At 49.5% G+C, this 144,179-nt stretch overlaps 2 protein-coding genes across 2 annotated transcripts; both read right to left on the bottom strand.

Moving 5' to 3' along the window:
* Positions 1–76,590: 76,590 nt before the first annotated feature.
* On the bottom strand, positions 76,591–126,247 carry cops6 (COP9 signalosome subunit 6). The gene is made up of 10 exons (XM_078200893.1): positions 126,148–126,247; positions 121,612–121,737; positions 115,189–115,320; positions 113,914–114,002; positions 106,755–106,817; positions 100,955–101,002; positions 92,704–92,818; positions 85,094–85,186; positions 84,072–84,172; positions 76,591–77,049 (listed from the first exon to the last, which is right to left on the bottom strand). The coding sequence occupies exons 1-10, from the start codon at positions 126,179–126,181 to the stop codon at positions 76,909–76,911; spliced, it is 942 nt and encodes a 313-aa protein (XP_078057019.1). The 5' UTR covers positions 126,182–126,247; the 3' UTR covers positions 76,591–76,908.
* A 13,677-nt stretch (positions 126,248–139,924) lies between these two features.
* LOC144481760 (uncharacterized) lies at positions 139,925–143,100 on the bottom strand. The gene is made up of 3 exons (XM_078200910.1): positions 142,185–143,100; positions 142,040–142,047; positions 139,925–141,873 (listed from the first exon to the last, which is right to left on the bottom strand). Exons 1-3 carry the CDS (start codon positions 143,097–143,099, stop codon positions 140,697–140,699), a joined length of 2,100 nt encoding a protein of 699 aa, XP_078057036.1. The 5' UTR covers position 143,100; the 3' UTR covers positions 139,925–140,696.
* Between the last annotated feature and the right edge of the window lie 1,079 nt (positions 143,101–144,179).

Below are 144,179 nucleotides of genomic sequence, written 5' to 3'. Positions count from 1 at the left end.
GATGTCTCGGAGTGGGTAGGAAGCATCCTAAAAAAGACAGGTAACCAGACAGACATCATTGTCCACATTGGTGCAAATGACATAGGCAGAAAGAGCAGGGATGTCCTGCGAGAGCAATTCAGGGAGTTGGGTAGTCGGCTAAAAAGCAGGGCGCTAGGGTAGCGATCTCTGGGCTACTCCCAGTGCCACAAGCGAGTGAGGCTAGGAACATAAGAACATGGGAACATAAGAAATAGGAGCAGGAGTAGGCCATCTAGCCACTCGAGCCTGCCCCGCCATTGAATAAGATCATGGCTGATCTGAAGTGGATCAGTTCCACTTACCCACCTGATCCCCGTAACCCCTAATTCCCTTACCGATCAGGAATCCATCTATCTGTGATTTAAACATATTCAATGAGGTAGCCTCCACCACTTCAGTGGGCAGAGAGTTCCAGAGATTCACCACCCTCTGAGAGAAGAAGTTCCTCCTCAACTCTGTCCTAAACTGACCCCCCTTTATTTTGAGGCTGTGCCCTCTAGTTCTGGTTTCCTTTCGCAGTGGAAAGAATCTCTCCACCTCTACCCTATCCAGCCCTTCATTATCTTATAGGTCTCTATAAGATTCCCCCCTCAGCCTTCTAAATTCCAACGAGTACAAACCCAATCTGCTCAGTCTCTCCTCATAATCAACACCCCTCATCTCTGGTATCAACCTGGTGAACCTTCTCTGCACTCCCTCCAACGCCAATGTATCCTTCCGCAAATAAGGGGACCAATACTGCACACAGTATTCCAGCTGCGGCCTCACCAATGCCCTGTACAGATGCAGCAAGACATCTCTGCTTTTATATTCTATCCCCCTTGCGATATAGGCCAACATCCCATTTGCCTTCTTGATCACCTGTTGCACCTGCAGACTGGGTTTTTGCGTCTCATGCACAAGGACCCCCAGGTCCCTCTGCACAGTAGCATGTTGTAATTTCTTTCCATTTAGATAATAATCCAATTTGCTATTATTTCCTCCAAAGTGAATAACCTCGCATTTGTCAACGTTATACTCCATCTGCCAGATCCTTGCCCACTTACTCAGCCTGTCCAAATCTCTCTGCAGACCTTCTACGCCCTCCACACAATTCACTTTTCCACTTATCTTTGTGTCGTCTGCAACCTTTGTTACCCTACACTCAGTCCCCTCCTCCAGATCGTCTGTATAAATGGTAAATAGTTGAGGCCCCAGTCCAGGGAGACTGCACAACTGAACGCGTGGCTAAAGGACTGGTGCAGGAGGGAGGGTTTTGAATTCGTAGATCACTGGGAAGTCTTCAAGAGAGGATGGCACCTGTACAAGAAGGATGGGTTGCACCTAAACTGGAGGGGCACGAATATCCTAGATGGGAGTTTTGCTAGTGTGGTTTGGGTGGGTTTAAACTAATGTAATATTTAAGGTAATGTAATTTAAACTAATGTGGCAGGGGGGTGACCTGACCGGGCTCATTCCCCAGTACGCGGTCCAGTATAGCCCCCTCTCTAGTTGGACTGTCAACATATTGTTCCAAAGAACCTTCCTGTACGCATTTTATAAATTCTTCCCCATCCAGGCCCCCAGCCCTAAGTGATTTCCAGTCTATGTGAGGGAAATTAAAGTCTCCCACTACAACAACCCTATTTTTTCTGCACCTGTCCAGAATCTCCTTACATGTCCGTTCCTCAACTTCCTGTGGGCTGTTGGGAGGCCTGTAGTTTACCCCCAGCATAGTGACTGCACCCTTCCTGTTTCTGAGCTCCACCCACAGTGACTCGTTACCTGACCCTTCCATATTGTCCACCCTCTGTACCGCTGTAATATGCTCCCTAACCAGCATTGCTATACCCCCACCTCTCCTCGCCCCTCCTGTGTCTCGCCTAAAACACTTATACCCCGGAATATTCAGCTGCCAGTCCTGTCCTTCTTTTAACCAAGTCTCCGTCACTGCAACCACATCCAAGTTCCGCGCAAGCATTAAGGCTCTAAGCTCATCTGCCTTGCCCGTGACGCTCCTTGCATTGAAGCAGATGCACTCCAGACCTCCAGGCCCACTGAGGTCATCCTCCCCCAGAATGCTCTTCCTCTTAGAGAGCCTTGTCTTGGCCTCAACCTTGTCCCCAGCCTCGATGCTTATTGACCTATTGTTCCCCAAAGTTGCAGTAGGGGAACATGTGGCAAATAGTGACCACAATTCTGTAAACTTTAGGATAGTAATGGAAAAAGATGAGTGTTGTCCAATGGGTAAGGTGCTGAATTGGGGGAAGGCTAACTACAGCCGGATTAGGCAGGATTTGGTGGCTGTTGATTGGGAGAGGCTGTTCGAGGGTAAATCCACATCTGGCATGTGGGAGTCCTTTAAGGAGCAGTTGATAGGACTGCAGGACAGGCATGTGCCTGTAAAGAGGAAGGATAGGAAAGGTAGGATTTGGGAGCCGTGGATAACCAGTGTAATTGTGAGTCTAATCAAAAAGAAAAAAGAGGCATACATGAGGTCCAGGCAGCTAAAAACAGATGGGGCACTGGAGGAATACAGAGAAAGTAGGAAAGAACTCAAACAGGGACTTAGAAGGGCAAAAAGGGTCACGAAATGTCCTTGGCAGACAGGATTAAGGAGAATCCTAAGGCATTTTATACATACGTTAGGAACAAGAGGGTTGTTAGGGAAAGAATCGGACCTCTCAGGGACAAAGGAGGGGAATTATGCTTAGAACCAAAGGAAGTAGGTGAGATCCTAAATGAATACTTTGCATCAGTATTCACAAAGGAGAGGGACATGTTGATTGGTAGTGTCTTAGAGAGATGTGTTGACCTGTTAGAAAAAATCTCAATTACAAGGGAGGAAGTGTTAGGCTTTTTAGGAAACATTAAGACAGACAAATCCCCAGGGCCGGATGGCACCTATCCTAGACTCCTCAGGGAGGCGAGAGATGAAATTGCTGGGCCTCGAACAGAAATCTTTGTCTCTTCGCTGGACACAGGTGAGGTCCCAGAGGATTGGAGGATAGCAAAAGTGGTCCCGTTATTTAAGAAGGGTAGCAAGCATAACCCGGATAATTATAGGCCGGTGAGCTTGATGTCCGTGGTGGGGAAGTTGTTGGAGAAGATTCTTAGAGATAGGATATATGCGCATTTAGAACTGAATAATCTCATTAGCGATAGATAGCATGGTTTTGTATGAGGGAGGTCATGCCTCACAAATTTGGTTGAGTTTTTTGAGGAGGTGACAAAAACGATTGACGAGGGAAGGGCCGTGGATGTTGTCTATATGGATTTTAGTAAAGCGTTTGACAAGATCCCTCATGGCAGGCTGGTGCAAAAAGTTAAATCTCACGGGATAAAAGGTGAGCTGGCTAGATGTTTGGAGAACTGGCTTAGCCATAGAGGACAGAAGGTAGCAGTGGAGGGGTCTTTTTCCGGTTGGAGGTCTGTGACTAGTGGTGTTCCGCAGGGCACTGTACTGGGACCTCTGCTGTTTGTGATATATAAAAGATTTGGAGGAAGATGTAGCTGGTGTGATCAGTAAGTTTGCGGATAACACGAAGATTGCTGGAGTTGCGGATAGTGATGAACATTGTCAGAGAATACAGCAGGATATAGATAGGCTGGAACATTGGGCGGAGAAATGGCAGATGGAATTTAATCCAGATAAATGCGAAGTGATGCATTTTGGTAGATCTAATGTAAGAGGGAGCTATACAATAAATGGCAGAACCATCAGGAGTATAGACACACAGAGGGACCTGGGTGTACAAGTCCACAGATCCTTTAAGATGGCAGCACAGGTGGAGAGGATGGTGAAGAAGGCATATGGCATGCTTGCCTTTATTGGACGGGGCATAGAATATAAAAGTTGGTATATGATGTTGCAGCTGTATAGAATGATGGTTAGGCCGCATTTGGAATACTGCGTCCAGTTCTGGTCGCCACACTACCAGAAGGACGTGGAGGCTTTGGAGAGACTACAGAGAAGGTTTACCAGGATGTTGCCTGGTATGGAGGGTCTTAGCTATGAGGAGAGATGAGGTAAACTGGGGTTGTTCTCCCTGGAAAGACGGAGGATGAGGGGCGACTTAATAGAGGTGTATAAAATTATGAAGGGCATAGATAGAGTGAACAGTGGGAAGCTTTTTCCCAGGTCGGAGGTGACGAACACAAGGGGTCATGGGTTCAAGGTGAGGGGGGCAAGGTTCAACACAGATGTCAGGGGGACGTATTTTACACAGAGGGTGGTGGGGGCCTGGAATGCACTGCCAAGCAAGGTGATTGAGGCGGACACGCTGGAATCGTTTAAGACTTATCTGGATAACCACATGAACAGACTGGGAATAGAGGGATACAAAAGAATGGTCTAGTTGGGCACATGAGCGGCGCAGGCTTGGAGGGCCGAAGGGCCTGTTCCTGTGCTGTACTGTTCTTTGTTCTTTGTTGAGGGAGGGAGAGTGATGGAGATTGAGGGAGGGGGAGTGATGGAGGTTGAGGGAGGGGGAGTGATGGAGGTTGGGGTAAGGGGAGTGATCGAGTGGGAGGGAGAGTGATGGAGGTTGAGGGAGGAAGAGTGATGGAGGTTGAAGGAGGGAGAGTGATGGAGGTTTGGGGAAGGGGAGTGATCGAGGTTGGGGGAGGGAGAATGATGGAGGTTGAGGGAAGGGGAGTGATCGAGGTTGAGGGAGGGAGAGTGACGGAGGTTGAGGGAGGGAGAGTGATGGAGGTTGAGGGAGGGAGAGTGATGGAGGTTGAGGGAGGGAGAGTGACGGAGGTTGAGGGAGGGAGAGTGATGGAGGTTGAAGGAGGGAGAGTGATGGAGGTTTGGGGAAGGGGAGTGATCGAGGTTGAGGGAGGGAGAATGATGGAGGTTGAGGGAAGGGGAGTGATCGAGGTTGAGGGAGGGAGAGTGATGGAGGTTGAGGGAGGGGGAGTGATGGAGGTTGAGGGAGGGAGAGTGATGGAGGTTGAGGGAGGGAGAGTGATGGAGGCTTGGGGAAGGGGAGTGATGGAGGTTGAGGGAGGGAGAGTGATGGAGGTTGAGGGAGGGAGAGTGATGGAGGTTGAGGGAGGGAGAGTGATGGAGGTTTGGGGAAGGGGAGTGATCGAGGTTGAGGGAGGGGGAGGGATGGAGGTTGAGGAACCAGCACCAATCAATGAGATCAGGTCTGACCTTTGAACTGTGTCCTGTCTCCCGTATCCCTTTGGGGATCTGAAATCTATCGAGCGATGGTTTAAAACTTTATCTCGCATTTGCTGCAGAGTTTCAAACTCCTGATACTCGTTGTGCGAGGGAATGTGTCACAGCTAAAAATATCTACTCAAGTTTTTCTGAGGTATGTCTCCGAGCCTCAGACTCCACAACTAGCAGAAATACTCCTTCTCCAACTAATCGACCAGGTTCCCTTAAAATCAGATCACCCTTTAATCTTCCAAATTCGAGGGATTAAAACCTCTGTTTGTATAATCTCAGCTGTCCATTAATATTTCGGTATTGAGATGTGGTTCTGGTAAAGTTACACCTTCGGCCCTCCTGATGTCCTTGCTCAGTCCTGTGGCAATGTCGAATCTGGACTTTGCAGTGTGATCTTAACCCTTATTGCTGTCTTCCTTTCGATAGAAACATCCTCAACAAGGGGGAACCCCAACATTTCACTCCGAAAGCACTCGCCATTGCCTCCCGTTGGAGGTGCTGAGTGGATGATCCGTCTTAGCCTCTTCCTGTGGACCCCAACATCACAGTTGCCAGTCTTCAGCCAATATGGAATCATAGAATCACTCAGTGCAGAAGGAGGCCATTCGGCCCATCCTGTCTGCACCAACAACTATGCCACCCAGGCCCTATTCTCGTAACCCCACACATTTACCCTAGCTAGCTCCCCTGACTCTAGGGCCAAGTTAGCATGGCCAATCCCTTTGGAGTGTGGGAGGAAACCGGAGTACCCGGAGGAAACCCACGCAGACACGGGGAGAATGTGCAAACTCCGCACAGAAAGTGACCCGAGGCTGGAATTGAACCTGGGTCCCTGGTACTGTGAGGCAGCAGTGCTAACCACTGCGCCACCGTGCCACCGTGCCACACACCCTACCTGATATCAAGATGTGCCTGAAGGCGTGGGATACTGCAACAAGGGCTGAACATTTCCCGGCAATAGATCTGAGGACTTGCGCTCCAGAACTTGCCACTCCCCTCGCCAAGCTCTTTCAGTACAGCTACAACACTGGCATCGAGCTGGCAATGTGGAAGTTTACCCAGACATGTCCTGTACACAAAAAGCAGGACAAATCCAACCCAGCCAATTGCCACCCAATCAGTTCTCTTAAAAAATGTATTTATTGTCACAAGTAGGCTTACATTAACACTGCAATGAAGTTACTGTGAAAATCCCCTAGTCGCCACACTCCGGCACCTGTTTGGGTTACGCTGAGGGAGAATTTAGCACGGCCAATGCACCATAACCAGCACGTCTTTCAGACTGTGGGAGGAAACCGGAGCACCTGGAGGAAACCCACGCAGACATGAGGAGAACGTGCAGGCTCCACACAGACAGTGACCTAAGCCGGGAATCGAACCCTGGTCTCTGGCGCTGTGAGGCAGCACTGCCAACCACCCTACTCTCGATCATCAGTAAAGTGATGGAAGGGATCATTGACAGTGCTATCAAGCAGCACCTGCTCAGCAATAACCCACTCAGTGCCACCTAGTTTGGGTTTCGTCAGGGTCACTCAGCTCCTGACCTCATTACAGCCTTGGTTCAAACATGGACAAAAGAGCCGAATTCCAGAGGTGAGGCGAGAGTGACAGCCCTGGACATCAAGGCCGCATTCGACCGAGTGTGGCATCAAGGAGCCCCAGCAAAACTGGAATCAATGGATATCAGGGGGCAAACTCTCCGCTGGTTGGAGTCATACCTGGTACATAGGAAGATGGCTGTGGTTATTGGGATGTCAATCAATTTAGTCCCAGGACATCACTGCAGGAGTTCCTCAGGATTATTGTCCTAGGCCCAATCATCTTCATCTGTTCAGTGAGGAAAAACATTTTTACCCAGAGGGTGGTGACGGTTTGAAATGCGTTGCCTGGGAGGGGGGTGGAGGTGGGTTACCTCACATCTTTTAAAAAGTACCTGGGTGAGCTCTTGGCACGTCATAACATTCAGGGCCATGGGCCAAATGCTGGCAAGTGGAATTAGGTGGGAGTTCAGGTGTTTCTAATGTGTCGGTGCAGACTCGATGGGCTGAAGGGCCTCTTCTTCACTGTATGATTTTACGCTTCATCAACGACCTTCCCTCCATCATAAAGTCAGAAGTGGGGATATTCACTGATGACTGAGGGTGGCACAGTGGTTAGCCCTGCTGCCTCACAGCGCCAAGGACCCGGGTTCGATTTCTGGCTTGGGTCACTGCCTGTGTGGAGTTTGCATGTTCTCCCCGTGTCTGTGTGGGTTTCCTCCGGGTGCTCCGGTTTCCCCCCACAGCCCGCAAGACATGCTGGTTAGGTGGATTGGCTATGCTAAATTGACCCTTAGTGTCCAAAGATGTGCAGGTTAGGTGGATTGGCCATGCTAAATTGCCCCTTAGTGTCCAAAGATGTGCTGCTTAGGTGGATTGGCCATGCTAAATTGTCCCTTAGTGTCCAAAGATGTGCAGGTTAGGTGGATTGGCCATGCTAAATTGCCCCTTAGTGTCCAAAGATGTGCTGCTTAGGTGGATTGGCCATGCTAAATTGTCCCTTAGTGTCCAAAGATGTGCAGGTTAGGTGGATTGGCCATGCTAAATTGTCCCTTAGTGTCCAAAGATGTGCAGGTTAGGTGGATTGGCCATGCTAAATTGTCCCTTCGTGTCCAAAGATGTGTAGGTTAGGTGGATTGGCCATGCTAAATTGCCCCTTGGTGTCCAAAGATGTGCTGCTTAGGTGGATTGGCCATGCTAAATTGACCCTTAGTGTCCAAAGATGTGCAGGTTAGGTGGATTGGCCATGCTAAATTGCCCCTTAGTGTCCAAAGATGTGCTGCTTAGGTGGATTGGCCATGCTAAATTGTCCCTTAGTGTCCAAAGATGTGCAGGTTAGGTGGATTGGCCATGCTAAATTGCCCCTTAGTGTCCAAAGATGTGCAGGTTAGGTGGATTGGCCATGCTAAATTGTCCCTTAGTGTCCAAAGATGTGCAGGTTAGGTGGATTGGCCATGCTAAATTGTCCCTTCGTGTCCAAAGATGTGCAGGTTAGGTGGATTGGCCATGCTAAATTGCCCCTTAGTGTCCAAAGATGCGCAGGTTAAGTGGGTTAGCCAAGATAAATGTGTGGGGTTACAGAGATAGGGGCGGGGAGAGGGCCTGTGTAAGATATTCCATCAGAGTTAGTTTGATGGGCCAAATGGCCTCTTCTGCACTGTAGGAATTCTATGGTTCTATTCTATGAGCGCACAGTGTTCAGCACCATTTGTGACTCCTCAGATACTGAAGCGGTCTATGTTCAAATGCAGCAAGACACGACAATGTCCAGGTTTGGGCTGACAAGTGGCAAGTACCATTCAGATGTAAGAAGTGCCAGGCGATGCCCATCGGATTGCCAATAGGAGTGGGTCTAACCACCCCCCCTTGATGTCCACTAGCATTACCATTACTGAATCCCCCACTATTAACATTCTTGGAGCAGTGGGGGTTACCACTGAGCAGAAAACACAGCAGCCTTATAAATACTCTGGCTACGGGACGGCCCGATCATTGACTCCTGATGGTTATTATAATTCCAGTAAGAAGTTTAACAACACCAGGTTAAAGTCCAACAGGTTTATTTGGTAGCAAAAGCCACACAAGCTTTCGGAGCTCTAAGCCCCTTCTTCAGGTGAGTGGGAATTCTGTTCACAAACAGGGCATATAAAGACACAGACTCAATTTACAGAATAATGGTTGGAATGCGAATACTTACAGCGAATCAAGTCTTTAAGATACAAACAACGTGAGTGGAGAGAGCATCAAGACAGGCTAAAAAGATGTGTATTGTCTCCAGACAAGACAGCCAAGCTGTCTTGTCTGGAGCCAGGCTGTCTTGTCTGGAGACAATACACATCTTTTTAGCCTGTCTTGATGCTCTCTCCATTCACGTTGTTTGTATCTTAAAGACTTGATTAGCTGTAGGTATTCGCATTCCAACCATTATTCATGTAAATTGAGTCTGTGTCTTTATATGCCCTGTTTGTGAACAGAATTCCCACTCACCTGAAGAAGGGGCTTGGAGCTCCGAAAGCTTGTGTGGCTTTTGCTACCAAATAAACCTGTTGGACTTTAACCTGGTGTTGTTAAACTTCTTACTGTGTTTACCCCAGTCCAACGCCGGCATCTCCACATCATTATTATAATCCCCACAGGATTGGTCTATTTTATATTCATTCATGGGACCTGGGCATCGCTGGGTGGCCAGCATTTATTGCCCATCCCTAGTTGCCCCTTATGAAGGTGGTTGTGAGCCAGCTTCTTGATTCCCTGCAGTCCACGAGCTGTGGGTTGACCCACAATGCCATTAGGGAGGGAATTCCAGGACTTTGTCCCAGCAACTGCGAAGGAATGGCCGATATATTTCCAAGTCAGGATGGCGAGTGACTTGGAGGGGAACTTACAGGTGGTGGTGTTCCCATGTATCTGCTGCTCTTGTCCTTCTAGATGGAAGTGGTCATGGGTTTGGAAGGTGCTGTCGAAGGATCTTTGGTGAAGTGTTGCAGTGCATCTTGCAGATGGTACACACTGCTGCTACTGAGCGTCGGTGGTGGAGGGAGTGGATGTTTGTAGATGTGGTGCCAATCAAGCAGGGCTGCTTTGTCCTGGATGGTGTCAAGTTTCTTGAGTGTTGTTGGAGCTGCACCCATCCAGGCAAGTGGGGAGTATTCCATCACACTCCTGACTTGTGCCTTGTAGATGGTGGACAGGCTTTGGGGAGTCAGGAGGTGAGTTACTCTCCACAGGATTCCTAACCTCTGGCCTGCTCTGGTAGCCACTGTGTTTATGTGGTGAGTCGGGTTGAGTTTTCAGAGCAAGGCAGTGTCCAAAATCAAGTGTTGCCAAACGACACATTCCAAAGACTAAGACGATGTGCTGAGGGATGCGCAAAAGCTGGTGGTGGCCCAGTGGTAATGTCAATGGATTAGCAACCCAGGGGCCCAGACCAATACTCTGAGGACATGGGTTCAAATCCCGCCATGGCTGTCGGTGGCAATTTAAATCCAATTAGTAAACACAGACTGGATGATGAAGCTAGCCCCATAGGGGTCAATTGTTGGCAAAACCCATCTGGTTCACTAATGTTCTTTAGGGAAAGACTCTGGAATTGCTGAGTGAGCCACTCAGTTCAAGGGCAATTAGGGATGGATAAGCGATGCCAGGCCTAGCCCAGCGATGCCCACATCTCAGAAAGGATAGAAAATCGCTTGGGTCAAAGACACAGTGGGGAAAGGACCGTGTCTGAGGCCTTTCAGCCACACCATACAGAGGAATGGGAAACAGCCCTTGGCCTGTATGTTGGCTATGCACTGGACACAAAATGTTAAGTGTAACATGTAACAAACCACAGGGGGAGGAATAAACGCCGCTTTGCACTTTACAGGGTGCCAATTTCGAAAAGTCCTGAAATGGGCTGTCCTCCATGATATAAATAAGGAATATTTATCGTAAGTGGTGAGGGTGAGGGGAGGTAGGTTGGTCCCTCTGTTGGTACATGCAGCACACTGGATACCTGCTCTGGGACCTGAGCCGCCACTGAGGGAGTGTCTGGGAGTTCATAGAATCATAGCATCTCTGGCACGGAGACAGGCCCTTCGGCCCAAACTGGTCCATGCCGACCATAAAGCCCATCTAAGTTAACCCCATTTGCCTGCATTTGACCCATATCCCTCTAAACCTTTCCTATCCATGTATCTGCCCAAATGCCTTTTAAATGTTGTCAATGTCCCTGCCTCAACCACTTCCCCTGGCGGCTCATTCCACAAACATACCACCCTCTGTGTAAAAAAGTTGCTCCTCAGGCTCCCATTAATTCTTTCCCCTTTTAACTTAAACCTATGCCCTCCAGTTCTCGATTCCCCAACCCTGGGAAAAAGACTGAGTGCATTCACCCTATCCATGCCCCTCATGACGTTATGCACCTTGATTAGATCACCCCTCCGTCTCCTGCAATCCAAAGAAAAAAGTCCTAGCCTGTCCAATCTCTCCCTATAACTCAGTCCCTCGAGTCCTTGTAAATCTCTTCTGAACTCTCTCCAGGTTAGGAATCGGGTTAGGAATCCTGATGAGGGTGGGGATCCGTCTCGATGATGTTGACACTCCAATCATGTGCAGGTTATGTGGTTTGAACATGCTGAATTAGTGTCAGGGGGATTAGGGGGTGGGGTTACAGGGATAGGGCCTGGGTGGAATTGTGGTTGGTGCAGGCTCGATGGGCCGAATGGCCTCCTTCTGCACTGTAGGGATTCTATGATTCTCATCTATGGTTCTACGACATGTGTCTGGAATATGGTGTGCCTGGGGTCGGAAGGCGTGGAGGAATCTGTGAGTGGGGTGTGTCTCTGTGAGTTTGTCTGAGTGGGGAGGTGTAGCTGAGCAGTGGGAGGGTCTCTCCTGATATAAATTCAGCTGCCGAGCATTGTGTGAAAGGAGTTCCGTGTATAGTTGAGGATGTGTATTGGTGCATGTCTGTCCAAGTAAGGGGTGAGTATTTCACTGTGTGAAACTCTGTGGATATTTCTGTGTGTGTGTGTGAGGGTGAATATTTCTGTGAGCGTGAGTATTTCTGTGTGTGTGTGTGTGTCTGTGAGGGTGAGTATTTCTGTGTGTCTGTGAGGGTGAGTATTTCTGCATGTGTGTGTGTGTGTGTGTGAGAGGTGACTATTTCTGTGTGTGTGTCTGTGAGGGTGACTATTTCTGTGTGTATGTGTGTGTCTGTGAGGGTGAGTATTTCCGTGTGTATGTGTGTGTCTGTGAGGGTGAGTATTTCCGTGTGTGTGTGTGTGTCTGTGAGGGTGAGTATTTTGGTGTGTGTGTGTCTGTGAGGGTGAGTATTTCCATGTGTGTGTGTGTGTCTGTGAGGGTGAGTATTTCTGTGTGTGTGTGTGTGTCTGTGAGGGTGAGTATTTTGGTGTGTGTGTGTCTGTGAGGGTGAGTATTTCTGTGTGTGTGTGTGTCTGTGAGAGTGAGTATTTCCGTGTGTGTGTGTGTCTGTGAGGGTGAGTATTTCTGTGTGTGTGTGTGTGTCTGTGAGAGTGAGTATTTCCATGTGTGTGTGTGTCTGTGAGGGTGAGTATTTCTGTGTGTATGTGTGTGTCTGTGAGGGTGAGTATTTCCGTGTGTGTGTGTGTGTCTGTGAGGGTGAGTATTTCCGTGTGTGTGTGTGTGTCTGTGAGGGTGAGTATTTTGGTGTGTGTGTGTCTGTGAGGGTGAGTATTTCCATGTGTGTGTGTGTGTCTGTGAGGGTGAGTATTTCTGTGTGTGTGTGTGTGTCTGTGAGGGTGAGTATTTCCGTGTGTGTGTGTGTGATGAGTATTTCTATGTGTCTGTGAGGGTGAGTATTTCTGTGTCTGTGAGGGGTGAGTGCTTCTGTGTTTCTGTGTGTCTGTGTGTCTCTGAGAGTTTGTGTTAATTTGAAGCTTTTTGATGTAAAGATTGTTGAATTTCTTGGGCATGATTTGCAAAGTGTCTCTGACTTGAAAAACAATTGCGGTTTGGTGAGTAAGAAATGATTCTCACATCATTGCTGCCAAGCTGATCAGTGTCCTGCTGCCCGGAGCCAGTTTTATCCCTGTTGCATCAACTCAGTACGATCCTGAATGATTTTCCCCCAACACTCACCTATACCAATGTCAACCCCTTACAACCAGAAACAGGAGAATTCATAACGGGGAACAAAGAAATGGCCGAGGAACTAAATTTGTACCTTGCTTCAGTTTTCACAAAGGAAGGCAAGAATAATGGACCGGAGCTGATGAGAGAAACAAGTTTTAGTGAGGAGCCGAAGGAAATCAGCCTTAGTGGAGAAATGGTTTTGGGAATTGGATGGAATTGAAGGTGGATAAATTTCCAGGTCCTGATAATCTCCATCCCAGAGCACTTATTCATCCCAGAGGGGTGGCACGGTGGCACAGTGGTTAGCATGGCTGCCTCACAGTGCCAGGGACCTGGGTTCGATTCCCGGCTTGGGTGATGGTCTATGCAGAGTTTGCACATCCTTGCCGTGTCTACGTGGGTTTCCTCCGGGTGCTCCGGTTTCCTCCCGCAGTCCGAAAGACGTGCTGGTTAGGGTGCATTGGCCGTGCTAAATTCTCCCTCAGTGTTACCCGAACAGGCGCTGGAGTGTGGCGACTAGGAGTTTTTCACAGTAACTTCATTGCAGTGTTAATGTAAGCCTACTTGTGACTAATAAATCAACTTTACTTCACTTTACGGAAGTGGCCCTGGAAATAATAGTTCCATTGGTGGTCATTTTCCAAAATTCGTTCGATCTGGACTGGTTCCTACATATTGGAGGAAGTTAATGTCAGCCCACTATTCACAAAAGGGTGCAGAGAGAAAACAGGGAACTATAGACCAGTGATCTTAACCTCGATACTGCGTCAGTAGCCAGAGTCTATATTCAAGGATTTAATAACTCGGCATTGGGAAGGCAGGAATATAATCAGACAAAGTCAGCATGGATTTACAAAGGGGAAATCATGCTTAACGAATCTATTGGAATTGTTTGAGGATGTAACTAGTCGAGTTCACTGAGGAGCACCAGTGGATGTGGTTTATTTAGACTTTCAGAAGGCTTCTGACAAATGCTGTATAATGTGGATAAATGTGAGGTTATCCACTTTGGTGGCAGCAGTAGGAACGCAGGAAAACAGGAATTAGGAGCAGAAGTAGGCAAATTCAGCCCTTCAAACCTGCTCCGCCATTCAATCAGATCACCGCAGAAGACAGATTATTATTTGAGTGGGTGTAAGTTGGGAGAGAGGTGGATACTCAGCGAGACCTTGGAGTCCTCGTGCATCAGTCGCTGAGAGTAAGCGCGCAGGTACAGCAGGCAGTAAAGAAGGCAAATGGTATGTTGGCCTTCATAGCGAGAGGATTTGAGTATCGGGATAGGGATGTTTTGCTGCCATTGTACAGGGTGTTGCTGAGGCCAGACCTGGAGTATTGGGTGCAGTTTTGGTGTCCATATCTGGGGAAGGATGTTCTTGCTATAGAGGGAGTACAGCGAAGGTTTACCAGGCTGATCCCTTGGATGGCAGGTCTGTCATATGAGGAGAGACTAAGTCGGTTAGGGTTATGTTCACTGGAGTTTAGGAGAGTGAGAGGGAATCTCATAGAAACTTATAAAGTTCTAACAGGATTAGACAGGGTAGATTCAGAAAGAATGTTCCTGATGGTGGGGGAGTCCAGAACTAGGGGTCATAGTTTGAGGAAAAGGGGTAAACCTTTTAGAACTGAGGTGAGGAGAAATTTCTTCACCCAGAGGGTGGTGAATGTGTGGAATTCACGAACACGGAAAGTAGCTGAGGCCAAAACACTGGGCGGCACAGTGGTTAGCACGGCTGCCTCACAGCGCAAGGGACACGGGTTCAATTCCAGCTGTTGTGGACTTCTCCCCATGTCTGCATGGGTTTCCTCCGGGTGCTCTGGTGTCCTTCCCCAATCCAAAGATGCGCGGGTTAGGTGGATTGGCCATGCTAAATTGCCCCTTAGTGTCCAAAGATGGACAGGTGATTGTCATGAGAGTGGCTGTTGTTGGAGAGAGTGAGTGTTGTCAGAGAGAGTGACTGTTGTCGGAGAGAGTGAGTGTTGTCGGAGAGAGTGAGTGTTGTCGGAGAGAGTGAGTGTTGTCGGAGAGAGTGAGTGTTGTCGGAGAGAGTGAGTGTTGTCGGAGAGAGTGAGTGTTGTCGGAGAGAGTGAGTGTTGTCAGACAGAGTGAGTGTTGTTGGAGAGAGTGAGTGTTGTCAGAGAGAGTGACTGTTGTCGGAGAGAGTGAGTGTTGTCGGAGAGAGTGAGTGTTGTCGGAGAGAGTGAGTGTTGTCGGAGAGAGTGAGTGTTGTCGGAGAGAGTGAGTGTTGTCGGAGTGAGTGAGTGTTGTCGGAGTGAGTGAATGTTGTCGGAGAGAGTGAGTGTTGTCAGAGAGAGTGAGTGTTGTCGGAGAGAGTGAGTGTTGTCGGAGTGAGTGAGTGTTGTCAGAGAGAGTGAGTGTTGTCGGAGTCAGTGAGTGTTGTCGGAGTGAGTGACTGTTGTCGGAGAGAGTGAGTGTTGTCAGAGAGAGGGAGTGTTGTCGGAGAGAGTGAGTGTTGTCAGGGAGAGTGAGTGTTGTCGGAGTGAGTGAGTGTTGTCAGAGAGAGTGAGTGTTGTCGGAGTGAGTGAGTGTTGTCAGGGAGAGTGAGTGTTGTCGGAGTGAGTGAGTGTTGTCGGAGTGAGTGACTGTTGTCGGAGAGAGTGAGTGTTGTCGGAGTGAGTGAATGTTGTCGGAGAGAGTGAGTGTTGTCAGAGAGAGTGAGTGTTGTCAGAGAGAGTGAGTGTTGTCGGAGAGAGTGACTGTTGTCGGAGAGAGTGAGTGTTGTCAGAGAGAGTGAGTGTTGTCAGAGAGAGTGAGTGTTGTCGGAGTGAGTGAATGTTGTCGGAGAGAGTGAGTGTTGTCAGAGAGAGTGAGTGTTGTCAGAGAGAGTGAGTGTTGTCGGAGTGAGTGAGTGTTGTCAGAGAGAGTGAGTGTTGTCGGAGTGAGTGAGTGTTGTCGGAGTGAGTGAATGTTGTCGGAGAGAGTGAGTGTTGTCAGAGAGAGTGAGTGTTGTCAGAGAGAGTGAGTGTTGTCGGAGAGAGTGATTGTTGTCGGAGAGAGTGAGTGTTGTCGGAGAGAGTGACTGTTGTCAGGGAGAGTGAGTGTTGTCAGAGAGAGTGAGTGTTGTCAGAGCGAGTGAGTGTTGTCGGAGAGAGTGAGTGTTGTCGGAGAGAGTGAGTGTTGTCGGAGAGAGTGAGTGTTGTCGGAGAGAGTGAGTGTTGTCGGAGAGAGTGACTGTTGTCAGGGAGAGTGAGTGTTGTCAGAGAGAGTGAGTGTTGTCGGAGAGAGTGAGTGTTGTCAGAGAGAGTGAGTGTTGTCGGAGAGAGTGAGTGTTGTCAGAGAGAGTGAGTGTTGTCAGAGAGAGTGAGTGTTGTCGGAGAGAGTGAGTGTTGTCGGAGTGAGTGAGTGTTGTCGGAGAGAGTGAGTGTTGTCGGGGAGAGTGACTGTTGTCGGGGAGAGTGAGTGTTGTCGGAGAGAGTGACTGTTGTCGGGGAGAGTGAGTGTTGTCGGAGAGAGTGACTGTTGTCAGAGAGAGTGAGTGTTGTCGGAGAGAGTGAGTGTTGTCAGAGAGAGTGACTGTTGTCGGAGAGAGTGAGTGTTGTCAGAGAGAGTGAGTGTTGTCGGAGAGAGTGAGTGTTGTCAGAGAGAGTGACTGTTGTCGGAGAGAGTGAGTGTTGTCGGAGAGAGTGAGTGTTGTCGGAGAGAGTGAGTGTTGTCGGAGAGAGTGAGTGTTGTCGGACAGAGTGAGTGTTGTTGGAGAGAGTGAGTGTTGTCAGAGAGAGTGACTGTTGTCGGAGAGAGTGAGTGTTGTCGGAGAGAGTGAGTGTTGTCGGAGAGAGTGAGTGTTGTCGGAGAGAGTGAGTGTTGTCGGAGAGAGTGAGTGTTGTCGGAGTGAGTGAGTGTTGTCGGAGTGAGTGAATGTTGTCGGAGAGAGTGTGTTGTCAGAGAGAGTGAGTGTTGTCGGAGAGAGTGAGTGTTGTCGGAGTGAGTGAGTGTTGTCAGAGAGAGTGAGTGTTGTCGGAGTGAGTGAGTGTTGTCGGAGTGAGTGACTGTTGTCGGAGAGAGTGAGTGTTGTCAGAGAGAGGGAGTGTTGTCGGAGAGAGCGAGTGTTGTCAGGGAGAGTGAGTGTTGTCGGAGTGAGTGAGTGTTGTCAGAGAGAGTGAGTGTTGTCGGAGTGAGTGAGTGTTGTCAGGGAGAGTGAGTGTTGTCGGAGTGAGTGAGTGTTGTCGGAGAGAGTGACTGTTGTTGGAGAGAGTGAGTGTTGTCGGAGTGAGTGAATGTTGTCGGAGAGAGTGAGTGTTGTCAGAGAGAGTGAGTGTTGTCAGAGAGAGTGAGTGTTGTCGGAGAGAGTGACTGTTGTCGGAGAGAGTGAGTGTTGTCAGAGAGAGTGAGTGTTGTCAGAGAGAGTGAGTGTTGTCGGAGTGAGTGAATGTTGTCGGAGAGAGTGAGTGTTGTCAGAGAGAGTGAGTGTTGTCAGAGAGAGTGAGTGTTGTCGGAGTGAGTGAGTGTTGTCAGAGAGAGTGAGTGTTGTCGGAGTGAGTGAGTGTTGTCGGAGTGAGTGAATGTTGTCGGAGAGAGTGAGTGTTGTCAGAGAGAGTGAGTGTTGTCAGAGAGAGTGAGTGTTGTCGGAGAGAGTGATTGTTGTCGGAGAGAGTGAGTGTTGTCGGAGAGAGTGACTGTTGTCAGGGAGAGTGAGTGTTGTCAGAGAGAGTGAGTGTTGTCAGAGAGAGTGAGTGTTGTCGGAGAGAGTGAGTGTTGTCAGAGAGAGTGAGTGTTGTCGGAGAGAGTGAGTGTTGTCAGAGAGAGTGAGTGTTGTCAGAGAGAGTGAGTGTTGTCAGATAGAGTGAGTGTTGTCAGAGAGAGTGAGTGTTGTCGGAGAGAGTGAGTGTTGTCAGAGAGAGTGAGTGTTGTCGGAGAGAGTGAGTGTTGTCGGAGAGAGTGACTGTTGTCAGGGAGAGTGAGTGTTGTCGGAGAGAGTGAGTGTTGTCGGAGAGAGTGAGTGTTGTCGGAGAGAGTGAGTGTTGTCGGAGAGAGTGCGTGTTGTCAGAGAGAGTGAGTGTTGTCGGAGAGAGTGAGTGTTGTCGGAGAGAGTGACTGTTGTCAGAGAGAGTGAGTGTTGTCAGAGAGAGTGAGTGTTGTCGGAGAGAGTGAGTGTTGTCAGAGAGAGTGAGTGTTGTCGGAGAGAGTGACTGTTGTCAGAGAGAGTGAGTGTTGTCGGAGAGAGTGAGTGTTGTTAGAGAGAGTGAGTGTTGTCAGAGAGAGTGAATGTTGTCGGAGAGAGTGAGTGTTGTCGGAGAGAGTGAGTGTTGTCAGAGAGAGTGAGTGTTGTCGGAGAGAGTGACTGTTGTCAGAGAGAGTGAGTGTTGTCAGAGAGAGTGAGTGTTGTCGGAGAAAGTGAGTGTTGTCAGAGAGAGTGAGTGTTGTCGGAGAGAGTGAGTGTTGTCAGAGAGAGTGAGTGTTGTCAGAGAGAGTGAGTGTTGTCGGAGAGAGTGAGTGTTGTCGGAGAGAGTGAGTGTTGTCGGAGAGAGTGAGTGTTGTCGGAGAGAGTGAGTGTTGTCGGAGAGAGTGAGTGTTGTCAGAGAGAGTGAGTGTTGTCGGAGAGAGTGAGTGTTGTCGGAGAGAGTGACTTGTCAGAGAGAGTGAGTGTTGTCAGAGAGAGTGAGTGTTGTCGGAGAGAGTGAGTGTTGTCAGAGAGAGTGAGTGTTGTCGGAGAGAGTGACTGTTGTCAGAGAGAGTGAGTGTTGTCGGAGAGAGTGAGTGTTGTCAGAGAGAGTGAGTGTTGTCGGAGAGAGTGAGTGTTGTCAGAGAGAGTGAGTGTTGTCAGAGAGAGTGAGTGTTGTCGGAGAGAGTGAGTGTTGTCGGAGAGAGTGAGTGTTGTCGGAGAGAGTGAGTGTTGTCAGAGAGAGTGAGTGTTGTCGGAGAGAGTGAGTGTTGTCAGAGAGAGTGAGTGTTGTCGGAGAGAGTGAGTGTTGTCGGAGAGAGTGACTGTTGTCAGGGAGAGTGAGTGTTGTCGGAGAGAGTGAGTGTTGTCGGAGAGAGTGAGTGTTGTCGGTGAGAGTGAGTGTTGTCGGAGAGAGTGAGTGTTGTCAGAGAGAGTGAGTGTTGTCAGAGAGAGTGAGTGTTGTCGGAGAGAGTGAGTGTTGTCGGAGAGAGTGAGTGTTGACGGAGAGAGTGAGTGTTGTCAGAGAGAGTGAGTGTTGTCGGAGAGAGTGAGTGTTGTCGGAGAGAGTGAGTGTTGTCGGAGAGAGTGAGTGTTGTCGGAGAGAGTGAGTGTTGTCGGAGAGAGTGAGTGTTGTCGGAGAGAGTGACTGTTGTCGGAGAGAGTGAGTGTTGTCGGAGAGAGTGAGTGTTGTCGGAGAGAGTGATTGTTGTCGGAGAGAGTGAGTGTTGTCGGAGAGAGTGAGTGTTGTCAGAGACAGTGAGTGTTGTCGGAGAGAGTGAGTGTTGTCGGAGTGAGTGAGTGTTGTCGGAGAGAGTGAGTATTGTCGGAGAGAGTGAATGTTGTCGGAGAGAGTGAGTGTTGTCGGAGAGAGTGAGTGTTGTCGGAGAGAGTGAGTGTTGTCAGAGTGAGTGAGTGTTGTCGGAGTGAGTGAGTGTTGTCAGAGAGAGTGAGTGTTGTCGGAGTGAGTGAGTGTTGTCAGGGAGAGTGAGTGTTGTCGGAGTGAGTGAGTGTTGTCAGAGAGAGTGAGTGTTGTCGGAGTGAGTGACTGTTGTCGGAGAGAGTGAGTGTTGTCGGAGTGAGTGAGTGTTGTCGGAGTGAGTGAGTGTTGTCAGGGAGAGTGAGTGTTGTCGGAGAGAGTGAGTGTTGTCGGAGAGAGTGAGTGTTGTCAGGGAGAGTGAGTGTTGTCGGAGTGAGTGAGTGTTGTCGGAGTGAGTGACTGTTGTCGGAGAGAGTGAGTGTTGTCGGAGTGTGTGAGTGTTGTCGGAGTGAGTGAATGTTGTCGGAGAGAGTGAGTGTTGCCAGAGAGTGTGAGTGTTGTCGGAGAGAGTGAGTGTTGTCGGAGAGAGTGACTGTTGTCGGAGAGAGTGACTGTTGTCAGAGAGAGTGAGTGTTGTCAGAGAGAGTGAGTGTTGTCGGAGAGAGTGAGTGTTGTCAGAGAGAGTGAGTGTTGTCGGAGAGAGTGAGTGTTGTCGGAGAGAGTGACTGTTGTCAGGGAGAGTGAGTGTTGTCGGAGAGAGTGAGTGTTGTCGGAGAGAGTGAGTGTTGTCGGAGAGAGTGAGTGTTGTCAGAGAGAGTGAGTGTTGTCGGAGAGAGTGAGTGTTGTCGGAGAGAGTGAGTGTTGTCAGAGAGAGTGAGTGTTGTCGGAGAGAGTGAGTGTTGTCGGAGAGAGTGAGTGTTGTCGGAGAGAGTGACTGTTGTCGGAGAGAGTGATTGTTGTCGGGGAGAGTGAGTGTTGTCGGAGTGAGTGACTGTTGTCGGAGAGAGTGACTGTTGTCGGAGAGAGTGAGTGTTGTCGGAGAGAGTGAGTGTTGTCGGAGAGAGTGAGTGTTGTCGGAGAGAGTGACTGTTGTCGGAGAGAGTGACTGTTGTCGGAGAGAGTGAGTGTTGTCGGGGAGAGTGAGTGTTGTCGGAGAGAGTGAGTGTTGTCGGAGAGAGTGAGTGTTGTCGGAGAGAGTGAGTGTTGTCGGAGAGAGTGAGTGTTGTCGGAGAGAGTGAGTGTTGTCGGAGAGAGTGAGTGTTGTCGGAGAGAGTGAGTGTTGTCGGAGAGAGTGAGTGTTGTCGGAGAGAGTGAGTGTTGTCGGAGAGAGTGAGTGTTGTCGGAGAGAGTGAGTGTTGTCGGAGAGAGTGACTGTTGTCGGACAGAGTGAGTGTTGTCGGAGAGAGTGAGTGTTGTCGGAGAGAGTGACTGTTGTCGGAGAGAGTGACTGTTGTCGGAGAGAGTGAGTGTTGTCGGAGAGAGTGAGTGTTGTCGGAGAGAGTGAGTGTTGTCGGAGAGAGTGAGTGTTGTCGGAGTGAGTGAGTGTTGTCGGAGTGAGTGAATGTTGTCGGAGAGAGTGAGTGTTGTCGGAGAGAGTGAATGTTGTCGGAGAGAGTGAGTGTTGTCGGAGAGAGTGACTGTTGTCAGGGAGAGTGAGTGTTGTCGGAGAGAGTGAATGTTGTCAGGGAAAGTGAGTGTTGTCAGAGAGAGTGAGTGTTGTCGGAGTGAGTGAGTGTTGTCGGAGTGAGTGAATGTTGTCGGAGAGAGTGAGTGTTGTCGGAGAGAGTGAATGTTGTCGGAGAGAGTGAGTGTTGTCGGAGAGAGTGACTGTTGTCAGGGAGAGTGAGTGTTGTCGGAGAGAGTGAATGTTGTCAGGGAGAGTGAGTGTTGTCAGAGAGAGTGAGTGTTGTCGGAGTGAGTGACTGTTGTCGGAGAGAATGACTGTTGTCGGACAGAGTGAGTGTTGTCGGAGAGAGTGAGTGTTGTCGGAGAGAGTGAGTGTTGTCGGAGAGAGTGAGTGTTGTCGGAGAGAGTGAGTGTTGTCGGAGAGAGTGAGTGTTGTCGGAGTGAGTGAGTGTTGTCGGAGAGCGTGAGTGTTGTCAGAGAGAGTGAGTGTTGTCGGAGTGAGTGAGTTTTGTCGGAGAGAGTGACTGTTGTCGGAGAGAATGACTGTTGTCGGACAGAGTGAGTGTTGTTGGAGAGAGTGAGTGTTGTCGGAGAGAGTGAGTGTTGTCGGAGAGAGTGAGTGTTGTTGGAGAGAGTGAGTGTTGTCGGAGAGAGTGAGTGTTGTCGGAGAGAGTGAGTGTTGTCGGAGAGAGTGAGTGTTGTCGGAGAGAGTGAGTGTTGTCGGAGAGAGTGAGTGTTGTCGGAGAGAGTGACTGTTGTCGGAGAGAGTGAGTGTTGTCGGAGAGAGTGAGTGTTGTCGGAGAGAGTGACTGTTGTCGGAGAGAGTGACTGTTGTCGGAGAGAGTGAGTGTTGTCGGAGAGAGTGAGTGTTGTCGGAGAGAGTGAGTGTTGTCGGAGAGAGTGAGTGTTGTCGGAGTGAGTGAGTGTTGTCGGAGTGAGTGAATGTTGTCGGAGAGAGTGAGTGTTGTCGGAGAGAGTGAATGTTGTCGGAGAGAGTGAGTGTTGTCGGAGAGAGTGACTGTTGTCAGGGAGAGTGAGTGTTGTCGGAGAGAGTGAATGTTGTCAGGGAGAGTGAGTGTTGTCAGAGAGAGTGAGTGTTGTCGGAGTGAGTGAGTGTTGTCGGAGTGAGTGAATGTTGTCGGAGAGAGTGAGTGTTGTCGGAGAGAGTGAATGTTGTCGGAGAGAGTGAGTGTTGTCGGAGAGAGTGACTGTTGTCAGGGAGAGTGAGTGTTGTCGGAGAGAGTGAATGTTGTCAGGGAGAGTGAGTGTTGTCAGAGAGAGTGAGTGTTGTTGGAGTGAGTGACTGTTGTCGGAGAGAATGACTGTTGTCGGACAGAGTGAGTGTTGTCGGAGAGAGTGAGTGTTGTCGGAGAGAGTGAGTGTTGTCGGAGAGAGTGAGTGTTGTCGGAGAGAGTGAGTGTTGTCGGAGAGAGTGAGTGTTGTCGGAGTGAGTGAGTGTTGTCGGAGAGCGTGAGTGTTGTCAGAGAGAGTGAGTGTTGTCGGAGTGAGTGAGTGTTGTCGGAGAGAGTGACTGTTGTCGGAGAGAATGACTGTTGTCGGACAGAGTGAGTGTTGTTGGAGAGAGTGAGTGTTGTCGGAGAGAGTGAGTGTTGTCGGAGAGAGTGAGTGTTGTCGGGGAGAGTGTTGTCGGAGAGAGTGAGTGTTGTCGGAGAGAGTAAATGTTGTCGGAGTGAGTGAGTGTTGTCGGAGAGAGTGAGTGTTGTCGGAGAGAGTGACTGTTGTCGGACAGAGTGAGTGTTGTCGGAGAGAGTGAGTGTTGTCGGAGAGAGTGAGTGTTGTCGGAGAGAGTGAGTGTTGTCGGAGAGAGTGAGTGTTGTCGGAGAGAGTGAGTGTTGTCGGAGTGAGTGAGTGTTGTCCGAGTGAGTGACTGTTGTCGGAGAGAATGACTGTTGTCGGACAGAGTGAGTGTTGTCGGAGAGAGTGAGTGTTGTCGGAGAGAGTGAGTGTTGTCGGAGAGAGTGAGTGTTGTCGGAGAGAGTGAATGTTGTCGGAGAGAGTGAGTGTGGTCGGAGAGAGTGAGTGTTGTCGGAGAGAGTGAGTGTTGTCGAGAGAGCGGCACGGTAGCACAGTGGTTGGCACTGCTGCTTCACAGCTCCAGGGTCCCGGGTTCGATTCCCGGCTTGGGTCACTGTCTGTGTGGAGTTTGCACATTCTCCTCGTGTCTGCGTGGGTTTCCTCCGGGTGCTCCGGTTTCCTCCCACAGTCCAAAGATGTGCGGGTTAAGTTGATTGGCCAGGTTAAAAATTGCCCCTTAAGAGTCCTGAGATGCGTAGGTTAGTGGGATTAGCGGGTAAATATGTGGGGCCTGGGTGGGATTGTGGTCGGTGCAGACTCGATGGGCCGAATGGCCTCCTTCTATGATTCTTACAGAGTGACTGTTGTCGGAGAGAGTGAGTGTTGTCGGAGAGAGTGAGTGTTGTCGGAGAGAGTGAGTGTTGTTGGAGTGAGTGACTGTTGTCGGAGTGAGTGACTGTTGTCGGAGAGAGTGAGTGTTGTCGGAGTGAGTGAGCGTTGTCGGAGTGAGTGACTGTTGTCGGAGAGAGTGACTGTTGTCGGAGAGAGTGAGTGTTGTCGGAGAGAGTGAATGTTGTTGGAGAGAGTGAGTGTTGTCGGAGAGAGTGAGTGTTGTCGGAGAGAGTGAGTGTTGTCGGAGAGAGTGAGTGTTGTCGGAGAGAGTGAGTGTTGTCGGAGAGAGTGAGTGTCGTCGGAGAGAGTGAGTGTTGTCGGAGAGAGTGAATGTTGTCGGAGAGAGTGAGTGTTGTCGGAGAGAGTGAGTGTTGTCGGAGAGAGTGAGTGTTGTCGGAGAGAGTGACTGTTGTCGGAGTGAGTGAGTGTTATCGGAGTGAGTGAGAGGGTGATTGCTGTTTGGGTAGAGAGTGATTGGAACAGCTATCCAGCGGTTGACAATGTGAACTGTTTTAGTCCAGTTATTTGTTGTTGCTGGTTCCTGCCCCACTAAACTGATTTGCTCCCTATTTGACGATGTATGGCTATCTTCGGAGTGATGCCCTGGCCATTCATCGGGGACCTCCAATCCTTCCACACCTTCACCTCCACCTGAGGCCAAATCAGTCGACATCCAATCCTCAGCTTCCCCCGTCTTCCTGCAAATGAAGGCTGAAATTATTTGATATGAGAATGGGTTCCGTCACTTTTCACCCAATTGGAACTTAATGCTGTTGGTCCCTGCAAGATTCCTTGCTACGCTTTCTGCTGTGTGGCCTATGTGGAACATTCCTTCTTTCAAACCTACTCAGGTGTCCTCTCTCACCTCTTTGTCTGGTATAGGTAGCATGGTGGCACAGTGGTTAGCACTGCTGCCTCACAGCGCCAGGGACCTGGGTTCGATTCCCAGCTCGAGTCACTGTCTGTGCGGAGTCAGGAACCTATTCACTGATACGTTCTCCCTGTGTCTGTGTGGGTTTCCTCTGGGTGCTCCTGTTTGCTTCCACAGTCCAAAGATGTGTGGGATAGGTCGATCGGCCATGCTAAATTGCTCCTTAGTGTCCAAAGATGTGCAGGTTTGGGGTATTAGCAGGGTAAATGTGTGGAATTGTGGGGTAGGGTGGGATGGTGGGTCTGGGTAAGGTGCTCTGGCGGAGAGTCAGTGCAGACCCAAAGGGCCAAATGGCCTCTGCACTGTGGGGATTCTATATTGATGACTGTTTTGGTCTCCTGTGCAAATTCAGTGACATTGCTTCCAATCCCTATCCTCCTCCGACTTTTCAAATTTATTCGTGGGATGTGGGCGTCACTGGCTGGCCAGCATTTATTGCCCATCCCTAGATGCCCTTGTTCAGAGGCCAGTTGAGAGTCAACCACATTGCTGTGGCTTTGGAGTCACATGTAGGCCAGACCGGGTGAGGACGGCAGATTTCCTTCCTTAAAGGACATTCGTGAACCAGTTGGGTTTTCCCAACAATCGACAATGGTCATCAGTAGATTCTTAATTCCAGATGTTTTTTATTGAGTTCCAATCCCGTGGCGGGATTTGAACCCCAGAACATTAGCTGAGTTTCTGGATTAATAGTGATAATACCATTAGGCCATTGCCTCCACTCAGACTGTTCTCTTCCCTTCCTGGACGATCATGATTCCACATCTGGGGACCAGGTTTTTAACAAATGTTCGCAATAATGCAGCACTTTCCAAACCCACAACCACTCCATCTACAAGGACAAGGACAGCAGATGTGTGGGGACACCACCACCTGTAAGTTACCCGCCAAGTCACTCGCCATCCTGACGTGGAAATATATCGGCCGTCCTTTCGCAGTCGCTGGGTCAAAATCCTGGAATTCCCTCCCTGACGGCATTGTGGGTCAACCCACAGAACATGGACTGCAGCGGGTTCAAGAAGGCAGCTCACCAGCACCTTCTCAAGGGGCAACTAGGGATGGGCAAGAAATGCTGGCCAGCCAGATGAATGAATAAGAAAGGATTCACGGGCTCCCACAGATACTTTGACTGTGCTGTACTTTTCTTTATTCTTCTTTTCTCTTTGAAACTGGGGGAGTAATTAGGGGAACGAGGAAATGGCAGAAGAGTTAAGTCGATATTTTAGAGGACAAAGAAAAGTACAGCACAGGAACAAACCCTTCAGCCCTCCAAGCCCGTGTCGATGGATTGAGTTATAAGGAGAGGCTGGATAGACCGGGACTTTTTTCTCTGGAGCGTAGGAGGCTGAGGGGTGATCTTATCGAGGTCTATAAAATAATGAGGGGCACAGATCAGCAAGATAGTCAATATCTTTTCCCAAAGGTAGGGGAGTCTAAACCTAGAGGGCATAGGTTTAAGGTGAGAGGGGAGAGATACAAAAGGGTCCAGAGGGGCAATACTTTCACACAGAGGGTGGTGAGTGTCTGGAACGAGCTGCCAGAGGTAGTAGTAGAGGCGGGTACAATTTTATCTTTTAAAAAGCATTTAGATAGTTACATGGGTACGATGGGTACAGAGGGATATGGGCCAAACGTGGGCAAGTGGGACTAGCTTAGGGGTTAAAAAAAGGGGTGGCATGGACAAGTTGGGCCGAAGGGCCTGTTTCCATGCTGTAAACCTCTATGACTCAATGATTGTGATGCCCTAACTAAACTAATAAAAAACCTTCTGCCCTTACTCGGTCCGTATCCCTCTATTCCCTCCCTATTCATGGACCCATCCAGATGCCTCTTAAATGTTGCTAATGTTCCTGCTTCCACCACCTCCTCTGGCAGCGCGTTCCGGGCACCCACCACTCTCTGCGTGAAAAACTTCCCCCGCACATCTCCCTTAAACTTTCCCCCCTCAGCTTGAACCTGTGCCCCCCTTGTAATTGACACTTCCACCCTGGGGAAAAAGCCTCTGACTATCCACCCTGTCTGTGCCTCTCGTCATTTTGTAAACCTCTATCAGGTCTCCCCTCAGCCTCTGTCTTTCCAGTGAAAACAATCCTAGTTTATTCAACCTCTCCTCATAGCCCTCGAGACCAGGCAACATCCTGGTGAACCTTCTTTGCACTCGCAACATGATTTCCCAACTCTTGTACTCAATGCCCCGGCTGATGAAGGCAAGCTTGCCACATGCCTTCTTAATCACCTTGGCCACTTGTGTTGGTACTTTTAGGGAACTGTGGACCTGCATGCCTAGATCCCACTGTATGTTAACGTTTCGAAGGGTTCTACAATTTACAGTATAATTCACACCTGAATTTGATCCTCCAAAATGCATCACTTCACATTTGTCCGGATTAAACTCCATCCGCCATTTCTGTGCCCATGTCTTCGATCTACCTATATCCTGTTTTATCCTCTGACAATCCCCGGCACTATCAGCAACTCTGCCAATCTTCGTGTCATCCGCAAACTTACTAATCAGCCATTTTCCACCAGATCATTTGCATATACTACAAACACAGAGGTCCCAGCGCTGATCCCTGCGGAACACCACTAGCTACAGTGCCATTCCACTGCTACTCTGTCTTCTGTGACCAAACCAGTCTGTATCCACCCAGCCAGCCCACCCCAAATCCCATGTGAGTTTAGTTTTTGTACCAGTCGGCCATATGGGACCTTGTCAAACACCTGACTAAAGTCCATATAAACTACATCCACAGCCCTCCCCTCATCAATTTTCTTTGTCACCTCTTCAATAAACTCAATCAAGTTGATGAGACATGACCTTCCCAGTACAAAACCATGCCGCCTGTCACTAACTACTCCATTTTCCTCCAAATGCACACATATCCTGTCTCTCAGTACCTGCTCCAAAAGCTTCCCCACCACTGACGTCAGGTTCACCGGCCGATAGTTTGCTATGGATTATCCAACAACATTGGCTATTCTCCAGTCCTCTGGAACCTCCCCTGTGGCCAAAGAGGATGTGAATATATCTGTTAAGGCCCCAGCTATTTCTTCCCATGCCTCCTGCAGTAACCTGAGATAGATTCCATCCGGGAGGGAGCTGGACGTAGCCCTTGTGGCTCAAGGGATCAAGGGGTATGGATAGAAAGCGGGAGTGGGATACCGGAAGTGCTTGATCAGCCTTGATCATATTGAATGGTGGTGCAGGCTCGAAGGGCCGAATGGCCTCCTCCTGAAACTATTTTCTATGTTTCTATGTTTTCATCTTGGGAGAAAGAATGAGAAGGCAGATTATTGATTAAATGGAGAGAGACTGCAGAAAGATGTAGCACCGCAAAGGGACTTGAAGGTCCTTGTTCATGTAACTCAGAAAGCCAGCACACAGGCGCAGAAGGTAATAGGGAAGGCAAATGGAATGCTGGCCTTTATTTCAAGGGGGTTGGAGTCTAAACGTATAGAGGTATTGCTGCAACTGTACAAGGTACTAGTGAAGCCACATTTCGAGTAACGTCTCATGGGATTTGGGGTGGGCCGGCTAGATGGATATAGAACTGGCTTGGTCACAGAAGACAGAGTAGCGGTGGATGGATGTTTTTCAGAATGGAGATCTGTAGCTAGTGGTGTTCCACAGGGATTAGCGCTGGGACCTCTGTTATTTGTTGTATATATAAATGATCTGGAGGAAAATGGAGATGGTCTGATTAGTAAGTTTGTGGATGGCACAAAGACTGGTGGAGTTGCTAATAGCACCGGGGATTGTCAGAGGATAAAACAGGATATAGATAGATTGGAGACTTGGGCACAGAAATGGTGGATGGAGTTTAATCCGGACAAATGTTAGGTGATGCATTTTGGAAGATCAAATTTAGGTGTGAATTATACTGTAAATGGCAGAACCCTTAACAGCATTGACACACAGAGGGATCTGGGTGTACAGGTACACGGATCCCTGAAAGTGGCAACACAGGTGGATAAGGTGGTCAAGAAGGCATACAGCATGCTTGTCTTCATCGGCCGGGGCATCAAGTATATAAAGTTGGCAAGTTATGTTACAGCTGTATAAAACTTTAGTTAGGCCGCATTTGGAATATTGCGTGCAGTTCTGGTCACCACACTACCAGAAGGACATAAGAACATAAGAACATAAGAAATAGGAACAGGAGTAGGCCATCTAGCCCCTCGAGCCTGCCCCGCCATTCAATAAGATCACGGCTGATCTGACGTGGATCAGTACCACTTACCCGCCTGATCCCCATAACCCTTAATTCCCTTACCGATCAGGAATCCATCCATCCGCGCTTTAAACATATTCAGCGAGGTAGCCTCCACCACCTCAGTGGGCAGAGAATTCCAGAGATTCACCACCCTCTGGGAGAAGAAGTTCCTCCTCAACTCTGTCTTAAACCGACCCCCCTTTATTTTGAGGCTGTGTCCTCTAGTTTTAACTTCCTTACTAAGTGGAAAGAATCTCTCCGCCTCCACCCTATCCAGCCCCCGCATTATCTTATAAGTCTCCATAAGATCCCCCCTCATCCTTCTAAACTCCAACGAGTACAAACCCAATCTCCTCAGCCTCTCCTCATAATCCAAACCCCTCATCTCCGGTATCAACCTGGTGAACCTTCTCTGCACTCCCTCCAATGCCAATATATCCTTCCTCATATAAGGGGACCAATACTGCACACAGTATTCCAGCTGCGGCCTCACCAACGCCCTGTACAGGTGCATCAAGACATCCCTGCTTTTATATTCTATCCCCCTCGCAATATAGGCCAACATCCCATTTGCCTTCTTGATCACCTGTTGTACCTGCAGACTGCGCTTTTGCGTCTCATGCACAAGGACCCCCAGGTCCCTTTGCACGGTAGCATGTCTTAATTTGTTTCCATTGAGATAGTAATCCCATTTGTTATTATTTCCTCCAAAGTGTATAACCTCGCATTTATCAACGTTATACTCCATTTGCCATATCCTCGCCCACTCACTCAGCCTGTCCAAATCTCTCTGCAGATCTTCTCCGTCCTCCACACGATTCACTTTTCCACTTATCTTTGTGTCGTCTGCAAACTTCGTTACCCTACACTCCGTCCCCTCCTCCAGATCATCTATATAAATGGTAAATAGTTGCGGCCCGAGTACCGATCCCTGCGGCACGCCACTAGTTACCTTCCTCCAACCGGAAAAACACGGAAGCTTTGGAGAGAGTGCAAGGAAGGTTCACCAGGATGCTGCCTGGTCTCGAGGGTGTTGGGTATGAGGAGAGGGTGAATAAACTAGGATTGTTTTCACTGGAAAGATGGAGGCTGAGGGGAGACCTGATAGAGGTCTACAAAATTATGGGAGGCATAGACAGGGAAGATAGTCAAAGGCTTTTGCCCAGGGTGGAGGGCATAGGAGGGCATAGGTGTAAGGTGAGAGGTGGTAAGTTTAGGGGAGATGTGCGGGGGATGTTTTTCACACAGAGGGTGGTGGGTGCCTGGAACGCGCTGCCAGAGGAGGTGGTGGAAGTAGGTGTTTTAGCAACATTTAAGGTGTGTCCGATAGCACGCATGAATGGGAGGTGAACAGAGGGAAAGAAACTCTGTACAGAGGGATATTAATTGTGTATCAGTGCACAATGTTTGGTGGGCCAAAGGGCCTGTTCCTGTGCTTGTTTACAGCTTTGATCCCCTTATTTAAGGAAAGATATACTACCATTGGAGGCAGCACAGAGGAGGTTTACTGAGATGATCATGGGGTATGAAGGGATTGCCGTATGGGAAAAGATTAAACAGGCTGGGTCTGTACTCCTTGGAGTTCAGAGACAGCTACGATTGAAACATTAGATTCTTAGGTGGATCGAAAGGGTAAATGTTGGGAGGATGATGGGAGGATGATGGGAGGCCTGGATAGACTGGACGTGGAGAGGATGTTTCCACTAGTAGGAAAAACTAGAACCAGAGGGCACAACCTCAGACTAAAGGGACGATCCTTTAAAACAGAGATGAGGAGGAATGTCTTCAGCTAGAGGGTGGTGAATCTGTGGAACTCTTTGCCACAGAAGGCTGTGGAGGCCAGGTCATTGAGTGTCTTTAAGACAGAGATAGATAGGTTCTTGATTAATAAGTGGATCAGGAGTTATGGGGAAAATGCAGGAGAATGGGGATGAGAAAACTATCAGTCATGATTGAATGGCGGAGCAGACTCGATGGGCCGAGTGGCCTAATTCTGCTCCTATGTCTTATGGTCTGATGTTTCCACTCATGGGAGAGTGTGGGACCAGAGGGCAGAGGCACAGATTAAGGGGGTGCTCATTCAAGACAGATCTGAGGAAGAATTAACTCTCTCAAAGGGTGGGGAATCTTTGGAATTCTTTCCCTCAGGAAGCTGTGGAGGTGGAATATGAACGTTTGAAGGCTGAGATCGATAGATTTTTAATCAGTCGGGAGGATTGAGGGTTACGGAGATAAGGCAGGAAAGTGGACTTAGTGAGTGTTAGATCAGCCATGATTGTATTGAATGGCAGAACAGACGCAAAGGGCTGAATGGCCTCCTCTTGTTCCTTTTTCTAATGGTCCGATTGCCCAGCTTCCTACAGAACTCTAATCCATTCTCCCAGTTTCTAATCTCTGTTGCATCTGTCCTGATGATGTAACATTCAAAGATTCATCTCTTGCCCTCACCTGAGGTTTCCCCATCTCCCCCTCCATCACATAGAATCCCTACAGTGCAGAAGGAGGCTATTCGGCCCATCGAGCCTGCACCGACTACAGTCCCACCCACATCCCCATAACCCCAAACATTTATCCTGCTAATCCCCCTGACACTAAAGTCAATTTAGCATGGCCAATCCACCTAACCCACACATCTTTGGACTGTGGGAGGAAACTGTAGCACCCGGAGGAAACCCACGCAGACACGAGGAGAATGTGCAAACTCAACACAGACAGTGACCCGAGCCGGGAATCGAACCCGGGTCCCTGGCGCTGTGAGGCAGCAGTGCTCACCACTGTGCCACCGTGCCGCCCATGCCAACCAACATGGTTGACAGGACCAATAACCATGGTTCTTTCTTTTCTCATACTTTCACTCTCACCTCGTCCCTTCTCTTCCTGCCAAGAGCCGCAACTGGTTTTCCATCCTGACTTCTGCATCCGCCCCACCAGCTTTCTTATTTGCTGGATCATCCTATGCCATTTGCGCCACCTCTGTGGCAATGCCGCCACCTCACACAACATGCTCTGCCCACTGAGCCTTCCCTTCCCTCTGCAGTAACCTGGTCCACTCAATTGCCTTCAACATCCAGCCCTTTTCTCGTGGATGCATCACCTGCCCCTTTAGCTCCTCCCCACTCACCATCTCCAGATCCCAGCCATGCCGTGATAACCCTCCTGAGTTCCATGGGGAATCTCTAATCCATCTCCCTGTGGGGTTTGTTGAATACGAGTTCCCTTGGTAACAGGCAATGGCCTGGCTAGGCGGTACTCTTCACTGGAGCCCTTTATAAGGCAGACACCGGGAAGGGTCCACAGAGCTGTTGTCCCGGACGGGACTTATGTATGTGCGCTATGGAGTAGCGGCTTTAGTTTATTTATAACAATAAATACCGTTCCTTTCCAGTCAGGTTTCCTGAGTTATTCCACGTGCCTTTTGAGTCAATTAGCGATTTCTGTGTGGGTTAGACAGTGATTGGGTTAAAGGGTGATTGGGGGTTGCTGATTGGATTAGACAGTGATTGGGTTAAAGTGCGATTGGGGGTCACTGATTGGATTAGATAGTGATTGGGTTAAAGGGTGATTGGGGGTCGCTGATTGGATTAGACAGTGATTGGGTTAAAGTGCGATTGGGGGTCACTGATTGGATTAGACAGTGATTGGGTTAAAGGGCGATTGGGGGTCGCTGATTGGGTTAAAGGGTGATTGGGGGTCACTGATTGGGTTAAAGGGTGATTGGGGGTTGCTGATTGGGTTAAAGGGCGATTGGGGGTTGCTGATTGGGTTAAAGGGTGATTGGGGGTCACTGATTGGATTAGACAGTGATTGGGTTAAAGGGTGATTGGGGGTTGCTGATTAGGTTAGACAATGATTGGGTTAAAGGGTGATTGGGGGTTGCTGATTGGGTTAAAGGGTGATTGGGGGTCACTGATTGGATTAGACAGTGATTGGGTTAAAGGGTGATTGGGGGTCGCTGATTGGGTTAAAGGGCGATTGGGGGGTCACTGATTGGGTTAAAGGGCGATTGGGGGGTCACTGATTGGGTTAAAGGGCGATTGGGGGTCGCTGATTGCATTAGACAGTGATTGTGTTCACAAGAACTAGGAGCAGGAGTAGGCCATTCAGCCCCTCGAGCCTGTTCCGCCATTCAATTCGAAATGGGATCATGGCTGATCCCATCTTGGCCTCAACTCCACCTTCCTGCCTGTTCTCCATAACCCTTCAAACCATGAGTAATTAAAAATCTGTCCAACTCATCCTCAATGTCCCGACATCCACCGCTCTCTGGGGGAGTGAATCCCAGATTCACCACCCTTTGAGAAAAGTGATTTCTCCTCATCTGTTTTAAATCTCCTGCCCCTTACCTTAAAACTGTGACCTCATGTTCCAGATTGCCCCACAGTAGAGTCATAGAGTCATAGAAGTTTACAGCATGGAAACTGGCCCTTCGGCCCAACTTGTCCATGCCGCCCTTTTTTTTTTAGAACCCCTAAGCTAATCCCAATTGCCTGCATTTGTCCCATATCCCTCTATACCCATCGTACCCATGTAACTATCTAAATGCTTTTTAAAAGATAAAATTGTACCCGCCTCTACTACTACCTCTGGCAGCTTGTTCCAGAGACTCACCACCCTCTGTGTGAAAGAATTGCCCCTCTGGACACCTTTGTATCTCTCCCCTCAAGAGGAAACATTCTCTCTACCTCTACCCTGTCAATCCGCTCAAGCATCTTAATATACATTCTCTCTTCTACCTTCGTTTGTCGGGAAAAAGATACAAAAGTCTGAGGTCACATACCAACCGACTCAAGAACAGCTTCTTCCCTGCTGCTGTCAGACAATTGAATGGACCTACCTTAAATTAAGTTGATGTTTGATCTTCCGCTACACCTTAGCTATGACTGTAACACTGCATTCTGAACCCTCTCCTTTCCTTCTCTATGAACGGGATGCTTTGTTAGTATAGCACGCAAGAAACAATACTTTTTGCTGTATACTAATATATGTGACAACAATAAATCATATTAAATATACCTTAATTAGCGCTCCTCTCATTATTCTAAACTCCAGGGAGTATAGGCCTAAACTGCAGAATCACTCTTCAGAAGACAAACCCCTCATCTCTGGAATCAATCTAGTAAACCACCTCTGAACCACTTCCAATGCAACTACATCCCTCCTCAAGTAAGGGGATTAAAACTGTGCATAATATTCTAAGTGTGGTCTCACTAATGCTTTGTACAGTGGCAGGAACACTTCCCTACTTTATCCCATTCCTTTAGCAATAAGTGCCAAGATTCAATTTGCCAGAGTTCTGACGAAGGGTCATCTGGACTCAAAACGTTGGCTCTATTCTCTCTCCACAGGTGCTGTCAGACCTGCTGAGATTTTCCAGCATTTTCTGTTTTTGTTTCTGATGTCAGCATCCACATTAATTTCCTTTTATTCCGTTCGCCTTCCTTATTATCTGCTGTACCTGTTCACCAGGATGTTGCCTGGGATGGAATATTTAAGTTATGAAGCGAGGTTGGATAGGCTTGGGCTGTTTTCTGTGGAGCAGAGAAGACTGAGGGGGGTGGCCTGATTGAGGTGTTGAAGATTATGAGGGGCATGGACAGGGTGGATAGGGAGCAGCTGTTCCCTTTAGCTGAAGGGTCAGTTACGAGGGGACACAAATTAAAAGTGAGGGGTGGGAGGATTAGGGGGGGATCTGAGGAAAAGCTTTTTTACCCAGAGGGTGGTGAGGGTCTGGAATGCGCTGCCTGGAAGGGTGGTGGAGGCGGGATGCCTCACATCCTTTAAAAAGTACCTGGATGAGCTCTTGGCGTGGCATAACCTTCAAGGCTATGGGCCAAGGTTGGCAAGTGGGATTAGGTGGGAATATCAGGGCATTTCATGCATCGGTGCAGACTCGATGGGCTGAAGGGCCTCTTCTGCACTGTAGTAATCTGTGATACCTGCATACTAGCTGTCTGCAATTCAGGCACAAGGACTCTGGTGATTGGCTGGAAGGGTGATTGTTGATTGGATTACACAGGTTAAAGGTTATGTTGGCTCATGTTGTTCCGTTGTTTAAAAAAGGTTCCAAAAGAAATCCGGGAAATTATCGGCCAGTAAGTTTGACGTCAGTGGTGGGCAAGTTATTGGAAGGTGTGATAAGGGATAGAATCTACAAATATTTGGATAGACAGGGACTTATTAGGGAGAGTCAACATGGCTTTGTGCGTGGTAGGTCATGTTTGACCAATCTATTAGAGTTTTTCGAGGAGGTTACCAGGAAAGTGGATGAAGGGAAGGCGGTGGATGTTGTCGACCTGGATTTCAGCAAGGCCTTTGACAAGGTCCCTCATGGGAGGTTAGTTAGGAAGGTTCAGTCGCTAGGTATACATGGGGAGGTAGTAAATTGGATAAGACACTGGCTCAATGGAAGAAGCCAGAGAGTGGTTGTGGAGGATTGCTTCTCTGAGTGGAGGCCTGTGACTAGTGGTGTGCCGCAGGGATCGGTGTTGGGTCCGTTGTAGTTTGTCATCTATATCAATGATCTGGATGATAATGTGGTAAATTGGATCAGCAAGCTTGCTGATGATACAAAGATTGGAGGTGTAGTGGACAGTGAGGAAGGTTTTCAAAGCTTGCAGAGGGATTTGGACCAACTAGAAAAATGGGCTGAAAAATGGCAAATGGAATTTAACGCAGACAAGTGTGAGATATTGCACTTTGGAAGGACAAACCAAAGTAGAACGTACAGGGTAAATGGTAGGACTCTGAAGAGTGCAGTTGAACAGAGGGATCTGGGAATACAGGTACAGAATTCCCTAAAAGTGATGTCACAGGTGGATAGGGTCATAAAGAGTGCCTTTGGTACATTGGCCTTTCTAAATCGGAGTATCGAGTATAAAAGTTGGAGTGTTATGGTAAGGTTATATAAGGCATTGGTGAGGCCGAATTTGGAGTATTGTGTACAGTTTTGGTCACCTAGTTACAGGAAGGATGTAAATAAGATTGAAAGAGTGCAGAGAAGGTTCACAAGGATGTTGCCGGGACTTGAGAAGCTGAGTTACAGAGAGAGATTGAATAGGTTGGGACTTTATTCCCTGGAGCGTAGAAGATTGAGGGGAGATTTGATAGAGGTGTATAAGATTTTGATGGGTATAGATAGAGTGAATGCAAGCAGGCTTTTTCCGCTGAGGCTAGGGGAGAAAAAAACCAGAGGGCATGGGTTAAGGGTGAAAGGAGAAAAGTTTAAAGGGAATATTAGGGGGAGCTTCTTCACGCAGAGAGTGGTGGGAGTGTGGAATGAGCTGCCGGATAAAGTGGTAAATGCGGGATCACTTTTAACATTTAAGAAAAACTTGGACGGGTTCATGTATGAGAGGGGTGTGGAGGGATATGGTCCAAGTGCAGGTCAGTGGGACTAGGCATAAAATGGTTCGGCACAGACAAGAAGGGCCAAAAGGCCTGTTTCTGAGCTGTAATTTTCTATGGTTCTATGGTTATTTGGAACACTTAGGTTAGGCAATGTCAGTTTTAGTTTTGATTTTGAGTTTTCAATGAGGGATCCAGTGAAAGTTTATTTAAATAATGCCATTTTGTTCTATTAAATGTTGATTCATCACAAAATCTGCTTATCTTCATGCAACAAATAATTGGTTTAGTGTCCTAAAATTTGCCAAGAGTTCCCTCTTTGTATCATTGGAACACACAATTTAAAAGGCATGGCAAATAGTTCATTGTATTTGCATTAACTTGGATGTACACAAATTGTATGTCAGACTTAATAAACCTTACATTGTATATAAAAAAAAAGGGCGACTGGGTGGGAAGGTGGTCTGTCACAAATTTGGGGTTAATTCAGCATGATCATTTTGGTTTGAATGCAGCGTGCTAACAGGACCACATCCCTTGTGCCTCAGTGTGTGATTTAACCCTTGATACTGATCATTCGTGTGGAGAATTAAACCACAAACTGTGGCGGGGGGAGGGAGGGCGGTGTGGGGGGAGGTGATGGAATCAGGGGAGGGAGGGGGGAGGGGTTGGAGAACAGTCCAGAAGAACCTTTAACATTTTGAATAATGTTTGAAAATGAAAGGTTTGAAAAACACGGAGGAGGGCCGAGAGCTGGGACTCCTTTGGAGATTAGGCCCAGGCAGGATGGTTATCTTAGCTTCTCGGGGGTTGCAGTTACTTATAGAATGCAAACTGTGCCATGTGTACCGGAACAGACTGATTTAATGTTCTGCTCATTAGAAAGGAGCTCTGGCTCCAACATGGGACAGCAGTAAAATGGCAAGAAAGGTTTGGGATGGAGAACAGCTCACTCAGAATAAAACCCAACATGCTCATCCCACATGAATTCACCCTTTTTGCATCTGCACTATTTACTGGGAGTTGAATACAAGAATACAAGAGCAGGAATGTACTTCTGAGGCTGTATAAAGCTCTGGTCAGACCCCATTTGGAAAATTTTGAGCAGTTTTAGGCCCCATATCTAAGGAAGGATGTGCTGGCCTTGGAAAGGGTCCAGAGGAGGTTCACAGAAATGATCCCTGGAATGAAGAGCTTGTTGTATGAGGAACGGTTGAGGACTCTGGGTCTGTACTCATTGGAGTTGAGAAGGATGAGGGGGGGATCTTATTGAAACTTACAGGATACTGTGAGGCCTGGATAGAGTGGACGTGGAGAGGATGTTTCCACTAGTAGGAAAAATTAGAACCAGAGGGCACAACCTCAGGCTAAAGGGACGATCCTTTAAAACAGAGGTGAGGAGGAATTTCTTCAGCCAGAGAGTGGTGAATCTGTGGAACTCTTTGCCGCAGAAGGCTGTGGTCGCCAGGGCACTGAGTGTCTTTAAGAGAGAGATAGATAGGATCTTGATTAATAAGGGGATCAGGAGTTATGGGGAAAAGGCAGGAGAAAAGATGACACGAAGGTTGGTGGGGTTGTGGATAGCCTGGAGGGATGTCAGAAGTTACAGAGGGACATAGATAGGATGCAAGACTGGGCGGAGAAATGGCAGATGGACTTCAACCCAGATAAATGCGTCATGGTCCATTTTGGCAGGTCAAATGGGATGAAGGAGTACAATATAAAGGGAAAGACTCTTAGTACGGTAGAGGATCAGAAGGACCTTGGGGTCCGGGTCCATAGGACTCTAAAATCGGCCCCGCAGGTGGAGGAGGTGGTTAAGAAGGCGTATGGTGTGCTGGCCTTTATCAATCGAGGGATTGAGTTTAGGAATCCAGGGATAATGATGCAGTTATATAAGACCCTCGTCAGACCCCATTTGGAGTACTGTGCTCAGTTCTGGTCGCCTCATTACAGGAAGGATGTGGAAAAGATTGAAAGGGTGCAGAGGAGATTTACAAGGATGTTGCCTGGATTGAGTGGCATGCCTTGAGGATAGGCTGAGGGAGCTCGGTCTTTTCTCTTTGGAGAGACGTAGGATGAGAGGAGACCTAATAGAGGTATATAAGATGTTGAGAGGCATAGATCGGGTGGACTCTCAGAGGCTTTTTCCCAGGGTGGAAATGTCTGCTACGAGAGGACACAGGTTTAAGGTGCTGGGGGGTAGGTACAGGGGAAATGTTAGGGGGAAGTTTTTCACATAGAGGGTAGTGGGCGAGTGGAATCGGCTGCCGTCAGTGGTGGTGGAGGCAAACTCAATGGGGTCTTTTAAGAGACTCCTGGATGAGTACATGGGACTTAATAGGATGGAGGGTTATAGGTAGGCCGAAAAGGTAGGGATATGTTTGGCACAACTTGTGGGGCCGAAGGGCCTATTTTGTGCTGTAGTTTTCTATGTTTCTATGTTTCTAATGGTGATGAGAAAAATATCAGCTATGATTGAATGGCGGAGCAGACTCGCTGGGCTGAGTGGCCTCATTCTTCTCCTATGTCTTATGGTCTTATGGTTTATCTCAGTTGACTGGCACGGCTGGCTTGTGATGCTGAGCGACGCCAACAGTGTGGGTTCATAGGGCAGCACGCTGGCACAGTGGTTAGCACTGCTGCCCCACAACGCCAGGGACCCGGGTTCAATTCCTGGTTTGGGTCACTGTGTGGAGTTTTCACATTCTCTTCGTGTCTGCGTGGGTTTCCTCTGGGTGCTCTGGTTTCTTCCTACACTCCAAAGATGTGCAGGTTAGGTGCATTGGCCGTGATAAATTGCTTCTTAGTGTCTCAAGATGGGCAAGGTTAGGAATATTAGTGGGGTAAATACGTGGGATTATGGGGATAGGACCTGGGTAGAATGCTATGTTGGAGAGTTGGTGCCAACTCTAAAGTTTAAAGTTTATTTATTTGTCACAAGTAGGCTGACATTAACACTGAAATGAAGTTACTGTGAAAATCCCCTAGTTGCCACACTCCGGCGCCTGTTCGCCTGAGGGAGAATTTAGCATGGCCAGTGCACCCTAACCAGCACGTCTTTCAGACTGTGGGAGGAAACCGGAGCACCCAGAGGAAACCCACACAGACACGGGGAGAACATACAGATTCCACACAGACAGTGACCCAAGCCGGGAATCGAACCCAGGTCCCTGGCGCTGTGAGGCAGCAGTGTTAACCACTGTGCATCGTGCCGCCCTCGATGGGCCGAATGGCCTCCTTCTGCCTTGTAGGGATTCTACGAATTCCTGTCGGGGGCTGAGCTTATTCATGAAGACCCAGCCTTCTTAATCTTGCCCTTTGCCCGCGGTGTGGTGACCCTCAGGTTAAAACGCCACCAGTCAACTCTCCCTCTTACCCTGTAGGCATCTGGGACTATGGCGACTTTGCCCTTTAGATTACCATGCCACCCAATGTAGTGCAGTCAGCAAAATTGGCAGCAATCTCTCTATGTCAAACAAGTCTTTTCGATATAATGGAGACCTCAGTAGAATGAGTAGCTGCACTAGTCACATCTAACCAATTAGTGTACATGTACCTGATCAGCACTCAACCAATCCCCTCCCTTTGATTTGATTTTTGATTTGATTTATTATTGTCACATGTATTAACATACAGTGAAAAGTATTGTTTCTTGCGCGCTATACAGACAGCATACTGTTCATAGAGAAGGAAGCGAGGGAGTGCAGAATGTAGTGTTACAGTCATAGCTAGGGTGTAGAGAAAGATCAACTTAATGCAAGGTAAGTCCATTCAAAAGTCTGAGAGCAGCAGGGAAGAAGCTGTTCTTGAGTCGGTTGGTACGTGACCTCAGACTTTTGTATCTTTTTCCCGATGGAAGAAGCTGGAAGAGAGAATGTCCAGGGTGCGTGGGGTCCTTAAAGTAAATGTAGCCGAATTGTGGTCACTATCACCAAAGTTCTCACCTACCTCCAAATCTAACACCTGGTCTGGTTCATTACCCAGTACCAAATCCAATGTGGCCTCGCCTCTTGTTGGCCTATCTACATACTGTGTCAGGAAACCCTCCTGCACACATTGGACAAAAATTGACCCCTCTAAAGTACTCGAACTATAGCTTTTCCAGTCAATATTTGTAAAGTTAAAGTCCCCCATAACAACTACCCTGGTACTTTTGCTCCTATCCAGAATCATCTTTGCAATCCTTTCCTCTACATCTCTGGAACTTTTCGGAGGCCTATAGAAAACTCCCAACAGGGTGACCTCTCCTTTCCTGTTTCTAACCTCAGCCCATACTACCTCAGCAGACAAGTCCTCATCAAACGTCCTTTCTGCCACCGTAATACTGTCCTTGACTAACAATGCCACACCTCCCCCTCTTTTACCACCTTCCCTGCTCTTACTGAAACATCTAAACCCCGGAACCTGCAACAACCATTCCTCTCCCTGCTCTATCCATGTCTCCGAGATGGCCACAACATCGAAGTCCCAGGTACCAACCCATGCTGCAAGTTCACCCACCGTATTCCAGACAACAAAACTGGGCCTGTTTGTGCTGTATTTATTTCTACAATATTCCAGGTGTGGCCTCACCAAAGCCTTGTATAACTGCAACAACACATCCCTGCCCCTTTACTCAAATCCTTTTGCTAATAAGGCCAACATACTATTTTACCTTTTTTGCTGCTCGCAGGCTTATCCTCAGTGACTGGTGTACGAGGACACCCATGTCTCGTTGCACATTCCCCTCTCCCAATCCATGGCCATTCATAAGCTCATAAGATATGGAAGCAGAAGTAGGCCATTCGGCCCATCGAGTCCGCTCCGCCATTCAATCATGGCTGATATGCTCCTCATCCCCATACTTACATGCCTTCCTCCATAACCCTTCAACCCATTACCTATCAAAAATCTGTCTAACTCCTCCTTAAATTTACTCACTGTCCCAGCATCCACCGCACTTTGGGGCAGCGAATTCCACAGGTTCACAATCCTTTGGGAGAAGTAGTTTCTCCTCAACTCTGTTTGAAATTTGCTGCCCCTTATCCTAAGACTATGACCTCTCGTCCTAGAATGTCCCTCAAGAAGAACCATCCGCTCCACGTCTACTTTATCCATATCTTCTATCATCTTGTGTACCTTAATTTGATCTCCCCTCATTCTTCTAAATTCCAGAGGGTATCGGCCTGAACTATTCATACCACAAACCCCTCATCTCTGGAATCAATCTAGTGAACCTCCTTTGAACTGCCTCCAATACCACTACATCTTTCTCAAATCCAGGGACCAATACTGTGCACAATACTCCGGGTGCGGCCTCACCACATTCAGATAGTAATCTGCCTTCCCATTTTTACTACCAAAGCAATAACCTAAGATTTATCCACATTATACTGCATCTGCCATGCAGATGCCCACTCACTCAGCCTGTCCAAATCACACCGAAAGATCTCTCTCACAGCTCACCCTCTACCCAACTTTGTTTGATTTGATTTATTATTCATAGAAATCCTACAGTGCAGAAGGAGGCCATGCGGCCCATCGAGTCTGCACCGACCACAATCCCACCCAGGCCCTACCCCCACATATTTACCCACTAATCCCTCTAACCTACTCATCCCAGGACTCTAAGGGGCAATTTTTAACCTAGCCAATCAACCTAACCCGCACATCTTTGGACTGTGGGAGGAAACCGGAGCACCCGGAGGAAACCCACGCAGACACGAGGAGAATGTGCAAACTCCACACAGACAGTGACCCGAGCCGGGAATCGAACCCGGGACCCTGGAGCTATGAAGCAGCAGTGCTAACCACTGTGCTACCGTGCCGCCCATGAGAGGGGTAAAATATTGTCACATGTATTAACATACAGTGAAAAGTATTGTTTCTTGCGCGCTATACAGATAAAACATACCGTTCTTAGAGAAGGAAAGGAGAGGGTGCAGAATGTAGTGTTACAGTCATTGCCAGGGTGTAGAGAAAGATCAGCTTAATGCAAGGTAGGTCCATTCAAACGTCTGACAGCAGCAGGGAAGAAGCTGTTCTTGAGTCGCTTGGTACGTGACCTCAGACTTTTGTAACTTTTTCCCAAAGGAAGAAGGTGGAAGAGAGAATGTCCGGGGTGCGTGGCATCCTTGATTATGCTGGCTGCTTTGCCGAGGCAGCGGGAAGTGTAGACAGAGTCAATGGATGGGAGGCTGGTTTGCGTGATGAACTGGGCTTCATTCACAATCTTTTGCAGTTTCTTGTAATCTTGGGCAGAGCAGGAGCCAGACCAAGCTGTGATACAACCAGAAAGAATGCTTTCTATGGTGCATCTGTAAAAGTTGGTGAGTCGTAACTGACCTGCCAAATTTTCTTAGTCTTCTGAGAAAGTAGAGGCGTTAGTGGGCATTCTTAACTATAGTGTCGGCATGGGGGGGATCAGGACAGGTTGTTGGTGATCTGGACAGCTACAAAGTTGAAGCTCTCGACCCTTTCTACTTCGTCCCCGTTGATTTAGACAGGGGCATGTTCTCCTTTACGCTTCCTGAAGTCGATGACAATCTCCTTCGTTTTGTATCATCTGTGTGAATAATGATGAACTTTCAGACTAGAAGCAAGCTGACTCAGTGATGTTCCCAGGGCAACTACTCTTCATACTCTACTGGCTTAGATTTGGATATACATGGAAAATATTCAGACTTTGCAAAAGACATGGGGAGCAGAAATGTAATAAACAGTGAGGGGGATAGTGACAGACTTCAGGAGGACTTTGCCAGGCTGGTGAAACAGTTGGGAGATAGAAAAAATATTAATTCCAAGAAATGGTCTGGTAAACCTTCACTGCACTGCAAGGGGCAGAAAGTTTGGAGGGTCCTTGGGCATGAGCAACAGGGCTGGGGCTAGTTGGATAGATCATTGGAACAGGAATAATAGACTGAATGGCCTCCTCCTGTGCTGAACTATTCTTCCTTTTATTGCTTACAGATATTCAGTTGTGACGTGAACGATGACCCAGAGAAGGACCATGTGCTGGAGCTTGCTTACTACCGCAGTGCTGACAGTGTTTATCCTACCTGGTGAGTGCCTCGCTCTTCCCCCCAACCCCTCGGCAAACAGTTCTGTTAGTTACTGGAACTGAGGGGGAGGGATTGAGTGTGAAACGATTGATTTGACTCATTGGTGCGGGCATTGCTGGCAAGGCCAGCCTTTAGTCCCTGTCCTGAATTGCCCTCGAGAAGGTGGCAGTGATTTGATTTGATTTTGCACAGTGGCACAGTGGTTAGCACTGAGGCTAGCACTGCTGCCTCACAGAGCCAGGGTCCCAGGTTCAGTTCCGGCCTTGGCTGACTGTCTGTGTGGCGTCTGCACATTCTCCCCGTGTCTGCGTGGGTTTCCTCCGGGTGCTCCGGTTTCCTCCCACAGATCAAAGATGGGCGGGTCAGGTTCATTGGCCATGCTGAATTGTCCGTTGATGTCAGGGGGATTAGCACGGTAAATGTGTGGGTCTGCGGGAATAGGGCTTGGGGGGGGGATTGTGGTCGATGCAGACTCGTTGGGCCGAATGGCCTTCTTCTGTACTGTAGGGTTTCTATGATTTATTATTGTCACAGGTATTAGTATACAGCAAAAAGTATTATTTCTTCCACACTATACAGACAAAGCATACCGTTCATAGATAAGAAAAGGACAGGGTGCAGAATGTAGTGTTACAGTCATAGCTAGGGTGTAGAGAAAGATCAACTTCATGCAAGGTAAGTCCATTCAAAAGTCTGACGGCAGCAGGGAAGAAGCTGTTCTTGAGTCGGTTGATACATGACCTCAGACTTTTGTAACTTTTTCCCCGAAGGAAGAAGGCGGAAGAGAGAATGTCCGGGGTGCGTGGGGTCCTTGATTATGCTAGCTGCTTTGCCGAGGCAGCGGGAAGTGTAGACAGAGTCAATGGATGGGAGGCTGGTTTGCGTGATGGATTGGGCTACATTCATGACCTTTAGTAGTTCCTTGCGGTCTTGGTTCGAGCAGGAGCCAGACCAAGCTGTGATACAACCAGAAAGAATGCTTTCTATGGTGCATCTATAAAAGTTGGTGAGAGTCGTAGCTGACATGCCAAATTTCCTTAGTCTTCTGAGAAAGTAGAGGCGTTGCTGGGGCTTTCTTAACGATAGTGTCAGCATGGGGGGACCAGGAGAGGTACACTTTCAAAAGGCATTCGATACAGTGTAGCACAACAGACCTGCGAGCAAAGTTATACTCAAGGGTTGAAAGGGATAGTAACAACATGGGCTGAGTGGCAGAGAACAAAGAGGGTTGTTTTTTTTGGACTGGAAGAAGGTTTGTGGCGGAAGTCAGTGTTAGGACTCCTACTCCTTCCGATAAAACCATTGAATCCCTGCAGTGCAGAAGGAGGCCATTCAGCCCAACGAGTCTCCACTGACTCTCCGAAAGAGCATCTTATGGAGGAATTAGATCCTTATCTGAAAATGAAAATTCTGGGTGTGACACAATGGTTGGCACTGCTGTGTCACAGCGTCAGGGACCAGGGTTCAATTCCCCGCTTCGATCACAGTCTGTGCGGAATTTGCATGTTCTCCCCGTGTCTGCGTGGGTTTCCTCCGGGTGCTCCGGTTTCCTCCCACAGTCTGATTAGTGCGGGTTAGGTGCATTGGCCATGCTAAATTCTCCCTCAGTGTACCCGAACAGGCACCAGAGTGTGGCGACTGGGTGATTTTCACAGTAACTTTTTATTCATTTCTGGGACACGGGCATCGCTGGCTGGGCCAGCACCTATTGCCCATCCCTAGTTGCCTGAGGGCAGTTGAGAGTCAACCACATTGCTGTAGGCCTGGAGTCACATGGAGGCCAGACCGGGTAAGGACGGCAGATTTCCTTCCCTAAAGGACACTGTGAACCAGATGGGTTTTTCCGACAATGGAGAATGGTTTCATGGTCATCAGTAGATTCTTAATTCCAGATATTTTTTATTGAATTCCAATTCCACCATCTGCCGCGGCAGAATTCAAACCTGTGTTCCCAGAACATTAGCTGAGTTTCTGGATTAATAGTCTAGCGATAATACCTCTCGGCCATCGTCTCCCCTTGTCGGATAAACCCATCTGTTAATGAAAGCTACTTGTGACACAGATAAATTTTAAAATGAAAGACTTGCAAGGCCAAGGGGCAAAGGAGCCTTGGTGAGTTCCTGCAGTTTCTGGCTATGCTGTGTAAGGAGCCTTGGTGAGTTCCTGCAGTTTCTGGCTATGCTGTGTGAAGAGCCTTGGTGAGTTCCTGCAGTGCCTTTATAGATGGTACGCACTGCTGATGGGTCCTTGATGTCGTGCTCATCGAACTGCTGCCTTGATGCCTATGGCAGTCACTCTCGCACAGGGGCTCTGCTTGCTATCTCTCTCTGGACCTGCTCTCTCTCTCTCTCTAACTGGAGCCGCTATCTCTCTATGGTCCCAGATTCCTAGAATCCCTACAGCGCAGAAAGAGGCCATTCGGCTCAGTGTGCTGCACCGACAACAATCCCATCCAGGCCCTATTCCTGTAGCCCCACGCATTTACACCACTAATCCCCACAACTCTAAGGAGCTATTTAGCATGGCCAATCCACCTAACCCGCATGTCTTGGGATTGTGGGAGAAAACCGGAGCACCCAGAGGGAAACCCACACAGACACGGGGAGAACATGCAGACTCACACAGTGAGCCGAGGCTGGAATTGAACCCGGATCCCTGGCGCTGTGAGGCACAGTAAGAAGTCTCACAACACCAGGTTGAGGCAGCAGTGCTAACCCATTGTGCCACCGTGCTGCCCACTGTGGTCCTGCTCACACTCTCTCTTTAGAACTGCTCTCTCTCTCTCTCTCTGGTCCTGCTCAGTCCCTCTCTCTCTCTCTCTCAGGAGCTGCTCTCTCTGTCTGGTCCTGCTCACTCCCTCCCTCTCTCTCTCTCGAGCTGCTCTCTCTCTGTGGTCCCGCTCACTCTCTCTCTCTCTCTCAGGAGCTGCTCTCTCTGTCTGGTCCCGCTCACTCCCTCTCTCTCTCTCTGGTCTCGTTCTCTCTCTCTCTCACACACTCTGTGCAGTGTGAGTCTTTCACATATTTGCAGCCTGTGTGTGTTTCTATACACCGGCCACGGACCCCTGTGTTGTGTTACTAATGGGCTCACATTCTTTTGCCATGCGGTTGTAATCTTGGCTCTAGTTTTGGTTATTTCCAGCTCTCCCGCCTGGGCTTTGTAGGGACGTGGCAGCAGATGCCTGGAGTCAGGCTGGGACCTGTGACACTCTTTGTGATTTTACGAGGCAGCACGTGGAGAGGTTTGTGAAGTGCTGCCAGTGTCTGACTGTGGATGCGATGCCGGTTCCAGTGGCTCACTGGATTTGCGGATTTTTTTGCTGTGGTCTGAGTAACACAAATTGCTAAATCCTTCTCTTTCAGGTCAGGTCCAGTCTGGGAGCCTGTGGGAACTGATCAGACCAGGTGAGCTCAAACCCCCATTCAGATCAACCTGTTGATTGCTGAACTACAGGGGAATGGTGGAAGAGAACGGGAAGGAGGATAGAAACATAGAAAAACTACAGCACAAACAGGCCCTTCGGCCCCACAAGTTGTGCCGAACACATCCCTACCTTCTAGACCTACCTATAACCCTCCATCCTATTACGCTCCATGTACTCATCCAGGAGTCTCTTAAAAGACCCTATTGAGTTCGCCTCCACCACCACTGATGGCAGCCGATTCCACTCGCCCACCACCCTCTGTGTGAAAAACCTACCCCCCAGCACCCTAAACCTGTGTCCTCTCGTAGCAGACATTTCCACCCTGGGAAAAAGCCTCTGAGAGTCCACCCGATCTATGCCTCTCAACATCTTATATACCTCTATTAGGTCTCCTCTCATCCTTCGTCTCTCCAAGGAGAATAGACCGAGCTCCCTCAGCCTATCCTCATAAGGCATGCCACTCAATCCAGGCAGCATGCTTGTAAATCTCCTCTGCACCCTTTCAATCTTTTCCACATCCTTCCTATAGTGAGGCGACCAGAACTGAGCACAGTACTCCAAGTGGGGTCTGACGAGGGTCTTATATAGCCTGTGAGGATGGTGGAAGAGTGTGGAGCAGAGCGAGAGAGGGAGGGGTGGGAGAGTGAGAGAGAGAGGGATAGCAGGAGAGAGAGAGAGAGCGAAGGATAGCAGGAGAGAGAGCTTGAGTGAGGGGGAGGAGAGAGAAAGCTCGAGTGAGAGGGGGAGAGAGGGGGAGGGAGAGAGAGAGAGAGAGAGAGACAGAGCGTGAGTGAGGAGGGGGAGTGAGAGAAAGGGGGGAGGGAGAGAGAGAGGGGGAGGGAGAGAGAGAGGGGAGAGAGAGAGCGAGGGAGACAGAGAGAGAGAGGGTCATAGAGTTATAGAGGTTTACAACATGGAAACAGGCCCTTCAGCCCAATTTGTCCATGCCAATTTGCTCAATGCATCCATGCCGCCCTTTTGTTTAAACCACTAAGCTATTCCCAATTGCTCACGTTTGGGCCATATCCCTCTATACCCATCTTACCCATATAACAGAAGGTTAGGTTGTTGCAAAAGGTTAAATCACACGGGATCCAGGATGAGGTATCTAAATGGATACAAAACTTGCTTCATGACAGAAGCCAGAGGGTGGTTGTAGAGGGTTGTTTTTCAAACTGGAGGCCTGTGACCAGCGGTGTGCCTCAGGGATCAGTGCTGGGTCCACTGTTATTTATCATTTATATTAATGATTTGGATGAGAATATAGGAGGCATGGTTAGTAAGCTTGCAGATGACACCAAGATTGGTGGCATAGTGGACAGTGAAGAAAGTTATCTCCGATTGCAACGGGATCTTGATCAATTGGGCCAGTGGGCTGATGAATGGTAGATGATGTTTAATTTAGACAAATGCGAGGTGATGCATTTTGGTAGATTGAACCAGGGCAGGACTTACTCAGTTAATGGTAGGGTGTTGGGGAGAGTTACAGAACAAAGAGATCTAGGGGTACATGTTCATAGCTCCTTGAAAGTGGAGTCACAGGTGGACAGAGTGGTGAAGAAGACATTCGGCATGCTTGGTTTCATCGGTCAGAACATTGAATACAGGAGTTGGGACGTCTTGTTGATGTTGTACAAGACATTGGTAAGGCCACACTTGGAATACTGAGTACAGTTCTGGTCACCCTATTATAGGATATTATTAAACTGGAGAGAGTGCAGAAAATATTTACTAGGATGCTACCGGGACTTGATGGTTTGAGTTATAAGGAGACGCTGGATAGACTGGGACTTTTTCTCTGGAGCGTAGGAGGCTGAGGGGTGATCTTATAGAGGTCTATAAAATAATGAGGGGCACAGATCGGCTAGATAGTCAATATCTTTTCCCAAAGGTAGGGGAGTCTATAAGCAGAGGGCATAGGTTTACGGTGAGAGGGGAGAGATACAAAAGTGTCCAGAAGGGCAATTTTTTTCACATAGAAGGTGGTGAGTGTAGTAGTAGAGGCGGGTACTGCCAGAGGTAGTAGTAGAGGCGGGTACAATTCTGTCTTTTAAAATGCGTTTAAATAGTTACATGGGTACAATGGGTATAGAGGGATATGGGCCGATTGCGGGCAATTGGGATTAGTTTAGGGGTTTAAAAAAAAAGGGTGGCATGGACATGTTGGGCCGAAGGGCCTGTTTCCATGCTGTAAACCTCTGTGACTCTATGACGGAGAGAGCGAGCGGGGTGGAGCGAGAGAGCGTGAGGGGGGAGCGAGAGAGCGTGAGGGGGGAGCGAGAGAGCGTGAGGGGGGAGCGAGAGAGCGTGAGGGGGGAGCGAGAGAGCGTGAGGGGGGAGCGAGAGAGCGTGAGGGGGGAGTGAGAGAGCGTGAGGGGGGAGTGAGAGAGCGTGAGGGGGGAGTGAGAGAGCGTGAGGGGGGAGTGAGAGAGCGTGAGGGGGGAGTGAGAGAGCGTGAGGGGGGAGTGAGAGAGCGTGAGGGGGGAGTGAGAGAGCGTGAGGGGGGAGTGAGAGAGCGTGAGGGGGGAGTGAGAGAGCGTGAGGGGGGAGTGAGAGAGCGTGAGGGGGGAGTGAGAGAGCGTGAGGGGGGAGTGAGAGAGCGTGAGGGGGGAGTGAGAGAGCGTGAGGGGGGAGTGAGAGAGCGTGAGGGGGGAGTGAGAGAGCGTGAGGGGGGAGTGAGAGAGCGTGAGGGGGGAGTGAGAGAGCGTGAGGGGGGAGTGAGAGAGCGTGAGGGGGGAGTGAGAGAGCGTGAGGGGGGAGTGAGAGAGCGTGAGGGGGAGTGAGAGAGCGTGAGGGGGGAGTGAGAGAGCGTGAGGGGGGAGTGAGAGAGCGTGAGGGGGGAGTGAGAGAGCGTGAGGGGGGAGTGAGAGAGCGTGAGGGGGGAGTGAGAGAGCGTGAGGGGGGAGTGAGAGAGCGTGAGGGGGGAGTGAGAGAGCGTGAGGGGGGAGTGAGAGAGCGTGAGGGGGGAGTGAGAGAGCGTGAGGGGGGAGTGAGAGAGCGTGAGGGGGGAGTGAGAGAGCGTGAGGGGGGAGTGAGAGAGCGTGAGGGGGGAGTGAGAGAGCGTGAGGGGGGAGTGAGAGAGCGTGAGGGAGGAGTGAGAGAGCGTGAGGGGGGAGTGAGAGAGCGTGAGGGGGGAGTGAGAGAGCGTGAGGGGGGAGTGAGAGAGCGTGAGGGGGGAGTGAGAGAGCGTGAGGGGGGAGTGAGAGAGCGAGGGGGGAGTGAGAGAGCGAGGGGGGAGTGAGAGAGCGAGGGGGGAGTGAGAGAGCGAGGGGGGAGTGAGAGAGCGAGGGGGGAGTGAGAGAGCGAGGGGGGAGTGAGAGAGCGAGGGGGGAGTGAGAGAGCGAGGGGGGAGTGAGAGAGCGAGGGGGGCGTGAGAGAGCGAGGGGGGAGTGAGAGAGCGAGGGGGAATTAAGAGAGTGAGGGGGGAGTGAGAGAGCGAGGGGGGAGTGAGAGAGAGAGAGAGAGGGGGGCGTGAGAGAGCGAGGGGGGAGAGGGCGAGGGAGAAAGAAAGCACGAGGGGGAGAAAGACAGGGAGAGATAGAGCGCGCGATGGGGGAGGGAGAGAGAGAGAGTGAGGAGGGAGCGAAAGACAGCAAGGGAGGGGAAAAGGGTGAGAGGCAGAGGGAGGATTAGAGGGATATGGACCAAACATGGGCAATTGGGACCAGCTGGGAGGACACTATGGTCGGCATGGACCATTTGGGCTGAAGGGCCTGTTTCCGTGCTGCATTGCTCTATGAATCGATGACAGATCTACCACCCCAGGAATCAGCCTGGCAAACCTTCACTGCACTCCCTCTATAGCAAGAACATCCTTCCTCGGATAAGGACACCAAAATGGCACACAATACTCAAGGTGTGGCCTTACCAATGCCCCATACAATTGTAGTAAAGCATTGCTAGCCCTAAACTCAAATGCTAAGGCTAGGAAGGAGATGGGTGTGCAGGGGTGATGTGCAAAAGGGGTATGTGGAGTGTGTGTATGCGTGTGTGAGCAGGTGTGTGTATGTATGTGTGGGAGCAGGTGTGCATGTGCATGATGGGGTTTGAGTGATTCTGTGTGTCCGTATGCAGCTCTGAGTGAGAGTCCATGTATGTGTGTGTGAGAATTTGCGTGAGAGAGTTTGCATGAGAGAGTTTGTGTTTGTATGAGACAGAGTTTGTGTTAGACTTTGTGTGTCCACCCTTTGTGTGGCAGAGAGTGTGTGTGAGAGAGGGAGAGTTTGTGAGAGAGTTTGTATATCACCAACAAGTTCTGAACCCCCCAAGCCGACACATAGAACATAGAAAAAATACAGCACAAACAGGCCCTTCGGCCCACAAGTTGCGCCGGTCATGTCCCTACCTACCTAGGCTTATATATAGGCTTACCTATAACCCTCCATCCTATTAAGTCCCATGTACTCATCCAGAAGTCTCTTAAAAGACCCTATCGAGTTTGCCTCCACCACCACTGACAGCAGCTGATTCCACTCACCCATCACCCTCTGAGTGAAAGACTTACCCCTGACATCTCCTCTGGACCTACTCCCCAGCACCTTAAACCTGTGTCCTCTCGTAGCAGCCATTTCAGCCCTGGGAAAAAGCCTCCGAGAATCCACCCGATCTATACCTCTCAACATCTTGTACACCTCTATCAGGTCACCTCTCATCCTTCGTCTCTCCAAGGAGAAAAGACCAAGCTCCCTCAGCCTATCCTCATAAGGCATGCCAACCAATCCAGGCAACATCCTTGTAAATCTTCTCTGCACCCTTTCAATCATTTCCACATCTCTCCTGTAATGAGGTGACCAGAACTGAGCACAGTACTCCAAGTGGGGTCTGACGAGGGTCTTATATAGCTGCATCATTATCTCCCGACTCCTATACTCAATCCCTCGATTGATGAAGGCCAGCACACCATACGCCTTCTTAACCACCTCCTCTACCTGCGAGGCCGATTTAAGAGTCCTATGGACCCGGACCCCAAGGTCCTTCTGATCCTCTACACTGCTAAGAGTCTTACCCTTGATATTATACTCGTTCATCCCATTTGACCTGCCAAAATCGACCACGACACATTTATCCGGGTTGAAGTCCATCTGCCACTTCTCCGCCCAGTCTTGCATCCTATCTATGTCACGCTGTAGCTTCTGACATCCCTCCAACCTATCCACAACACCACCAACCTTCGTGTCATCAGCAAACTTACCAACCCATCCCTCCACTTCCTTATCCAGGCCATTTATGAAAATGACAAACAGCAAGGGTTCCAGAACAGATCCATAGAACCATAGAAAATTACAGCTCAGAAACAGGCCTTTTGGCCCTTCTTGTCTGTGCCGAACCATTTTATGCCTAGTCCCACTGACCTGCACTTGGACCATATCCCTCCACACCCCTCTCATCCATGAACCCGTCCAAGTTTTTCTTAAATCTGAAAAGCATTTACCACTTTATCCGGCAGCTCATTCCACACTCCCACCACTCTCTGCGTGAAGAAGCCCCCCATAATATTCCCTTTAAACTTTTCTCCTTTCACCCTTAACCCATGCCCTCTGGTTTTTTTCTCCCCGAGCCTCAGCGGAAAAAGCCTGCTTGCATTCACTCTATCTATACCCAATAAAATCTTATACACCTCTATCAAATCTCCCCTCAATCTTCTACGCTCCAGGGAATAAAGTCCCAACCTATTCAATCTCTCTCTGTAACTCAGCATCTCAAGTCCCGGCAACATCCTTGTGAACCTTCTCTGCATTCTTTCAATCTTATTTACATCCTTCCTGTAACTAGGTGACCAAAACTGTACACAATACTCCAAATTCGGCCTCACCAATGCCTTATATAACCTTACCATAACACTCCAACTTTTATACTCGATACTCCGATTTATAAAGGCCAATGTACCAAAGGCACTCTTTATGACCCTATCCACCTGTGACGTCACTTTTAGGGAACTCTGTACCTGTATTCCCAGATCCCTCTGTTCAACTGCACTCTTCAGAGTCCTACCATTTACCCTGTACGTTCTTCTTTGGTTTGTCCTTCCAAAGTGCAATATCTCACACTTGTCTGCGTTAAATTCCATTTGCCATTTTTCAGCCCATTTTTCTAGTTGGTCCAAATCCCTCTGCAAGCTTTGAAAACCTTCCTCACTGTCCACTACACCTCCAATCTTTGTATCACCAGCAAACTTGCTGATCCAATTGACCACATTATCATCCAGATCATTGATATAGATGACAAACAACAATGGACCCAACACCGATCCCTGCGGCACACCACTAGTCACAGGCCTCCACTCAGAGAAGCAATCCTCCACAACCACTCTCTGGCTTCTTCCATTGAGCCAGTGTCTTATCCAATTTACTACCTCCCCATGTATACCCAGCGACTGAACCTTCCTAACTAACCTCCCATGAGGGACCTTGTCAAAGGCCTTGCTGAAATCCAGGTCGACAACGTCCACCGCCTTCCCTTCATCCACTTTCCTGGTAACCTCCTCGAAAAACTCTAATAGATTGGTCAAACATGACCTACCACGCACAAAGCCATGTTGACTCTCCCTAATAAGTCCCTGTCTATCCAAATATTTGTAGATCCTATCCCTTATCACACCTTCCAATAACTTGCCCACCACCGACGTCAAACTTACTGGCCGATAATTTCCCGGATTTGTTTTGGAACCTTTTTTAAACAACGGAACAACATGAGCCACCCTCCAATCATCCGGCACCTCCCCCGTGAATACTGACATTTTAAATATGTCTGCCAGGGCCCCTGCAAGTTCAACACTAGCTTCCCTCAAGGTCCGTGGGAATACCCTGTCCGGTCCTGGGGATTTATCCACTCTGATTTGCCTCAAGACAGCGAGCACCTCCTCCCCTTTAATCTGTAAAGGTTCCATGGCCTCCCTACCAGTTTGCCCTATTTACGTAGACTCCATGCCCGTTTCCTCAGTAAATACGGATGCAAAAAAACCATTTAGTATCTCCCCTATCTCTTTTGGTTCCATACACAGTCTACCACTCTGGTCTTCAAGAGGACCAATTTTATCCCTCACTATCCTTTTGCTCCTAACATACCTATAGAAGCTCTTTGGATTTTCCTTCACTCTGTCTGCCAAAGCAACCTCATGTCTTCTTTTAGCCCTCCTGATTTCCCTCTTAAGTAGCTTCTTGCACTTTTTATACTCCTCGAGCATCTGATGTGTTCCTTGCCGCCTGTACATTTCATACAACTCTCTCTTCCTCTTAATCAGTGTTACAATCTCCCTCGAGAACCAAGGTTCCTTATTCCTATTTACTTTGCCTTTAATCCTGACAGGAACATACAAACTCTGCACTCTCAAAATTTCTCCTTTGAAGGCCTCCCACTTTCCATTTACATCCTTACCAGAGAACAGCCTGTGCCAATCCACACTTCCCAGATCCCTTCTCATTTCATCAAATTTGGCCTTTTTCCAGTTCAGAACTTCAACCCGAGGACCAGATCTATCCTTATCCACGATCAGGTTGAAACTAATGGCATTATGATCACTGGATCCAAAGTGTTCCTTCACACTCACATCCATCACCTGCCCTAACTCATTTCCCAATAGGAGATCCAATATCGCATCCTCTCTAGTCGGCACCTCTATATACTGATGTAGAAAATTCTCCTGAACACATTTTACAAACTCTACCCCATGCAAACCTTTAACAGTATGCGAGTCCCAATCTATATGTGGAAAATTAAAATCCCCTACTATCACAACTTTGTGTTTCTTGCAGTTGTCAGCTATCTCTCCGCTGATTTGCTCCTCCAATTCTCGCTGACTATTGGGTGGTCTATAATACAAGCCCATTAATGTGGTCATACTGTTCCTGTTTCTCAGCTCCACCCATAGGGCCTCTGTAGACAAGCTCCCTCATCTATCCTGCCTGAGTACCGCTGTAACATTTTCCCTGACCAACAATGCCACCCCCCCACCTTTTATCCCTCTGCCTCTATCCCGCCTGAAACATTGGAACCCTGGGACATTGAGCTGCCAGTCCTGCCCCTCCTGTAGCCAAGTTTCACTAATGGCTATAATGTCATATTTCCACGTGTCTATCCACGCCTTCAGCTCATCTGCCTTCCCCACAATACTCCTGGCATTGAAATAGACACACCTCAAAAAATTATTTCCACCACACCACACTCTACCCTTCCATTTGTGATGTTGCTTGAACTAACCTGTCTTTTTACCCCTGCTCCACTATCTGCTCTGGCAATCTGGTTCCCACCCCCCTGCAAATCTAGTTTAAACGCTCCCCAATAACACTAGCAAATCTCCCTGCAAGTATATTGGTCCCCTTGTAGTTTAGGTGCAACCCGTCTCTCTTGTACAGGTCCCACCTGCCCCAGAAGAGATCCCAATGATCCAAGAATCGGAAACCCTGCCCCCTGCACCAGTTCCTCAGCCACGTGTTCATCCGCCCAAGCATCCTACTCCTGCCCTCACTGGCATGTGGCTCAGGTAGCAATCCTGAGATTACTACCCTCGGGGTCCTGCTTTTTAACTTCCTTCCAAGCTCTTTGTACTCACTCTTTAGGACCTTCTCACTCTTCCTTCCCACGTCATTGGTACCGATGTGTACCACGACATCTGGCTGATCACCTTCCCTCTTTAGAACGCTGTGCACGCGATCAGAGACATCGCTGACCTTGGCACCTGGGAGGCAACAAACCATGCGAGAGTCTCTGTCCCTGGGGCACTCCACTGGTGACCGACCTCCATTCAGAAAAAGACCCTTCTAGAACCACTCTCTGCCTTCTGCAGGCAAGCCAGTTCTGAATCCATAAGGCAACAGCCCCTTGGATCCCATGCCCTCTCACTTTCTCGAGAAGTCTTGCATGGGGGACCTTATTGAATGCCTTGCTGAAGTCCATGTAAACCACATCCACCGCTTTTCCTTCGTCAATGTGTTTAGTCACATTTTCGAAGAACTCCACCAGGCTCGTAAGGCATGATTTGCCTTTGACAAAGCCGTGCTGACTACTTTTGAGCATACTAAACTTCTCTAAATGTTCATAAATCCTGTCCCTCAGGATCTTCTCCATCAACTTACCAACCACTGAGGTAAGACTCACCGGTAAGGCACTATAGTTAAGAAAGCCTACCAATGCCTCTACTTTCTCAGAAGACTAAGGAAATTTTCCACTGCGTCTCCCACCAGCTTTTACAAATGCACCATAGAAAGCATTCTTTCTGGTTGTATCACAGCTTGGTCTGGCTCCTGCTCTGCCCAAAACCGCAAGGATCTACAAAGGGTCGTGAATGTAGCCCAATCCATCACGCAAACCAGCCTCTCATCCATTGACTCTGTCTACACTTCCTGCTGCCTCGGCAAAGCAGCCAGCCTAATTAAAGACCCCACGCACCCCGGACATTCTCTCTTCCACATTTTTCCTTCAGGAACAAGATACAAAAGTCTGAGGTCACGTACCAACCAACTCAAGAACAGCTTCTTCCCTGCTGCTGTCGGGCTTTTGAATGGACCTACCTTGCATTGAGTTGATCTTTCTCTACACCCTAGCTATGACTGTAACACTACATTCTGCTCTCTCTCCTTTCCTTCTCTATGAACGGTATGTTTTGGCTGACAAACAATACTTTTCACTGTATGTTAATACTATGACAATAATAAATCAAATCAAATCAGAGCATGTGTGTGCGTGAGAGAGTGTGAGAGTTGGTCTGTGTGTGTGTGTGTGTGCGTCTGTGTGTGTGTGAGAGAGAGAGAGAGACAGTGCATGTGTGTGAGAGAAACAGTGTGTGAGAGAGTTGGTCTGTGTATGTGTCTGTGTGCATGTTTGAGGGCTCTTTGAGTTGGTCTGTTGTGTGTGTGTTTGTTTGTGTGTGTGTGTATGTGTGTGTGCGTGTGTGAGAGAGAGAGTGTGTGTGTGTGTGTGAGAGAGAGAGACAGTGTGTATATGTGTGTGTGAGAGAGACAGTGTGTGTGTATGTGTGTGAGAGAGAGAGAGTGTGTGTGCGTATGTGTGTGAGAGAGAGAGAGACTGTGTGTGTGTGTGTGTGTATGTGTGCGCATGTGTGTGTGAAAGAGACAGTGTGTGTGAGAGAGACAGTGTGTATGTGTGTGAGAGAGACAGTGTGTGTGTGTGTGTGTGTGTGTGTGTGTGAGAGAAAGAGACAGTGTGTGTGTATGTGTGTGTGTGTGAGAGAGAGAGAGAGAGAGACAGTGTGTGTGTGTATGTGTGTGCGTGTGAGAGAGAGAGACAGTGTGTGTGTGAGAGAGACAGTGTGTGTGAGAGAGAGAGACAGTGTGTGTGTATATGTGTGTGCGTGTGAGAGAGTGGCAGTGTGTGTGTGAGAGAGAGAGAGACAGTGTGTGTGTATGTGTGTGAGGGAGACAGTGTGGGTGTGTGTGTCTGTGTGCATGTTTGAGGGCTGTGTGAGTTGGTCTGTTCTGTGCGTGTGTGTGTGAGAGAGAGTGTATGTGTGTTGTGCGTGTGAGAGAGAGTGTGTGTGTGTGTGTGCGAGAGTGTGTGTGTGCGTGTGTGAGAGAGTGTGTGTGTGTGCGAGAGTGTGTGTGCGAGAGAGTGTGTGTGCGAGAGAGTGTGTGTGCGAGAGAGTGTGTGTGCGAGAGAGTGTGTGTGCGAGAGAGTGTGTGTGCGAGAGAGTGTGTGTGCGAGAGAGTGTGTGTGCGAGAGAGTGTGTGTGCGAGAGAGTGTGTGTGCGAGAGAGTGTGTGTGCGAGAGAGTGTGTGTGCGAGAGAGTGTGTGCGTGTGCATGTTTGAGGGCTCTGAGAGTTGGTCTGTGTGCATGTCTGTGAGTGTGTGTGAGAGAGCAGAGGGGTGTGCAGTGTATGTGTGCGGTGTGTGTGTGCAGTGCGCGGTGTGCCATGTGCGTGTGTCGGCTGTGTGAGCTGAGGTCTGTGTGTGTGTGTGTGTGTGTGTGGCTGTCAGTAATATTGTTAGCCTGATAGTGAAATCTCGCCTCTCACAATATCTATTCCCACTACAGAAAAAGGAGATGAATCAATAACACTGGAATCACATGAAGCTACAGATTTTCTGCAAACACCTCCCACACGAATCAGACGCCACGCCAAGTGGTACCAACATAATCCTGACTTCCAGGCCTGGTACAAATATTATCAGAAAATTGGTCACAATGAAGGGGTGAGTGTGAACACTGTGGCTCGCCACCCGCGGAATATTCCCTTCAGCCACCGCTCGCGGTACCCGCAAAGTGTCAAACATGAAAACTACTGGAGACCAGTCAAAGACAAAATTAATATTCACCTAGTGAAACATGCATTAATAAACGACAGCGAATACACATCAGATAACAGAAAATCAAGTCTGACTAATCCAGACTTCGCTCTTTAATGGAGTAACAAGGAGGGCTGCTGAAAGTAGTCCATTTGTTGGTGGACTTTCAAAAGATGTTGGAGACACAAACTCACACGCACACACAGACAAACACACCTACACACACGCACACACAGACAAACACACCTACACACACGCACACACAGACAAACACACCTACACACACGCACACACGCACACACAGACAAACACACCTACACACACGCACACACAGACAAACACACGCACACACAGACAAACACACGCACACACAGACAAACACACGCACACACAGACAAACACACGCACACACAGACAAACACACGCACACACAGACAAACACACGCACACACAGACAAACACACGCACACACACGCACACACAGACAAACACACCTACACACACGCACACACAGACAAACACACCTACACACACGCACACACAGACAAACACACCTACACACACGCACACACAGACAAACACACCTACACACACGCACACAGACAAACACACCTACACACACGCACACACAGACAAACACACCTACACACACGCACACACAAACACACCTACACACACGCACACACAGACAAACACACCTACACACACGCACACACAGACAAACACACCTACACACACGCACACACAAACACACCTACACACATGCACACACAGACAAACACACCTACACACACGCACACACAGACAAACACACCTACACACACGCACACACAGACAAACACACCTACACACACGCACCCACAGACAAACACACCTGCACACACGCACATACAGACAAACACACCTGCGCACATGGACAAACACACCTACACACACGCACACACAGACACACACGCACACACAGACAAACACACCTACACACACGCACACACAGACACACACCTACACACACACACACACACACAGACAAGCACACCTACACACACAGACAAACACACCTACACACACGCACACACAGACACACACCTACACACACGCACACACACAGACAAGCACACCTACACACACGCACACACAGACAAACACACCTACACACACGCACACACAGACAAACACACCTACACACGCACACACACACAAACACACCTACACACGCACACACACACAAACACACCTACACACGCACACACAGACAAACACACCTACACACACACAACTACAAACTCACAGACACAAACTTTCACACTCACATGCACACGTGTGCGCACACTCATAGCCGCGCGCGCACTCACACATGGGCGCACGCACACACACACTCACATACAAATTCACACGTCCACTCAAATTCACACATCCACACAAAGAGAAATGTCCAGGAAGGTGAAGGATATGGTGACGAATGAACGAATGAACAAGGATACCAAGGGAAATGAAAGCACGGTATAACGCTGTACTGATAGTATGAATGAGACTGTAGTCAGTGATGTTTCACCCAGGGTTCAGGATTGGGGTCATTGCTTTTCGTGTTGTATGTAATATGAGCAGTGTGAAGTGAAGCCATGCGGAGAGGCAATATATAACCTAGAAAGTTCAATTCTGAAACATAGAAAATGGGAGGAGTAGGCTATTTGGCACCTTGAATCTGCTCTGCCAGTCAACATGATCATGGCTGACCCTATATCTCAATGCCATATTCCAGCACTCTCCCCACACCAGGGTGAAAGAGCTCTTGCCTGGATGGGTGCAGCTCCAACAATACTCAAGCTTGTCACCATCCAGGACAAAGCAACCCCGCTTGATTGGTACCCCATCCACAAACATTCACTCCCTCCACCACCAATGCACAGTAGAAACATAGAAACATAGAAAAACTACAGCACAAAAACAGGCCCTTCGTCCCCACAAGTTGTGCCGAACATATCCCTACCATTTAGGCCTACCTATAAGCCTCCATCCTATTAAGTCCCATGTACTCATCCAGGAGTCTCTTAAAAGACCCTATTGAGTTTGCCTCCACCACCACTGACGGCAGCCGATTCCACTCGCCCACCACCCTCTGTGTGAAAAACTTCCCCCTAACATTTCCCCTGTATCTACCTCCCAGCACCTTAAACCTGTGTCCTCTCGTAGCAGACATTTCCACTCTGGGAAAAAGCCTTGGAGAGTCCACCCGATCTATGTCTCTCAACATCTTTTATACCTCTATTAGGTCTCCTCTCATCCTACGTCTCTCCAAGGAGAAAAGACTGAGCTCCCTCAGCCTATCCTCATAAGGCATGCCACTCAATCCAGGCAACATCCTTGTAAATCGCCTCTGCACCCTTTCAATCTTTTCCACATCCTTCCTGTAATGAGGTGACCAGAACTGAGCACAGTACTCCAAGTGGGGTCTGACGAGGGTCTTATATAGCTGCATCATTATCCCCGGACTCCTAAACTCAATCCCTTGATTGATAAAGGCCAGCACACCATACGCCTTCTTAACCACCTCCTCCACCTGCGAGGCCGATTTAAGAGTCCTATGGACCCGGACCCCAAGGTCCTTCTGATCCTCTACAGTACTAAGAGTCTCTCCCTTTATATTGTACTCCTTCATCCCATTTGACCTGCCAAAATGGACCACTACGCATTTATCTGGGTTGAAGTCCATCTGCCACTTCTGCAGTAGCAGCAGTGTGTGCTATCTACAAGATGCACTGCAGCAGTTCAACAAGGTCCCTTCCACAGCACCTTCCAAACCCACAACCTCTACCATCGAGAAGGACAAGGACAATGTGCCTGCTGTGTCTATGGGAACACCATCACCTGCAAGTTCCCCTCTAAGCCACTCACCATCCCATAGAATCTACAGTGCAGAATGAGGCCATCTGGCCCATCGCCTCTGCACTGACAACAATCCCACCCACATCCTGTCCTCTCCCCATAACCCGACATACTTACCCTCCTAATTCCCCTGACATTAAGGGGCAATTTACTATGGCCAATCAACCTAACCCACACATCTTTGGACTGTGGGAGGAAACCGGAGCACCCGGAGGAAACCCACGCAGACACGAGGAGAATGTGCAAACTCCACACAGACGGTGACCCGAGGCCGGAATTGAACCCGTGTCCCTGGCGCTGTGAGGCAGCAGTGCTAACCACTGTGCCACCCTTAGTTGTTCAGTGCGGAAGCGAAGGTGTAGAGAGATGTAGCAAAGAGGGCCCTCAGGGTAGTGAAGAGGTTGCCGTGGAAATCCGTTTCTAACCATTCCGTCTCTCCCTGATTTTTGCAGCTGTATGAAATCGATCGGATTCGGTCAATCTATTTGCAAATGAGGCACCTGGAGAATGTGCACGGAAAGAATGCTCCGTACTATCAGTACACAATTGGCGTACCGCCACTACTTGGGAGCGTCAAAGGGGTTGCTGCAACCTCCTGTGACCCCAAAACTGATAAGAACTGCAAGTCCCTGCCTCCAGCCCCCAAGGCCCCCGTGGCTAAGGCTCCGCCGGCACCCGTGAAGACTCAGTACCAGGGTCTACCTCAGCTGTCCTGCAATCCCCAGGATCCATCGTGCCTTCTGCAGTATTTCTACCACTTCATGGCAAACGTTCAGGTGGACTGCGACCCCAAAACTGATCCCAAATGCTCGCGGGGGGTCAGAGCACTGCCCTGTGACCCGAACTACGATCCGGAGTGCGCCCCTTCCAAATTGCTGCCGACGCCCTACAACCCCAAGCGCTGCAATCCGCATTGCAACGAGGAGGAACAGAACAGCGAAGACCAGCAGCCAACACCCGAACAGAGCCGGTACCAGGCTCCCGAGGACGATGAGGGGTCGGAGGACGACGAGGAAACTGGCCCCTATGATCCACACGATCCTGCTCACTATGGATACCGTGAGTCATATTATGATCACTATAATCCCCACGGAAACCCCCATGGAAATCCACATGAAGAATCACCATACGGAAACCCCCACGGAAATCCACACGGAAACCCCCACGGAAATCCACATGAAGAATCACCGTATGGAAATCCTCACGAAGAATCACCATATGGAAACCCCCACGGAAATCCATATGAAGAATCACCATATGGAAACCCCCATGGAAATCCATATGAAGAATCACCATATGGAAATCCCTATGAAACAGCACCATATGGAAATCCATATGGAAACCCATACGGATCATCACCATACGAAAACCCACATGAAGAATCACCATATAGAAATCCATACGGTGCCTCACCCTATGGAAACCCGCACGCTTCCTCGCCATATGGAAATCCACACGAAGCGTCCCCGTACACAAATCCATACGGCACCTCGCCACAGGGAAATCCATATGGCCCCTCGCCATACGAAACTCCATATGATCCCTCACCCTATGGGAATGCCCACGCCGCTTCGCCATACGGAAGTCCATACGGTGCTTCGCCATATCAATCTCCTTATGGCTCCCGGTACGCAGCTCCTTACGACCCTCGTTACAGGCACGAAGATGACGAAGAGGAGGAGGATGAGGAGGAAGAGGAGGAGGAGGGTGACGAGTATTAACTGTGCTAATATTACTGTTCTCCAAGGCAGCAGGACAAAGGACCGTGAAGGTGTTCTCCCTCTCCCCTTACGATTCTTTGGGATGTGGGCTTGTTGTTATTTTGAGCAGAGGTGGTGTTGTGATTTTGAGAGGAACCCGGGAGGTTGCGAAAAAACTCGGCTTGGAGCCTGGGCTCCAATGCCCACCCTTTGATAAAACGCCCCCTTTGGAGGCAGCAGTGCGAGGCTCTCTGGCCCCCGACACATTGCTCAAACCGTGGCCGCGAGATAGAAACCTCTCAGCTGCTTATTATCTTCAGTTCGGCCCGAAGAATATTACATCCCTCCCCCTCGCCCCCGTGACCTTGGGCTGGGCACTGGCTTGAGGATATGACAGAACAGGGCACTGCTGCTCACTGACAGGGCATTCCAATAAAAAGACCAAAGATGATTAATTGGCGGTGGGGGGGGAGGGGTGAAGAGGGTAGTGAGTGGGTGGTGGAGGAGGAGGGTTGGGGGGTTGTGGGGGAGGGGGGGAAGTGAGGAGACAGGCCTCTTGAGTGGGAGCTGCAGGTAAAACAAGGATGCCTCCACATGCCTGCCTGAGGCCACTGTAGAGTTTCAGTCTCATGTCATTTTTTGACCCGTCTCCACAGACTGTCCTCAAACGTCGCTCATTTGGAATGGGCGCTTAGGGAGCGATGTGAAGCTGGGAACACAGGAAAAGGTTCCACGAGTGAAAGCTGCCCAGCATCCTGTCTCTCTGACACATTTTGCACAGCTATCTTACAGACCGTACATTTCCTGCTGTACTGGGTCTGTTCAATTCAATGCGGCTCAGAAAACCAGTCGGCCTCCGGGCCACTCACGGCTGGCAAATTTCCAATCTGGGACTTGTCTAGTCTATGTACGGGGAGGGCGGTGGGGAACTGGAGCCTTGCATCACCTCACCACGCTCCCCCTTCCCCTCCGACGTGGGCAGAGGTTGTACCTCCTTAGAGTCATTGAATTTTACAGCACGGAAACAGGCCCTTCGGCCCAACTTGTCCACGCCACCCTTTTTTTTAAAAAAACCACTAAGCTAGACCCAATTGCCCGCATTTGGCCCATATCCCTCTATACCCATCTGCCAAAATACATCACCCACCCGAGCAACTGTCTAAATGCTTTTTAAAAGACAAAATTGTACCCGCCTCTACTACTACCTCTGGCAGCTTGTTCCAGACACTCACCACCCTCTGTGAGAAAAAATTGCCCCTCTGGACACTTTTGTATCTCTCCCCTTAAACCTACACCCTTTAGTTTTACATTCCCCATACCTTTGGGAAAAGATTTTGAGTATCTAACTGATCTATGCCCCTCATTATTTTATAGACCTCTCTAAGTTCACCACTAAGCCTTCTATGCTCCAGAGAAAAAAAAATCCCATCTATCCAGCCTCTCTTTATAACTCAATCCATCAAGGCCCGGTAGCATCCTAGTAAATCTTTTCTGCACTCTTTCTAGATTAATAATATCCTATAATAGGGTGACCAGAACTGTACACAGTATTCCAAGTGTGGCCTTACCAATGTCTTGTACAACTTCAACAAGACGTCCCAACTCCTGTATTCATTGATCTGACCAATGAAACCAAGCATGCCGAATGCCTTCTTCACCACTCTGTCCACCTGTAACTCCACTTTCAAGGAGCTATGAACAAGTACCCCTAGATCTCTTGGATCTGTAACTGTCCCCAACGCCCTACCATTAACTGAGTAAGTCCTGCCCTGGTTCAATCTGCCAAAATACATCACCTTGCATTTGTCTAAATTAAACTCCATCTGCCATTCGTCAGCCCACTGGCCCAATTGATCGAGATCCCTTTGCAATCGGAGATAACTTTCTTCACTGTCCACTATGCCGCCAATCTTGGTGTCATCTGCAAGCTTACTAACCATGCCTCCTAAATTCTCATCCAAATCATTAATATAAATGACAAATAACAGTGGACCCAGCACTGATCCCTGAGGCACACCGCTGGTCACAGGCCTCCAGTTTGAAAAACAACCCTCTACAACCACCATGGTCTTCTGTCATCAAGCCAATTTGTTTTTATCCAAATGGCTAACTCACCCTGGATCCTGTGAGATTTAACCTTACGCAACAAGAGCAAGTTGAGGCCTTGCTAAAGCCCTCATCTACCTTCTTGGTTACCCCTTCAAAAAACTCAATCAAATTTGTGAGACATGATTTTCCACTCACAAAGTCATGCTGACTGTCCCTAAACAGTCCTTGCATCTCTAAATGCCTGTAGATCCTGTCTTTCAGAATACTGTCTAACAACTTACCCACCACAGACATCAGGCTCACTGGCCTGTAGTTCCCAGACTTTTCCCTGCAGCCCTTTTTAAACAAAGGCACAACATTTGCCACCCTCCAATCTTCAGGCACCTCACCTGTGACTATCGATGACTCAAGTATCTCGGCTAGGGGACCCGCAATTTCCTCCCTGGCCTTCCACAACATCCTGGGTTACACTTCATCAAGTCCTGGGGATTTATCAACCTTGATGCGCTTTAAGACTTCCAGCACCTCTTTCTCTGTAATATGTACACTCCTGAAGACATCACTATTTATTGCCCCATGTTAAGGGCGGCACGGTAGCACAGTGGTTAGCACTGCTGCTTCACAGCTCCAGGGTCCCGGGTTCAATTCCCGGCTCGGGTCACTGTCTGTGTGGAGTTTGCACATTCTCCTCATGTCTGCGTGGGTTTCCTCCGGGTGCTCCGGTTTCCTCCCACAGTCCAAAGATGTGCGGGCTAGGTTGATTGGCCAGGTTAAAAATTGCCCCTTAGAGTCCTGAGATGTGTAGGTTAGAGGGATTAGCGGGTAAAATATGTGGGGATAGGGCCTGGGTGGGATTGTGGTCGGTGCAGACTCGATGGGCCGAATGGCCTCCTTCTGCACTGTAGGGTTTCTACATTTCTATATTCTCGAACATCCATGCTTTGCTCAACAGTAAATACTGATGAGAAATATTCATTCAGAATCTCACCCATCTCTTGTGGATCCTCACACAGATGACCTTGTTGATCATTAAGAGGCCCTACTCTCTCCCTTGTTACTCTTTTGCCCTTTATGTATTTGTAGAAGCTCTTTGAATTCTCCTTTGCCTTATCTGCCAAAGCCATCCTGGTTTCTCTCTTAACTTGACTCCTACACCCTTTATACTCTTCAAAGAGTCCACTTGATCCCAGCTGCCTATGCATGTCATGCGCCTCCTTCTTCTTGACGAGGGCCTCAATATCCTGAGTCATCCAGGGTTCCCTACTTCTGCCAGCCTTGCCCTTCACTCTAAAAGGAATGTGCTTACCCTGAACCCTGGTTAACACACTTTTGAAAGCCTCCCACTTACCAGACGTCCCTTTGCCTTCCCACAGACTCCCCCAATTAACTTTTGAAAGTTTCTATCTAATACTATCAAAATTGGCCTTGGCCCAATTTAGAATTTTACCTTTTGGGCCAGACAAATCATTCTGCAGAGGTTTCTAATGGAATTATGGTCACTGGTCTTGAAGTGACCCTTCCAAGAGAGGCTGAGCTCAAACAACTAGATCCCACTTCAGGGTCAATAAAACAGCTCCACCGCCCCCCCCACAAGGGTCAATATAACAGATTGGTCTACTCCCCCCACTCGTCCAGAACAGTTGGTTCCCTCCCGCCCTGCAGAGTCAACCTAGCAGCTCGCTGTCATGTCCACACAAAGCCCCCGACCCAGGTAAGGGGAAAGGAGATACCAGATTGGAAAGAGCACAGTGCGGTGGCAACTTCCACAGTGTTTGGGGAGTTGTTCTGTGTCCTGTTGTCTTGGAGGTTCACTGTTTCCTATTGTTAAGATGTAATATTAAGACAGCATTTGGCAGTTGTGTGAAAGTTTAATTCACTCAAAAGAGAAGTAAAAGCATTTTATTTCAGTTCGAACCTATTCGTCCCTGTCCCATTCAGTAAGATACCGATCGCCCCGCCCCATTCAGCCACCCATCGCCCCGCCCCATTCAGTAACATACCGAATTCCCCGCCCCATTCACCCATCGCCCCGCCCCATTCAGTAACATACCGAATTCCCCGCCCCATTCACCCATCACCCCGCCCCATTCAGTAACATACCGAATGCCCCGCCCCATTCAGACACCCGTCGCCCCGCCCCATTCAGACACCCATCGTCCCGCCCAGATACCCATCGCCCCGCTCCATTCAGACACCCATCGCCCCGCCCCATTCAGATACCCATCGCCCCGCCCCATTCAGACACCCATCGCCCCACCCCATTCAGACACCCATCGCCCCGCCCAGATACCCATCGCCCCGCCCCATTCAGACACCCATCGCCGGCCGCATTGCGATACCCATCACCCTGCCCCGTTGAGACACCGATCGCCCCGCTCCAGTCGGCCAGACACCGATCACCCTGGCCTGCTTTGTTGCAGATGTAAACTTACCCGAAGCTCGGAGCAGTGTTTATAACTGCTGCTTATTGTCGCTGTAACTATTCTTGGCAATTGTTTCGTGATCAATAAATCCTGCTGTACACCTGCTGCTATCCGTCTCCTTTGGATGGGAGTTCACACGTTCACCATCTCCGACAGCATGCTGCCGTGTAGCCAGTGACCCTGATCGATCAGATGTGTTGGGGGGTGGCGGGGGAAACGTGACAGATACCCACTGGGGAGGGGGAAGAAATGTGATACCTAAAACTGGAGTAAGAAAATTAAGATTCTGCCATTGCATTTCTACATCATGATACACAACATACACTTAAATTTATATAGTGCCTTTAATGTAATGAAACATCTGAGAGAGAAACATAGAATCCCTACAGTGCAGATGTTGGTCATTCGGCCCATCAAGCCTGCACCGAGATGCTTCACACAGATGCTATCAAGGAAACTTAGATGCCAAATCTTGCAAGCCAATATCAGATAGTTGTCCAAAAGCTAATTGACATTTATTTGTCCACTGGATGCAGGCGTCACCGGCTAGGCCCAGCATTTTTAGCCCATCCCTAACTGCCCTCTAGAAAGTGATGGTGAGCCACCCCCTTCAACTGCTGCATTCCTCTGTGTGGTAGGTACACACACAGTGCTGTTAGGGAGGGAGTTCCAGGATTTTGACCCAGCGGCAGTGAAGGAACATAGGAGCAGAAGTAGACAAATTCAGTCCTTCGAGCCTGCTCCGCCATTCAATGAGATCATGGCTGATCTCTCCCTGGTCTCAAATCCACCTCCCCACCCCCACCAATCCCATTTGTTATTAGGAATATATCTATCTCCTTCCTGAACCCGTTCAACGATTCAGACCCCATCACGCTATGGGGCAGCGAGTTCCACAAACAGCTGAAAGTCCGCTATATTTCGACTCAATCTGGTGAGTGACCAGGAAGAGGAACTTGTGGATGGTGGTGTCCCCCCCTCCCCCGTGTCTGCTGCCCTTTGCCTCCGAGGTCCAGGATCAGCAGCCTATTTTTAAAAAAAATCTGAAGAGCCTCGTTTAAAAAAATAGCAAAAAGTAAAAGAAAACACTCGAGAGCTACAAGCTGAAAATCCGGCCTCTCTAAATCAAATACTCAGCAAACTGACAAGTAGGTCTGGTAGACAGCATACGCTGCGTTCTATTGTATGTAAAATGCATGTATTAATTTCATGTACCAAAAGAAACAAAAAATCAAAATTAAAATATACCTAACTGATTGTGTCATTTTGTCAGTAAAGTGATCTTAAAAAAAAATTAACATACACTGAATAGAATTGGGATTTTTTTCCAGCTATTTTCAGGATACAAAATAGCTTATACGATAACACATTTAAAATAATTCATTGTCTCGGCGAGAGACCGACAGTGATCGCAATCATAAGATCTGTACTTTGAACCAAAGGTTTTATCTATAACCAGACTATTGCTTTACCACTTAAACGGAGCACAGAGCGACTGTTAGTCATTTGGAACTCGAAAGGCAGTGTAAATAATTGCAGATCGCAGACCTCGTGCTTGAGGTCACAGGTTTGGGAGACGCTGTCGAAAGAGCCTCGACGAGTTGGCGCAGTGCATCTTTGTAGATGGATCACCTTCCGGGCACTGCGTCGGTGGGTGGGGTGCTGAACAAGCGGGTACTCGTCTTCCTCGCACTGTTGGAGCTGCAGTCATCCACCTGGCCACTGGAGAGTATTCCCACTCCTGACGTGGTTCTCGGGGAGTCAAGAGCTGAGTTACCTGCCGCAGGATTCCCAGCCTCTGACCTGCTTTTGTAGCCACGGTGATTATATGGCGAGTCCAGTTCAGTTTCTGGTCAATGGTAACCCCCAGGACAGTGGATTTAGTTATGGTAATCCGAAGGGGAGATGGTTAGATTCTCTCCGGTTGGAGGTGGTCATTGCCTGGCGCTTGTGTGGCGTTAATGTTGCTTGCCACTTATCAGGCCCAAGCCTAAATGTCCTTCAGGTTGTGCTGACAGTTGACTCTAGTTAAGTGCCATGAAATAGTGTCAGGACTCCCACAGAAAACAACACGTGGTTCCCATCAATTTTTGAACTGGTGGAGGGCTGCCCATTACCAACTTTGCATTCCACCCATCGTTATAAGATGGCCCACTTTTGAAACTGAATATTGAGGAGTACCTTCCCCCGTACATAGATAGAATCCTACAATGCAGAAGGAGGCCCTATGGCCTATCGAATCTGCACTGACCACAATCCCACCCAGGCCCTATCCCCATACATTTACCCGTGCTAGTCCCCCTGACACTAAGGGGCAATTTTAGGTGGCTAATCCACCCATCTTTGGACTGTGGGAGGAAACCGGAGCACCCGGAGGAAACCCACGCACACACAGGGGAGAACATGCAAACTCCACACAGAGAGTGATCCAAGCAGGAAATCGAACTCGGGTCCCTGGCACTGTGAGACAGCAGTGCTAACCACTGTGCCACCCATAAGGAAGGGGCTAAGGAAGTTTGGAACTTTCGCTATCGCCACTGCCACTTGCTCTTCGTAAATGGGATGGTTGTGATTGTTTGAAGTCACAGCGCCAGGGGCCCGGGTTCGATTCCTGGCTTGGAACTGTGTGGGGTTTGCACGTTCTTCCCATGGTTGCATGGGTTTCCTCTGGATGCTCCAGTTTCCTCCCACAGTCCAAAGGTGTGTGGGTTCGGTGGATTGGCCACGCTAAATTGCCCCTTGGTATCGGGGGACTAGCTAGGGTAAATGCATGGAGTTGCGGGGATAGGGCCTGGGTGGGATTGTGGTCGGAGCAGATTCGATGGGCTGAATGACCTCCTTCTGCACTGTACGGATTCTAATGATTCTAAGTCAATCATCTCAGTCGCGGGACGTCCCAGTTTCACCCAGGTTTAACCTTCCATTACAAAACCAGAAGTTGGGATGTTCGCTGATGGTTGCACAATTTTCAGCACAATTCGCAATGACGCACAGAAGCAATAAATTACATCCAGGATTGAATGTCCTCAATTAGTTTATTCTTGCCTATGGTTTCTGCCTTTGTTCCATTTATTTTTGGCTTGTTTTTCATCTTAAAGCCATTGCGAGCTCTGCATTTTGCCGTGTGTGTGTTCCGGTTCAGGTGGAGCCTTCCCTCATTATACAGCTCCTTTTCCCAGTACTCGTGCCAAAGTCCCATAACAAGAAACACTGATTTTCCACAGCAGTGTTCTTTAGCAACACCTTAATTTACCGCAACTGATTGTTCCTCTGCCAGTTTGAAGGTGGCTTGGACAATGAGACCAAGATTATTAATCCTGCAGTCCTGCCTTGTAATTTATCCCACAGGCCCTGCTATTGACTCAGTAGGTGCTCCTCCTCAGCACTCGTTACATAAGAACATAACAACATAAGAAATAGGAGCAGGAGTCAGCCACCTAGCCCCTCGAGCCTGCCCCGCCATTCAATAAGATCATGGCTGATCTGAAGTGGATCAGTTCTACTTACCCACCTGATCCCTGTAACCCCCAATTCCCTTACCGATCAGGAATCCATCTATCCGTGATTTAAACATATTCAATGAGGTAGCCTCCACCACTTCAGTGGGCAGAGAATTCCAGAGATTCACCACCCTCTGAGAGAAGAAGTTCCTCCTCAACTCTGTCCTAAACCGACCCCCCTTTATTTTGAGGCTGTGCCCTCTAGTTCTAGCTTCCTTTCTAAGTGGAAAGAATCTCTCCACCTCTACCCTATCCAGCCCCTTCATTATCTTATAGGTCTCTATAAGATCCCCCCTCAGCCTTCTAAATTCCAACGAGTACAAACCCAATCTGCTCAGTCTCTCCTCATAATCAACACCCCTCATCTCTGGTATCAACCTGGTGAACCTTCTCTGCACTCCCTCCAAGGCCAATATATCCTTCCGCAAATAAGGGGACCAATACTGCACAGTTTTCCAGCTGCGGCCTCACCAATGCCCTGTACAGATGCAGCAAGACATCCCTGCTTTTATATTCTATCCTCCTTGCGATATAGGCCAACATCCCGTTTGCCTTCTTGATCACCTGTTGCATCTGCAGACTGGGTTTTTGCGTCTCATGTACAAGGACCCCCAGGTCCCTCTGCACAGCAGCATGTTGTAATTTCTTTCCATTTAGATAATAATCCAATTTGCTATTATTTCTTCCAAAGTGAATAACCTCACATTTGTCAACGTTATACTCCATCTGCCAGATCCTCACCCACTCACTCAACCTTTGTTCTGCTCTCTCAGGTGTTCCCCACCACTCTCCTTGGCCGGCCGGCCTCTCAGCATTTGATCTTGTGTTCTGGCTGTCCACCTTGCATTTTTCCTCCTTGCCCTCAGAGTTTAAAGATTATTTATTAGTCACAAGTAGGCTCACATTGACACTGCAATGAAGTTACTGTGAAAATCCCCAAGTCGCCACACTCCGGCGCCTGTTCGGGTACACTGAGGGAGAATTTAGCATGGTCAATGCACCTAACCAGCATGTCTTTCAGACTGTGGGAGGAACCCGGAGCACCCGGAGGGAAAACCCACACAGACATGGGGAGAATGTGCAGGCTCGGCACTGTCACGCAAGCAGGGAATCGAACCCGGGTCCCTGGCGCTGTGAGGCAGAAGTGCTAACCCACTGTGGCACCCAAATCAATTGCACCCAATGTGGGGACCCTGTTCCCAAAATAGTCACAAACCTGTTTGGGACCTGTTGGTGAGGTGCAGGGGTGATGGAGACTCTGCTCTGGTTTAAATTTCTGGTGGAATTGGCACAGGGGTTAGCACTGCTGCCTCACAGCTCCAGGGACCTGGGTTCGATTCCCGGCTTGGGTCACTGTCTGTGTGGAGTTTGCACGTTCTCCCCGTGTCTGGGTGGGTTTCCTCTGGGTGCTCCGGTTTCCCCCCACAGTCCAAAGATGTGCCGGTTCGGTTGATTGGCTATGCTAAATTGCCCCTTAGTGTCCTGGGATGTGTGGGTTAGAGGGATTAGTGGGGTAAATGTGTGGGGTTGTGAGGATAGGGCCTGGGGTGGGATTGTGGTCGGTGCAGACTCAATGGGCCAAATGGCCTTCTTTTGCACTGTGGGGATTCTATGAAATTTCTCCCCCATTGTTGTGTTTTTGGACTCTCTCCAACTTGCGCTCCAGATGTGATAGTGAGCAGTGGCGACTGAAGCGGGTGTTGGAATCCGAGTGTCTCAACGCCCACAAGCTCTCACATGTCTGGGCACACAGTCCACCTTGATTGCTCTGGACTTTAATAATTTGATTAATGGTAACCAGAATAAATTGAATTCGCTTTTCTAAATGATTATTTTGAGATATCATTCACCTATCAGCTGTCACGTACTGTCACTGCTTGATTATTTAGTTCTCTCTCCATTGCTGCTCACATTCTCACTTCTCCCCTTGCACTTTGCTGCACTCTCGTTGCCTCCTGCAGTTTGTAAATGAATCACCACCTCGACATGTTTTGCTGTATTGTCGCTGAGTCCTGCAATTTGTCAGTGCATTGCCAACTTATCATAGAATCCCTACAGTACAGAAAGAGGCCATTCGGCCCATTGAGTCGATACCGACCACAATCCCACCCAGGCCCTATCCCTGTAACCCCACATATTTACCCTGCGAATTCCCCTGACACCACAGGACAATTTATCATGGACAATATTATTATTAACTTAACCCGCACATCTTTGGACTGTGGGAGGAAACCGGAGCACCCGGAGGAAACCCACGCAGACATGGGGAGAAAGTGCAAACTCCACACAGACAGTGACCCAAGGCCGGGAATTGAACCCGGGTCCCTGGTGCTGAGGCAGTAGTGCTAACTACTGTGCCGCCTTTCTTTTATTCATTTGTGGGACATGGGCGTCGCTGGCTGGCCAGCATTTATTGCCCATCCCTCGTTGCCCTTGGAGGGCAGTTGAGAGTCAACCACATTGGCTGTGGCTCTGGAGTCACATGTAGGCCAGACCGGGGTAAGGACGGCAGATTTCCTTCCCTAAAAGGACATTCGTGAACCAGATGGGTTTTTCCGAAAATCGACGATGGTTTCATGGTCATCAGTAGATTCTTAATTCCAGATATGTTTTATTGAATTCAAATTCCACCATGTGCCTTGGCGGGATTCGAACCCGGATTCCCAGAGCTGACTTTCTGGATTAATAGCCTAGCGATAATACCACTAGGCCATCAGCTCCTCTGAAACCACAACATGCTTTGCTACACTGTCGCTGCCTCCTGCAGTGTGCAGATGTATTGCCACCTCGACATGCTTTGCTGCACTGTTGCTACTTCTTGCACTGTTTGCAAATGCATCACCATCTCAACATGCTTTGCTGCACTGTCACTGTCTCCTGGCAGGATTTTAAACCCTCTGTTTCCTTATTGAGTTTTTTGAGAAAGTGACCAAGGAGGTGGATGGGGGCAAGGCAGTGGACGTGGTATATATGGATTTTAGTAAGGCGTTTGATAAGGTTCACCATGGTAGGCTTCTGCAGAAAATGCAGATGTATGGGATTGGGGGTGATCTAGGAAATTGGATCAGGAATTGGCTAGCGGATAGGAAACAGAGGGTGGTGGTTGATAGTAAATATTCATCATGGAGTGCGGTTACAAGTGGTGTACCTCAGGGATCTGTTTTGGGGCCACTGCTGTTTGTAATATTTATTAATGATCTGGATGAGGGTATAGTTGGGTGGATTAGCAAATTTGCTGATGACACCAAAGTCGGTGGTGTGGTAGACAGTGAGGAAGGGTGTCGTAGTCTGCAGGAAGACTTAGACAGGTTGCAAAGTTGGGCCGAGAGGTGGCGGATGGAGTTTAATGCGGAGAAGTGTGAGGTAATTCACTTTGGTAGGAATAACAGATGTGTTGAGTATAGGGCTAACGGGAGGACTTTGAATAGTGTGGAGGAGCAGAGGGATCTAGGTGTATGTGTGCATAGATCCCTGAAAGTTGGGAATCAAGTAGATAAGGTTGTTAAGAAGGCATATGGTGTCTTGGCGTTTATTGGTAGGGGGATTGAATTTAGGAGTCGTAGCGTTATGTTGCAACTGTACACAACTCTGGTGCGGCCGCACTTGGAGTACTGTGTGCAGTTCTGGTCCCCACATTACAGGAAGGATGTGGAGGCTTTGGAGAGGGTGCAGAGGAGGTTTACCAGGATGTTGCCTGGTATGGAGGGGAGATCCTATGAGGAGAGGCTGAGGGATTTGGGATTGTTTTCGCTGGAAAGGCGGCGGCTAAGAGGGGATCTTATTGAAACATATAAGATGATTAGAGGTTTAGATAGGGTGGATAGTGATAGCCTTTTTCCTCTGATGGAGAAATCCAGCACGAGGGGGCATGGCTTTAAATTGAGGGGGGGTAGTTATAGAACCGATGTCAGGGGTAGGTTCTTTACCCAGAGGGTGGTGAGGGATTGGAATGCCCTGCCAGCATCAGTAGTAAATGCGCCTAGTTTGGGGGCGTTTAAGAGATCCGTAGATAGGTTCATGGACGAAAAGAAATTGGTTTAGGTTGGAGGGTCACAGTTTTTTTTTTTAACTGGTCGGTGCAACATCGTGGGCCGAAGGGCCTGTTCTGCGCTGTAATGTTCTATGTTCTATGTTCTATGTTCTATGTTCTATGATGTGCTTTGTTGCACTGCCTTGACTGCCTTGTCCGGGCTCCATGGGCTAATGGCTTGCTTCAGTGACATAATGTGATCGTTATCCAGTACAAGATCTCCTGGGAGCGGTGTGTTCTGGATTTCTAAAGCCATTGTGTGTGAAGAATACCTGCCCGACATCTTAACTTTAAGCTATGCTCTGGACCCCAACCACAAGAGATCTTTCTCTCTACTTAATCAACACCGTATCAAATATACCAGATCACTTCTCTGTTCAAGGGAATACGAGCCATAACTCTCCATAGAATTTAACCTTTTTAACTCCAGTGCCATTCTAGTGAAATGGATGGAAGGTCAAAAATCTATCTTTCCTGAGTGCAGCGCCCAGAACTGAACACAGTTCTCCAGATGAGGTCTAACCAAAGCTCTGTACTGCTCCAATGCAGGTTTCATCCTTAAATGTTCCAACCTCCTCACGATAAAAGTCAACATCAACCAGTGTTAAATAGCTCAAGGTGCTGCACAAGAGAGCGATGAAAGAAACTTGGAAAGTAAACTATAAAAGGAGATTTTAGGGCGGGCATCTAAATGTTTTGTCATTAGATTAAGGAGTGCCTTAGAAGCCCTACAATGCAGGAGGAGGCCATTTGGCCCAACGAGTCTGCATCGACTCTCCAAAAGAGCATCTTACCCTTGCCCTATCCCCGTAACCCTACACATTAACCATGGCCAATCCTCCTAACCTACTCATCTTTGGATATTAAAGGGCAATTTAACATGGCCAATCCGCCTAACCTACTCATCTTTGGACACCAAGGGACAATTTAGCATGGCCAATCCGCCTAACCTGCACATCTTTGGACACGAAGGGACAATTTAGCATGGCCAATCCACCTAACCTGCACATCTTTGGACACCAAGGGACAATTTAGCATGGCCAATCCGCCTAACCTGCACATCTTTGGACACCAAGGGACAATTTAGCATGGCCAATCCGCCTAACCTACTCATCTTTGGACACCAAGGGACAATTTAGCATGGCCAATCCACCTAACCTGCACATCTTTGGACACCAAATGACAATTTAGTATCTGAGAATCTTAGAAACCCTACAGCACAGAAAGAGGCCATTCGGCCCATCGAGTCTGCACCGACCACAATCCCACCCAGACCCTACCCCCATATCCACCCACTAATCCCTCTAACCTACACTAAGGGCAATTTTAGCATGGCCAATCAACCTAACCTGCACATCTTTGGACTGTGGGAGGAAACCGGAGCACCCGGAGGAAACCCACGCAGACACAAGGAGAATGTGCAAACTCCACACAGACAGTGACCCAAGCCGGGAATCGAACCCAGGTCCCTGGAGCTGTGAAGCAGCAGTGCTAACCACTGTGCTACCGTGCCGCCCTAGCATGGCCAATCCACCTAACCTACACATCTTTGGGCACTAAGAGGCAATCTCTCTTCCACCTTCTTCTATCGGGAAAATTATACAAAGGGCTGAGGACACGTACCAACTGACTCAAGAACAGCTTCTTCCCTGCTGCCATCAAACTTTTGAATGGACCTATCTCATATTAAGTTGACCTTTCTCTACACCCTAGCTATGACTGCAACACGACATTCTGCACCCTCTCCTTTCCTTCTCTATGAACGGTATGCTTTGTATGTATAACACACAAGAAACAATACTTTTCACTGTATATTAATACATGTGACAATATTAGATCAAATCAAAACTTTAGCATGGCCAATCCCCCTAACCTACACATCTTTGGACTGAGAAGGGAAACCGGAGCACCCGGACGAAACCCATGCAGAGACAGGAAGAATGTGCAAACTTCACACAGACAGTGACCCAAGCTGGCAATCGAACCCAAGTCCTTGGCGCTGAGAGACAGCAGTACTAACCACTGTGCCACTCCAAAGAAAGAGGGAAAGAACAGTTATGGTGAGAATTCCAGAGCTCAGGGTCTAGGCGCCAAAGGCACGGCCAACCATTTTAAAAAGAAAATTGGGGGTGCAGAGGAGACCAGAACTGGAGGAGCGTAGGGATCTCAGTGGGTTGCAGGGCTGTGACAGATAGGAGTTTTAAAAATCGAGGTGTTGCTGAGCTGGAAACCAAGGGGTGACAGAGAGCAGAGGAGAGCGATGGGTAAACAGGGCTTACTGGGAGTTAGGATGTGGGCAACAGAATCTTGAACGAACCCAAGTTGATGGAGGGGGAGGAAGGTGGAAGGTCGGCTAGGAGAGTTTTGGAATAGTTAAGTCTAGGGGGAAACACGAGCTGAGGGAGGGTGAACGAGAGTGGGGAGGACAGCAGAGGAAAGCAAAGGTGGAGAACAGAGAGAGGAAATGCGTGGGAAAAGGGAGTTGGTGGAAGAGAGGGGCCAAACAAACTGAAAAGGTGACGGCAGTCAGACGTTCTGGAAGATTCTCAAGAGGAGCGACAACGAACCAGATCCTTTAAAATTTATTTCTCATGCATAACTGACAACTTTAAACCCAGCAGAAACATCAAGTCCACGCACCCACAGTGCAAACCCAAATTCCAATCTAACCAGTCACTGAAGCGACAAAATCCAGAGGGAATGAAACTCAGCTGTCAATCAAACAGAGTGACCCTTTCACAATGCCGGTCCAGGCCGAGTGCAGAGAGGGAGGGGAGGTTGGCGAGGGCTCCAGTGAATCGCAGATGTACCTCAGTCAGTGACTGCTCCAGCCAGCGGGCGAACCCTCTCCCTCACCCACAGGGGGCGAAGCCCACGGCAGCCAATCAGAAGAAGAGGCCTCGCATGCGCCGGCCAATGCCCTGCCGATCGTACAGGATGTTGAACTTGTTCACAAACTGGTTCATGGTGTTACACGTCTTGGTGATGGTGCCAAGATAAGCCATCAATCCCACATCGTTACATTGCTGAGAGCGAGAGAGAGAGAGACAGAGCATGAGATAGCAGTGATAACACAATGACATCTATCTAGAAAATTTCATATCATCACAGGGCCAGGTCCCGCTATCCAACCCCGCCCTGCCTGGCCAGACTCTGACCCTGGTTTCCCCGTCCTTGCAGTAATCAGGTACAAAAAGGCAACAAGAATAAGACCATAAGACATAGGAGCAGAAGTACGCCATTCAGCCCATCAAGTCTGCTCCGCCATTCACGGAGATTGTTACTTATCTGATAATCCCCAGCTCCACTTTCCCGCCTTATCCCCATCACCCTTGATACCCTTTACTGATTAAACATTCTCACCCTTATAACTGGAGAACTAAAATGTAAAAGAGGAGAGGTTTTATCACAGCAATAGACAGTTCACATCTGCAATACTGTAGCATTCTGGGCACCATCGGCGGAATTAGATTTACTGCCAGTGTATGCAAACAGACAAAGCTTGGTCAATACAGCTGGTGGGTAGGAGACAGAAACAGCCACATGGGAGCATAATAATTCTGTAATAATGGACTAAAGCAAAAAGAGTCAGACTGGGGAACTAAATATTCCTGGAAAAAAGGTGTGTGCATCTGAACATGGGCCAAAGGCAGGTATGTGGAGTTCAGCTACAAGGTGGTGAGCAGTGCTGCCTCACAGTGTCAGGGACCCGGGTTCAATTCCAGCCTTGGGTGAACTCCGTGAAGTTGCTTCTATGCTGGAAAGGACAAACTCTAAACTCAGCGTAAGACTCCAGTTATAGAAACATAGAAACCCTACAGTACAGAAAGAGGCCATTTGGCCCATCGAGTCTGCACCGACCACAATCCCACCCAGGCCCTACCCCCATATATTTTACCCGCTAATCCCTCTAATCTACACATCCCAGGACACTAAGGGGCAATTTTTTTTTTGCATGGCCAATCAACCTAACCCGCACATCTTTGGACTGGTTCAGCCGTGTTATTGCAGTTCGAGCTGGGCTATTCTGCGATCCAGGACAGTGAGCAAGAGGTTTTTGGCAGGCCTGCTATTGCACCATGGCACTGTAGGGTGGTAAACTGGTTAGCACTGCTGCCCTCTTTTTAGATCAAACCAAATAAACAAACTCAGATTAAGTCGGGACAAAGTAAATCACAGCACCACAGCGTGGGTTTCCTCCGGGCGCTCCGGTTTCTTCCCACAGTCCAAAAGACATGCTGGTTAGGGTCCATTGGCCGTGCTAAATTCTCCCTCAGTGTTACCCGAACAGGCGCCAGAGTGTGGCGACTAGGGGATTTTCACACTAACTACATTGCAGTGTTAATGTAAGCCTACTTGTGACATTGATAAATAAACTTGAAAAAAAATGTAATCGCATTGAATGGCGGAAGAGGCTCGAGGGGCAAAATGGCCGACTCCTGTTCCTATGTTTCTGTGAAAAACAATACAGTGCTGCAGAGAGTTGCGCGATTATGAGAGGCATGGACAGAGTGGATAGTTAGCTTTCTCCCCAGGGTGGAAGAGTCAATTACTAGGGGGCACAGGTTTAAGGTGCGAGGGGCAAGGTTTAAAGGAGATAGAAACATAGAAAACTACAGCACAAAACAGGCCCTTCGGCCCCACAGGTTGTGCCGAACATATCCCTACCTTTTAGGCCTACCTATAACCCTCCATCCTATTAAGTCCCATGTACTCATCCAGGAGTCTCTTAAAAGACCCTATTGAGTTTGCCTCCACCACCATTGACGGCAGCCGATTCCACTCGCCCACCACCCTCTGTGTGAAAAACTTCCCCCTAACATTTCCCCTGTACCGACCCCCCAGCACCTTAAACCTGTGTCCTCTCGTAGCAGCCATTTCCACCCTGGGAAAAAGCCTCTGAGAGTCCACCCGATCTATGCCTCTCAACATCTTATATACCTCTATACGACCCAACAGTGCTATGGTGCAATAGATGTACGAGGCAGATTATTTACACAGAGGGTGGTGGGTGCCTGGAACTTGTTGCCGGGGGAGGTTATGGAAGTGGATATGGTAGTGACTTTTAAGGGGCGTCTGGACAAATACATGAATAGGATGGGAATAGAGGGATATGGTCCCCGGAAGGGTAGGGGGTTTTAGTTCAATCGGGCAGCATGGTCGGTGCAGGCTTGGAGGGCCGAAGGGCCTGTTCCTGTGCTGTAATTTTCTTTGTTCTTTGTAACACGGGAGGTGCCATTACACTACTGTAGTCTGTAGCCAGCAACTAGTGGGAAAGCAAGTGGAAAATATTGCAGGAATATTACAAAGATCAAAAACTATAGAGGGGAATTTAGAAGGGAAATGGAGGGGCTTTAATTACTCTAATGAAACTCTAATGGACAGTAATAATAAAAAGGTAAAGACGCCATTTCCCCAGATGACCATAGGCTCACTGATGGTGATTTAACCCGAGGGCCACCACACCTCAGGCAAGGGACAAGGTTGAGAAGGTGGGTCCTTCGTGAATAACCTCAGCCAGTCTGGGAATTGAACCTGTGCTGCTGGTGTCACTCCACATCACAAACCAGCCGTCCAGCCAACTGAACTAAACTGACGTGGTGGCATTTGAACCCATGTCCCCTAGAGCATTAGCCTGGGCCTCTGGATTACTCAAAAAACCTCCAGAAAATCCTGGACAATCTCAGCTGTCAGCTCTGACAAAGGGTCATCCAGACCCGAAACGTTGGCTCTTTTCTATCCCCACAGATGCTGTCAGACCTGCTGAGATTTTCCAGCATTTTCTGTTTTTGTTTCAGATTCCAGCATCCGCAGTATCTTGCTTTTACGTCTGGGTTACTCGTTCAGTTTGTACTACCACTGCCTCAACCATCTGCCCCTCAATCCTTCTGAATGACTTTCAGGAGAATTTTCTCGATCAGTGTGTTCCTAGCCCCAACGAGGAAGGAGGCATGCTGGATCTGGTGCGGGAGGATGAGATAAGCCAAATGTCAGGAGGGGAGCATTTAGGCAACAGTGATCATAATATCACAAATTTTATATTAACCTATGGAAAACGAGGAACTTGAGTAAAAATACTATACTCAAGAGTAGGGACAATGGGGAAAGGGCAGATCCTTCCTGGAAAATTGGAATCAAAGATTGGTAGGCAGAATTTTAAACAAATAACAAACTCGCTTTAAAGAGGAGATGGATCAGATACAATCTTTTGCACAAGGGGGAAAGGTAGGGATATAAATTCAGAGTTCCCTGAATGATGAGAGATAGCATAAGATGAGGCAGTAAGTTGGGTTCTATGACAGATGCCAGGCTGATCCAGGATGAATGTAGAAAATTTAGAGGGGAAATGAACAAAGAAATAGGCAAAGCAAAGAGAGAATCAGAGAAGAGACTGGCAGTTTACACAAAAGGGAATCCAAAAGTCTTCTACAGGCATAGAAATTGTAAAAAAGATGGAATGAGGAGGGATGGGATGATCAGGGACCAAAAGATGGATTTATGTATGGAAGCAGAGGGCACGGCTAAGGTATTAAATGAATACAAAAACAGAAAATGCTGGAAAATCTCATCAGGTCTGACAGCATCTGAGGAGAGAGAACAGAGCCAATGTTTCGAGTCTGGATGACCCTTCATCAGAGCTGAAATGAATACCCTGTCTGTCTTTACCACGGGTGATGCTGCTAAAGTCATAGTGAAAGCGGAGGTGGCTGAGATACGAGATGAGCTAAAAAGTGATAAAGAGAAGACATTAGAAACGCTGACTGTATTTAAAATCACCAGGACTGAGGTGGTTCTGCTGGGCAGTATGGATCGAAGACAGTGGCCATAAACGTTAGTGGGCGGCGCGGTAGCACACTGGTTAGCACTGCTGCTTCACAGCTCCAGGGACCTGGGTTCGATTCCTGGCTTGGGTCACTGTCTGTGTGGAGTTTGCACATTCTCCTCGTGTCTGCGTGGGTTTACTCCGGGTGCTCCGGTTTCCTCCCACAGTCCAAAGATGTGCGGGTTAGGTTGATTGGCCGTGCTAAAATTGCCCCTTAGTGTACTGAGATGTGTAGCTTAGAGGGGTTTGCGGGTAAATATGTAGGGTCATGGGGGTAGGGCCTGGGTGCAATTGTGGTCAGTGCAGACTCGATGGGCCCAATGGCCTCTTTCTGCACTGTAGGGTTTCTTTCCTTCCTACGCTCTGTAGATATAGGGGTGCTGCCAGAGGACTGGAGAAAGGGACACGGTTGTGAGCCTAACCTCAGTGCTGGGGACAGTAGCCATTAGAGAGGGCGTTACGCACACGCACGCAACCCTTTGGGGAATAGACCATTCGGCCCATCAAGTCTGCTCCGCCATTCAACCATGGCTAATATTTTTCTCATCACCATTCTCCTGCCTTTTCCCCATAACCCCTGATCCCCTTATCAATCAAGATCTTATCTATCTCTGTCTTAAAGACACTCAATGACCCGGCCTCCACAGCCTTCTGCGGCAAAGAGTTCCACAGGTTCACCACTCTCTGGCTGAAGAAATTCCTCCTCATCTCTGTTTTAAAGGATCGTCCCTTCAGCCTGAGGTTGTGCCCTCTGGTTTTAGCTTTCCTCCTCGTGGAAACATCCTCTCCACAACCACTCTTTCCAGTCCTTGCAGTATCCTGAAAGTTTCAATAAGATTCCCCCCTCATCCTTCTCAACTCCAACGAGTACAGACCCAGAGTCCTCAACCGTTCCTCCCATGATAAGCTCTTCATTCCGGGGATCATTCTTGTGAAGTTCCTCTGGAACCTTTCCAAGGCCGGCACATCCTTCCTTAGATACAGACCATAAGCTGCTCACAATGGGGTCTGACCAGAGCTTTATACAGCCTCTGAAGTGCATCCCTGCTCTTGTATTCTAGCCCAAGCTCTCGGGGTGGGGGAAAGGATTCGAGAGCTGATTACTGACCGTTGAACCACACTATGAACGCTCCTTCCGTGGCCAACACACCCTGGCGTTGGACGCGAACCCAGAGCTTCTAACCCAGAGGGAGGGATGCTACCCACTGCGCCAGCGGGCGGAGTGGAACTGGCTGATTGCTCTAGCAGGGAGCTGGCACGGACGCAATGATCCAAATGGTCTTCTTTTGCTGTCATTCTGTGACCAGACCTCAGATACTGACCTCGATTGCTGTGCAGATCCACAAGGATGCAACAAGCCTCCAAATGCTAGATTATGAAAGGACATCATAAAAACTATTCCCTGTAATGTAAAGGTTAAGGTGATTTGTTGGAGGTTCTTAGGATTTTGAAAGTAATTGAGGGGACATATATAGAGAGAAACACCTTCTGCTGCTTGCGAGGGAGTCTAGGAAAAGAGGGCCTTAAATGGAGCCAGGCCATTCTGAATGGAAGACAGGAAACTGTGTCATACAAAGAATGCCACTGACGGACTCTCTCCCCACAGGAGTCACGGCGTCGGAAGCAAATGGATGGAATTAAAGTGCAGATCAGTTGATGTTGCGAAGTTGAGTAGAATGTTAGAATTTGGTGTTTGTAAAAGTTATTTTAAAAATTGTAAAATGCTGAGGGGTGAAGTATTGCATGGTCCCCTTCAAAAAGGTAGTGCTTTTCCTGTACAGGTGTATATGCAGTACACAGACTGAAACATTGTACCAAAGGCCAAACAGCAGCGTTGCCGAGGCAACAGGCTGCTTCTGAAATTTGTCCAATCGGTTTAAATTAGACACTTCGTGACCAGCAGCCGACTGGATTTAAATTTTTTTTTTGGTAACCCGAGAACCAATCCTATTGTGGGGATGTTGATACGTCATCCGGGGTATAAGAGATGGGGGAAGCAATGGCACAAACTGGAGAAGATCACCTGTCACAGCTCTCAGCTCCAGACACATCAACTGCTCTCTGTCACAGCTCAAAGCCTCATCTGAATAGCAAAGGTACCAAAAGAAGACAGAGATTCCAGACAGAACGTTCCGGAAGACGACAAACCTGGTTGTAATTTAGAGATTCTATTCTTTTGATAATAAGTGGGAATTGTATTTATCGAAACAGCATTCCATTAGATTAGTGTTTTATTTGGTTTGTTAATAGTTTAGTTCACTTGTTTACTGTCAGCTAGATAAATAAAAAGTGTTACTTGCTGATTTTGTGATGTGAAGATGCCGGCGTTGGACTGGGGTGGGCACAGTAAGTAGTCTCAACACCAGGTTAAAGTCCAACAGGTTTATTTGGTAGCACTAGCTTTCGAAGCGTTGCCCCTTCATCAGGTGAGTGAAGAGTTCGGTTCACAAACAGGGCAATATATAGACATCCATACGTGCCCTGTTTGTGAACCGAACTCTTCACTCACCTGATGAAGGGGCAACGCTCCGAAAGCTCGTGCTACCAAATAAACCTGTTGGACTTTAACCTGATGTTGTGAGCCTCCTTGTTGATTTGAGTGTGAGTGTGTCAGGAAGTTATTTTGATTTAACTACTAAAAGTTGCTGATGAGCAGATCGTACCACTTTGTGCACACCTTGAACAGATTATAAAGCGAGGTACTCTTCATAGAAATCATAGAAACCCCACAGTACAGAAAGAGGCCATTCGGCCCATCGAGTCTGCACCGACCACAATCCCACCTCGGCCCTACCCCCACATATTTTACCCACTAATCCCTCTAATCTACGCATCTCAGGACACTAAGGGCAATTTTAGCATGGCCAAATCAACCTAACCCGCACATCTTTGGACTGTGGGAGGAAACCGGAGCACCCGGAGGAAACCCACGCAGACGCGAGGAGAATGTGCAAACTCCACACAGACAGTGACCCAAGCCGGGAATCGAACCCAGGTCCCTGGAGCTGTGAGGCAGCAGTGCTAACCACTGTGCTACCGTGCCGCCCACAGTGGTTAGGTGTTCGCTCTCAAGGTGGGGATCTACCTCCCCTTTATAAAATTGAATGGCTTCTTCCTGTCCCCAATGACGGTTCTGAGCCAAGTGGAGGGTCTCATTTAGCGAAAGTTACAGCCCAATCAGGGAGCAGCTACGATTCCCAGATGAGCGATGAGCTGTTGACTTACATCGTAGAAGTCGGTCTTAAACTTGTCGGTGCTGAGGACAGGCAGCCGGTGACACAGGGCGTAGGCCTCGCGCAGGATTTCATGGTTGAACGGCACTTCACCTGTCAGAAAACATAAATGGGGCATCGGCAAACCAGCAGCTCCACACGCTCTACCCTGACCTTATCCCGGTCACCCCCCCCCCACCTGATCATAGGATCCCTATAGTACAGAAGAGGCCATTTGGCCCATAAAGTCTGCACCATCCCCCTGAAAGAGCACCCAACCTAGGCCCAAATTCCCTACCCTAACTGTGTAACCCCGTGCACAGATCATGGTCAATTTACCTAACCTACACATCTTTGGACTGAGGAAGAAACCCATGCAGACACGGGGAGAACGTGCAGACTCCACACAGTCGCCCAAGCCGGGAATCGAACCCGGGTCCCTAGCGTTGAGGCAGCAGTGCTAACCACTGTGCCACCCTTGCCTCCCACCCAATCCACACACATCCTCGCACCAGTCCCACATCACTCTACATTGACCCTCAGACCCCCCACTCCCTCCCCGCCAACACTGGCACCCATGCCACAATGTACCAAGCTCCAATGCTGCACCACACCAAACCAGAGACCCCCTCCCCAGGCACCTCCCGCGTGACTGGGCGGCATGGTGGTTAGCACTGCTACCCCACAGCGCCAGGGACCCGGACTGCTGTGCAAACTCCACATGTTCTCCCCGTGTCTGCGTGGGTTTCCTCCGGGTGCTCCGGGCTCCTCCCACAGTCTGAAAGACGTGCTGGTTAGATGCAATGGCCGTGCTAAATTCTCCCCCAGTGTAACCCGAACAGGCGCCTAGGGGAATTTCACAGCAAACTTCACTGCAGTGTTAATGTAAACCTACTTGTGACACTAATAAATAATCTTTAAAAATCGGCCCCATCCCTCAATCTGGTCCTCCAGGCACCTCCTCCAAGCGCACACTGGTGTCCCGGCCCTGGATGAGACAGCGCAGCGTTTGGCAGAGTGAGGAGGCTCTCTTACCCGATTCCACAGCTTTCACGTACTCCAGGATGACCCGTACCCGACTGTGCAGCATCTTGATGGCGCTGTGCTGCGCAATGAGATGTTCAGCCACTGTCAAAGTTAACAGACAGAAGAGGATTTAGCCAATAGTTTGGGGCAAGGGAGCAGCAGTAAATTATAGGGGTGGTGTTGGGACTGTCACTGAGGATGAATACATTTGGTTCTCGCTGAGCGAACGCTCCACAGGAATATTACCAGACAAAAGGGTCCCCAAATCACAGAGATATTGGGGCGGACGACCAAAATCTTGGTCAAAGTGGTAAGGTTTCAAGGGAAAGAGAAGCGAAGAAGCAAAGAAAGCCAGGTAGGAAATTCCAGAGCTTATGGGTTTCGGGCAACTGAAGACAATTCCACCACTAGGGAGAGAAGCAGAGAATTAAGAGAGCACGAAAGCCAAACATCGTTACGGGGTCTGTCCGCGGAATGGGAGGAGGGCTTTAAAATATAAATATGCTGAGTTCATAGAATCCTACAGTGCAGAAGGAGGCCTCACAACGCCAGGGACCCGGGTTCGATTCCTGGCTTGGGTCACTGTGTGGAGTTTGCACGTTCTCCCCGTGTCTGCGTGGGTTTCCTCCGGGTGCTCCGGTTTCCTCCCACAGTCTGAAAGACGTGCTGGTTAGGGTGCATTGGCCGTGCTAAATTCTCCCTCAGTGTTACCTGAACAGGCGCCAGTGTGGGGCGACTGGGGGATTTTCACAGTAGCTTCATTGCAGTGTCAATGTGAGCCTACTTGTGACTAATAAATAATCTTTAAACTATCTGAGGAGTGTTAGTGTAAGCCTACTTGTGACACATAAATACACTAAAACTAAAATTAAACTAAACTAACTCAACACAGATGTCAGGGGGACGTATTTTACACAGAGGGTGGTGGGGGCCTGGAATGCGCTGCCAAGCAAGGTGATTGAGGCGGACACACTGGGATCGTTTAAGACTTATCTAGATAGCCACATGAACAGACTGGGAATAGAGGGATACAAACGAATGGTCTAGTTGGGCACATGAGCGACGTAGGCTTGGAGGGCCGAAGGGCCTGTTCCTGTGCTGTATTGTTCTTAACATTCCATGAAGCGAATAAAAAATAAATCATGGGATGTGGGCATCCGTGGCCAGAACGACACTTATTGCCCTTCCCTAGTTACCCTGGAGAAGGTGGTGGTGGTGAGGCACCATTTTGAACTGCTACAGGTCCACCCAAAGTGCTGTTAGAAAGGGTGATCCAGGATTTTGACCCAGTGACGGTGAAGGAACGGCCGATATGTTTCCAAAGCACGATGGTGAGCGACCTGGAGTGGAAGCCTTCCTGGCAGCTCACCACCATCTTCTCAAGGACATCTAGGCATGGGCAATAACATGCCAGCCTAGCCAGTGAAGCTCACTGCCCGCAAAATGAATTTAAAAAACCAACTTGCAAGTGGCGTTCCCACATCTGCTGCCTTTGTCCTTCTAGGCAGTCGAGATCATAGGTTTGGGTGCTGCTGCTGACAGTGCCTTGGCAAGCTAATGCAGTGCATCTTGTTGATGGTACACAATGTATGGTGGTGGAGAAAATGAATACCTAAGGTGGTGGATAAGGTACTGATTCAGCGAGCTGCTTTGCCCTGGATGGTGTTGAGTTTCTGGAGTTTTGTTGGAGTTCGGGAAAGTATTCCATCTCACTCCTGACTTGTGTTTTGTAGACGGTGGACAGGCTTTGGGAGTCAGGAGGTGACTTACTCGCAGCAGAGTTCCCAGCCTCTGACCTGCTTTTGTAGCCACAGTATTTGTTTGTGGCTGGTCCAGTTAAGTTTCAACACCACTATTCCCACAAAACTCATTTCCAAACTCCGTGTCCTGGGCCTCGGCTCCTCCCTCTGCGACTGGATCCTGAACTTCCTAACTCACAGACCACAATCCGTAAGGATGGGCAACAACACCTCCTCCATGATCATCCTCAACACCGGTGCCCCACAAGGCTGTGTTCTCAGCCCCCTACTATACTCCTCATACACCTCTGACTGTGCGGCCAAATTCCCCTCCAATTCCATCTTCAAGTTTGCTGATGACACCACCGTAGTGGGTCGGATCTCAAACAATGACGAGACAGAGAACAGGAATGAGATAGAGAATCTGGTGAACTGGTGCAGCGACAATAATCTCTCCCTCAATGTCAACAAAACGAAGGAGATTGTCATCAACTTCAGGAACCATAAAGGAGAACATGCTCCTGTCTACATCAATGGGGACGAAGTAGAAAGGGTCGAGAGCTTCAAGTTTTTTGGTGTCCAGATCACCAACAACCTGTCCTGGTCCCTACATGTCAGACTATAGTTAAGAAAGCCCACCAACACCTCTACTTTCTCAGAAGACTAAGGAAATTTAGTATGCCCACTGTAACTCTCACCAACTTTTACAGATGCACCATAGAAAGCATTCTTTCTGGTTGTATCACAGCTTGGTCTGGGCTCCTGCTCTGTCCAAGACCGCAATAAACTACAAAGGGTTGTGAATGTAGCCCAATCCATCACGCAAACCAGTTTCCCATCAATTGACTCAGTCTACACATTTCCTGCTGCCTCGGAAAAGCATAATCAAGGACCCCACGCACCCCGGACATACTCCCTTCCACCTTCTTCCGTCAGGAAAAAGACACAAAAGTCTGGGATCACGTACCAACCGACTCAAGAACAGCTTCTTCCCTGCTGCCGTCAGACTTCTGAATTGTCCTACCTCGCATTAAGCCGATGTTTCTCTACACCCTAGCTATGACTGCAACACTACATTCTGCATGCTCTCCTTTCCTTCTCTATGAACGGTATGCTTTGTCTGTATAGCACGCAAGAAACAATACTTTTCACTGTATGTTAATACATGTGACAATAATAAAATCAAATCAATTTTATTTTATTGAATTCAAATTCCACCACCTGCCATGGCGGGATTCGAACCCAGGTCCTCAGAACATTAGCTGGGTTTCTGGATTAATAGTCTAGCGATAATACCACTGGGGCATTGCCTCCCTGTGCCAGGGAATGACGAGTTTCAGCTGCAATACCTCTGGAATATTGAGACTACCCAAGTTTCCAATATGTATTTGTGTTTTATATACAATTCTCAATCTTGCCTTCAGACACTGAGAGGATGGAAAATGTAACAAAGTCCATCACTGATTCGTCAAGTCTATGGGCGAGTGTTTCAAAACCACAATATTGTCCGAAACAGCAGGTTTCTTACCTCTTGTCTTTCAAACTGTATGATTTGTACATACAGCATACATGACTGATTCTAAGTTGAGATGTTGATTGGCCATGCTAAAATTGCCCTTAGTGTCCTGGGATGCGTAGGTTAGAGGGATTAGTGGGTAAATATGTAGGGATATGGGGGTAGGGTCTGGGTGGGATTGTGGTCGGTGCAGACTCGATGGGCCGAATGGCCTTTCTCTGTGCTGTAGGGTTTCTAAGATTCTAAGATTCTAAGATGTGCATCCCCAAACCTGCTGTGTATCCCAACGCACACTGAGCTACGTTCACCCCTGCTCACTGATTGACACTGGCTTCCAATACAGCAATGCCTCAACTGTCAAACTTCCATCCTGCTTCTCAAATTTCTCCGTGAACTTTCCCTGTCTGCAACCTCCGCCAACACCCACAACCCTCCGAGATCTCGGCGCTCCTCCAATTCCAGCCTCTGGGGCATCCCCCATTTCCAGCGCTCCACCACTGGCGGCCCTGAATTCGGCTCTCTCTGCCCCCAAGCTCTGGGATCCCCTCCCCAAACCTCTCCCACTCTCTTCCTCTTTAGTTGGTGCAGTATCACTCTGACCAAGCTTTGTGCCACCCCTCCAAATGGCTTTTCGATTGGCCCAATTATTGCTTGATTAGTCTCCTGCGGCCATGTCTTGGGATGCTATACAAGTCACGTTGTTGTTGAAAGGGTCAGGGGTTGTGTTTGCTTCTTTTCCCACTCACTAGGAAGGCAAATATGACAACCACATTATCTGGGGAGAGCTCATGGAGGACAGGAATGGGATGCTGAGCGAGTGGGATAATGATCTCATCACAAACTGCTCAGATGGAGGAAGGGCAATGGGACAGTGAATTCTATCACTGTTGACAAATTTCTCGTGTTGAATGGAGTGAGGGCAGTGATGGACAATTTTTAAAAATTCATTTCTGGGACATGGGTGTTGCTGACTGGCCAGCATTTATTGCCCATCCCTAGATGCCCTTGGGAGGGCAGTTGAGAGTCAGCCACATTGCTGTGGGTCTGGGGTCACATGTAGGCCAGACCGGGTAAGGATGGCAGATTTCCTTCCCTAAAGGACATTAGTGAACCAGATGGGTTTTTCCGACAATCGTTTCATGGTCATTAGTAGATTCTTAATTCTCGATATCTTTTATTGAATTCAAATTGCACCATCTGCTGTGGCGGGATTCGAACCCGGGTCCCCAGAACATTAGTTGAGTCTCTGGATTAATAATCAAGCCATAATACCACTCGGCCGTTGCCTCCCTCCATAGGCTACTGAGTCGACGGCATAAGTGGCCCTCCTTCATCTCATTGGGCCACAAGATTGAAGTCGGGCTTGTTCATTAATCGGACCCCATGAATAAGATTAAATAAATTTAATACACGCCGAATATTTCATAACGAGTTATAGAAAATGTATAGTGGAAGTCATAGAATCTCTACAGTGCAGAAGGAGGCCATCCGACCCATCGAGTCTGCACTGACCACAACCCCACCCAGGCCCTATCCCCACAACCACACATATTTACCCCACTAATCCTCCTGATACCAGGGTCAATCCAGCACGGCCAATCAACCTAACCTGCACATCTTTGGACTGTGGGAGGAAACCGGAGCACCCGGAGGAAACCCATGCAGACACGGGGAGAACGTGCAAACTCAACACAGACAGTGACCCAAGGCCGGAATTGAACCCGGGTCTTTCAGAAAGCGTTTGACAAAGTCTCGCACAAGAGATTATTGTGCAAGATTAAAGCGCATGGGATTGGGGGAAGTGTATCGAGATGGACAGAAAACTGGTTGGTAGAGAGGAAACAAAGAGTAGGAATTAATGGGTCCTTTTCAAATTGGCAGACAGTAACTAGTAGGGTGCCACAGGGAGCTCTGCTGGGACCCCAGTTATTCACAATATAATAATGATTTAGATGAGGGAACAAAATGAAATATCTCAAAGTTTGCAGATGATACCAAGTTGGGTAGGAGGGTGAACTGTGACGAGGATGCAGAGATCCTTCAGAATGATCTGGACAGGTTGGGTGAGTGGGCTAATCAATGGCACATGCAGCATAATTTGGATAAACGTGAGGTTATTCACTTTGGAAACAAAAACAAGGCGGCAGATTACTACCCGAATGGCTGTAAATTGGGAGAGGGGAGTGTGCAGCGGGACCTGGGTGTCCTTGTGCACCAGTCACTGAAAGTAAGCATGAAGGTGCAGCAGGCGGTAAAGAAGGCAAATGGTGTGGGGTTGGCCTTCATTGCCAGAGGTTTCGAGTACAGGAGCAGGGATGTGTTGTTGCAGTTATACAGAGCCTTGGTGAGGCCACGCCTAGAGTATTGTGTGCAGTTTTGGTCTTCGTTTCCGAGGAAGGATGTTCTTGCTCTCAAGGGAGTTCAGCGAAGGTTTACCAGGCTGATTCCGGGGATAAGAGGGGGGGGATCTTAGAAACATAGAAAAACTACAGCACATTTGTGCCAAACATGTCCCTACCTTAGCGATTACTAGGCTTACCTATAACCCTCTATCTTACTAAGTTCCATGTACTTATCTAAAAGTCTCTTAAAAGACCCTATCGAATCCGCCTCCACCACTGTTGCTGGCAGCCCATTCCACGCACCCACCACCCTCTGAGTGAAAAACTTACCCCTGACATCTCCTCTGTACCTACACCCCAGCACCTTAAACCTGTGTCCTCTTGTGGCAACCATTTCAGCCCTGGAAAAAAGCCTCTGACTATCCACTCGATCAATACCTCTCAACATCTTATACACCTCTATCAGGTCACCCCTCATCCTTCGTCTCTCCAAGGAGAAAAGGCCGAGCTCACTCAACCTATCCTCATAAGGCATGCCCCCCAACCCAGGCAACATCGTTGTAAATCTCCTCTGCGCCCTTTCTATGGCTTCCACATCCTTCCTGTAATGAGGCGGCCGGAACTGAGCACAGTACTCCAAGTGGGGTCTGACCAGGGTCTTATATAGCTGCAACATTATCTCACGACTCCTAAACTCAATTTCTCGATTGATGAAGGCCAGTACACCATACGCCTTCTTAACCACAGCCTCAACCTGCACAGCTGCTTTGAGCGTCCTATGAACTCGGACCCCAAGGTCCTTCTGATCTTCCACTCTGTCAAGAGTCCTACCATTAATATTATAATCCGCCATCCTATTTGACCTGCCAAAATGAACCACCTCTCACTTACCTGGGTTGAACTCCATCTGCCACTTCTCCGCCCAGTCTTGCATTCTATCAATGTCTCGCTGCAACTTCTGACATCCCTCGACACTATCCACAACACCTCCAACCTTTGTGTCATCAGCAAACTTACCAACCCATCCCTCCACTTCCTCATCCAGGTCATTTATAAAAATCACAAAGAGTAAGGGTCCCAGAATAGATCCCTGGGGCACTCCACTGGTGACCGACCTCCATGCAGAATATGACCCATCTATAACCACTCTTTGCCTTCTGTGGGCAAGCCAGTTCTGGATCCACAAAGCAATGTCCCCTTGAATCCCATGCCCCCTCACTTCCTCAATAAGCCTTGCATGGGGCACCTTATCAAATGCCTTGCTGAAGTCCATATATACTACATCTACTGCTCTTCCTTCATCAATGTGTTTAGTCACATCTTCAAAAAATTCAATCAGGCTCGTAAGGCATGATCTGCGTTTGACAAACCCATGCTGACTATTCTTAATCATATTATACCTCTCCAAATGTTCATAAATCCTGCCTCTCAGGATCTTCTCCATCCACTTACCAACCACTGAGTTAGACTCCATCTTATAGAGACTTAAAACATTCTAACAGGACTAGACAGGGTAGATGCAGGGAGGATGTTCCCGTTGGTGGGCGAATCCAGAACCAGGGGTCACATTCTGTAGACCATTTAGGACGGAGGTGAGGAGACATTTCTTCACCCAAAGAGTGGTGAGCCTGTGGAATTCATTACCACAGGAAATAGTTGATGCCAAAACATTGAATGTATTCAAGAGGCGGCTGGATATAGCACTTGGGGCGAATGGGATCAAAGGTTATGGGGGGAAAGCAGGATTAGGCTATTGGGTTGGATGATCAGCCATGATCGTGATAGATGGCGGAGCAGGCTCGAAGGGCCAAATGGCCTCCTCCTGCTCCTATCTTCTATGTTTCTATGTCCCTGGCACTGTGAGGCAGCCCATTAATTGGGTCATTGGGTCACTGTGCCACCCATTAATTATATCGTTAATATATTAACAGAACTGTCATCAACAGTGAAATTTCCCCCCCCCCCCCCCCACCGCCCCCGCTATATTGAAAGCACCAGTTTACAGAACGCTGGAATCCTTGCCTGTGGAGTTCTCCCCTGTGCCAGTTGCTGTCATGCGAGCCACGTGGTCAACTCCAATCCGTTCTGCCTCCTCTGTGGCCAAGGTGTAGGTCAGTTCAGCAAACAGCACCGTGGCCTGGACAAAGAACAGAGATAAGTGTGGGAGACTGCGCCAGCACCGGGGAGTGAGAGCATTCTGCAGGGAAACACCAAGAACCGGTGAGGACAGCTGGGAGGGAAGATGGTTGTGTGTCGTTATGATCAGTTCCTGCCAAATTTGGCGTGGGAATGACGGGCAGTGCTCAGTGATCTTGGACTGGGGATGGTCAGTGATGGTCTTGGGGTGGTGGGTGGTCAGTGGTGGTCTTGGGCTGGTGGGTGGTCAGTGAAGTGTTATCAGCAAGTTTGCAGATGACACGAAGATGGCTGGACTTGCGGATAGCGATGAACATTGTCGGGCAATACAGCAGGATATAGATAGGCTGGAAAATTGGGCGGAGAGGTGGCAGATGGAATTTAATCCAGATAAATGCGAAGTGATGCAGTTTGGAAGAACTGATGTAGGGGGGAGTTATACAATGAATGGCAGAGCCATCAAGAGTATAGAAACACAGAGGGACCGAGGTGTGCAAGTCCACAAATCCTTGAAGGTGGCAGCACAGGTGGAGAAGGTGGTGAAGGAGGCATATGGTATGCTTGCCTTTATAGGACGGGGTATAGAGTATAAAAGCTGGAGTCTGATGTTGCAGCTGAATAGAACGCTGGTTAGGCCACATTTGGAGTACTGCGTCCAGTTCTGGTCGCCGCACTACCAGAAGGACGTGGAGGCGTTAGAGTGCAGAGAAGGTTTACCAGGATGTTGCCTGGTATGGAGGGTCTTAGCTATGAGGAGAGATTGGGTAAACTGGGCTTGTTCTCCCTGGAAAGACGGAGAATGAGGGGAGACCTAATAGAGGTATACAAAATTATGAAGGGTATAGATAGGGTGAACAGTGGGAAGCTTTTTCCCAGGTCGGAGGTGACGATCACGAGGGGTCACAGGCTCAAGGTGAGAGGGGCAAGGTATAACTCAGATATCAAAGGGACATTTTTTTTTACACAGAGAGTGGTGGGGGCCTGGAATGCGCTGCCAAGTAGGGTGGTGGAGGCAGACACACTGGCATCGTTTAAGACTTACCTGGATAGTCACATGAGCAGCCTGGGAATGGAGGGATACAAACGATTGGTCTAGTTGGACCAAGGAGCGGCACAGGCTTGGAGGGCCGAAGGGCCTGCCTCCTGTGCTGTTCTTTGTTCTTTGATGGTCTAGGGGTGGTGGGTAGGCAATGGTCAGTGATCTTGGGCTGGGGGTGGGCAGTGCAATGATGGTTTTAGGCTGGGGGATGGGAGGTGGTCAGTGATGGTCTTTGGGTGGGGGATGGGCAGTGGTCAGTGATCTTGGGGTGGGGATGGGGATGGGCAGTGGTCAGTGATGGTCTTGGGGTGGGTGATTGGTCAGTGGTCAGTTCAGTGATGGTCTTGGGGTTGTGAGTGGGCAGTGATGGTCCAGGGGTGGTGGGTCGGCAATGGTCAGTGATCTTGGGCTGGGGATGGGCAGTGGTCAATGATGGTTTTAGGCTGGGGGATGGGAGGTGGTCAGTGATCTTGGGGTGGGGGATGGGCAGTGGTCAGTGTTGGTCTTGGGCTGGGGGGGATGGACAGTCATGATGTGGAGATGCCGGCGTTGGACTGGGGTAAACACAGTAAGAAGTTTAACAACACCAGGTTAAAGTCCAACAGGTTTATTTGGTAGCAAAAGCCACACAAGCTTTCGGAGCTCTAATATTCTGATACCTCTGATATTCGGGTAAGCGTTCTCCAAGGCGGCCTTCGCGACACACGACAGCGCAGAGTCGCTGAGCAGAAACTGATAGCCAAGTTCCGCACACACGAGGACGGCCTCAACCGGGATATTGGGTTCATGTCACACTATTTGTAACCCCCACAGTTGCCTCGACCTGCAGAGTTTCACTGGCTGTCTTGTCTGGAGACAATACACATCTCTTTAGCCTGTCTTGATGCTCTCTCCACTCACATTGTTTTGTTTCTTAAAGACTTGATTAGCTGTAGGTATTCACATTCCAACCATTATTCATGTAAATTGAGGTTGTGTCTTTATAAGCTCTGTTTGTGAACAGAATTCCCACTCACCTGAAGAAGGGGCTTGGAGCTCCGAAAGCTTGTGTGGCTTTTGCTACCAAATAAACCTGTTGGACTTTAACCTGGTGTTGTTAAACTTCTTACTGGATGGACAGTGGACAGTGATCTTGGGCTGGGGAATGGACAGTGGTGAGTGATGGTCTTGGGGTGGTGGGTGGGCAATGGTCAGTGATGGTCTTGGGGTGGGGGACCGGTCAGTGGTGAGTGATTGTCTTGGGCTGGGAGATAGGCAGTGGTCAGTGATGGTTTTGGGGTGGGGGATGGCAGTGATGGTCATGTGGTGGTGGGTGGGCAATGGTCAGTGATCTTGGGCTGGGGAAGGTGCAGTGGTCAGTGATGGTCTTGGGCTGGGGGATGGGCAGTGGTCAGTGATGGTCTTGGGCTGGGGGATGGCAGTGATGGTCTTGGGGTGGTGGGTGGGCAATGATGATCTAGGGGTGGTGGACAGGCAGTGGTCAGTGATCTTGGGCTGGGGGATGGGCAGTGGTCAGTGGTGGTCTTGGGCTGGGGGATGGGCAGTGATGGTCTTGGGGTGGTGGGTAGGCAATGGTCAGTGATCTTGGGCTGGGGGATGGGCAGTGGTCAATGATGGTTTTAGGCTGGGGGATGGGAGGTGGTCACTGATCTTGGGGTGGGGGACAGGTAGTGATCAGTGATGGTCTTGGACTGGGGGATGGGCAGTGGTCAGTGAAGGTCTTGGGCTGGGGGATGGGCAGTGGTCAGTGATGGTCTTGGGCTGGGGGATGGGCAGTGGTCAGTGATGGTCTTGGGCTGGGGGATGGGCAGTGATGATCTAGGGGTGGTGGACAGGCAGTGGTCAGTGATCTTGGGCTGGGGGATGGGCAGTGGTCAGTGATGGTCTTGGACTGGGGGATGGCTAGTGCCTGAGAGAGCTGTAAGTTCTGATTCGCCAGGGTGAATTCGGGACAGTTTTGAGGTGGGATTTATGATGCAGAGGGAGATTTAATCGAGCTATTCACAGAATGAAGTGAACGAGAAGATTTCCTCTTGATGAGAAGTCAATGGTTAAGCATTATTGGTTAAAAACATTCAGTAAGATTGGCACTGCCAGCAAAAGTTTCTTTACAGCGAGGATTGTTGGAGCAGGAATGCAGTCCCACGTGGAAATAGTGCAGACAGAGCCAATTACATCCTGAAGTCCAAAATCAAGCAAATATCAGCAGTGAAAGCTGTGAAGCACAGGGCAGGGGGATTGATACAGGGCTATGGGGGGAGAGCGGGGCAGTGGGATTAGTCTGGGATTGATACAGGGCTATGGGGGGAGAGTGGGGCAGTGGGATTAGTTTGGGGATTGATACAGGGCTATGGGGGGAGAGTGGGGCAGTGGGATTAGTTTGGGGATTGATACAGGGCTATGGGGGAGAGCGGGGCAGTGGGATTAGTTTGGGGATTGATACAGGGCTATGGGGGAGAGCGGGGCAGTGGGATTAGTTTGGGATTGATACAGGGCTGTGGGAAGAGAGTGGGGCAGTGGGATTAGTTTGGGGATTGATACAGGGCTATGGGGAGAGGGTGGGGCAGTGGGATTAGTTTGGGGATTGATACAGGGCTGTGGGGAGAGTGAGGCAGTGGGATGAGTTTGGGATTGATACAGGGCTATGGGGAGAGAGTGAGGCAGTGGGATTAGTTTGTGGATTGATACAGGGCTATGGGGAGAGAGTGGGGCAGTGGGATGAGTTTGGGATTGATACAGGGCTATGGGGAGAGAATGGGGCAGTGGGATTAGTTTGTGGATTGATACAGGGCTATGGGGAGAGAGTGGGGCAGTGGGATTAGTTTGGGATTGATACAAGGCTATGGGGAGAGAGTGAGGCAGTGGGATGAGTTTGGGATTGATACAGGGCTATGGGGAGAGAATGGGGCAGTGGGATTAGTTTGTGGATTGATACAGGGCTATGGGGAGAGAGTGGGGCAGTGGGATTAGTTTGGGATTGATACAGGGCTATGGGGAGAGAGTGGGGCAGTGGGATTAGTTTGGGGATTGATACAGGGCTATGGGGAGAGAGTGAGGCAGTGGGATTAGTTTGGGATTGATACAAGGCTATGGGGAGAGAGGGAGGCAGTGGGATTAGTCTGGGATTGATACAGGGCTATGGGGAGAGAGTGGGGCAGTGGGATTAGTTTGGGATTGATACAGGGCTATGGGGAGAGAGTGAGGCAGTGGGATTAGTTTGTGGATTGATACAGGGCTATGGGGAGAGAATGGGGCAGTGGGATTAGTTTGTGGATTGATACAGGGCTATGGGGAGAGAATGGGGCAGTGGGATTAGTTTGGGATTGGTGCAGGCCTGTGGGGAGAGCGGGGCAGTGGGATTAGTTTGGGGATTGATACAGGGCTATGGGGAGAGAGCGGGGCAGTGGGATTACTTTGGGGATTGATACAGGGTGATGGGGAGAGAGCGGGGCAGTGGGATTAGTTTGGGATTGATACAAGGCTGTGGGGAGAGAGCAGGGCAGTGGGATTAGTTTGGGATTGATACAAGGTGATGGGGAGAGAGTGGGGCAGTGGGATTAGTTTGGGATTGATACAGGGCTGTGGGGAGAGAGAGTGGGGCAGTGGGATTAGTTTGGGATTGATACAGGGCTGTGGGGAGAGAGAGTGGGGCAGTGGGATTAGTTTGGGATTGATACAAGGCTATGGGGAGACGGTGGGGAAGTGGGATGAGTTTGGGATTGATACAGGGCTATGGGGAGGGAGTGGGGCAGTGGGATTAGTTTGGGATTGATACAGGGCTATGGGGAGAGAATGGGGCAGTGGGATTAGTTTGTGGATTGATACAGGGCTATGGGGAGAGAGTGGGGCAGTGGGATGAGTTTGGGATTGATACAGGGCTGTGGGGAGAGAGCGGGGCAGTGGGATTAGTTTGGGATTGATACAGGGCTATGGGGAGAGAGTGGGGCAGTGGGATTAGTCTGGGATTGATACAGGGCTATGGGGAGAGAGCGGGGCAGTGGGATTAGTTTGGGGATTGATACAGGGCTGTGGGGAGAGAGCGGGGCAGTGGGATGAGTTTGGGGATTGATACAGGGCTGTGGGGAGAGAGTGGGGCAGTGGGATTAGTTTGGGATTGATACAGGGCTATGGGGAGACGGTGGGGCAGTGGGATTAGTTTGGGGATTGATACAGGGCTATGGGGAGAGAGTGGGGCAGTGGGATTAGTTTGGGATTGATACAGGGCTATGGGGAGAGAGTGGGGCAGTGGGATTAGTTTGGGATTGATACAGGGCTGTGGGGAGAGAGAGTGGGGCAGTGGGATGAGTTTGGGATTGATACAGGTCTGTGGGGAGAGAGAGTGGGGCAGTGGGATTAGTTTGGGGATTGATACAGGGCTATGGGGAGAGAGTGGGGCAGTGGGATTAGTTTGGGATTGATACAGGGCTATGGGGAGAGAGTGGGGCAGTGGGATTAGTTTGGGAATTGATACAGGGCTATGGGGACAGAGTGAGGCAGTGGGATTAGTTTGGGGATTGATAAAGGGCTATGGGGAGAGTGGGGCAGTGGGATTAGTTTGGGGATTGATACAGGGCTATGGGGAGAGAGTGGGGCAGTGGGATGAGTTTGGGGATTGATACAGGGCTATGGGGAGAGAGCGGGGCAGTGGGATTAGTTTGTGGATTGATACAGGGCTATGGGGAGAGAGTGGGGCAGTGGGATGAGTTTGGGGATTGATACAGGGCTATGGGGAGAGAGCGGGGCAGTGGGATGAGTTTGGGATTGATACAGGGCTATGGGGAGGGAGTGGGGCAGTGGGATTAGTTTGGGAATTGATACAGGGCTATGGGGAGAGAGCGGGGCAGTGGGATTAGTTTGGGATTGATACAGGGCTATGGGGGGAGAGCGGGGCAGTGGGATTAGTTTGGGATTGATACAGGGTTATGGGGGGAGAGCGGGGCAGTGGTATTAGTTTGGGATTGATACAGGGCTATGGGGAGAGAGCGGGGCAGTGGGATTAGTTTGGGATTGATACAGGGCTATGGGGGGAGAGCGGGGCAGTGGGATTAGTTTGGGATTGATACAGGGCTATGGGGGGAGAGCGGGGCAGTGGGATTAGTTTGGGATTGATACAGGGCTATGGGGGGAGAGCGGGGCAGTGGGATTAGTTTGGGATTGATACAGGGCTATGGGGAGAGAGTGGGGCAGTGGGATTAGTTTGGGAATTGATACAGGGCTATGGGGAGAGAGCGGGGCAGTGGGATTAGTTTGGGAATTGATACAGGGCTATGGGGAGAGAGCGGGGCAGTGGGATGAGTTTGTGGATTGATACAGGGCTATGGGGAGAGAGCGGGGCAGTGGGATTAGTTTGGGAATTGATACAGGGCTATGGGGAGAGAGCGGGGCAGTGGGATTAGTTTGGGAATTGATACAGGGCTATGGGGAGAGAGCGGGGCAGTGGGATGAGTTTGTGGATTGATACAGGGCTATGGGGAGAGAGCGGGGCAGTGGGATTAGTTTGGGAATTGATACAGGGCTATGGGGAGAGAGCGGGGCAGTTGGATTAGTTTGGGAATTGATACAGGGCTATGGGGAGAGAGTGGGGCAGTGGGATGAGTTTGGGATTGATACAGGGCTATGGGGAGAGAATGGGGCAGTGGGATTAGTTTGGGGATTGATACAGGGCGATGGGGAGAGAGCGGGGCAGTGGGATTAGTTTGGGATTGATACAGGGCTGTGGGAAAGGGGCACACAATGGAAATAGCTGGTTCCTTTCCTTAGCAACGAGCCACTCCTCGTGTCACTTGTGTTACCAATGGACTTCAGCAAAGCGTTCGATAAGGTCCCCCATGCAAGACTTCTTGAGAAAGTGAGAGGGCATGGGATCCAAGGGGCTGTTGCCTTGTGGATCCAGAACTGGCTTGCCTGCAGAAGGCAGAGAGTGGCTGTGGAGGGGTCTTTCTCTGCATGGAGGTCAGTGACCAGTGGAGTGCCCCAGGGATCTGTTCTGGGACCCTTGCTGTTTGTCATTTTCATAAATGACCTGGATGAGGAAGTGGAGGGATGGGTTGGTAAGTTTGCTGACGACACCAAGGTAGGTGGTGTTGTGGATAGTTTGGAGGGATGTCAGAAGTTGCAGCGAGACATAGATAGAATGCAAGACTGGGCGGAGAAGTGGCAGATGGACTTCAACCCGGATAAGTGTGTAGTGATCCATTTTGGCAGATCCAATGGGATGAAGCAGCAGTATAAAATGAAGGGTACCATTCTTAGCAGTGTAGAGGATCAGAAGGACCTTGGGGTCCGGGTCCATAGGACTCTTAAATCGGCCTCGCAGGTGGAGGATGCGGTCAAGAAGGCGTATGGCGTACTGGCCTTCATTAATCGAGGGATTGAGTTTAGGAGTCGGGAGATAATGCTGCAGCTTTATAGGACCCTGGTTAGACCCCACTTGGAGTACTGCGCGCAGTTCTGGTCACCTCATTACAGGAAAGATGTTGAAGCCATTGAAAGGGTGCAGAGGAGATTTACAAGGATGTTGCCTGGATTGGGGGGCATGCCTTATGAGGATAGGTTGAGGGAGCTTGGTCTCTTCTCCCTGGAGAGACGAAGGATGAGAGGTGACCTGATAGAGGTTTACAAGATGTTGAGGGGTCTGGATAGGGTGGACTCTCAGAGGCTATTTCCAAGGGCTGAAATGGTTGCTACGAGAGGACACAGGTTTAAGGTGCTGGGGGGTAGGTACAGGGGGGATGTCAGGGGTAAGTTTTTCACTCAGAGGGTGGTGGGTGAGTGGAATCGGCTGACGTCGGTGGTGGTGGAGGCAAACTCGTTGGGGTCTTTTAAGAGACTTCTGGATGAGTACATGGGATTTAATGGGATTGAGGGCTATAGATAGGCCTAGAGGTGGGGATGTGATCGGCGCAACTTGTGGGCCGAAGGGCCTGTTTGTGCTGTGGCTTTCTATGTTCTATGTTCTAATGCGCCTCTTTCGATGAACTGAAATAAAGGAAAAGGTACCACAGCCCCGGATGACCATAGGCTGCCCTCGCCTGACGGCGCACACAGACACACTCTCTCTCTCTGACAGGACAGAGCTGAAGACAATTAATTCCATACCTCTCCAGCAATGATATCGATGACCGACTCATAAACGCTAACTGGAAGCTGCAAGATAAGACACAGAGTCAGGCGGCAAACATTTATTACACTTAGTCTTTTTTCTGTGGCCAAGTCTTTCCCAATTAAGTGTTACATGACCGGATCAAGCTGTGGGCCCTTTAGAACAGAAACGTGCTTTCAATTTTCCAATCTGCTGCCTTTTATGTTTTCCTGTAATTACCTGCTGCATTTTCAAAGGCAGCATCCCCCTGTGTTCAAAAATCTATCCCACTGGAATCAAACTGTTCCTACTTTAAATCCTTTTTCCAAGACACCCTCACCTCCTTCAGCTTCCAATACTCCCACAGGCTTTTGAAAACGTGGCCCCGTCTAACCAGAGCCTTCTGCTGAACTTCCCCCGCCTCTTCTCCTTGCTGGGACTCGACACTAGCTGCCTTGTTTTCTCCCTCCGCGATGGTGGGTGCTGGGCAGCACTCTTGCATATTGGAGATGAAACTCCCATCGTTTTACTCGAGGCAAATTTCACATTTAAAATATTAACAAGGGCCCTGTTTCTATTAAAAACAGCTGGGCTTGAGTCAACCGCTGTAATTAGTAGCGTCTGTGGGACATTTCATTTACATTTCCAAAGTTGAACAAGGAGGATTCATTAAGAAGTAATTTGGTTTGTCTCAGATGTGATGTCAAACCACTTCATAGAACCCCTGTAATGCAGGTGGCGGCCATTTGGCCCATCGGGTCTGCACCGACTCTCTGACAGAGTATCAATCAGTCCCTCTCCCCCACACATCTACCTTCGCTAATCCAACTAACCTACACATCTTACGATGCTGAGGAACGATTTACCATGGTCAATCCAACTAACCTACACATCTTACGATGCTGAGGAACGATTTACCATGGTCAATCCAACTAACCTGCACATCTTAGACCGAGGGGGGCATAGCCTCAAAATGAGGGGAAGCAGATTTAGGACTGAGTTGAGGAGGAACTTCTTCACACAAAGGGTTGTGAATCTGTGGAATTCCCCGCCCAGTGAAGCAGTTGAGGCTACCTCATTGAATGTTTTTAAGGCAAGGATAGATACATTTTTGAACAGTAAAGGAATTAAGGGTTATGGTGAGCGGGCGGGTAAGTGGAGCCGAGTCCATAAAAAGATCAGCCATGATCTTATTGAATGGCGGAGCAGGCTCGAGGGGCCAGATGGCCTACTCCTGCTCCTAGTTCTTATGTTCTTAGGGCACAACTTGGCAATTTAGCATGGCCAATCCATCTTTGGAGTGTGGGGGGAAACTGGAGCACCTGGGGGAAACCCACGCAGACACGGGGAGAACGCGCAGACTCCACACAGGCAGTCATCCGAGGCCGGAATCGAATAAGGATTCCATGGCGCTGTGGGGCAGCAGTGTTAACCACTGCGCCGCCCTCACGTGTTTAATGAGAGCTGAAAAACGAAGGTGAATTTTTGGATCCTTTCTGGCTCCTTACTGACAGACTGCTTGCCTGTCAAAAATCGAAGGGTTGTAGCGATAAAAGAGGTTACAGAGAAAGGAGGAAAACTGCTTTAATGTCACATTGTTAGGAATTGGGGTCAGCACACAGAGGATGGGTGAATGAGACTTATTGTGGGTTAGGAGATGGGGTTTGGATGAGTAAATCATCATTTAGGGCGGCACGGTGGCACAGTGGTTAGCACTGCTGCCTCACAGCGCCCTGGATCTTTACCCGACTTGGGTCACTGTCTGTGTGGTGTCTGCACGTTCTCCCCATGTCTGCGTGGGTTTCCTCCGGGCGCTCCGGTTTCCTCCCACAGTCTGAAAGACTGGTGCTGGTTAGGGCGCATTGGCCGTGCTAAATTCTCCCTCAGTGTTACCCAAACAGGCGCCAGAGTGTGGCGACCAGCCTGCACCGACAATAATCCCACCCAGTCCCTATTCGACTGTGGGAGGAAACTGGACCATCCGGAGGAAACCCACACCGACACAGGGAGAAGGTGCAGACTCCGCACAAACAGTGACCCAAGCCGGGAATCGAACCCAGGTGCCTGGCGTTGTGAAGCAGCAGCACTAGCCACTGTGCCACCCCAAAACAGACTATTGGTGAACTAGTGCTTCAGTCCAATCGGTTAATACAGTGTTTCTTCCTCTTCTCTGGTCACTGGAGGTGCTGCTGACATTACAACAACTGCAGCTCCTGTAAGTGTTGACAAGAACAGGTACTGGCGCCCCCCAATGGCAATATTGAAAATAAACTCCTGTTAAACATACAGTTTCTGTTTGAAAGCAGTTGGATAAAGTCTCAAACCCTGCAGGCAATTAAATCTAAAATGTTTGGACCGAGATAAATTAGTGCAACATTGTGGCAGCTGCAAATTGTTAAACTTTGCATCACGACGGGACTTAAAAGGTGCGGCGACTTTGTCAGTTTATGATAATAAAAAACTACAGGGACAGAGTGTGCCCCGTCGGGGATGGGGGAAGAGATGAGGGAAAAGGACTCGTTATGACGGGAGATATTGTGCAGCAGGGAGGGAAAGTGAAGGGGGACAGATGTAGCAAATGGAGAGCAGGTGGAAACAGCAGGAGAGATGAACAGAAAAATGTTGAACATAGTAGTGGAGGAAAACGCGAAGCAACAGAGAGAACATGAGGATGAACAGGATGGCAGGGTTTGAAGAGAAAGAGTGCAACTGGGCAACAGGGTTTTACAAGGGACAGTATAACAGGACGGCAGAGTTTGATAAGGGACAGTGCTACAGGACGGCAGTGTTTGATAAGGGACAGTGCTACAGAAGAGCAGGGTTTGACAAGGGACAATGCGACAGTACGACAGAGTTTAACAAGGGACAGAGCAAGCGGACGGCAGTTTGACAAGGGACAATGAAACAGGACTGCAGGTTTTGACAAGGGACAGTGCGACAGGATGGCAGGGTTTGAACAGAGACAGTGTAACAAGACGGCAGGGTTTGAGCAGAGACAGTGTAACAGGACGGTAGGGTTTGACAAGGGGCAGTGCAAAAGGACGGCAGGGTTTGACAAGGGACAGTGCAACAGGACGGCAGGGTTTGACAAGGGACAGTGCAACAGGACAGCAGGGTTTGACAAGGGGCAGTGCAACAGCAGGGTAGGGTTTGACAAGGGGCAGTGCAACAGCAGGGTAGGGTTTGACAAGGGGCAGTGCAACAGCAGGGTAGGGTTTGACAAGGGACAGTGCAACAGCAGGGTAGGGTTTGACAAGGGGCAGTGCAACAGGACGGCAGGGTTTGACAAGGGGCAGTGCAACAGCAGGGTAGGGTTTGACAAGGGGCAGTGCAACAGGACGGCAGGGTTTGACAAGGGACAGTGCAACAGGACGGCAGGGTTTGACAAGGGACAGTGCAACAGGACGGCAGGGTTTGACAAGGGACAGTGCAACAGGACGGCAGGGTTTGACAAGGGACAGTGCAACAGGACGGCAGGGTTTGACAAGGGACAGTGCAACAGGACAGCAGGGTTTGACAAGGGACAGTGCAACAGGACAGCAGGGTTTGACAAGGGACAGTGCAACAGGACGGCAGGGTTTGACAAGGGACAGTGCAACAGGACGGCAGGGTTTGACAAGGGACAGTGCAACAGGACGGCAGGGTTTGACAAGGGACAGTGCAACAGGACAGCAGGGTTTGACAAGGGACAGTGCAACAGGACAGCAGGGTTTGACAAGGGACAGTGCAAAAGGACGGCAGGGTTTGACAAGGGACAGTGCAACAGGACGGCAGGGTTTGACAAGGGGCAGTGCAACAGCAGGGTAGGGTTTGACAAGGGGCAGTGCAACAGCAGGGTAGGGTTTGACAAGGGGCAGTGCAACAGCAGGGTAGGGTTTGACAAGGGCAATGTAACAGGACGGCAGAGTCTGACGAGGGACAATGCGACAGTACGACTGAGTTAAAAAGGGACAGAGCAAGCGGACAGCAGTTTGACAAGGGGCAGTGCAACAGAACTGCAGGTTTTGACAATTTTCAGAGCAAGAGGAAGGCAGTGTGACAAGTGACAATGCAACAGGATGGCAGAATTTGGCGAGGAACAGTGCAACAAGCAGGCAGGGTTTGACAACGGGGAGTGCGACAGGACGGCAGAGTTTGATCAGGGACAGTGCAAAAAAACGGCAGGGGTTTGACAAGGGACAGTGCGACAGGACAGCAGGGTTCGAAAAGGGACAACACAACAGGACGGCAGTTTGACCAGAGACAGTGCAACAGTACGACAGAGTTTAACAAGGGAACAGAACAAGCGGACGGCAGTTTGACAAGGGACAATGAAACAGGACTGCAGGTTTTGACAATTTTCAGAGCAAGGGGAAGGCAGTTTGACGAGGGGCAGTGCAACAGGACAGCAGGGTTCGACAAGGGACAGCGCGGCAGGACGGCAGGGTTCGACAAGGGACAGCGCGGCAGGACGGCAGGGGTTGACAAGGGACAGCGCGGCAGGACGGCAGGGGTTGACAAGGGACAGCGCGGCAGGACGGCAGGGTTCGACAAGGGACAGGGCGGCAGGACGGCAGGGTTCGACAAGGGACAGGGCGGCAGGACGGCAGGGTTCGACAAGGGACAGCGCGGCAGGACGGCAGGGTTCGACAAGGGACAGCGCGGCAGGACGGCAGGGTTCGACAAGGGACAGCGCGGCAGGATGGCAGGGTTCGACAAGGGACAGCGCGGCAGGATGGCAGGGTTCGACAAGGGACAGCGCGGCAGGATGGCAGGGTTCGACAAGGGACAGCGCGGCAGGATGGCAGGGTTCGACAAGGGACAGCGCGACCGGATGGCAGGGTTCGACAAGGGACAGCGCGGCAGGACGGCAGGGTTCGACAAGGGACAGCGCGGCAGGACGGCAGGGTTCGACAAGGGACAGCGCGGCAGGACGGCAGGGTTCGACAAGGGACAGCGCGGCAGGGTTCGACAAGGGACAGTGCGGCAGGGTTCGACAAGGGACAGTGCTACAGGATGGCAGGGTTCGACAAGGGACAGTGCTACAGGACAGCAGGGTTCGACAAGGGACAGCGCGGCAGGCGGCAGGGTTCGACAAGGGACAGCGCGGCAGGACGGCAGGGTTCGACAAGGGACAGCGCGGCAGGGTTCGACAAGGGACAGCGCGGCAGGGTTCGACAAGGGACAGCGCGGCAGGACGGCAGGGTTCGACAAGGGACAGCGCGGCAGGGTTCGACAAGGGACAGCGCGGCAGGACGGCAGTTTGACGAGGGACAGCACGGCAGGGTTCGACAAGGGACAGCGCGGCAGGATGGCAGTTTGACGAGGGACAGCGCGGCAGGGTTCGACAAGGGACAGCGCGGCAGGATGGCAGTTTGACGAGGGACAGCGCGGCAGGGTTCGACAAGGGACAGCGCGGCAGGATGGCAGTTTGACGAGGGACAGCGTGGCAGGGTTCGACAAGGGACAGCGCGGCAGGACGGCAGTTTGACGAGGGACAGCGCGGCAGGACGGCAGTTTGACGAGGGACAGCGCGGCAGGGTTCGACAAGGGACAGCGCGGCAGGGCGGCAGTTTGACGAGGGATAGCGTCATGGAATGGCGGGATTTAGATTTAATTACAGTGCCATTTAGCAGGAGCCAGTGCACCAGTTTCACAATCTAATGGGGGTGGGGGGGGGGGGGGGTGTGTGTGTGTCAGGGAATAGCGGGATCTAACAAGGTGCAGTGTAATAGTACAGCGGGATATCAAGGTGGGTAGTGTGACGGCACAGCAGGTATTAGCACAAATACCTCTCTTTGAACACAGTCTATCTTTAAGTTAATACATATTACTCACATCCGTGTGCTTTGTCATGGGATTCAACTTGAGAAAGAGTGGGCTTTCAATAATCTCACACACCTACAAATGGCAGACGAAAGGTCAGGGTTAGTGGAAAATTCCTCAATTCTGTACAGGAGAATGCCTAACGGAGGAAGTGGTTATGCACCAAGTGCTGCTTTGTGGCACACTCGAAGAACTGTCAGTGGCTGTACAGAGATAGCACTGCTTACACGAGATCAGAATATTAACCGTGCATTGTACAGACAGAGAGTCTGCCAGGCCATTCCACCCAAACTCCAGCCTCCAGTCCCTGGCGCATTGCACCTCAGACACTAAGGCCTTTCGCATCCGCGTCCAGTGTTCAAATCCGGTCAAAGCTGAATCTATAATCCAGGCTGATACAGTGCAGTGCCGAGGGAGTGCTGCGGTGTCTTTGGATGAGACGTTGAACGGAGGGCGTATATACCATCTCAGGTGGCACAGAAGATCCCGGTCTAGTTCCCTCAACCGCTCGGTGAAGAGAAATGAAGTTCTTTCCGGTGACCCGTCCAATATTTATTTCCCAATCAAAATCTGGCCATTTAATCTCACAAGGCAAAAATATCTGCTGTATTTTCCCTACAATACAAAAGCTACGGCATTGCAAAAATACTTAATTAGCTGCAAAATTCTTACAGAAGTAGAAGTAGGGGAGCATCTCGGCATCTTTGCAATCTCCTCATGTCCTCTTCCCTTTAAATTCATTCATGGGACATGGGTGTCACTGGCTGGCCAGCATTTATTGCCCATCCCTAATTGCCCTAGGGATAGTTGAACGTTAACCACATTGCTGTGGCTCTGGAGTCACATGTAGGCCAGACCGGTTAAGGACGGCAGATTTCCTTCCCTAAGGGTCATTAGTGAACCAGATGGGTTTTTCCGACAATCGACAATGGGTTTCATGGTCATTAGTAGATTCTTAATTCCAGATTTTTTAAAAAAACTGAATTTAAATTCCACCAGCTGCCGTGGCAGGATTCAAACCCTGGGTCCCCAGAACATTAGCTGAGTTTCTGGATTAAAAGTCCAGTGAAAATACCACGAGGCCATTGCCTCACCTCCTTATTTCCTTACCTATCTTTGTGCCATCAACAATGTTAGCAAACGTATATTTGGTCCCATCATCCAAATCATTAATGAAGGTTGTGAATAAGTTTAAGTTTATTTATTAGTGTCACAAGTAGGCTTACATTAACACTGCAATGAAGTTACTGTGAAAATCCTCCAGTCGCCACAATCTGGCGCCTGTTCAGGTACACTGAGGGAGAATCTAACAAGGCCAATGCACTTAACCAGCATGTCCTTTAGACTGTGGGAGAAAACTGGAGCATCCAGAGGAAACTCACACAGGCACGGGGAGAATGTCGTGCAAAGTTTGCATGACAGTGACCCAAACCGAGAATCGAACCCGGGTCCCTGGCGCTGTGAGGCAGCAGTGCTAACCACTGTGCTACCGCAGTCCCTGTGGGCATGTCACCTTGCCAACTGACTGGAGCGACGGAGGTTGAGGGGAGACCTGATAGAAGTCTACAAGATTATGAGAGGCATGGACAGAGTGGATAGTCAGAAGCCTTCTCCCAGGGTGGAAGAGTCAATTACTAGGAGGCGCAGGTTTAAGGTGCGAGGGGCAAGGTTTAAAGGAGATGTACGAGGCAGATTTTTTTACACAGAGTAGTGCGTGCCTGGAGCTCGTTGCCGGGGGAGGTAGTGGAAGCGGATACGGTAGTTACTTTTAAGGGGCCTCTTGACAAGTACACGAATAGGATGGGAACAGAGGGATACGGTCCCCGGAAGGGTAGGAGGTTTTAGTTAAGTCGGGTAGCATGGACGGTGCAGGCTTGGAGGGCCAAAGGGCCTGTTCCTGTGCTGTAATTTTCTTTGTTCTTTGTAACTCAAAAAGGACTCATTTATGCTACTGAAGTCATCCAAAACACTGCTGCCCTTCTCCTGACTCACATCAAGTCCAGGTTCCCCATGAGTCCTGCGATCAATGGCCTCAGCTACACCTTAGAACATCGAAAAACTACAGCACAAACAGGCCCTTCGGCCCACAAGTTGCGCCGGTCATGTCCCTCCCTACCTACCTAGGCTTATATATAGGCTTACCTACAACCCTCAATCCTATTAAGTCCCATGTACTCATCCAGAAGTCTCTTAAAAGACCCTATCGAGTTTGCCTCCACCACCACTGACGGCAGCCGATTCCACTCGCCCACCACCCTCTGAGTGAAAAACTTACCCCTGACATCTCCTCTGTACCTGCTCCCCAGCACCTTAAACCTGTGTCCTCTCGTAGCAACCATTTCAGCCCTGGGAAAAAGCCTCTGAGAATCCACCCGATCTATACCTCTCAACATCCTGTACACCTCTTTCAGGTCACATCTCATCCTTCGTCTCTCCAAGGAGAAAAGACCGAGCTCCCTCAACCTATCCTCATAAGGCATGCCACCCAATCCAGGCAACATCCTTGTAAATCTCCTCTGCACCCTTTCTATGGCTTCCACATCCTTCCTGTAATGAGGCGACCAGAACTGGGCACAGTACTCCAGGTGGGGTCTGACTAGGGTCTTATATAGCGGCATCATTATCCCCCGACTCCTAAGCTCAATCCCTTGATTGATGAAGGCCAGCACACCATACGCCTTCTTAACCACCTCCTCCACGAGGTCGATTTAAGAGTCCTAAGGACCCGGACCCCAAGGTCCTTCTGACCCTCTACACTGCTAAGAGTCTTACCCCTGATATTATACTCCTTCATCCCATTTGACCTGCCAAAATGGACCACTACACATTTATCCGGGTTGAGGTCCACCTGCCACTTCTCTGCCCTGTCTTACATCCTTTGTCACTCTGCAGCATCTGACATCCCTCCAAACTTTCCACAACACCACCAACCTTCGTGTCGTCAGCAAACTTACCAACCCATCCCTCCACTTCCTCATCCAGGTCATTTATGAAAATGACAAACAGCAAGGGTCCCAGAACAGATCCCTGGGGCACTCCACTGGTGACCGACCTCCATTCAGAAAAAGACCCATCTACAACCACTCTCTGCCTTCTGCAGGCAAGCCAGTTCTGGATCCACAAGGCAACAGCCCCTTGGATCCCATGCCCTCTGACTTTCTCGATTTTTAAGTTCTCATCTTTGCGTTCAAATCTCTTAATGACCCCGTGCCCCCTCGCTACCTCCATATCCTGCTCCAGCCCCACAACGTTCCAAATCTCTGGCCTAATTGTGCATCCCCGAATTGCTCCACCATTGTCTGTCTCCTGAGCTGCTGAGGTTGTCTGCTGAAATTCCTTCTACAAAAGGAGAAGAGGGGCCGGCGAGGTTGAAAGGAGAATCAATCTCCACTCGGAAAGGCATGGGTTAATTAGGCATAATCAGCATGGCTTCTCAGAGGGAGGTCATGCCTAACAAATTTGAAAGAATCTTTCAAAAAAAAAATGATTGAGTGTGTGGATGAGGGAAGTGCAGTTGATGTAGTTTATAAGGACTTTAGCAAAGCCTTTGACAAGGTCCAACATGGGTAATTGACTGAAAAGATTGAAAGCACACGGAATTCAGGGAAATTTGATAAGATGGATCAGAAACTGGCTTAGTAATAGGAATCAAAGAGTGCTGGGAGAAGGCTGCTCGAGTGACTGGAGGCTGATATCCAGTGGCCCATACAACAAAGTACTGGGACCCTTATTGTTCGCTATATACATAAATGATATAGATGGTGGACAGAGAGAAGGTAGAGAGTGGGGATGAGGGGGTCCTTTTCAGGATGGCAACCGGTGACTAGTGATGTTCCACCAGTTGTGCTGGGACCACAACTTTTCATTGTGTACATTAATGATCTGGGAGACAGAACCGAGGGCATGGTTGCTAAATTTGCGGATGATACAAAGATATTTTCAAGTTTATTTATTAGTCACAAGTAGGCTTACATTCACACTGCAATGAAGTTACTGTGAAAATCCCCTAGTCGCCACACTCCGGCGCCTGTTCGGGTACACTAAAGGAGAATTTATCATGGCCAATCCACCTAACCTACACATCTTTGGATTGTGGGAGGAAACCGGAGCACCTGGAGGAAACCCACGTAGACACTGGGAGAAATCATAGAAAATCATAGAACCCCTACAGTGCAGGAGGAGGCCATTCGGCCCATCGAGTCTGCACCGACCACAATCCCACCCAGGCCCTACCCCCACATATTTACCCGCTAATCCCTCTAACCTATGCATCTCAGGGGCAATTTTAACCTGGCCAATCAACCTAACCCGCACATCTTTGGACTGTGGGAGGAAACCGGAGCACCCGGAGGAAACCCACGCAGACACGGGGAGAACGTGCAAACTTCACACAGACAGTGACCCAAGCCGGGAATCGAACCCGGGTCCCTGGCGCTGTGAGGCAGCAGTGCTAACCACTGTGCCGCCGTGCTGTCCCAGAGACAGTGTTGAGGAAGTGGGGAGGCTGCCGAGGACTTGGACAGGTTAGGAAAGTGGGCAAAGAAGTTGCAGATGGAATACAACGTGGGAAACGCACTTTGGGAGGAAGAATAGAGGTATAGACTATTTTCCAAATGGGGAAAGGCTTCGGAAATCTGAAGCACAAAGGGACTTGGGAGTCCTGGTCCTGGACTCTCTTAAGGTTAACATGCAGGTTCAGTTGGCAGTTAGGAAGGCATATTCAATGTTAGCATTCATGTCAAGAGGGCTAGAATACAAGAGCAGGGATGTACTGCTGAGGCTGTACAAGGCTCTGGTCAGACCCCATTTGGAGTATTGAGAGCAGTTTGGGCCCCACACCCAAGTTAAATGGGCTGGCCTTGGATGGGGTCCAGAGGAGGTTCACAAGAATGATCCCTGGAATGAAGAGCTTGTAATATGAGGAGCACTTGAGGAATCTGGGTCTGTAGTCGTTGGAGTTTAGAAGGATGAGGGGGAATCTTATTGAAACTTACAGAATACTGAGAGGCCTGGATAGGGTGGAGATGGAGAGGATATTTCCACTAGAGGGAGAGACTAGAACTCGAGGGCATCTCAGAGGGAAGGGACGCTCCTTTAAAACAGAGATGAGGAGGAATTTCTTCAGCAAGAGGGTGTTGAGTCTGTGGAACTCTTTGCTGCAGAAGGCTGTGGAGGCCGGGTCATTGAGTGTCTTTAAGACAGAGATAGATAGGTTCTTGATTAATAAGGGGATCAAGGTTTACAGGAAGAAGGCAGGAAAATGGGGATGAGAATCATATCAGCCATGATTGAATGCCGGAGCAGACTCGATGGGCTGAATGGCCTAATTCTGTTCCTATATCTTATGGTAATATGGGGGGGAATGATAAGCAAATTGTGGGTGACACCAAGATTGGTAGGGTGGTTAATAGTGAAGAACAAGGTTGAAGGTTACAGGAAGATATAGATGGACTGGGCAGATGGGCAGAGCAATGGCAGATGGTATTTAACCCTGATAAGTGCGAGGTGACAGACTTTGGAAGAAGTAACAAGATGAGGAAGTACTTAATAAATGGCGGGACACTGAGAAGCTCAGAGGAACAGACGGACCTTGGGGAAACTATTCACAGATCCTGAAGGTGGCAGAATAGGTGAACAGGGTAGTTAAGAAGGCACATGGGACACTTGCTTTTATCAGTCATGACAAAGAATATAAGCGCAGGGAAATAATGTTGGAGTTGTACAAAGTGTTGGTTCGGCCACAGCTGGAGTACTGTGTGCAATTCTGGTCACCTAGGGAGGATGTGATTGCACGAGAGGGAGTACAGAGGAGATTCACCAGGATGTTGCCTGGGACGGAGCATCTGAGCCACAAGGAGAAACTGGAAAGGCTTGGATTGTTTTCTTTAGAGCACAGAAGGCCGAGGGGGGACTTGATTGAGGTGTATAAGATTATGAGGGGTTTTGGACAGGGTGGTGGGAATCTGGAATGCACTGCCTGGGAAGGAGTGGAGGCAGGAAACCTTTAAAAAAATATTGGGATGAGCACTTGAAACGTCCCAATGTTCAAGTATATGGGACAAGTGCTGGAAAATGGGATTAGTGCAACTTTAGTGGTAATTATTGTCGGTGCAGACTCGATTTTCTGCATTCTATGACTCTGACTAGATTAGGAAAGAGTGCAGTGTGTAGAAATGTGAGCTCCTCGAAAACTGATTTAAGTGCTACACTCAGTGAAAGTAAGGAAATAGGGACATGGTGAATAACTACTTTATACGTTTATTTATTAGTGTCACAATTAGGCTTACATTAACACTGCAACGAAGTTACTGTGAAAATCCCCTAGTCGCCACACTCCAGCGCCTGGTCGGGTAACACTGAGGGAGAATTTAGCACGGCCAATGCGCCGAAGGCACGTCTTTCGGACTGTGGGAGGAAACCGGAGCACCCGGGAGGAAACCCACGCAGACACGGGGGAGAACGTGCAGGCTCCGCAGAGTAATCCAAGCTGGGGAATCGAACCCTGGCGTTGTGAGGAAGCAATGTTAACCACCATGGGAAAGGACAGGGAAAAACTATTTTCACTGGTTGGGGAGTTCAGTACCAAGGAAGTATTCCAAAAATTAGAGCCAGAACTCTTAGTACTGAAGTTAGGAAATGCAATTTGCAGCAAAGAGTGACAGAAGTTTTTTTTTTCCAAATTCATTCTTATGGGACATAGGCATTGCTGGTTGGGCCAGCATTTACTGCCCGTCCCCAAATGCCCTCCATTTCAGAGGGCAGTTGTGAGTCAACCACATTGCCGTGGCTCTGGAGTCACATGTAGGCCAGACCGGGTAAGGACGGCAGATTTCCTTCACTAAAGGACATTAGGGTTTTGTGACAATCAACAATGGTTTCACGGTCATCAGCGTATTCTTAATTCCAGATTGTTATCGAATTCAAATTTCACCATCTGCCGTGGTGGGATTTGAACCTGGGTCCCCAGATCTTTCGCTGGGTCTCTGGTTTACTGTGCCACTGCCTCTGCCTCCCCAATTCTCATCCGTGAAAGGCAACGGATGCCAGGTCAATGGTAAATTTTAAATTGAGAGATGAAATCCTACCACATCAACACATTGCTGAATGGATAGGCTTCAGAGTCGGTCGTGTGTCACTCCGCCCCATCCCAGGACACACGCTGTACACTGACCTGCTTGTGAACGTGTATATCAGACTCATCTGGAGGACCTCCGGTCGTGTACCAGCCCAGGAACTCCATGTCTTTAAAGACCTGCTTAACTAGAGACAGGGAGAAAGTAAAAAAATCAGACATGGGGAGGTCACAGGTTCAGTGAAGTGCATCTTGGGCAAACGGCTTCCTTTAGTCATAGAGGTTTGCAGCATAGAAACAGGCCCTTCGGCCCAACTTGTCCATGCTGTCCCTTTTTTAAAAAAAAAAACCCCTAAGCTAGTCCCAATTGCCCGCATTTGGTCCATATCCCTCTATAATTTGGCCCATATCCCTCTATAAATTACTGACGGCTCCAATTCTTGGGGAGGATGCAAGAAGCAAAATCAGAGGGATTTTACACCTGGTGGGAATGTTGTGGAACAATCCGTTCAAGGACGATAAATGTTGGTCAATCGACCATTTGACATGCTTCTGGATTGAATCTGGAGGCTGGAGGGGACCACAGTGCAAAGGCAGGAAAGCATGGCCTGAAGGAGAGTACTTGTGGCTCGAGAGACAGTATGGATGATTTGAGTTCGGGTTCCTAGCAAAGTGCTGTCTCGATGGCACAAGCAGTGTAGTGGAGTGGTGCAGGGTTCCGGAAAGAATGAGGAGAGTCTTGGTTACTTATTAAGTCTTTCATGAGATGTGGGGATCGCTGGCTAGGCCACCCTTTATTGTCCATCCCTTATTTCCCTTGACCAACTGGTGAGCCACCTTCTTGAACCCGCTGCGGTCCATGTGCTGTAGATACACCCACAGTGCTATTAGGGAGGGAGGGAGTTCCAGGATTTTGACCCAGCGACAGCGACGGAACGGCTGAAATGTTTCCAACTCAGGATGGTGAGTGAATCGGAGGGGTAACTCCAGGTGGTGGAGTTCCCATCCGTCTGCTGCCCTTGTCCTTCGAGGTAGAGCTTGCTGATTTGGAAGGTGCCTTGTTGAACTGCTGTGGGCAATGGTGTACACTGCGCACTGGCGGTGGAGAGGGTGGGATGCCAATGGGGTGCCAATCAAGCAGGCTGCTTTGTCCAGGACGATACTGAGTTTTGTGAGCACTGCTGGAGCTGCACTAAACCAGGCAAGTGAAGAGTATTCCATCACACTTCTGACTGGAGGAGTGGAGATGATAGCCCATCAATGGACGTACCTAGCCCACACAGCAAAAACTCAACACAGCTCTAGTGCAGGCCCAGCGCTGCTGGACAGGATTTGAAGAGGTGGACGATGCATGGGGGTGGGATGATTACTCACATTGCTCCTCTTTGGTGTAGTAATACTCTTTATCAATGACGATCTTTTCCTCCACTGTGTGAGACAGGAGCTCAAACGAGTTCATCACCTCAATGTTTCTGCCCTCCTGCTTTCCAATCAACGCACCAATCACTGAAAGCACAAACCACATCAGGTGTAACAGATTTACAAATAATACCAGATTCACAGCGAGCGTCACAGTAATACTGGGCCGATCACAGGAAGGTGGTGAGGGGAAGGAGGGCGGCAGGGGGAGAAGGCAACGTGTAGGGAGGACCACGACACGGTCCTTTGTCAGCCGTGGAACAGCTGGTAACACGTCCCTTTCTGAGTTACGGAGCTGTGAGTTCAAGACCCACTTCAGGGGCTCGAGCATAAAAATACAGGCTTGACACTCCAGGGCAGTACTGAGAGAGTGCTGCATTGTTGCAGGTGCCGTCATCTGGCTGAGACACTGAGCCCTGTCTCTTTAAGGTCCAATAGCACTATTTTGAGGAGGAGGAGGAGGAGGAGGAGGAGGAGGAGGGGGGGAGGGGATATTCCCCAGTGTCCCAGGCCAGTGGCGACACAGTGGTTAGCGCTGCTGCCTCACAGCTCCAGGGACCCAAGTTCGATTCCCGGCTTGGGTCACCGTCTGTGGGGAGTCTGCAAGTTCTCTCCATGTCTGCGTGGGTTTCCTCCGGGTGCTCCGGTTTCCTCACACAGTCCGAAAGACGTGCTGGTTAGGGTGCATTGGCCATGCTAAATTCTCCCTCAGTGTTACCCAAACAGACGCTGGAGTTTGGCGACTAGGGGATTTTCACAGTAATTTCATTGCAGTGTTAATGTCAGCTCACTTGTAACACTAATTTTAAAAAAAACATCATGTATATATAAAACATGCTACCGTGCAAAGGGACCTGGGGGTCCTTGTGCATGAGACGCAAAAGCCCAGTCTGCAGGTACAACAGGTGATCAAGAAGGCAAATGGGATGTTGGCCTATATTGCGAAGGGGATAGAATATAAAAGCAGGGATGTCTTGATGCACCTGTACAGGGCATTGGTGAGGCCGCAGCTGGAATACTGTGTGCAGTATTGGTCCCCTTATATGAGGAAGGATATATTGGCATTGGAGGGAGTGCAGAGAAGGTTCACCAGGTTGATACCGGAGATGAGGGGTGTTGATTATGAGGAGAGGCTGAGGAGATTGGGTTTGTACTCGTTGGAGTTTAGAAGGATGAGGGGAGATCTTATGGAGACTTATAAGATAATGCGGGGGCTGGATAGGGTGGAGGCGGAGAGATTCTTTCCACTTAGTAAGGAAGTTAAAACTAGAGGACACAGCCTCAAAATAAAGGGGGGTCGGTTTAAGACAGAGTTGAGGAGGAACTTCTTCTCCCAGAGGGTGGTGAATCTCTGGAATTCTCTGCCCACTGAGGTGGTGGAGGCTACCTCGCTGAATATGTTTAAAGCGCGGATGGATGGATTCCTGATCGGTAAGGGAATTAAGGGTTATGGGGATCAGGCGGGTAAGTGGTACTGATCCACGTCAGATCAGCCATGATCTTATTGAATGGCGGGGCAGGCTCGAGGGGCTAGATGGCCTACTCCTGCTCCTATTTCTTATGTTCTTATCCCTCAATCAATATAATTAAAATACATCATCACATTGTCATCTGTGCCAGCTTGCTATGTGCAAATTGGCTGCTGTTTTCTACATTACAACTGAAACTAAACGTCAAAAGTACTTAATTGGCTGTCAAGGGACTTCCTCGGGGGTCAGAGAAAGTGCGATACAAATGCAAGAATCTATTTTCATCATCTGCACAGAGGACACATTGAGGGAGGTGGCGACCTCGCAGCACTGTCATGGCGCTAGTCATCCAGAGACCCAGGGTAACGAGCTGGGCACCAGGTTCGAATCCCACCGTGGCAGATGGTGAAATTTCAATTCAAAAAATAAAATCTGGAATTAGAAGTTTGATGAGGACCACAAAACCACTGTAGATTGTTGTAAAAACCCCTGTGGTTCATGAACATCTGCTCTCTTGATGTGACTTCAGACCCACCACAATGTGGTTGAATCTTAAATGTCCTCAGCGATGGGCAATAAATGGTGGCCCAGCCAGCGACATCCCATGGATGATTTTTTAAAAAGAATTCTCCATCCTGGCACCGTGCTAAAAGTGATGGACTCAAAACTGATCCAGCAGCTCGGAAGGGGGGCATTGTCAGAGAATCCCTGCAGGACAGAAGGAGTAAGAAGTTTAACAACACCAGGTTAAAGCCCAACAGGTTTATTTGGTAGCAAAAGCCACACAAGCTTTCGGAGCCTTAAGCCCCTTCTTCAGGTGAGTGGGAATTCTGTTCACAAACAGAGCTTATAAAGACACAAACTCAATTTACAGAATAATGGTTGGAATGCGAATACTTACAGCTAATCAAGTCTTTAAGATACAAACAATGTGAGTGGAGAGAGCATCAAGACAGGCTAAAAAGATGTGTATTGTCTCCAGACAGGACAGCCAGTGAGACTCTGCAGGTCCAGGCAAGCTGTGGGGGTTACAAATAGTGTGACATGAACCCGATATCCCGGTTGAGGCCGTCCTCATGCGTGCGGAACTTGGCTCTCAGTTTCTGCTCAGCGACTCTGCACCGTCGTGTGTCGTGAAGGCCGCTCCCACTCACCTGAATTCCCACTCACCTGAAGAAGGGGCTTAAGGCTCCGAAAGCTTGTGTGACTTTTGCTACCAAATAAACCTGTTGGACTTTAACCTGGTGTTGTTAAACATCTTACTGTGTTTACCCCAATCCAACGCCGACATCTCCACATCATGTACAGGAGGCTGCCAGCTGGCCCACTGAGCCTGTACCGACAATAACCCCACCCTATCCTTTTTCCTCGGATGGTGTTGGCTAGCACGAGGGGACATAGCTTTAAATTGAGGGGTGAGAGATATAGGACAGATGTCAGAGGTAGGTTCTTCACTCAGAGTAGTAAGGGCGTGGAATGCCCTGCCTGCAGCAGTAGTGGCCTCGTCAACATTAAGGGCATTTAAAGGGTCATTGGATAAACATATGGATGATATTGGAATAGTGTAGGTTAGAGGGGCTTTAGATTGGTTTCACTGGTCGGCGCAACATCGAGGGCCGAAGGGCCTGTACTGCGCTGTAATGTTCTATATGTTCTATCCCCGTAACCCTGCATATTTACCCTGCTGATCCCTCTGAAACTGGGGTCAATTTAGCATGGCCAATCAACCTAACCCGCACATCTTTGGACTGTGGGAGGAAACCGGAGCACCCGGAGGAAACCCACGCAGACACGGGGGAGAATGTGCAAACTCCACACAGACAGTGACCCGAGCTGGGAATCGAACCCTGGTCTCTGGTGTTGTGAGGCAGCTGTGCTAAACACCCTTTGAAGGTATCTGGGCCACGGGCAGCAGCAGAATCACCTGCTGTAACAGCTGGCTTGCTGTTTCCCCCACTCTAATCACTAGCATCAAAACAGGGACTGAACCTGGTTCAATAGAGGGAAAAGAATTTGGAAGGCATCGTCGACATTGCTAACAAGCGGCACTTACACGCCCGACAACCTGCGCTCTGACGCTCAGTTTAATTTCTGTCACTTGCAAACCTTGGCCCAAAAAACACGGAAAGGTTTGAATTCCAGAAATGAGGAGTGACCCTTGGTATCGCCCCTCATTGGGCAGCCCGGTGGCACAGTGGTTAGCACTGCTGGGTCAGGGAGCCGGGTTCGATTCCCGGCTTGGGTCACTGTCTGTGTGTAGTTCGCATGTTCTTCCCGTGTCTGAGGACTGTGGGGGGAAACCGGAGGACCCGGAGGATTTCCTCCGGGTCCTCCGGTTTCCTCTCTCAGTCCAAAAGACGTGTTGGTTAGGTGAATTGGCCATGCTAAATTCTCCCTCAGTGTACCTGAACAGGTGCCGGAGTGTGGCAACTGGGGAATTTTCACAGTAACTTCATTGCAGTGTGAATGTAGGCCTACTTGTGACTAATAAATGAAGGTTAAGTAAATAAACTATGGAGGAACCCAAGTCAGATGGGGGGGCGGGTCAATAAATCACTGGGCGAGTTCCTCAGGGTAGTGCATTACAGCCGCTTCATCAATGAATGACCTTCCCTCCATCACAAGGTCAGGCCATTGGCGATTCCTCAGCTGACGAAGCAGCCTTTGACCCTGTTCAGCTCGAGCAGGGCAACATCCAGGCTTAGGGTGGGTAGCGGAAATCACGCTACCCAAGCACTAGGCAAAGACAACCTCCAACAAGGGAGAGTTCTGAGGTCTATAAAATAATGAGGGGCACAGATCAGCTAGATAGTCAGTATCTTTACGCAAAGGTAGGGGAGTCTAAAACTGAGAGGGCATAGGTTTAAGGTGAGAGGGGCAATTTTTTCACACAGAAGGTGGAGTGTGTCTGAACAAGCTGCCAGAGGTAGTAGTAGAGGCGAGTACAATTTTATCTTTTAAAAAGCATTTAGACAGTTACATGGGTACGATGGGTATAGAGGGATATGGGTAAAATGCGGGCAATTGGGATTAGCTTAGGGGTTTTAAAAAAAAGGGCAGCATGGACAAGTTGGGCCGAAGGGCCTGTTCCCATGCTGTGACCATCTATGACTACCTCCCCTTGACCTTCAATGACGTCAACATTACTGAATCCACCCCCACCTCACCGTCTGATCTGCTAAATATTTCCAGCATTTTCCATTTTGAGTTGAGATTTCCAGCAACCAAGGTATTTTGCTTTGGTGCCGCGATTGGTCACCATTTACAGAAACAATCTGGAATCGGCAGTCAGAAGTACAATTTCTAAAAGTTGGATGACACCAAATTTATAGAGGGCGCGAACAGACGTTGATGATACCAAAACACAGGGAAAGGTGAATAAAGTTGCAGAATATGCATGCCAAAAATAAATGAATTTCAGTCGAGGAAAGTGGAGTTGCGGATAGTGAAGAGGATTGTCAGAGGAGACAGCAAGATATAGATCGGTTGGAGACTTGGGCAGAGAGATGGCAGATGGAGTTTAATCTGGACAAATGTGAGGTAATGCATTTTGGAAGGTCCGATGCATGTAGGTAAATGGTAGAACCCTTAGGAGCATTGACAGGCAGAGAGATCAGGATGTACATGTCCACCCATCATTGAAAGCGGCAACACAGGTGAATAAAGGAGTCAAGAAGACATACAGCATGCTTGCCTTCATCGGTCGGGGCATCGAGTACAGCTGCAGCTACACAGAACCTTAGCTAGGCCTCATTTAGAATATAGTGTTCAACTCAGGTCACCACACTACTAGAAGGATGTGGAGGCTTTGGAGAGGGTACAGAAGAGATTTACCAGGATGTTGCTCTGGTATGGAGGGCATTAGCTACGAGGAGAGGTTGGAGAAACTTGGTTTGTTCTCACTGGAACCACAGAGGTTGAAGGGTGACCTGATAGAGGTTTACAAGATTATGAGTGGCATGGACAGAGTGGATAGTCAGATGCTCTTTCCTAGGGTAGAAACGTCAAGTACTCGGGGACATAGGTTTAAGGTGCGTGGGGAAAAGTTCAGGAGATTTTCGAGGCAAGTTTTTTTTCCCCCCCACAGAGGGTGGTGAATGTCTGGAACACGCTGCCCGGGGAGGTGGTGGGAGCGGGTACGATAGCAGCATTTAAGGGGCATCGAGACAAATACATGAATAGAATGGGAATGGAAGGATATGGACTCTAAGTGCATACGGTTTTAGTTTAGGCAGGAATCATGATCGGCGCAGGTTTGGAGGGCCCGAGGGCCCGTTCCTGTGCTGTACTGTTCTTTGTTTTTTTTTCTAGGCAATATAAGGAAGCCACACATTGCATACGAAGTATCTAATTGGGGTAAGAGAGCTGAGGAATCAGGGGTATGTCGACACAGAAGGTGGACACCGTGGGCAGCATGGTGGCACAGTGGTTAGAACTGCTGCCTCACAGTGCCAGGGACCCAGCCTTGGGTCACTGTCTGTGGGGAGTCTGCACGTTCTCCCCGTGTCTGCGTGGGTTTCCTCCAGGTGCTCCGGTTTCCTCCCACAGTCCGAAAGACGTGGTTAGGTTCATTGGCCATGTTAAATTTTCCCCTCAGGTGTACCCGAACAGGTGCCGGAGTGTGGCGACGAGGTGATTTTCACAGTAACTTCATTGCAGTGACAACAATAAATAAACTTTAGAAGCTCGACACCATCCAGGACAAAGCCAGCCCTATCCACAAATATTCATTCCCTCCAAAGATGGGCAGGTTAGGTGGAGTAGCCATGGCAAATGCATGGGATTACCGGGATAGGGTGGGGGCAGAGGGCTTGGGCAAGATACTCTGTCAGAGAGTCGAAGACCCGATGGGCTGAATGGCCTCCTTCTGCACTGTCGGGATTCTATAATTCATGCACGTTCCACGCACCTTGCACAGGTCGTCCCTCCTGGGAACGCATCCGGATCCAGTGATCAGAGATGTTGAGTATAACCAGCGGATGCAATGCCACAGAGACGCTCCCCGTCACTCCAGAAGCCATCACACTCGGCGTTGCTGCAGGGACAGAGAACACAACACAGCAGAATTCACAGCATTGAGTCGTCCGTAAACACACAGCCTTTCTTCACAAACCCCGACAAGTATTTTACCATAGATTGCCCGACAATAATACATGACATTTAACTCAGTTGGCTGGACGGCTGGTTATTGATGCAGAGCAACACCAACAGCGCAGATTCAGTTCCCATACCAGAGGTTATTCATGAAGGACCCACCTTCCCAACCTTGCCCCACGCCTGAGGTGTGGTGATTCTAAGTTTAAATCACATAGAAAATAGGTGCAGGAGGAGGCCATTCGGCCCTTCGAGCCTGCACCACCATTCAATATTATCAAGGCTGATCAAGCACTTCCGGTATCCCACTCCCGCTTTCTCTCCATACCCCTTTAGCCACAAGGGCCACGTCCAGCTCCCTCTTCAACGTATCGAATGAACTGGCCTCCACAGCTTTCTGTGGTAGAGAATTCCACAGGCTCACAACTCTGAGTGAAGAAGTTCTTCCTCATCTCAGTCAGTGATCTGTGGTTCTGGACTTCCCAACATGGGGTACATTCTTCCCGCATCCAGCCTGTCCAGCCCCATCAGGATTTTTAAGCACGACATCTTCAAAAGTGGAGAGCAGTCTATGGTCATCTAGGTCTATGGTGACTTTACTTACACTGATGCAGCCATTTTATTTAAAGCTTCACAGGAGCATTAGCAAATTTGACACTGAGCTTTATAAGGTAGCAGCTGCAAATTGCGAGTCGGAGTCCAATTTGGAGTTGGGAGTTCCCCCTCCTCCGAGTACCAATACAAGCACTGCTGCTTCACAGCTCCAGGGACCCGGGTTCGATTCCCGGCTTGGGTCACTGTCTGTGTGGAGTTTGCACATTCTCCTCGTGTCTGCGTGGGTTTCCTCCAGGTGCTCCGGTTTCCTCCCACAGTCCAAAGATGTGCGGGTTAGGTTGATTGGCCATGCTAAAATTGCCCTTAGTGTCCTGAGATGCGTAGGTTAGAGGGATTAGTGGGTAAATATGTAGGGATATGGGGGTGGGGCCTGGGTGGGATTGTGGTCGGTGCAGACTCGATGGGCCGAATGGCCTCTTTCTGTACTGTAGGGTTTCTATGATGATTCTATGATCTAAGACTACACAGTGTGGAGGCACAGACAGGACAGCCCTAGACCCCCAGGATCAATTCCACCAAACAGCAAGCACTGGGCGATGAGCCCAAACTGCTCTCAAACTTCCGAAGCGCTCATCAGCGGCGGGCATGGGAGAGGTGAGTGGCATCTTCAGAACCTGCTACATCTCTGCTGCCGAGTGCCTGTTACAGTCTCCTTAACCCAGGCTGGCATCACAGGCAATTTCACAAAGAAATTTCACAGCAAATTCATTGCAGTGTTAATGTAAGCCTTACTTGTGAGACCTCGTGTTTAGGTGGATTGGTTACGCTCAATTGCCCCTTAGTGTCAGCGGGACTAGCTAGGGTAAATGCATCGACTCGATGGGCTAGACTCGATGGGCCGAATGGTTTCCTTCTGCACTGTAGGGATTCTATGATTGCCATAGAACTAACATTCTATCTCTATCCATTACCAAAACCTTTCAGCATATTAAAGACTTATTAGGTCACCTCCTTCAGCCTTTGTTTTTCAAAAGAGGGTAGACCTCAGCCTGTCAATCTTTCCCTTGAATTTAACTAGCACCTCTACTAACATCCTGTGCAAGATAAACAAGCCCACCGTATTGACTGTATCATGAGATCTAAGTTGTTGACATCCTCCAAGTTTGCACAGACTTCGTCTACCTGGAAATTGAGTGCTTGCCTCATGCCTTCCAAGTTTAGATGTTTACTTAACATCTCTGCTATGACCATCTGGCAACTAGATTTATACCCAGCAGTTGTAGCGCTCTCGAGTTAGAACATAGAACATAGAACATTACAGCGCAGAACAGGCCCTTCGGCCCACGATGTTGCACCGACCAGTTAAAAAAAAAACAAAAAAAAAAAACTGTGACCCTCCAACCTAAACCAATTTCTTTTCGTCCATGAACCTATCTACGGATCTCTTAAACGCCCCCAAACTAGGCGCATTTACTACTGATGCTGGCAGGGCATTCCAATCCCTCACCACCCTCTGGGTAAAGAACCTACCCCTGACATCGGTTCTATAACTACCCCCCCTCAATTTAAAGCCATGCCCCCTCGTGCTGGATTTCTCCATCAGAGGAAAAAGGCTATCACTATCCACCCTATCTAAACCTCTAATCATCTTATATGTTTCAATAAGATCCCCTCTTAGCCGCCGCCTTTCCAGCGAAAACAATCCCAAATCCCTCAGCCTCTCCTCATAGGATCTCCCCTCCATACCAGGCAACATCCTGGTAAACCTCCTCTGCACCCTCTCCAAAGCCTCCACATCCTTCCTGTAATGTGGGGACCAGAACTGCCACAGTACTCCAAGTGCGGCCGCACCAGAGTTGTGTACAGTTGAGTTGGTGCTCTCATAGGCGGCTTTCTCCCTGCTTTTCTGGGGGGAACCAAGACCTGGTTGTGACTCCAGGTGCTCCATACTTCTCTTGCCTTGACTCTGGCACCTGAGCTTGAAGATGAGGTCACGGAATATGAATCAGAAAGCATAATCAGTATCCCTTCTGAAAAGAGGGTGATCGCAATGTTTATGGCCCTGATGGACTCCTTCACCGTCTACGTTCAGTGCATGCTAACATTTCCTTGTACCTCTCGCAGAACACTGAGCATGTGCTGCGTGTCAGATGACTCCATAGGCTTTTCATCTGCCTGGGGCTTAGCATTTAAGCCACTTCTAGCACAGGGAGAGATACAAAAGGGTCCAGAGGGGCAATTTTTTCACACAGAGGGTGGTGAGTGTCTGGAACAAGCTGCCAGCGGAGCAGTAGAGGCGGGTACAATTTTGTCTTTTAAAAAGCGTTTAGACAGTTACAAGGATAACATAGAAACCCTACAGTGCAGAAGGAGGCCATTCGGCCCATCGAGTCTGCACTGACCACAATCCCACCCAGGCCCTACCCTCACATATTTACCCACTAATCCCTCTAACCTACGCATCCCAGGACATTAAGGGGCAATTTTAGCATGGCCAATCAACCTAACCTGCACATCTTTGGACTGTGGGAGGAAACCGGAGCACCCGGAGGAAACCCACGCAGACACGAGGAGAATGTGCAAACTCCACACAGACAGTGACCCGAGCCGGGAATCGAACCCGGGACCCTGGAGCTGTGAAGCAGCAGTGCTAACCACTGTGCTACTGTGCCGCCCCAAGATAAGATGGGTACAGAGGGACAGGGGGCAAACGCAGGCAATTGGGACTAGCTTAGGGGTTAAAAAAAGGGGCGCATGGACAAGTTGGGCCAAAGGGCCTGTTTCCATGCTGTAAACCTCTATGACCATCTCCTCCCAAAGCACTCTGCAATACATGGCACAACTGATCACACCATTCTCACCCAATGCCCTTCCATTATTGACCATACAATCACAGCCATGCAACGGCATCTCCTTTTTTTCCATATTTGTTTGTGGGACATGGACGTTGCTGGCTGGCCAACATTTATTGCCCATCCTTAGTTGCCTGAGGGCAGTTGGGAGTCAACCACATTGCTGTGGCTCTGGAGTCACACGTAGGCCAGACCGGGTAAGAATTTCATTCCCTAAAAGACATTAGTGAATCATCTGGGTTTTTCCGACAATCGACAATGGCCATCAGGAGATTAATTCCAAATTTCTTTTATTTATTGAATTTACAATTCTACTATTGGCCGTGGCAAGATTCGAACTCAGGTCCCCGGAACATTAGCTGAGTTTCTGGATTAATACTCTAGCCATAATACTACTAGGCCATCGCCTCCCACTGCATTATCACTCATCGTAGAAACAGAAAGTTTATGCTGTAGAAAGAGGCCACTCAGTCCAATGTGACTGCTCTGACCGTAAACCGAGCCACCCAGCCTGATCCCACTTTCCAGTGCTCGGTCCTGCAGGTTAGGGCAGCTGAGGTGCACATCCACACACCTTCTCAATGGAGAAGAGGGGGTTGGCCTTTACTACCCTTTCCAGGGAGGGCCTGACAGACCCCTGCCACCCTGTGGGTGGAAGTTTATTCCCCACACCTTCCCTCACATCTACCAATCACTTCAAACCTTTACCCCCTAGCCAGGGGGTGACAGGGGAGGAGAGGGGGTGACAGGGGAGGAGAGGGGGTAACCTCTCACCTTCACCATTCCTCTCCCTCCCTCTCACTCCCTCCCTCTTCCTCCCACTCCCTCCCTCTTCCTCCCACTCCCTCCCTCTTCCTCCCACTCCCTCCCTCTTCCTCCCACTCCCTCTTCCTCCCACTCCCTCCCTCTATTTCTCTCTCCCTCCCTCTCTGTTTCTCACTCACCCGCCGGTTCCACCTCCATCCCGTTCGCCGCCATCTTGCCTCCGCCAGCTAGCTCCGCGCACGCGCGGTCCCAGCAGTGACGAACGACATAAACAGCAGGTCGACCAATAAGAGCCACTGGCGCGTCATCTTGGTGAGGTAACGGCCGCCATCTTTGTAAGGGGCAGCCACCGCTCAGTGTCGCCATCTTGGTAAAGGGACCCAACTACTGGAAGCGTTCCATCTTGGTGAAGGAACCGAACCACCAGAAGCGCCGCGATCATGGCAACCATCAGTTTAGAGGCACCTCGGATGCTGGTCATGAGAAGATCTTGTGCATTGATCTGTTGTGGTACTGTGCCTTTATGTACAGTAGTTGCGAAATAAAATGGGAAAACTAAAAAAAACAAAACAAAAGGGACCTTACCACCGGATATGCCATCACCTTGGCAAAGAGACCTACGCACTGGAAGCGCCGCCATCTTGGTCAATGGGAAGAAGTTGAGGTGATGGAAGATGGAGCCAGATTGATGGATGGAGCTCCTTCAGAAGCTGGTGCCCAGAGTCAGTGCTGACAACCCCTGAATCATTTCACACTTCTTTCAAAGGCATAGACTTGCAAATCCCTCCAGAATTGGCCTGCAGTCTTCCAGTCATTAGAAATTAGAGGCCGAAGTAGGCCATTCGGCCCATCGAGCCTGTTCTGCCATTCATTTTGATCATCGAATTCAATATCCTGATTCCCCTCTTCCCCCTCACTCTTCTAAACTCCAGTGAATATAATCCTAACCAATTTAGTTTCTCTTCATATACTGCACTACCAATATTTCTCCAACAAATAAACAGGACTGGGAGCATTCTGGCCAAGTTTGCCGATGATACAAAGATAGGTGGAGGGGCAGGTAGTATTGAGGAGGTGGGGAGGCTGCAGAAAGATTTAGACAGTTTAGGAGAGTGGTCCAAGAAGTAGCTGATGAAATTCAACGTGGGCAAGTGCGAGGTCGTACACTTTGGAAAAAAGAATAGAGGCATGGACTATTTTCTAAACGGTGACAAAATTCATAATGCTAAAGTGCAAAGGGACTTGGGAGTCCTAGTCCAGGATTCTCTAAAGGTAAACTTGCAGGTTGAGTCCGTAATTAAGAAAGCAAATGTAATGTTGTCATTTATCTCAAGAGGCTTGGAATACAAAAGCAGGGATGTACTTCTGAGGGTGTATTTATTCTGATGTACTTTATAAAGCACTGGTTAGGCCCCATTTGGAGTACTGTGAGCAATTTTGGGCCCCACACCTCAGGAAGGACATACTGGCACTGGAGCGGGTCCAGCGGAGATTCACACGGATGATCCCAGGAATGGTAGGCCTGACATACGATGAACGTCTGAGGATCGTGGGATTATATTCATTGGAGTTTAGGAGGTTGAGGGGAGATCTGATAGAAACTTACAAGATAATGAACGGCTTAGATAGGATGGACGTAGGGAAGTTGTTTCCATTAACAGGGGAGACTAGGACGCGGGGGCACAGCCTTAGAATAAAAGGCAGTCACTTTAGAACAGAGATGAGGAGAAATTTCTTCAGCCAGAGAGTGGTGGGTCTGTGGAATTCATTGCCACAGAGGGCTGTGGAGGCCGAGACGTTGAGCGTCTTCAAGACAGAAATTGATAAATTCTTGATTTCTCGAGGAATTAAGGGCTATGGGGAGAGAGCGGGTAAATGGAGTTGAAATCAACCATGATTGAATGGTGGAGTGGACTCGATGGGCCGAATGGCCTTACTTCCGCTCCTATGTCTTATGGTCTTATGGTCTTACAAGTTCAATGAAAATGAGATAAAACACTGGGTAGTTTAAAAATGCTCCCGTGATCTTTTTCCCTCTGGTTTGCACACTGCAGTATCCGGGAAGTATAATTCCTGTCATCTCCAGCAGAGTCCTGGAGGGTTGGCAACCCTAACACAGTGAGAAACTCGGGAGGAGTTGGTGGTGTTCCCATGCATCTGCTGCCCTAGCCCTTCTCAAGGTGACAAGGGCGGCACGGTAGCACAGTGGTTAGCACTGCTGCTTCACAGCTCCAGGGACCTGGGTTCGATTCCTGGCTTGGGTCACTGTGTGGAGTTTGCACATTCTCCGCGTGTCTGCATGGGTTTCCTCCGGGTGCTCCGGTTTCCTCCCACAGTCCAAAGATGTGCGGGTTAGGTTGATTGGCCATGCTAAAATTGCCCTTAGTGTCCCGGGATGCGTAGGCTAGAGGGATTTGTGGGTAAATATGTAGGGATATGGGGGTAGGGCCTGGGTGGATTGTGGTCGGTGCAGACTCGATGGGCCAAATGGCCTCTTTCTGTGCTGTAGGGTTTCTAAGATTTCTAAGACCCAGTGGTTAGCACTGTTGCCTCCCTTTAGCCCTTTTGGCTATATACAATTACTTCTTGAAATTATAGGAACTTAGGAGCAGAAGTTATCAAATTCAGCCCTTCAAGCTGCTCCGCTATTCAATCAGATCATGGCTGATCTCTCCCTGGTCTCAAATCCACCTCCCCACCTGTTCCCCATATCCCTCTGTCCCATTTTTATTAGAAATATATCTGTCTCCTTCTTGAATCCATTCAATGATTCAGACTCCACCGTGCTATGGGGCAGCGAGTTCCACAAATTCACCGCCCTCTGCGAGAAGTAGTTCCTCCTCATCTCAGTTTTAAATCTACCGCCTCTCAACCCATACCTGTGAACTCTTGTTCGAGATGATGCCACAAGAGAAAACATTTGGTTTACATTTACTTAATCAATCCCTTTTAAAATTTTACGTACCTTGATCAGATCCCCTCTCATCCTTCTGAACTCCAGTGAGTACAATCCCCAAACTGTTTAATCTCTCCTCATACGACAACCCTTTCATCCCCGGAATCAATCTGGTGAAGCTCCTCCGAACTCCCTCCAATGCCACCACATCCCTCCTCAAATAAGGAGACCAAAACTGGACACAATACTCCAGATGTGGTCTCACCAACACCCTACACAATTGCAACAATGCAAAGTATTGGCCTCAACTACTTTCTGTGGTATGGAATTCCACACATTCACCCTCTGGATGAAGAAATATCTTCTCACCTCAGTTCTAAATGGTTTAAAAAGTTTTAAAGTTTAAAGTTTATTTATTAGTGTCACAAGTAGGCTTATTCTCCCCGTGTCTGCATGGGTTTCCTCCGGGTGCTCTGGTTTCCTCCCACAATCCAAAAGACGTGCAGGTTAGGTGCATTGGCCGTGCTAAATTTTCCCTCAGTGTACCCGAACAGGTGCCGGAGTGTGGGGACTAGGGAATTTTCACAGGTACTTCATTGCAGTGTTATTGTAAGCCTACATGTGACAGTAATAAATAAACATTTAAACATTCTCAGTGGTGGACTTTGTGGGTTTGCCAAAGAGGATTTGTGGTTGTATCTGGGCACCTTGTATATGTTGTCAGTGTGTGCTGGTGAATATTTAAGGTGGCGAATGGATTGCTATTAAAGTGGGTTGCTTTATCTTCGGGCATCTTTAGGGTTCTTGAAGATGCACTCAGTGCGAAAGCAGCACAGCAGGATGCCCTCCCATCCATTGAACCCATACTGTTGTGAAGTTGTTGTTTGTAAAATTGTCTGTTACAAAGGTAGTTTTTTTCTGTACTTAGAATTTAAAAAACAGAGATGCAAGTGTATATGCAGTACACAGACTGAAACATTGTGTCAAGAGGCCAGGCAGTAGTGTTGCCAAGACAACAGGCTGTATTCGAATTTTAACCAATCATTCCAGGAGTTTAGGAAGGCAAATGCAATGCAGTTAGGAAGGCAAATGCAATGTTAGCGTTCATGTCGAGAGGGCTGGAATACAAGAGCAGGGATGTACTTCTGAGGCTGGATAAGGCTCTGGTCAGACCCCATTTGGAGTATTGTGAGCAGTTTTGGGCCCCGTATCTAAGGAAGGATGTGCTGGCCTTGGAAAGGATCCAGAGGAGGTTCACAAGAATGATCCCTGGAATGAAGAGCTTGTTGTTTGAGGAACGGTTGAGGACCCTGGGTCTGTATTTGTTGGAGTTTAGAAAGATGGGGGGAGAATCTTATTGAAACTTACAGGATACTGCAAGGCCTGGATAGAGTGGACGTGCAGAGGATGTTTCCACTGGCAGGAAAAACTAGAACCAGAGGGCACAACCTCAGGCTAAAGGGACGATCCATTAAAACAGAGATGAGGAGGAATTTCTTCAGCCAGAGAGTGGTGAATCTGTGGAACTCTTTGCTGCAGAAGGCTGTGGAGGCCAGGTCATTGAGTGTCTTTAAGACAGAGATAGGTTCTTGATTAATAAGGGGATCAGGGGTTATGGGGAAAAGGCAGGAGAATGGGGATGAGAAAAAGAATCAGCCATGATTGATTGGTGGACTCGATGGGCTGACTGGCCTAATTCTGCTCCTATGTCTCATGGTTTTATTTTAAACTAGGCATTTGAATAACAACAGCTTAAAGGCAAGTGTCCCATCTGCCTTTTCCACCACCCTACTCGCAGGCCCTTCCACCTTCAGAGATCTGTGGATAAACACGCCAAGGTCCCTTTGTTTCCCCGAACTCGGATAAAGGGACCTACTCAATTGTAGCCACACAGGCGAGGTTCGCCTTTTGCGAATTCCTTTTTTGCGTTTTCACTCACCCGCGCTTTGCATTCGTGGAAGCAATGTTTGCTCTTGTGCATATTTTTGCTGCTGAGTGTTGTGAGGTGATATGATTGAAACATATGAGATTCGTAGAGGGTTAGACAGGGTAAATGTTGGGAGGATGTTTCCACTCATGGGAGAGTGTGGGACCAGAGGACATAGTTGCAGATTAAGGGGGTGCTTATTCAAGTCAGATTTGAGGAAGAATAAATTCTCTCAGAGAGTGGTGAATCTTTGGAATTTTTACCACATTGGTGCCCCATCTACATCAATGAGGATGAAGTTTAAATGGTCGTGTGCTTCAAGTTTTTAGATGCCCAGATTACCAACAAACTGTCCTGGTCCCCCCATGCCGACACTATAGTTAGGAAAGCCCACCAACGCCTCAACTTTCTCAGAAAACTAAGGAAATTTGGCATGATTCTCACCAACTTTTACAGATGCACCATAGAAAGCATCCTTTCAGGTTGTATCACAGCTTGGTAAGGCTCCTGCTCTAACCAAGACCGCAAGATACTACAAAGGGTCCATCACGCAAACCAGGCTCCTACCCATTGACTCTGTCTACACGTCCCGCTGCTTTGGAAAAGCAGCCAGCATAATCAAGGACCCCACGCACCTCGGACAGTCTCTCTTCCACCTTCTTCCTTCGGGAAAAAGATACAGAAGTCTGAGGTTGCATACCAACCGACTCAAGAACAGCTTCTTCCCTGCTGCCATCATACTTTTGAATGGATCGACCTTAAGTTGATATGTCTCTTCACCCTACTGTAACACTATATTCTGTACTCTCTCCTTTCCTTCTCTATGTATGGCATGCTTTGTATAGCGTGCAAGAAACAATAATTTTCACTGTACACTAATACATGTGTCAATAATAAATCCTTGAACATTTTCAAGGCAGAGATCGATAGATTTTAAAAAGTTATTGTAACAAGTCGACTTACATTAATACTGCAATGAAGTGACTGTGAAAATCTCCGAGTCTCCACATTCCGTGCCTATTCAGGTACACTGAAGGTGAATTTAGCATAGCCATTTGGCATGAGGTGGCACAGTGGTTAGCACTGCTGCCTCACAACGCCAGGGACTCGTGTTCGATTCCCAGCTTGGGTCATTATCTGTGTGGAGTTTGCACGTTCTCCCCGTGTCTGTATGGGTTTCCTCCGGGTGCCCCGGTTTCCTCCCACAATCTGAAAGACATGCTGGTAGGGTGCATTACATAGAACATAGAAAGCCACAGCACAAACAGGCCCTTCGGCCCACAAGTTGCGCTGATCATATCCCTACCTCTAGGCCTATCTATAGCCCTCAATCCCATTAAATCCCATGTACTCATCCAGAAGTCTCTTAAAAGACCCCAACGAGTTTGCCTCCACCACCACCGATGTCAGCCGATTCCACTCACCCACCACCCTCTGAGTGAAAAACTTACCCCTGACATCTCCTCTGTACCTACCCCCCCAGCACCTTAAACCTGTGTCCTCTCGTAGCAACCATTTCAGCCCTTGGAAATAGCCTCTGAGAGTCTACCCTATCCAGACCTCTCAACATCTTGTAAACCTCTATCAGGTCACCTCTCATCCTTCGTCTCTCCAGGGAGAAGAGACCAAGCTCCCTCAACCTATCCTCATAAGGCATGCCCCCCAATCCAGGCAACATCCTTGTAAATCTCCTCTGCACCCTTTCAATGGCTTCAACATCTTTCCTGTAATGAGGTGACCAGAACTGCGCGCAGTACTCCAAGTGGGGTCTAACCAGGGTCCTATAAAGCTGCAGCATTATCTCCCGACTCCTAAACTCAATCCCTCGATTAATGAAGGCTAGTACGCCGTATGCCTTCTTGACCGCATCCTCCACCTGCGAGGCCGATTTAAGAGTCCTATGGACCCGGACCCCAAGGTCCTTCTGATCCTCTACACTGCTAAGAATGGTACCCTTCATATTATACTGCTGTTTCATCCCATTGGATCTGCCAAAATGGATCACCACACACTTATCCGGGTTGAAGTCCATCTGACTTCAACCTGGATAAGTTGACCCGGACAGGCACCGGAATGTGGCGACTAGGGGCATTTCACAGTAACTTCATTGCAGTGTTAATGTAAGCCTTACTTGTGACTAATAAATAAATAAATAAACAATGCACCTAACCAGCACGTCCTTCACACTGTGGGAGGAAACCGGAGGAAATCCACGCAGACACGGGGAGAACATACAGACTTCACACAGACAGTGACCCAAGACAAGAATCGAACCTGGGTCCCTGGTGCTGTGAGGCAGCAGTGCTAACCACTGTGTCACCCCTATATAAGTGATATAGATAAGCGGGCAAAAAAAATGGCAGGAGGAGTATAATGTGAAGTTATCCACTTTTGCAGGAAGAACAGAACAGGAGGATACCCTAGAAATTGTAGAATGCCACAGTACAAGGAATTGAAAATAAGAATCCCTACAGTGCAGAAGAGTCCATTTGGTCCATTAAGGCAGCACGGTGGCACAGTGGTTAGCACTGCTGCCTCACAGCGCCAGGCACCCGGGTTCAATTCCAGCCTTTGCTGACTACCTGTGTGGAGTCTGCATCTTCTCCCTGTATCTGCATACGTTTCCTCCGAGTGCTCCAGTTTCCTCCCACATTCCAAAGATGTGCGGGTTTGGTGGATTGGCCATGCTAAATTGCCCCTTTGTGTCAGGGAGATTAGCAGGGTAAATAAATGGGGTTACGGGGATAGGACCTAGTTGGGATTGTTGGCGGTGCAGACTCGATGGGCCAAATGGCCCCGCCTTCTGCACCGTAAGGATTCTATGATTCTGTAGTGACACTCTGATAGACTATCATACCCATGACCTCCTGTTCCCCCCCATTCACCATGGCCAATCCACCTAACCTACACATCTTTGGAAACTAAGGAGCAATTTAGCATGGCCAATCCACCTAATCAGCACATCTTTGGACTGTGGGAGGAAAGCAGAGCACCCGGAGGAAACCCACACACACACGGGGAGAACGTGCAAACTCTGCACAGACAGTCACCCAAGGCAGTGATCCAGAGGACGCGGGTGTCCTTGTAGACAAGTCACACGCAGTTAGCACACGGATAACAGCAAGGGATTAGGAAGGCAAATGGAGTGTTGGCCTTTATTGGCGAGGGGGCGGGTGGGGGAGGCGGTGGAATATAAAAAGCATGGAATTCTTGCTAACGCTGTGTGGGGTATTGTTGACACCTCACTGTGAAGACTGTGTAAAGGTTTGGTCTCCTTCCCTGAAGAAGGATATACTTGTTTTGGAAATGGTTTAGAAAGTTTCACTAGGCAGACCCCTTAGATGAAAGGATTGTCTTACAAAGAAAGACCAGAAGACATAGAAGCAGGCCTTAATGCCCATCGAGTCTGCTCCACCATTCAATGAGATCATGACTGGTCTGATGTGCTAATCCTCAACTCCACCTCTCTGCTTAATCCCCATAACCTTGGATTCTCTTACTGATTAAAAATGTCTGTCTGTCTCAGCCTTGAACATACTTAACGACCCAACCTCTACAGCCTTCTGCGGTAAAGAATTCCACAGATTCACTACCTTCTAAGAAATTCCTCCTCATCTCTGTGTCTTAAATGGGTGACTCCCTTACTCTGCGATTATGCCCTCTGGTCCGAGACTCTCCTACATGAGGAAATAACCTTTCAGCCCCTACCCTCTCAAGCCTCCTGAGAATCCGATATGTCTCAATAAGGTCATCTCTCAATCTTCCAAATTCCGAGTACAAGCCCTACTCAACCCCTCATCAGAAAAATCCCTCCATATCCGGAATCACCTAGTGAATCTTCCCTGGAAAGTGCATCAGTCGCTGAAAATAAGCGTGCAGGTATAGCAGGCAGTAAAGAAGGCAAATGGTATGTTAGCCTTCATAGCGAGAGGATTTGAGTATAGGGATAGGGATGTTTCACTGCAATTGTATAGGACGTTGGTGAGGCCACACTTGGAGTAGTGTGTGCAGTTTTGGTGTCCTTATCTGGGGAAGGGCGTCCTTGCTATAGAGTGAGTACAGTGAAGGTTTATCAGGCTGATTCCTCGGATGGCAGGTCTGTCATATGAGGAAAGTCAGTTAGGATTATATTCACTGGAGTTTAAAACAGTGAGAGGGGATCTCATAGAAATTTATAAAATTCTAACAGGGTTATAGAATCATAGAATCACTACAGTACAGAAAGAGGCCATTCGGCCCATCAAGTCTGCACCGACCACAATCCCACCCAGACCCTACCTCCATATCCCTACATATTTACCCTCTAACCTATGCATCTCAGGACACTAAGGGCAATTTTTAACATGGCCAATCAACCTAACCCTCACATCTCTGGACTGTGGGAGGAAACTGGAGCACCCGGAGGAAACCGGAGCACCCGGAGGAAACCGGAGCACCCAGAGGAAACCGGAGCACCCAGAGGAAACCCACAGGGTAGACAGGGTAGATTCAGAAAGGATGTTCATAATGATGGGGGAGCCCAGAACTAGGGATCATAGTTCGAGGTTAAGGTTGAGGAGAAATTTCTTCACCCAGAGGATGGCGAATGTGAATTCACTCCCACAGAAAGTAGCTGAGGCCAAAACATTGTGTGATTTAAAGAAGAAATTGGATATAGCTCTTGGGGCTAAAGGGATCAGGAGTAAGAGAAGGATACTGAATTTTATGATCAGCCATAATTAAAATGAATGGTGGAGCAGGCTTGAAGGGCCGAATGGCCTACTCCTAGTTTCTATGGACTGCCTCCAATGCCAGTATATCTTTTCTTAGATAAGAGGATCAAAGTTGTTTACAGTTGAAAGGTTGAGCAGGTCAGGCCAATACTAGTCAGAAGAATGAGAATCTTATTGAAGCAAGGAAGATTTTGAGGGGGCTTGGTAGGGTAGATTCTGAGAGGACATTCCCCCTGTGGGGAATCTAGAACTAGGGGGCACAGTTTAAAAATAAGAGGTCCTCTATTTAAATCGGGGGGGTCAGAGGGGAAAAAATTCTTCTCTGAGGGTTGTTAGTCTTTAGAATTCCCCAGACAGCAGTGGGGGCTGAGCCATTGAATCTATTTAAGTCTGATTGAGATATTTGATGAACAGAATCAAGAGTTATAAAGTCATAGGTTTACAGCATGGAAACAGGCCCTTTGGCCCAACTTGTCCATGCCACCCAGTTTCTAACCACTAAGCTATTCCCAATTGCCTACGTTTGGCCCATATCCCTCGATACGCATCTTACCCACATAAAAGACAAAATTGTACCCGCCTCTACTACTACAGCTGGCAGCTTGTTCCAGACACTCACCACCCTCTGTGTGAAAAAATTGCCCCTCTGGACCCTTTTGTATTTCTCTCCTCTCACCTTAAACCTATGCCCTCTAGTTTTAGACTCCCCTAACCTTCGGGAAAAGATGTTGATTATCTACCTTATCTTTGCCGCTCATTATTTTATAGGCATGGGTTTCCTCTGGGTGCTCCAATTTCCTTCCACAGTCCAAAGATGTGCAGGTTAGGTGGATTGACCATGTTAAATTGCCCCTTAGTGTCCAAAGATGTGCGGGTTAGGTGGATTGACCATGTTAAATTGCCCCTTAGTGTCCAAAGATGTGCGGGTTAGGTGGATTGACCATGTTAAATTGCCCCTTAGTGTCCAAAGCTGTGCAGGTGGGGATGTTCGCCGATGATTGCACAATGTTCAGCACCATTCGCGACTCCTCAGATACTGAAGCAGTCCATGTTCAAATGCAGCAAGACCTGGACAATATCCAGGCTTGGGCTGACAAGTGGCAAATAACATTTGTTTTTTTATTTCAGCATGGAAACAGGCCCTTCGCCCCACTTGTCCAGGCCGTGCTCTTCTTTTTTAGCGACTAAGCGAGTCCCAATTGCCTGCGCTTAGCCCATATCCCTAGCGCCACACAAATGCCAGGCAATGACTATCACCAATAAGAGACACTCTAACCATCGCCCCTTGACATTCAATGGTGTAGCTATCACTGAATCCCCCACTGTCAACATCCTTGGGGTTACCATTGACCAGAAACTCAACTGGACGCACCACAAACACAGTGGCTACAAGAGCAGGTCAGAGGCTGGGAATACTGCGGCGAGTAACTCACCCCCTGACTTCCCAAAGCCTGTCCACCATCTACAAGACACAAGTCAGGAGTGTGATGGAATACTTGCCTGGATGGGTGCAGCTCAAACAACACTCAAGAAGTTTGACATTATCCAGGACAAAGCAGCCTCGCTTGATTGAGGTACAGGGGAAATGTTAGGGGGAAGTTTTTCACACAGAGGGTGGTGGGCGAGTGGAATCGGCTGCCGTCAGTGGTGGAGGCAAACTCAATAGGGTCTTTTAAGGGACTCCTGGATGAGTACATGGGACTTAATAGGATGGAGGGTTATAGGTAGGCCTAAAAGGTAAAGATATGTGTTCGGCACAACTTGTGGGGCCGAAGGGCCTGTTTTGTGCTGTAGTTTTTCTGTTTCTATGATTGGCAACCCATCCACAAACATCCACTCCCTCCACCACCGACGCTGAGTAGCAGCAGTGTGTAGTATCTACAAGATGCACTGCAGAAATTCACCAAAGATCCTTAGACAGCACCTTCCAAACCCATGACCGCTTCCATCTGGAAGGACAAGGGCAACAGATACATGGGGACACCACCACCTGCAAGTTCCCCTCCAAGCCACTCACCATCCTGACTTGGAAATATTGCGCCGTTCATTCACAGCCGCTGGGTCAAAAACCTGGAATTCCCTCCCTAACGGCATTGTGGGTCAACCCACAGCAGCGATTCAAGAAGGCAGCTCACCACCATCTTTTCAAGGGGCAACTAGGGATGGGCAGTTAAAGCTGGCCCAGCCAGCGATGCCCATGTCCCACAAATGAATTTTAAAAAGTTAGCTGGATTGGCCATGCTAAATGTGGGGTTATGGGGATAAGGTGGAGGTGTGGGGGCCTGGGCAAGATGCTCTGTCAGATAGTTGATGTAGATTCGATGGGCTGGATGGTCTCCTTCTGCACCGTAGGGATTCCATGGCTCTAATGCTGGCCTCAGCAACCTCTGGAGCTGAAAACAATTTGCCTCAAAATAAAAGCAGCCTGAACAAAGACTCAGCTTTTCCGGAACAAATAGCCCCCCCAGGCTCCCAAACGTCTGCAGTCAAATGCTCAACACCATTTTAAAGTTTATTAGTCACAAGTAAGGCTTTACATTAACACTGCAATGAAGTTACTGTGAAGTTCCCCTCGTCGCCACATTCCGATGCCTGTTCGAGTCAATGCACCCCTAACCAGCACGTCGTCTTTCAAGTGGGAGGAAACCGGAGCACCCGGAGGAAACCCACGCAGACACGGGGAGAACGTGCAGACTCCACGCAGACAGTGACCCGAGTCGAGAATCGAACCCGGGTCCCTGGCGCTGTAAAGCAGCAGTGCTAACCACTGTGCCAACCTGCATACAAACAAAATAAATGTCCTTCATTTCACCTACCCACTGAAGCAAAGTAGACTGAAGTGTAGGAGTGTGACTTTTTATTGCTGGTTTTGTCAGTAAAGTCATCTCTTAAACTTTAACTTGCGCAGAATTAAGACAATTCTGCTGCCTTTTAATCTCATGGTAAAAATGATAGGTTGCAATAACATTCAGAATCATTTGTCTGCGATGTTGGATGGCAGTAATAAACATAAAGGCTGTTTCGGAATGCAAAGCATTATCTATCACCAGCTAAACCACTCAAACTGCTTCATCTAGAGCAGCGATGTTTATGTTAGTCACTTATGACTAAAGTGCCGTGTAACGATTAACCTTTAATTCCCACCAAGTAAATATCACTCTTAATTTTCATGGAAAGAGATTAAAAGAAATTAATTCACGTTGATGTGATCCAACATTGGGAGCCTCAAATGTGATGCTAAAGAACCACATTACAATTCCATGTCCTGGCATGTAGTCTCTCACTTCTACAGTGTCTATACACTGTGTACACACCCTCACACTGTCCCCTTGATACACTAATGCGTACACACCCCTCCCACTGTCCCCTCGATACACTAGTGTGTACATCCCCACACTGTCTCCTCCATAACCTAGTGTGTACATCCCCACACTGTCCCCCCCCGGTACACTAGTGTGTACACACCCCCACACTGTCCCCCCCCGGTACACTAGTGTGTACACACCCCTCACACTGTCCCCTTAATACACTAATGCGTACATCCCCACACTGTCTCCTCCATAACCTAGTGTGTACACACCCCTCACACTGTCCCCCCGGTACACTAGTGTGTACATCCCCACACTGTCTCCTCCATAACCTAGTGTGTACACACCCCCACACTGTCCCCCCCGGTACACTAGTGTGTACACACCCCCACACTGTCTCCTCGATAACCTAGTGTGTACACACCCCTCACATTGTCTCCTCGATAACCTAGTGTGTACATCCCCACACTGTCCCCCCCGGTACACTAGTGTGTACACACCCCCACACTGTCCCCCCGGTACACTAGTGTGTACACACCCCCCACACTGTCCCCCCGGTACACTAGTGTGTACACACCCCTCACACTGTCCCCCCCGGTACACTAGTGTGTACACACCCCCCACACTGTCCCCCCGGTACACTAGTGTGTACACACCCCCACACTGTCTCCTCGATAACCTAGTGTGTACACACCCCTCACATTGTCTCCTCGATAACCTAGTGTGTACATCCCCACACTGTCCCCCCGGTACACTAGTGTGTACACACCCCTCACACTGTCCCCCCCGGTACACTAGTGTGTACACACCCCCCACACTGTCCCCCCCGGTACACTAGTGTATACACACCCCTCACACTGTCCCCCCCGGTACACTAGTGTGTACACACCCCCCACACTGTCCCCCCGGTACACTAGTGTATACACACCCCCCACACTGTCCCCCCCGGTACACTAGTGTGTACACACCCCCACACTGTCCCCCCGGTACACTAGTGTGTACACACCCCCCACACTGTCCCCCCGGTACACTAGTGTGTACACACCCCCACACTGTCTCCTCGATAACCTAGTGTGTACACACCCCTCACACTGTTCCCTTGATATACTAACATGTACAGCCCTCACCCTGTCCCCTCGATATACTAGTTTGTACACACCCCTCACAGTCCTCTCGATAACCTAGTGTGTACACACCCCTCACACTGTTCCCTCGATACGCTATGCATACACACCCCTCACACTGTCCCCTCGATACATGAGTGTGTACACACCCCTCACCCCGTCTCCTCGATACACTAGTGTGTACTCTGTGTCCCCTCACCAGAGCAGGAGCGTAGCCCCTCACTGAGCCCGCTCCCCTTTCAGGATACTGGCCTGATGTCAGTTACTGGTTGCCACACAGTCAGGGCTCCCAGGTTTCCTCCCCAGTGAGTGACCCTCGAGGGCACCAGCTGCTCGGGATCCGACAGCCAGTGCCCCTCACACCAGCCTGCGATCCATCTCAAACTGTGACAGCAGAGGGACCGGCGTCCAGGGGCACAACAAGTGGCTGATTTCCTAACTTACAGCTGGAGCTTTGCGAGCAAGAGATTTCAGTAACTGGGAGGAGAGACAGAGGGCTCCTGGTGTTGACTTAGATGCTGGATCGGCCGTGCCCTTTACAACAATGCCCAGTGGCACTGGCAGTTCACACAGTGCCCTGTGCATGGTGGCTGAGCCTTAAGGAGCCACGTGGGAACAATCCCTCCTCTCGATGGGAATCCTGTGCGCTATTTGTGGTGACCAGATTTGATTATAAACTCCCACCGTGCCCGCACCAACACCTATCAGTCAAGCTGGCACAAAGCGCCAGCGAGTGCAGTCCACCTTGGCATCCGATAGCCTCACAACACGTGCTTGCCCTTGTAGTCCCGCTGGGTTGTATGTGGACAGTGGTGTGGCTCGCCGCAGTCCCGCTTCACGTAGGGCTTGCCACACTCACAGATACAAAGGATCTCCTCTGCCACCCCGTCTGCTGCCCGAATCTGCCCGCTTCTGCCCGCCCCGGCTTGCCCCTGGGCCACGGGGCACTTGTGTCTTTTCAGGGTGGAGGATTGGGTGAAGGATTTGCTGCACAGGTCACACCGGTAGGGCTTCTCGCCGGTGTGCGTGCGCAGGTGTTTGACCAGCGTGGAGGAGGAGACAAAAGCACGGCCACACTCACGGCACACGTGGGGCTTCTCCCCCGAGTGACTGCGCTGGTGGTCCTTGAGGTTGGAGGACTGAGCAAAGGCCACGCCGCACTCGGAGCAGATGTACGGCCGCTCGCCCGTGTGAGTCCGCATGTGACGGCGCAGGCGGGAGCCAAAGGCGAACTTCATGCCGCACAGGCTGCACTGGTAGGGCCTGTCGCCGCCGTGGACCTGCAGATGAACCCTCAGCGCTGACATTCGCGTGAACGTCTTGCCACAGTCGATACAGATGAAAGGTCGCTCCCCCGTGTGGATCCGCTGGTGGTCCTGTAGCCCCCGCAGTCGAGTGAAGGCTTTCCCGCAATCGGCACACTCGAACAGACGCTCCCCCCGCTGGCAAGTGAGCTGCTGCTCATCAAACACCACCACGCACTCAGGGCAGTTCTGGGAGTGGACCACCCCACCATCTGCTTCCCCATCTGACCCCCGGTCCGTCCCCCGTTTCAGTCCCCTGCCTGACCTCTGATCCGTCTCCCATTCCAGTCCCCCATCTGACCCCTGGTCCGTCACCCCATCAAGTCCCCCGTCTGCACCCTGGCCCCTCACCCTGCCTGGTCCCCCGAATGCAAGCCGGTCCGTCACCCCATCAAGTCCCCCGCCTGCACCCTGGTCCGTCATCCCATCAAGTCCCCCGTCTGCACCCAGGCCCCTCACCCTGCCTGGTCCCCCGAATGCAAGCCGGTCCGTCACCCCATCAAGTCCCCCGCCTGCACCCTGGTCCGTCATCCCATCAAGTCCCCCGTCTGCACCCTGGCCCCTCACCCTGCCTGGTCCCCCGAATGCAAGCCGGTCCGTCACCCCATCAAGTCCCCCGTCTGCACCCTGGTCCGTCACCCCATCAAGTCCCCCGTCTGCACCCTGATCCGTCACTCCATCAAGTCTCCTGTTCACCCCCAGGCCTCCTGCCCTGCCTGGTCCCCCGTCCGCAAGCTGGTCCGTCACCCCGTCAGCACCCTGGTCTGTCACCCCATTAAGACCCCTGTCTGCACCCTGATCCGTCACCCTCTCTGGTCCCCTGTTCACCCCCTGGTCTATCAGCCAGTCTGGTCCCCCATCTGACCCCCCGTCTCTTTTCCGAACTGACACCCCATTTGACACTTGGTCCGTCCCCCGGCCTGGTCCCTGGTGCAGCCCTTGGACCTTGGGGAGGGAGCACTTGTACGTCTGGAGGCTGTGGGCCTGGTTGAGAGCTTTGCCAGGGGTGAAAGGCCTCCGCTCTGGGCTGTGCCCCCTGCTGCCTCTCTCCAGGCCTCTGGGTGATCTGCAAGCCGAGCTGGGGTGGCGTTCCGACGCGCTGCGCATCTCCTGGCGCAGCCGGTCGGAGGGAACCCGCTGGGTGTAGGGCTTGATCCTGCTGCGATGATAAAGCTCCTTCGCCAGGGACAAGGGCTGGTTACATTCTGCACAGCCACGCGGCTTCTTCTTGACTGGGGCCGGCTCCTTGTCCTGCAGGTGAGACAGGGGCTGGGAGTTCTGGCTGGAACACATGCAGCCGTGGCGCTGGACGCCGTGGACAGGCTGGCGTGGCTGCCGGCTAACCTCGTTGCTGCACTCGGGAGACATGAAGGATGCAGACAGGTGGTTTAAGGTCCTCCTGTGTTGCGCCTGCGTGCGCGATCCCTGTTCCGTGTCACTCGGGAACGCCGAGACCGCGGCCTTGGCACTCCCACGGCCGCTGCGTTTGTTTGCCTTTCGGAGCAGCCACAGCCGGGAGGGGCGTCTGCCACAAGTCCGGTCAGTGTGGGTCACCTCATGGCGTTGCACCTCGGCTGTCGAGGAAAAGTCCTTCCTCCGGGAGCAGCAGCACGCCCCTACCCCTTCCAGGCCTTGCTGCCTGGGAAATTCACCCCGGACATTATCTCCCCCAGGTCCTGCTGCTTCAGAGAAGCCCCCTGCCTCGCTGCCCCCTCCCTCGGAGTCTCTCCGCAGGTTACCCGGCCACGCCAGCTCCTGGTGTTGCTCCAGCGCCTCCTCCCACACGGAGAGACTCCTTCCGCGGGAAATTCCACTCAGCAACACAGCCTCCCGTACATCCAGCTCCAGGTTCACGGCCATAGAAACCTGGGAGAGGGAAAAGACCACGTGAACTCATGCGCTGCAACAACAACACTGCACACCGACACGTTAGGGGAGCTGGAACCAGTGTAGGCCGGGGGAGGGGGGGGGGGGGGGGAAGAGCCAGGAGGGCACGAGCCTGCGCCAACCAGCCAGGAGGGCACAAGCCAGCCTAGGGGAAGGAATGGACACGTGCCGACCAGCCAGGAGGGAGGGAGGAGGGGGCACACAGACCTGTGCCGATCAGCCCACGAGGGGCACAGACCAACACCTAAATCTGCAGCCGAACCCCATCTAATCCCTGGCTCAGGGCATCCATCAACTGAAAAGACAAGGTGGCTTCCAGCATGGACACAGTCAGCGCGAGGTCCCCATCACTGCCGACACAATCACGGTACTGAGGAACAGGAGCGGCCACAACGATGGAGGAAATCCCCACATCGCTGGTGGGTTTAAAGTTTATTTATTAGTGTCACAAGTTGGCCTACATTCACACTGCAACGAAGTTACTCTAAAAATTCCCGAGTTGCCTCTCTCTCCCCCCGGTGCCTGGTCGGGTAACACTGAGGGAGAGTTTCGCACGGCCAATGCAGCAACCAGCACGTCTTTGGACTGTGGGAGGAAACCGGAGCACCCGGGGGAAACCCACGCAGACACGGGGAGAATGTGCAAACGCCACACGGACAGTGACCCGAGCTGGGAATCGAACCCGGGTCCCTGGCGCTGTGAGGCAGCAGTGCTAACCACTGTGTCACTGTGATGAGGTGGAGAGGAAGCAGTCCATCAGTGTCTCCACCCTCCTGCCCCCTCCCTCAGCTCTCAGCCTGTCTCCCCCTCCCTCTCTCCCCGACTGTCCGTCCCCCGTGTTCCTCGCCGCCCCCCCCCCGCCTGTTTCTCCCTCCCTCTGCCGTTCTCTCTCGTTCCCCATCCCGGCCCTGTCTCCCATCTATGTCTCCCTCAGTGTCTATGTCTCCCTCAGTGTCTACGTCTCCCAGTGTCCCTCTCCCTCAGAGTCCCTCTCCCTCAGTGTCCCTCTCCCTCAGTGTCCCTCTCCCTGTCTCTCGCTCTCTCTCTCTGTCT

Source organism: Mustelus asterias, chromosome 31 (assembly GCF_964213995.1).
Source record: "Mustelus asterias chromosome 31, sMusAst1.hap1.1, whole genome shotgun sequence".
Taxonomy (NCBI): Eukaryota; Metazoa; Chordata; class Chondrichthyes; order Carcharhiniformes; family Triakidae; genus Mustelus; species Mustelus asterias.
Note: the sequence above shows the minus strand (reverse complement) of the source record. Positions and strands in the feature narration are given on the sequence as shown.

Excerpts from the sequence above, each read along its gene's own strand:
- cops6 (XM_078200893.1), bottom strand. The coding sequence starts at position 126,181 with ATGGCGGCGAACGGGATGGAGGTGGAACCGGCGG. Across the intron at positions 92,819-100,954 it reads TCGATATCATTGCTGGAGAG|GCCACGGTGCTGTTTGCTGA; the intron begins GTATGGAATTAA and ends TTCTTTGTCCAG. Across the intron at positions 85,187-92,703 it reads CACAGGGGAGAACTCCACAG|TGGCTGAACATCTCATTGCG; the intron begins GCAAGGATTCCA and ends TAACTTTGACAG.
- LOC144481760 (XM_078200910.1), bottom strand. The coding sequence starts at position 143,099 with ATGGCCGTGAACCTGGAGCTGGATGTACGGGAGGCTGTGTTGCTGAGT.